Source organism: Coregonus clupeaformis, chromosome 3, assembly GCF_020615455.1.
Source record: "Coregonus clupeaformis isolate EN_2021a chromosome 3, ASM2061545v1, whole genome shotgun sequence".
NCBI classification, from domain to species: domain Eukaryota; kingdom Metazoa; phylum Chordata; class Actinopteri; order Salmoniformes; family Salmonidae; genus Coregonus; species Coregonus clupeaformis.
Genome location: NC_059194.1, coordinates 38281122 through 38425300, shown reverse-complemented (window position 1 = coordinate 38425300; position 144179 = coordinate 38281122). Strand labels below are relative to the sequence as shown.

Sequence of the window (144179 nt, the reverse complement as noted above, 5' to 3'; positions counted from 1 at the left end):
ATCCGGGCTTTTGGCAAGTCTGGGTTGCATACTATAGGCGAGTGAGAGCATATCTGGGAAGAAATTACAAGGTATTTCTTACAGTCCTTCCATGCTAGTAGGGTTCTGTAAATCACAAAGGTTTTGGCTATGTTTCCCACTTCACTAAAGTTATTATTTAATATAATTGAGTTTAGGGGCAGGATTGAGCCTCTATCTGAATCCACGTTGAGTTTTGTCTGTTTGTGATCCATGTTAACATGTTGCGGATTTGGACAGACAACTAGTACAATTGAAGGCAGGGCCACCCTTAGATTCAGGTTTCGATAGAGTGGATCCTTGGTTTTTTATTGTCCCATATACATTTGGTGATGCTTTGGTTGGCTGTTTTGAAAAAATGAAACTGGGAGATAGCATGGGAGCTTCTAAAAGAAATAGTTCAATCGAGGGAGGATGTTCATATGGATAACATTGTTTATTCCGGCTAAGCTAATTGGGAGGGAGATCCAAGTTCAGAGATCATTCTTGATTAGATCCAGGAGTGGGAGATAATTTTCCTTGAAAAGGCAATTCAGATCTGGTGTTTCAAAGATCCCAAGGAATTGAAACCGCTGTGTCTTCCATTGGAACGGACAGAGTGTCTTCATAGAGCTGGTGAGTATAAGATTGAGAGGGCAAACAATGGATTTGTTCAAATTGATCATATCCTGAAAACTTGCCGTAATGAGCAATTGTGTCTAAAATGGGAGGGAGGGATTTCTCAGGGTTGGATATGTAGAGCAAGACATCATCCGCGTAGAGCGAAATCTTGTGCTGAAGGCCACCTGCAGAAACACCCATAATACTTGAATTGCTCCTCATCAACTCCGCCAAAGGCTCCGCCCCCAAAAGTAGAGCAAGGGCGACAGCGAGCAGGAATGGAGTTCTGCAAAGCTGTCATCAAGGCAAAGGGTGGCTATTTGAAGAATCTCAAATATAAAATATATTTTGATTTGTTTAACACTTTTTTGGTTACTACATGATTCCATATGTGTTATTTCATAGTTTTGATGTCTTCACTATTATTCTACAATGTAGATAATAGTAAAAATAAAGAAATACCCTTGAATGAGTAGGTGTTCTAAAACTTTTGACCAGTAGTGTATAGTCCATAGATGAGCTATTAGTCTCTCTCCAGATATCTATCAGTCCCATCTCTTAAGTAAGAGAGTTCAACATCTTTGCCGATCTAGGGTTTGTGGTGGGGACTTGAGATAATTTGTCCAGAGTTGAGTTGAGGGTACAATTAAAATCTCCAGCCAGCACTCCAAAGGAAACACAATGCTCATTGAACAGGGTTATCATTTTCGACATGAAAGCAGGAGTATCTGTGTTAGGGGCATATATATTTAAGATAGTAATTGGTTGCCCATACAGTGACCCAGTTATCAGAATAAATTCCCCCTCTGGATCAGATATGTTTTTGTCAGTTATGAATGGAACATGCTAATGGATAAGTATGGCTGTGCCTCTACTGTTTGATTTGAAAGATGAGAAATACACCTGTCCCACCCAAGCTCTGCAGAGTTTAGCAGGTTCGGCATCACAGAGGTGTGTCTCTTGTAATAGCGCAATGTCAGCTTTTTCCTTTTTGAGAGCACATAGGATATTTTTCCGTTTTATTGCATGACCTAGCACATGGCAGTTCCATGTCAGTAGATTTGAGGTATTAGTCAACGTCATCGAACAGTAATCGAACTTTAGTGCAAGTCATCTCTGGGTATAGGTGGATAATAGTTACAGCTTCGATCACATAAAAGAAAAAGAAACAGTGTACATAAAATAACTATCTCTAAACACCCCAGCTGAGTTCCCAAACAACTCGATATACCCTGTTGGATCTGTTAACCCCATGCTCAGTTACAATTATGTGTTCCGAAAAATGGGAGCAGTTCACAACGCACAACGTCTCCCGAGAGAGAGAGAGAAAAAAAATGCCTCATCCTCTCCGCCCCGCATTATGTAAGTGACAGCGGGAAAAAGAATAACAAAAAAATAGACGGCTATAATGACATTTAGTGGGGCGGGTGGGTCAATGGATGGCGGCTATATGTTGTCTTACCTCCATTAGTAATAACAGTAATCGCTTTTAGTCATTGGTCCATTTCTCAGTGGCCAGGATTGTCCTTCAAAAAACGTTTTGCCTCTTCAGGACTTTTGAAGTGTCGCAGGGCTCCTTGGAGAAGAATCCTGAGTATTTTTTTTCATTTGGGTATTTGAATCCCCTGAAGATGCCTCGGTCAATTAAGTGTTTCTTCATCTCGTCAAAGTCTTGGCACTTTCGGCGTATTGCAGCTGGTGTAAGGTGAGTTTGCCGTTTCCCACTGTAATGGTGTTGATTTTCGCTGCATGTAGGACTCGTTCCTTGTCAGTGAATGTCAGGAAACATATGGTGATTGGGCGCTGTGGTTCTCTGACTGCTGGTGGGGGCCTCAGTGCTTGGTGAGTTCTATGGGCCTGACGGTGGACAGGTGGAGCCACTCGGGGAGTTTGTCTTGCAGGTAGCGGATCAGTGGCATGTTTCCCTCTTCTTTTTCGGATAGGTTTAATAGAACACAGTTATTCCTTCGCCCCCTATTTTCCAGGTCCTCTGTTTTCTCTTCCAGATGCTATATTTTCTGTTTAGCAGAAGCTATTGTTTCCATGGCGTCTGTCAGTGAGTTTTCCATGGATTGGATTTGCCCCTCTGCTTCATCTAGGTGCCCCGCATTGATGGTTATCTTGTTGTTGATGTCAGGCAAGGCATTTTCCAGGGTTGTCACCTTGCCCCCTATCGCACTGAGCTGAGAGTTCATGCCATCTAGTTTGATGTTGAGTTCTGTAAGTTGGGATCTCAGCTCAGAAAGTTTGTCTTCGACAGAGGACAAGGCAGTTGTTGGGTCTCGGGAAGGGACGGGTCCTCTTGCTCCTGGCTAATGGCGTTAGCTTTTCTGAAGCTAGCTGTTTCTTGGAGGCTTTTTCCGTGGCTATTGCTCGAGTCCGGGTAAAAATGTCACATGTAATGTCGGGTTTTGTAGCCGCCATGGCTTTTTTGACTAAAGCTAATGGGGTTTAACTTGAAGTGGAGGTAAGATTAAGAATTGGAAATTACTTGTGTGGAGTGCTCAGTTCATGCGGCCATTTCGTTCAAGGGTCACGTGATCCCCCAGGATAATCTTTTAAATGTTTCACTCTTTTTCTTTTTAAGAAATTAACTGAGGATGATGGTCCTCCTCTGAGGAGCCGCCACTGGTGTGCAGCATGAGGGAGGGACAGTAGGGAAACTACAGCCTGGTGTCTGAAACGTAAAAGAAGTGAAGAACTGAGGGACAGGAGGAAGGAAGCTCCCTCTGTGTTTAAAGCCTGGAGCAAAAGCATGTTTCTTTGTCATGCTGCATTTGCCCTATTTTTCACCACATGTACAAGTCAACCCTAACCCCAACAAAATACATGGTTGCATCTGAGATGGCCTTAACTGATCACGTGCACTACATAAAGGTGTCTCTGTGTAGTTGTTGCCCGTACTGGGTATACATACCTGCAGATGTCAGCTCCCTGCTATGAAAATTACTCTGTTACGTAGTCTAGTGGTGCTCCATCTTGGATGAGGGACACGACGCAGTGGGCCGGAGTCAACAGCAGCCAGCCTCCCCCTCTCTGGCTGTGTTCCAAAGGCTGCGTTTACACAGGCAGCCCAATTCTGATGTTTTGCCCAATTATTGACAAAAGAGATGATCTGATTGGTCAAAAGACCAATTAATGAAAGAAATATCAGAATTGGGCTGCCTGTGTAAACACATCCAAATGGCACCCTATTCCCTATGTAGTTTACTACTTTTGACCAGAGTCCTATGTGCACTACATTTGGGACTCAGGTAGCATCAGGCTTGAATTTTCAAAGCTCTAATCAAATCCAGACATAGGCCTATTTACAGTATATGCTTTATAATGCTTTTGAATGACACTTCTGGTTTTGGCGGGAATTATCGGGTTACCCGGGAGAACATTTATTTAATCTCTGGATGGAACGTATGTAAAATACCGGGAAAATATTCAACCCTAATATGCACACACAGATAGCATCTTGCCACTGAGCAGGTTTTGCTTGATACATTTACAGTGCCTTCAGAAAGTATTCATACCCTTTGACTTTTGTTACAGCCTTAATTCAAAATGGATAAAATATATATCTATCTACACACAATAGCCCATAATGACAAAATGAAAACGTGTTTAGAAATGTTAATCATTGATAGACAAGCATTTTCGGGTCTTGCCATAGATTTTCACGTAGATTTTAGTCAAAACTGTAACTCGGCCACTCAGAAACATTCACTGTCTTTTTCTAGATTTGGCCTTGTGTTTTAGGTTATTGTCCTGCTGAAAGATGAATTCATCTCCCAGTGTCTGGTGGAAAGCAGACTGAAATGGTTTTCCTCTAGGATTTTGCCTGTGCATAGCGCCATTCCATTTCTTTTTTTGTGAAAAACTTCCCAGTCCTTAACGATTACAAGCATACCCATAACATGATGCAGCCACCCACTATGCTTGTAAATATGGAGAGTGGTACTCAGTAATGTGTTGCATTGGATGTGCCCCAAACATAACACTTTGTGGTCAGGACAAAAAGTTAATTGCTTTGGCAAATCTTTTGCAGTATTACTTTATTGCCTTGTTGCGGAATATTTTTATTCTGTACAGGCCACCTTCTTTCCAGTCTGTTAATTAGGTTAGTATTGTGGAGTAACTACAATGTTGTTGATCCATCCTCAGATTTCTCCTATCAAAGCCATTAAACTCTGTAACTGTTTTAAAGTCACCATTGGCCTCATGGTGAAATCCCTGAGCGGTTTCCTTCCTCTCCGGCAACTGAGTTAGGAAAGACGGCTGTATCTTTGTAGTGACTTGGTGTATTGATACACCATCCAAAGTGTAATTAATAACTTCATTATGCTCAAAGGCATATTCAATGTCTTCTTTATTTTTTTTTTACCCATCTACCAATAGCTGCCCTTCTTTACGAGGCATTGGAAAATCTCCCTGGTCTTTGTGGTTGAATCTGTGTTTGAAATTCACTGCTCGACTGAGGGACCTTACAGATAATTGTATGTGTGGGGTACAGAGATGAGGTAGTCATAAAAAAATCATGATAAACACTATTATTGCACACAGAGTGAGTCCATGCAACTTATTTAGGCTTGCCAAGAAATGGGTTGAATACTTATTGACTCAAGACATTTCAGCTTTTCATTTCTAATTAATTCGTAAAAATTTCAAAAAACATAATTCCACTTTGACATTATGTGTGTAGATTGTGTGCAGGACAGTGACCAATTTTTAGAATCCTTTTTAAATTCAGGCTGTAACACAACAAAATGTGTAAAAAGTCAAGGGGTGTGGGCCCTTTTCATTTCTTTCATCGTACATTATGAGTATCAACTCAAATCACAAGCTCAACTCTCTCTGACATAGAATTATGAGATTGGTTTAAATAAGACATGCATATACAAATCCTCAATCTGCCATTGTCTGTCTCTCTGTCGCTTACAGTCAGACAAGCACATACTGTATAGTCAACTCCATATTTCCTTATTCACCTTCTCAGATTCACTCTTCAGTATTCCTGAAGGACACAGCGACAGTAAGTGTGTGTGGTGACAGTAGGTGTGTGTTTGTGCGTATGTGCATCCACGTGTGTGATTGTGTGTGTGTGGGGAACAGGCTGGCTGACCTTGTAGAGTCAATGTGCATTCTCTTCTCCCTCTGTCACTTTCCTCCTCTTAGTTATAGCCACTCCTGCAACAGCAACATTTCTCCCTCTACCTGCTATCTCTCTCCTGTTCCACCCATCTTACTCCCTTTCCTCCCCTCTTCACTCCTGGCTACTCCTTTCTCTCCTGTTTTGTCCTGCTCTGCAGCGCCTCATTCCTCACAGTCACACAACCACTAGAGCAATTAACGCCTTAATTCAAATCCAATATTGTAATGCGAACTGCATTTATACAGCATGCTGCTAGAAATTCCTGGGATATGTGGTTTATGTATTCATATTAAATTATTCAACCATATTGTCCTGATTAGTCCCCTAGTGTCCTGGGTGAATTGAGGGAATCATTGGCCCATTAAGTGGCTGCTGTTTTAGATGTGGCACCACCACCACCAGACTGTGGTAATGTAGGTATAGTTCATTTAAGGCTTGATTCTTATCTGCTTTACAGTCCTCTGCTACTCTCTTTGCCATAAATTGTATAATAGGACTACTGTGACCATTTAGCCTACATTTGTATACAAATGACAGGGTAGTTAATGATTTACCTGTAAAACATTATAACTATGGGAATGTAATACAACATGGTTGTATTGTAGCAGTAGCTACTAAACTACTAGCCTAGCTACTAGCCTACTATTTGAATGTTTGCTCTAACTGTCTTGAGCAGCAATCAAATCGAATTTTAAATCAAATCACATTTTATTTGTCACATGCGCCGACTACAACAGGTGTAGACCTTACAGTGAATTGCTTACTTACAAGCCCTTAACCAACCATGCAGTTTTAAGAAAGAATAACAAAAAAAATACAATATAAAATAATACGAAATAAAAGTAACAAATAATTAAAGAGCAACTGTAAAAATAACAATAGCTAGGTTATATACAGGGGGTATATACAGTCAATGTGCGGGGGCACCGATTAGTCGAGGTAATTGATGTAATATGTACATGTAGGTAGAGTTATTAAAGTGGCTATGCATAAATAATAAACAGAGAGTAGCAGCAGCGTAAAAGAGGAGGGGGCAATGCAAATAGTCTGGGTAGCCATTTTATTAGATGTTCAGGAGTCTTATGGCTTGGGGGTAGAAGCTGTTTAGAAGCCTCTTGGACCTAGACTTGGCGCTCCGGTACCGCTTGCCGTGCGGTAGCAGAGAGAACAGTCTACGACTAGGGTGGCTGGAGAATTTGTAGGGCCTTCCTCTGACAACACCTGGTATAGAGGTCCTGGATGGCAGGAAGCTTGGCCCCAGTGATGTACTGGGCCATACGCACTACACTCTGTAGTGCCATGCGGTCGGAGGCTGAGCAGTTGCCATACCAGGCGGTGATGCAACCAGTCAGGATGCTCTCAATGGTGCAGCTGTAGAACCTTTTGAGGATCTGAGGACCCATGCCAAATCTTTTCAGTCTCCTTAGGGGGAATAGGTTTTGTCGTGCCCTCTGCACGACTGTCTTGGTGTGCTTGGACCATGTTAGTTTGTTGGTGATGTGGACACCAAGGAACTTGAAGCTCTCAACCTGCTCCACTACAGCCCCGTCGATGAGAATTGGGGCGTGCTCAGTCCTCTTGTCACCCAGCATGATGTTTATAAAGGGTTGTTATGTTGAATTTAGGGGATTTTCAACAGTTCATAGGTGGTGATTACTATGCTATGGGATGGAACGGTTTGTTGGGTGATATTTGAAACTAAATTAATGCAATGAGCTGCAGTAATCAGAGGAAGGCACAATCTAAGGCGAAACAGCTATTGCCTAGATCATTGATTTAGCAATAAGATCAGGAAGATAGGGACTAGATGTCCAAAAATAGATGAAGAATGATGAGCTTTTTGGTAATGATAGACTGCTGTAAAGCTTGGGTACTCCATTATGTACTGCATACTGGTAAATTAAGTGATCTTATCTATGGGAAGGCAATGGCAGCCCATGGTAAAATCATTTGGAACTCCAGAAGGAAGAACAGTTTATGTTGTTGCTCTCTTCCCAAACAGTCTTAGCTTTTCCTACATATATCAGGGATGTTACCCAAATGGTAGAGAGTAAAGAGGGATATGACATGGGTCGTGATTTAAAGATGGTGATGTTTTTTTTTTGGTGGGCTATTAGATATAACTGGGTTAATCACGAACATAGAGGTTTTTATTCTTTGTTGCTAGGCAGAAGACTTAGGTGACCTAGGGTCGAAGTGCTTGCTTTTACTTCAATCCATGGCTGTCTTTTGTCTCTCTTCAAACATTGTGAAGGGAGCGGCACCAGGATTAAGCAGAGTTCAGGCTAAAACCTTTCTCTCCTTTGCTATCTTCTTGAATGATTACAGCATGAAGGGGGGTTGTGTTAGGTTTGAAAGATTTAAATATGGACTTGTCATGTCCAACAATCAGTCTTCAGGTCAAGCCCGGGAGAGCCGGGGTAGAACAGAGTTTGAACTAAACATAAGTGTTTTTACAAGATAAGAGATTGATTGATTGGATTACTAATTGATTCTAAACTGAATGAAAGTCGAATTTAGCCGCCATAAAAGACAAAGGAAGTGGGAGGAGCAATAAAGAAGCAAAAGACAGTCTCAAAAATAAAAGGCATGGCAATTGGTTGATAAATTACCTAAGTGATTGTTTAGGTAGGTGGTAATATTGACACATGAGCAGAACTATGTGTCAAGAGGGGGGAAGAGGCTAATGGTAGGATTAAATAATATACGAAGGAGAGGACAAAATACTTAAAAAAATAAATTAAAAAACAATTTTTTTAGATACAGTCTAGAAAGAGAATGCAGTCAGAAATTGTTAGATTAATCTGAACATGTGTGAAGATAGTTTATTAACCACACCCGTATGTCAGAGGTTTTGTGCCCCACAGGTGAACTAAAGGAGAAGGTGACCCACTCTATCTAAGCAGGTGACTGGTGAGCATCCAGTCCCTAAAGAAGAAAAACTGGAAGCAGGCCCGTTGGGAAGGCCCCTGTCAGGTTTTGTTGGTCACCACCTTTGCCATTAGAATAGCAGAAAGTGCAACCTGGGTCCATGTTACCCACTGTAAGAAGGTAAGACCACATACAAGCACCACTGAACACACGCAGAGTTGGAGAGAAGAACTGGACCAATAGGGTCCGGGGGTCACCTCTGTTAACGAAGATCTCCTACCCCGACCTATCATCACTGTAGTGTGTTCTTAGGGTGTGAGTATGGGGTGGTACCAAGCAGAAGGACTAAAGGCAGGAGAGGGTTGGCGGTTTTTGGGAATATGGGTGACCCTGAGCTGCATCATAGTCTTGGTATGTCAAGATCCACCACCACCTCGCACCAATTACGCTATGGCCTTACCATTATTAAGAAATAAAAGGGGAAGCGACCCGACATACTGACCGGTCAAGGACGAGTGGTCTACAAAATAGGAGTCAGAGAAGGGTGGGGAGTAAGATTCAAAATTAGGATTAGGGATCTTATCAGGACGGATAAGCAAGCAACGTGGGATTATAAAATCCCATTGTATTTATGTTCAGCTCCCTCTGCGGATTGTTCCTGGGATCAGGTATTTAGACATACTGGGGACGGAGATATGAGACGGGGGGACGGGGGGCTGGACGTCCAGATGGAGGATAAGAAGGTATAACGACATCCCCACGGAGATGGTAGTAACAATAGTAAAGGTCACTAAAGAGGACATGAAAAGAACATACTGGGCTTGTGCGGACGAATACGGACGGGATACTTGTCTAAGATTACATTGGACGGAGTCGAAAGATATGGAGGGCACAGGTATTTGTCATTAATCCATTAATAGCAATAGACTGAGTAGATCAGTCAAGGGATGACGGAGTCAATTCGACTAACCCGTCCACTATGAAAGATGTTCTCCTCCAAGAATGGAACCAAGGGGAAGTGGAGGGGGTCCCTGATGATAATCTCTGGTTAAAGTGGATGAAGTACACCGCTAGGGCCTTGGAGGAGACCAATTGTTATGTATGCTCCATTGGGCGACCGACAATGTTGACCGCCCCAATGCCAAAGGCAATGTTTCCCTGTGTATTAGACCTGGGGTCCAATCAAAAAGAGCCCAATTGCACAGGGATTGGGCTGGCAAAGTTGATTTACTCGGCCAGCCCACCTAGATTCACTTTAACTCCTGGCGAATACCAGTGTTACAGACATAGAAATGGCACCCGTAACTTGGGTGATTTTGATGGCTGTAAGGAGATAATTAATGTGACTGATTTAGGTAAGGAAGGGAGGGGGAAAAAATTATGAACCTTACCATCCCTCTGACTGATGTGTGGTGGCCACGTACTAACAAAGGGAGCATTCGACAGACATTTCCAGAAGGATGGGTGGGTACTTGTGCACCAGTATTGTTGGTCCAAACCTGTAAGAATTAGTCATCAAAGACCAGTGACAGGAAAATGTAAGAATAATCAGGAGGAGAAGAAATATAGGTCAGGAAGGAAATAGCCCAATTTGGATAGATGGTATAGCCATCCCCAGGGGTGTTCCAGATGAATACAAAGCTATGAATCAAATATGGGAGGGTTTTACCACAACATTTTTCTGGTGGGTGACAATAAACAAGAATGTGGATGGGATAAATTATATATATTACAACCAACAACGATTTATTAACCAGACTAGGGATGCAGTAAAGGGGATCTCCGAGCAATTATCCGCCATCCCGCTCATAACTTAGTAGAGGTTGGTTCTAGATCAGGCAGAAAGGGCCAGTGTATATAGAATGATAAGCCATTGTTGCACATTTATCCCTAACAACACCACACTGGATGGAACAGTCACCAGAGCTCTTACAGAATTAACTACACTAAGTGAAGAATGAACTGAGAACTCAGAAGTTAGTACATCGTGGATAGGGTGGTTTGATGAAATGTTTGGTAAATGGAAAACCATAGCAGCCACCATCTTAGGAGCGGTCAGTGTTTGTATGGGTATTCTTGTATTATGTGGTTGTTGTCTTGTTCCCTGTGTCCGAAGATTGGTGAGTCAGGCGTTGGTGAAATGCAGTATCTAAACAATGATGAGAGATGGACTGACTCCGGACTCTGGCCAGGGGAATGTGAAAAACGATCCTCCAGGCTTGGTGGATGACGAGGATTTGGACCCTGAAAGACCGCAATTGGATGAAATGTTTATTAGTTCTGACGTAATCTCTGAGATTAATCATGCTTGTAAAATACATGTATCCTGAATGTGAAAACATTTAGTTAAAGGGGTGGATTGTTAGATTAATTTGTATTTTAAGAATAATGACTAAAGGATTTCACCCCAAATACAGTATAAATGTGTGAACGGTGTTAAGAGTTATAATGTAGTGGCAACCCACTAACAGAGGGGGGCGAGACTAAACATTCCAGGGTGAAGGAGACTGCGGAAACTGTTTAAGAAAGCCTCCTAAAGGTGGGCGTAGCAAAGTGCCTTTGTGTGTCAAGGGGTATAAAACAGTATGTATGGGTTTTTGGTGCCAGAGCTCTCCATGAATAAAAATACAGATCATTCTTGCTGGTTGTGGACCTTGAATCATTTATGATTAAAACCAGAGCCTTACAACCCCTGGTAATGATTCAAGCTTAGGTTGAATTAGAGATATAAATCCTTGTGACAGGGACTGAGCACGCAACCCTGAGGGGCCCCCGTGTTGAGGATCAGCGTGGCGGATGTGTTGTTACCTACCGTTACCACCTGGGGGCGGCCCGTCAGGAAGTCCAGGATCCAGTTGCAGAGGGAGGGGTTTAGTCCCAGGGTCCTTAGCTAAGTGATGAGCTTAGGGATGTACAGTATGTGATTGGGTCTCACAGATACCTTTGTTTCTAATGTTAGAGTCACTATAGTGAGAGTGAGTGAATGATGCTCTCTGTAGTGAGCACGCTAGCACAAACAGACAGCCCACAGGCCTATGTTCTGAGTTGTCGTTAGTTTCTTATTCATGACGCCATGCATGGTTTCTCTATTTTTAACCCTCCCCATTGTCCCACAGTATGTCTGTAGACGAATACTGAGCTATGAAATAAGAGTATATTAGACAATGGCTGGGATTTTGTTAATGGTTTAAACATGTTGTCATCGGTCAAACATTTGCAAATGGATGAATATCCATCAGCCACTGAAAGGTCACAGAGTACCTTCTGTTCCTGCTGCAGGGAGGTTGGCTGCAGTATGGTCCTGAACAAATGCCATTGAGACTGGACCTGCTTAGGTGGAAACTGTGCAGCCATTCCGTGTCTACTGTGGAGAGCCAGCCACCTTCCTGTTGTGGGTTTTGATGATGTTGGTTGCAGAGTTGCTTCTGTACTTTTTCGATACTAGAACCTGAAAAACGGTTCGGTACTAGAATTTTTGTTACTTTCGGTACTTCTATCAAATTTGTCTCACGTCGTGCACTGATTGCAGTGGTGATCGGTTGCTACAACCTAGCCTATGAATGAAAGTTTACATCGTAGGTGCACACAGGTCGAGAGAAAAATTTGAGGTGACAGACAGTGACACATGGACAGACAGTGACACATTCAATACCACCTTGCACACTCTTGCCTGCATCTAGCTGATCTAGGGAGTAATCATTAGTCCAACAGTTGCAAACAAGAGTTTCTGTTGGACAAATTCGTTCAGTTAGCTTCCGTTTAAGAAACGTTTTTCTACAGAATCGTCGGAATGAATACACCCCTGATCACATGTATACACAGTTCACTTTCATAGCAGCCACATTGTATTCCTTCTCGCATCTATGTGCTCTCCTCCTCTCACCTTTTCCCTTCGCTTGTGGACTTCAATACACAGCACATCAACTGTCTGTGACCAGGCGAAAAAACCTCTCCAATCCAAACCATATCATAACCGCTAACCGCTACACACAGCCTACATAGTAGTCACCATATTAGCTAAAGTAATGTCATAGTCAACATAGCTAATAGAACTAATGCATTAGTTAACCTGCTACAATCATGCAGTACAGTGTACAGTCAGTAAGCAGTTTAGCAGCTACACCGGTGAGCCCCGGTGGCAATAAATTAGTCAAACCAAAAGCTTACCTTGACTTGGAAGAGGTCCAGTGTTTGATAGTCATAGCCAGCTAGCTAAAATAGCATCCCTCTGTTTGAGGCAGGTGTTTGAGTAGGCTAAACTAGCTAGCTGCATTTGCTAGCTAAGAAAGTGAAAAAAAAAGACGAAATATAACCTAATTACTTTGCTCTCTCCCTCCGGCTGTGGGCTTTCACTCTCATTGTGACCCATAGCTCCCCTCGTCTTCTCCTTCTCCACCTCTCTTTAGTCATTCCCTCTACCCACACCACTCTCTCTCGCTCTCTCTCTCTCTCTCTGTCTCTCTCTCTCTTTTGCTCTCTGTCTCTCTCTCTTGCTTCTCCTTCATTTTTGAATAAATTAATTCAAAACTGTGAACTATTGTCTTTCTCTCTCTTTGAGTCAAGTACACATTTCATGCACTGCAGTGTTAACTAGCTGTAGCTTATGCTTTCAGTACTAGATTCATTTTCTGATCCTTTGATTGGGTGGACAACATGTCAGTTCATGCTGCAAGAGCTCTGATAGGTTGGAGGACATCCTCTGGAAGTTGTCATAATTACTGTGTAAGTCTATGGAAGGGGGTGAGAACCATGAGCCTCCTAGGTTTTGTATTGAAGTCAATATGCCCAGAGGAGGACGGAAGCTAGCTGTCCTCCGGCTACACCATGGTGCTACCCTACAGAGTGCTATTGAGGCTACTGTGGACCTTCATTGCAAAACAGTGTGTTTTAATCAATTATTTGGTGAAGTGAATATATTTACTATATTTGATCTAAAAAGGATAACTTTTTAAATCTTTCACTATTTCTATGAAATTCACTGAGGATGATCCTTCCCTTCCTCCTCTGAGGAGCCTCCGCTGAATGATTGAGAGAGGTTCAAGTTTGTCCATCAGACATGGTTCAAACAAGTTTCCGGGTAGAGAACATCACTTCTAAAATGAGATCATATGAATTAGTACATACTGTGCTAACTGAATACAAAACCAAATGAAACATTTCCGATATTGTTATACTTATGATAATAAATAGGATTATTACACCTACAGTGCATTCGGAAAGTTTTCAGACCCCTTGACTTTTTCCACATTTTGTTACGTTACAGCCTTATTCTAAAATTGATTAACCCTTCTCTGCAGATCCTCTCAAGCTCTGTCAGGTTTGATGGGGAGCGTTGCGGCACAGCTATTTTCAGGTCTCTCCAGAGATGTTAGATCGGGTTCAAGTCCGGGCTGTGGCTGGGCCACTCAAGGACATTCAGAGACTTGTCCCGAAGCCACTCCTGCATTGTCTTGGCTGTGTTCTATGGGTCATTGTCCTGTTGGAAGGTGAACCTTCGCCCCAATCTGAGGTCCTGAGCGCTCTGGAGCGGGTTTTCATCAAGGATATCTCTGTACTTCCTCCGTTCATCTTTCCCTCGATCCTGTCTAGTATCCAGGCCCTGCAACGAAAGACATCCCCACAGCATGATGCTGCCACCACCATGCTTCACTGTAGGGTTGGTGCCAGGTTTCTTCCAGACGTGACGCTTGGCATTCATGCTAAAGAGTTCAATCTTGGTTTCATCAGACCAGAGAATCTTGTTTCTAATGGTCTGAGAGTCCTTTAGGTGCCTTTTGGCAAACTCCAAGCGGGCTGTCATGTGCCTTTTACTGAGGAGTGGTTTCCGTCTGGCCACTTTACCATAAAGGCCTGATTGGTGGAGTGCTGCAGAGATGGCTGTCCTTCTGGAAGTTTCTCCCATCTCCACAGAGGAAGTCTGGAGCTGTGTCAGAGTGACCATCGGGTTCTCGGTCACCTCCCTGACCAAGGCCCTTCTCCCCCGAATGCTCAGTTTGTCTGGGCGGCCAGCTCTAGGAAGAGTCTTGGTGGTTCCAAACTTCTTCCATTTAAGAATTATGGAGGCCACTGTGTTCTTGGGGACCTTCAATGATGCAGAAATGTTTTCGTACCCTTCCCCAGATCTGTGCCTCAACACAATTCTGTCTAGGAGCTTTACGGTCAATTCCTTCGACCTCATGGCTTGGTTTTTGCTATGACATGCACTTTCAACTGTGGGACCTTATATACAGCACCAGTCTAAAGTTTGGACACACCTACTCATTCAAGGGTTTTTCTTTATTTTTACTATTTTCTACAATGTAGAATAATAGTGAAGACATCAAAACTATGAAATAACACATATGGAATCATGTAGTAACCAAAAAAGTGTTAAACAAATCAAAATATATTTTATATTTGAGATTCTTCAAAGTAGCCACCCTTTGCCTTGATGATAGCTTTGCACATTCTTGGCATTCTCTCAACCGGCTTCACTTGGAATGCTTTTCCAACAGTCTTGAAGGAGTTCCCACATATGCTGAGCACTTGTTGGCTGCTTTTCCTTCACTCTGCGGTCCAACTCATCCCAAACCATCTCAATTGGGTTGCGGTTGGGTGATTGTGGAGGCCAGGTCATCTGACGCAGCACTCCATCACTCTCCTTGGTCAAATAGCCCTTACACAGCCTGGAAGTGTGTTTTGGGCCATTGTCCTGTTGAAAAACAAATGATAGTCCCACTTAACGCAAACCAGATGTGACGGCATATCGCTGCAGAATGCTGTGGTAGCCATGCTAGTTAAGTGTGCTTTGAATTCTAATTAAATCACAGACAGTGTCACCAGCAAAGCACCCCCACACCATCACACCTCCTCCATGCTTCACGGTTTGAACCACACATGCTGTCACAAGCTGATGTGGATGCGGTGTTGGAGTCAGGCGCAGGACACAGAAGCTCAGTCAAAACGACTTTACTAGTCAACAAGACAATACAAAAATAACGGGCCTCAAACACTGGAGTTGAGCGATTACGCAAACAGTGCGTAAATACACTATCAACACGAGTATAAATATAATACATCAACGGACAGGCGGACAATCACACACAACTGCAAACAAAACTAAAGGAAACTTATAGGTGACCTAATCAATACATAACACGAAACAGGTGCACTAACAAGACAAGGCCAAACAAACATCGAGACATCAAGCGGTAGTAGCTAGTACTCCGGGGACGACGAACGCCGAAGCCTGCCCGAGCAAGGAGGAGGAGCAGTCTCGGCGGAATTCGTGACACATGCGGAGATCATCCGTTCACCTACTCTGCGTCTCACAAAGACACGGCGGTTGAAACCAAAATTCTGAAATCAAAGGACACATTTCCACCGGTCTGTTGTCCATTGCTCGTGTTTCTTGGCCCAAGCAAGTCTCTTCTTCTTATTGGTGTCCTTTAGTAGTGGTTTCTTTGCAGCAATTCGACCATGAAGGCCTGATTCACGCAGTCTCCTCTGAACAGTTGATGTTGAGATGTGTCTGTTACTTGAACTCTGTGAAGCATTTATTTAGGCTGCAATCTGAAGTGCAGTTAACGCTAATGAAGTTATCCTCTGCAGCAGAGGTAACTCTGGGTCTTCCGTTCCTGTGGCGGTCCTCATGAGAGCCAGTTTCATCATAGCGCTTGATTGGTTTTGCGACTGCACTTGAAGAAACGTTCAAAGTTCTTGAAACTTTCCGTATTGACTGACCTTCATGTTTTAAAGTAATGATGGACTGTCGTTTCTCTTTGCTTATTTGAGCTCTTCTTGCAATAATATGGATTTGGTATTTTTTCAAATAGGGCTATCTTCTGTATACCACCCCTACCCTGCCACAACACAACTGATTGGCTCAAACGCATTAAGAAGGAAATAGATTCCACAAATTAACTTTTAACAAGGCACACCTGTTAATTTAAATGCATTCCAGGTGACTACCTCATGAAGCTTGTTGAGAGAATGCCAAGAGTGTGCAAAGCTGTCATCAAGTCAAAGGGTGGCTACTTTGAAGATTCTAAAATCGAAAATATATTTTGATTTGTTTAACACTTTTTTGGTTACTACATGATTCCATATGTGTTATTTCATAGTTTTGATGTCTTCACTATTATTCTACAATGTAGAAAATAGTAAAAATAAAGAAAAAACCTTGAATGAGTAGGTCAAATCAAATCAAATCAAATCAAATTTTATTGGTCACATGCGCCGAATACAACAGGTGCAGACATTGCAGTGAAATGCTTACTTACAGCCCTTAACCAACAGTGCATTTATTTTAAACAAAAAAAGTAAGAATAAAACAACAACAACAAAAAAGTGTTGAGAAAAAAAGAGCAGAAGTAAAATAAAGTGACAGTAGGGAGGCTATATATACAGTAAAATAAAGTGACAGTAGGGAGGCTATATATACAGGGGGGTACCGTTGCAGAGTCAATGTGCGGGGGCACCGGCTAGTTGAGGTATTTGAGGTAATATGTACATGTGGGTAGAGTTAAAGTGACTATGCATAAATACTTAACAGAGTAGCAGCAGCGTAAAAAGGATGGGGTGGGGGGCAGTGCAAATAGTCCGGGTAGCCATGATTAGCTGTTCAGGAGTCTTATGGCTTGGGGGTAGAAGCTGTTGAGAAGTCTTTTGGACCTAGACTTGGCACTCCGGTACCGCTTGCCGTGCGGTAGCAGAGAGAACAGTCTATGACTAGGGTGGCTGGAGTCTTTGACAATTTTGAGGGCCTTCCTCTGACACCGCCTGGTATAGAGGTCCTGGATGGCAGGGAGCTTTGCCCCAGTGATGTACTGGGCCGTACGCACTACCCTCTGCAGTGCCTTGCGGTCAGAGGCCAAGCAGTTGCCATACCAGGCGGTGATGCAACCAGTCAGGATGCTCTCGATGGTGCAGCTGTAGAATTTTTTTGAGGATCTGAGGACCCATGCCAAATCTTTTTAGTCTCCTGAGGGGGAATAGGCTTTGTCGTGCCCTCTTCACGACTGTCTTGGTGTGTTTGGACCATGATAGTTCGTTGGTGATGTGGACACCAAGGAACTTGAAGCTCTCAACCTGTTCCACTACAGCCCCGTCGATGAGAATGGGGGCGTGCTCAGTCCTCTTTTTTTTCCTGTAGTCCACAATCATCTCCTTTGTCTTGGTCACGTTGAGGGAGAGGTTGTTGTCCTGGCACCACACGGCCAGATCTCTGACCTCCTCCCTATAGGCTGTCTCATCGTTGTCGGTGATCAGGCCTACCACTGTTGTGTCGTCGGCAAACTTAATGATGGTGTTGGAGTCGTGCCTGGCCATGCAGTCATGGGTGAACAGAGAGTACAGGAGGGGACTGAGCACGCACCCCTGAGGGGCCCCCGTGTTGAGGATCAGTGTGGCAGATGTGTTGTTACCTACCCTTACCACCTGGGGGCGGCCCGTCAGGAAGTCCAGGATCCAGTTGCAGAGGGAGGTGTTTAGTCCCAGGATCCTTAGCTTAGTGATGAGCTTAGAGGGCACTATGGTGTTGAATGCTGAGCTGTAGTCAATGAATAGCATTCTCACGTAGGTGTTCGTCTTGTCCAGGTGGGAAAGGGCAGTGTGGAGTGCGATAGAGATTGCATCATCTGTGGATCTGTTGGGGCGGTATGCAAATTGGAGTGGGTCTAGGGTTTCTGGGATTATGCTGTTGATGTGAGCCATGACCAGTCTTTCAAAGCACTTCATGGCTACAGACGTCAGTGCTACGGGTCGGTAGTCATTTAGGCAGGTTATCTTAGAGTTCTTGGGCACGGGGACTATGGTGGTCTGCTTGAAACATGTTGGTATTACAGACTCAGTCAGGGACATGTTGAAAATGTCAGTGAAGACACTTGCCAGTTGGTCAGCACATGCTCGGAGTACACGTCCTGGTAATCCATTTACATTTTACATTTTAGTCATTTAGCAGACGCTCTTATCCAGAGCGACTTACAGGAGCAATTAGGGTTAAGTGCCTTGCTCAAGGGCACATTTACGTCATTTAGCAGACGCTCTAGTCCAGAGCGACTCACAAATTGATGCATTCACCCTATAGCCAGTGGGATAACCACTTTACAATTTTTTTTTTTTTTTTTTAGGGTTTTTTTTTTGGGGGGGTAGAAGGATTACTTTATCCTATCCCAGGTATTCCTTAAAGAGGTGGGGTTTCAAATGTCTCCGGAAGGTGGTGAGCGACTCCGCTGTGTGTGGGGGGGGGGGGGTAGAAGGATTACTTTATCCTATCCCAGGTATTCCTTAAAGAGGTGGGGTTTCAAATGTCTCCGGAAGGTGGTGAGTGACTCCGCTGTCCTGGCGTCGTGAGGGAGCTTGTTCCACCATTGGGGTGCCAGAGCAGCGAACAGTTTTGACTGGGCTGAGCGGGAGCTATGCTTCCGCAGAGGAAGGGAGCCAGCAGGCCAGAGGTGGATGAACGCAATGCCCTCGTTTGGGTGTAGGGACTGATCAGAGCCCGAAGGTACAGAGGTGCCGTTCCCCTCGCTGCTCCAAAGGCAAGCACCATGGTCTTGTAACGGATGCGAGCTTCAACTGGAAGCCAGTGGAGTGTGCGGAGGAGGGGGTGACGTGAGAGAACTTGGGAAGGTTGAACACCAGACGGGCTGCGGCATTCTGGATGAGTTGTAGGGGTTTAATGGCACATGCAGGGAGGCCAGCCAACAGCGAGTTGCAGTAATCCAGACGGGGAGATGACAAGTGCCTGGATTAGGACCTGTGCCGCTTCCTGTGTAAGGCAGGGTCGTACTCTCCGAATGTTGTAGAGCATGAACCTGCAGGAGCGGGTCACCGCCTTGATGTTAGCGGAGAACGACAGGGTGTTGTCCAGGGTCACGCCAAGGCTCTTCGCACTCTGGGAGGAGGACACAACGGAGTTGTCAACCGTGATGGCGAGATCATGGAACGGGCAGTCCTTCCCCGGGAGGAAGAGCAGCTCCGTCTTGCCAGGGTTCAGCTTGAGGTGGTGATCCGTCATCCATACTGATATGTCTGCCAGACATGCAGAGATGCGATTCGCCACCTGGTTATCAGAAGGGGGAAAGGAGAAGATTAGTTGTGTATCGTCAGCGTAGCAATGATAGGAGAGGCCGTGTGAGGATATGACAGAGCCAAGTGACTTGGTGTATAGGGAGAAAAGGAGAGGGCCTAAAACTGAGCCCTGGGGGACACCAGTGGTGAGAGCACGTGGTGCGGAGACAGCTTCTCGCCACGCCACTTGGTAGGAGCGACCGGTCAGGTAGGACGCAATCCAGGAGTGAGCCGCGCCGGAGATGCCCAGCTCGGAGAGGGTGGAGAGGAGGATCTGATGGTTCACAGTATCAAAGGCAGCAGACAGGTCTAGAAGGACAAGAGCAGAGGAGAGAGAGTTAGCTTTAGCAGTGCGGAGAGTCTCCGTGACACAGAGAAGAGCAGTCTCAGTTGAATGACCAGTCCTGAAACCTGATTGGTTTGGATCAAGAAGGTCATTCTGAGAGAGATAGCAAGAGAGTTGGCTAAAGACGGAACGCTCAATAGTTTTGGAAAGAAAAGAAAGAAGGGATACTGGTCTGTAGTTGTTGACATCAGTGGGGTCGAGTGTTGGTTTTTTGAGAAGGGGAGCAACTCTCGCTCTCTTGAAGACGGAAGGGACATGGCCAGCGGTCAAGGATGAGTTGATCAGCGAGGTGAGGTAGGGGGAGAAGGTCACCGGAGATGGTCTGGAGAAGGGAGGAGGGGATGGGGTCAAGCGGGCAGGTTGTTGGGCGGCCTGCAGTCACAAGTCGCAGGATTTTATCTGGAGAGAGAGGGGAGAAAGAAGTCAAAGCATAGGGTAGGGCAGTGTGAGCAGGACCAGCAGTGTCATTAGACTTAACAAACGAGGATCGGATGTCGTCAACCTTCTTTTCAAAGTGGTTGACGAAGTCATCCACAGAAAGAGAGGGGGGGATTCAGGAGGGAGGAAAATGTGGCAAAGAGCTTCCTAGGGTTAGAGGCAGATGCTTGGAATTTAGAGTGGTAGAAGGTGGCCTTAGCAGCAGAAACAGATGAAGAAAATGTAGAGAGGAGGGAGTGAAAAGATGCCAGGTCGGCAGGGAGTTTAGTTTTCTTCCATTTCCGCTCCGCTGCCCGGAGCTCTGTTCTGTGAGCTCGCAATGAGTCATCAAGCCACGGAGCTGGAGGGGAGGACCGAGCCGGCCGGGAGGATAGGGGACACAGAGAGTCAAAGGATGCAGAAAGGGAGGAGAAGAGGGTTGAGGAGGCAGAATCAGGAGATTGGAGGGAGAAGGATTGAGCAGAGGGAAGAGATGATAGGATGGAAGAGGAGAGAGTAGTGGGAGAGAGAGAGCGAAGGTTGCGGCGGCGCATTACCATCTGTGTAGGGGCAGAGTGAGTAGTGTGGGAGGAGAGCGAGAGAGAAAAGGAAACAAAGTAGTGGTCGGAGACATGGAGGGGAGTTGCAGTGAGATTAGTAGAGGAGCAGCATCTAGTGAAGATGAGGTCAAGCGTATTGCCTGCCTTGTGAGTAGGGGGGACGGTGAGAGGGTGAGGTCAAAAGAGGAGAGGAGTGGAAAGAAGGAGGCAGAGAGAAATGAGTCAAATGTGGACATAGGGAGGTTGAAATCCCCCAAAACTGTGAGGGGTGAGCCATCCTCAGGAAAGGAACTTATCAAGGCGTCAAGCTCATTGATGAACTCTCCAAGGGAACCTGGAGGGCGATAGATGACAAGGATATTAAGCTTAAATGGGCTAGTGACTGCGACAGCATGGCATTCAAATGAGGAGATAGATGGGTTAGGGGAAAAATTGAGAATGTCCACTTGGGAGAGATGAGGATTCCTGTACCACCACCCCTCTGACCAGATGCTCTCGGGGTATGCGAGAACACATGGTCAGATGAGGAGAGAGCAGTAGGAGTAGCAGTGTTTTCAGTGGTGATCCATGTTTCCGTCAGCGCCAGGAAGTCGAGGGACTGGAGGTTGGCATAGGCTGGGATGAAGTCAGCTTTGTTGGCAGCAGAACGGCAGTTCCAGAGGCTGCCTGCGACCTGGAACTCCAGGTGTGGGGTGTGTGCAGGGACCACCAGGTTAGAGAGGCAGCAGCCACGCGGTGTGGTGCGTTTGTGTAGCCTGTGCAGAGAGGAGAGAACAGGGATAGGCAGAGGCATAGTTGACAGGCTGTAGCAAATGGCTACAAAAATGCAGAGGAGATCGGAATGAAATGAGCTAAGCATCTGGGAGAGGAGAGAGCAGGGCCTCCCTCACCAAAAACTTCTACCTCAGAAACTAAAATTGTTTCACTGAACCACCCGAACAAAAACTCTCCCAACTTCCACCTTTAGAAATCAGAATTGTTGTGAACCACAGCGGTTCAATGTTTAAAGGAATAGACTCAACCCACTTTATTCAGCTAGCTAACTATGACACCATAGCTAACTAGCATGCTAGCATCCAATAACAATAACACACAGTTTAGCACCAACACTTGGTCACAACAAACCACCAATAGTGTGATAACACACTAAACAGATCATTCGTGTCTGTGTCAAGTTCCTTTCATGACGCAGCAATGATTAAACGTTGGCTAGCTAGGACAAGTATATTGTATTTAGCTACTACAGTACAGTTAGCTGGTCATGTTGGGTAGCTAGCAATGGCCACTGTGTTGACTTTGTTTGAAGAACGGCTAGCTAGCTAGCTTCGTGCTACACCCGGCACACAATGGCTACTGTGTTGACTCTGACTCTGTTCGAAAAATGGCTAGTTAGCTCGCTTCGTGCTACAGCCGGCACGGCCGAGGACACTGCCAACCTACAGTAACTACCCACAACAACCCACGATGCCTAGCTATGACGCCATAGCTAACTAGCATGCTAGCATCCATTAACACACAGTTTAGCACCAATACTTGGTTACAACAAACTGCCAAGAGTGTGTTAGCACACTAAACAGATAATTCATGTCCGTGTCTAGTTCCTTTCATAACGCATAACGCAGCAAAAATTAAACGTTGGCTAGCAGCACATTAACATTGGAAACAGCTCTCCACCGTTGCTAACGTTACCAGTAGCTACCCGCTAGCTAGCTAGCCTCGTGCTTCGATACTAACCTAGAATTACCTACGGAAACCTACAATAACAACAATACTAACCTACAATAACTACAATACCTAACTACAACTAACTACCTACCTACGATCTAATACATGGTTAAGCTTTACTCAACACCATATGAGAAGCTTACCTCCTGCTTACCTCCTGCTAGAGAAAAACACAACCTCTCCCGATGGAGAACAGCCCTGTCATAATCCGTCTGGCCCTGCGGCCTTGTGAATGTTGACCTGCTTAAAAGTCTTACTCACATCGGCTACGGAGAGCGTGATCACATAGTCGTCCGGAACAGCTGGTGCTCTCATGCATGCTTCAGTGTTGCTTGCCTCGAAGCGAGCATAGAAGTGGTTTAGCTCGTCTGGTAGGCTTGTGTCACTGGGCAGCTCGCGGCTGTGCTTCCCTTTGTAGTCTGTAATAGTTTTCAAGCCCTGCCACATCCGACGAGCGTCAGAGCCAGTGTAGTATGATTCAATCTTAGACCTGTATTGACTCTTTGCCTGTTTGATGGTTCGTCGGAGGTCATAGCGGGATTTCTTATAAGCGTCCGGGTTAGAGTCCCGTTCCTTGAAAGCGGCAGCTCTACCCTTTAGCTCAGTGCGGATGTTTCCTGTAATCCATGGCTTCTGGTTGGGGTATGTACGTACGGTCACTGTGGGGACGACATCATCGATGCACTTATTGATGAAGCCAGTGACTGATGTGGTGTACTCCTCAATGCTGTCTGAAGAATCCCGGAACATGTTCCAGTCTGTGCTAGCAAAACAGTCCTGTAGCTTAGCATTAAAGTCCCCGGCTACTAGGAGCGCTGCATCTGGATGAGCGTTTTCCTGTTGATTAATGGCCTTGTACAACTCATTCAGTGCAATCTTAATGCCAGCATTGGTTTGTGGTGGTAAATAGACAGCTATGAAAAATATAGATGAAAACTCTCTTGGTAAATAGTGTGGTCTACAGCTTATCATAAGATACTCTACCTCAGGCGAGCAAAACCTCGAGACTTCCTTGGTATTTGATTTTGTGCACCAGCTGTTGTTTACAAATATACAGAGACCGCCACCCCTTGTCTTACCAGAGTCTGCAGTTCTGTCCTGTCGATGTAGCGTATAGCCCGCTAGCTGAATGTTATCATTGTTGTCGTTCAGCCACGACTCCGTGAAACATAAGATATTACAGTTTTTAATGTCCCGTTGGTAGGATAACCGTAATCTTAAATCGTCAATTTTATTCTCAAAAGATTGAACGTTGGCTAATAGGATTGATGGGAGAGGCAGTTTACTCGCTCGCCGTCGGATCCTCACGAGGCACCCGGATCTGCGTCCGCGATATCTCCGTCTCTTCCTCACGCGAATGACGGGGATCTGGGCCTTGTCGGGTGTCTGTATGATATCCTTCGCGAACGCCTCGTTGAAGAAAAAATATTCGTCCAATGCGAGGTGAGTAATCGCTGTCCTGATATCCAGAAGCTCTCTTTGGTGTGTCCAAACTTTTGACTGGTACTGTAGACAGGTGTTTGCTTGTCCAAATCAGGTCCAATCAATTGAATTTACCACAGGTGGACTTCAATCAAGTTGTAGAAACTTCTCAAGGATGATAAATGGAAACAGGATGCACCCAAGCTCAATTTCAAGTCTCATAGCAAAGGATCTGAATAGTTATGGGGTATTGTGTGTAGATTGATGAGGATTATTATTTTTTCATTCATTTTAGAATAAGGTCTGAATACTTTCCACAGTAGTTATTATCAAACATATTTTTACATGATCATCAAAATATAGTGTGCTATAAGCAAGGCACTTATTCATTAATTAATAACATTATGAGTTCCTATTTTACCATTATGAGTTCTTAAATAACCTAAGTTAATTATTTATTCAGGCAGCCATAGGCTGCAGATGGAATAGGAAGCTTGTGATTGTGTAATTATGTATAAGTATGCAAGGTGCAGCCTGTGTCCAAAACATTGGAGTCTGGACCAGTCATTCAACGCGATGGCCTTTACCACATTTGCATCGTTGTCGTTATGCACACTTCCTGCTCCTCATTCAGGACCCAGGCGGCTAAAGCTTCTCGCAACCCCAAAGCGATGTTTTCTCCCGTGTGATCTCCGGTGAAGTAACCTATGATGTTTGCAAGCACCGACCTTTCAGTTGAAACTCCTCACCAACAAAGGATACTGTCAAACAAATGTAGGGCTCGGTTGTTCAACTACCAAAGATCAGTTGTAGTCGCGTAATAATCAACATGTATGTGTGAGCTCTGTTTCAACTTCTCCCTTAATTTTGTTATTCAGTGTTGGGACGGCAACGTGGGAGAAATATGTGCAAGATGGCATCTTGTATCTCCTGTCCAGCTTGTTTATCATCTTCTTGAAGCCGTCTTTTCTGGCTATGTAAATCATGTATTTGGCTATGTGATAGATAGGTGATAGCCTCTGTGATTTCTATGTGTCTGCGGGATGTTTTTCTGTTAGCACTAGCAGCACTCAGGTACGAAGAAACACTGTCAACGCGAGAGTAGTGAACAGTTGTTATGTTCGCTATGTAGCCCTTGTGAATGATTGTTGTGTGTTCCTTTTGACTGACCTTCAATGTCTTATGGGTGCCATCGTAACAGCCTCCTGTTATGTTGGCTCATGAATGTGAGGCGAGTTGTAGCTAATACACCCTAGCAGTTTATAAAGAATTTAGCTGGTCTACAGTACATAACAGTATTCTCTCTATTGCCTGTGCTCGAAATCAACAAAGGTAGGTATAAAGTTATGTATTATTTGCACTGGCAGTTAAACTTACCAACACTAATTGAAACTTTTAACTATACATCTCACAATTCCAGACATAACAATGCACAAACAGTCTATTGTCTGGCAATTTATCCGCTCACTTTACCAGCATTGCTTCACGTAGACGTGAGAAAAATAGACTTGCTTTCTAATTTGAAGCGCATGACGCCGTTGACGTCGTTGACGCTCACGGCCCGTGTGTTTTCTTCATTCACTACTGTGCATTATAATTACAGCATGTACATTCTAATTCCAGCATGTACACGGTTGTTCACATGCGTTAAAAAAACACGCTTTCGTTTGGTTTGGGCTTGAGGTAAAAACCCTTTCTCTCCTCACCAGCATTTAACTGCACGCTCTCAGCGGGGACGATTGTGATTGGCCAGCATGTGCATGCCATGCAGAGAGTGAGAGAGCCCATTTGTGATTGGTCAGCATGCTCTGTGCATGTAGAGACTGAATTAACGGAGTCTAGTGCATCTCATTGGAGGAGGCACCGTAGTCTAGTTTCTGTTGTATCAAAGAAAGGAGAAAATCGCAGCCTCTTGGGATATGGATATTGCACATGTCAATATCGCAATTTCGATCTGAATTCGATTAATCGTGCAGCCCTAGCACGAGAACACTGTGCCTGCTCTGTACCTGCTCCACTTACTCATTGCTAGCTCTGTCCTGAAGAACCACTGCACTCTGAAGTTAACACACTTGAATATTACAACACGGCATGTAGAAATGTTGAAACTGTGCATTACTGTTCGCAAAACAATGTCCAATATAGGCTAGAACACCATACAATGCAAGAAGATACCGGTAGCTTCCAGGTTTGTAGGCTAACTTTCCTTGCTAGCTTACAGCTGAAGCTAACATCAATTCACTACCCTAGTATCTTGTTTGTGATACCATAATGCAAAATATTGCTGATTTCAAAGCTGATTGTCACCAAAAATGTTATTTATTCACTTCATCTCCCCGTCACATCTCTCCAAGTCATGATCATCTTTGCTCAAGCCTCGAACTGTCTTCTTCTTCTTCTTTTTTTTATGGTGGACTACATCCCAAAAAGTTTGAGTGTGTGTGAATGGGTCTTAAAGAGACAGCATACACTTTTAATAAAATAAGAGATTGCTTCTTCTATGCAAATGTTGTTGATCAGTACAATAAAATAAGTCACAAATGGAAGGGAAACAGATTGTTTTTCACCCATGAAATCAGCCAAAACAAGGTCAATAACTCAATGCATGCACAGACTCCTATTGAATATGCATTCACCTGTATTGTAAATAGGCCTAGGCTACATCTTGATTTACCCAGTTTCTCAATAGACTACAGATTTACCATTCCAAAAAATTATTACCATTTGTTATATAGTTAGATTGGTAAAAAATAAAGTAAAATTGATTGTATGATTGTATAATTGTTTCATTAATGCATACATAAAAAAATCTAACATTTAAAATGTAATGATATTGAATTCTAAATATATGTCTGTATCAAGTGCCATTCTGAGACTTTGGCTAATATGCCTTCTTTTTTCCCTTGATATTATTTTGTTATCGTTTTGGTATTGAGTAATGTGATGGAATCCAGTATCGTCAGGGGCACAACTTTGGTTTTAGAAGTGGGGAGGGACATAATTATTATAATTTTTAGTTTGTTTTGTATGTCGGATAAACTCTCCAAACAGCCTATCTGACCGCTCAGAGGCGTTCGCATGGTCCTAAAGCACACCGTTGCCTCATTTTGTATCACATTAGAATTATAAAACTGGTGGGGACAAAAATGCAATTTCAGAATGTGGGGGGGACATGTCCCCCCCCGTCCCCAGTGAAAGTTGCGCACCTGAGTATCGTGATTCTAAACCTGGTATCGGTATCAAAGTCAAATTATGGTATCGTGACAACACTAGCGTTTCTACTAACTGGCTTCTGCATATTGCTGAGCAAGGCTGCGCTCTGAGGGAGGTAGGTGTGTAAACGTACTGCGTAAGCAGGGGCTCCTGACGGTAGATGACCTGGGGCTGAATGCAGGATAGGCAGGGCTGAAGGCTGCAGGAACAGCCTGTGCCCCCCTGAGGAATCTCTCCATCGATCTGTAGCTAGGATGAGAGGAAGAAGTGGAGGAGCAGGGAGAGAGGAAGAGACAGACGAGCAGAATGAGAGGAAGTTGGAGGAGGAGGGAGAGACGGTGAGACAGACCAGCATGCCTAAGCAAGCAATCCTACCCTCTCATCTCTCAGCCCTTTTTTTGTGAGTATGTGCCTTTGTTCTTGTATCTGAAGATGACTGTTATAATACAATTCCCACCTCTCCCCATTCTTTTTCTTTCTCTCTCTCTCTCTCTCTCTCTCTCTCTCTCTCTCTCTCTCTCTCTCTCTCTCTCTCTCTCTCTCTCTCTCTCTCTCTCTCTCTCTCTCTCTCTTTCCTTCCACCGCAGTGCTCTCCGTATGGCTTTCTGTCTGCACTCTCACACACAACAGAAACACTCTCATACACATACACACCCCCCACTGCTCCTTCCGTCTGTGTCTGTCGCTATGAGACACGTGGACCGATAATATCTGCCCCAATCTCTTCTTCTACTCATTTTCCTTTCTCCCCTTTTATTCCTGCCTCCTTCATGTTATGTATTCACCTGTCACTTCCCTCTCTCTTCTCATCTGTCTACAGTCTACAACCATGTTATATATTCTAGTTAGTAGTACCAATGTTTGCAAAGTGTCGCTCATAGACTTACTGTATACCAGGTGGTGTGGGTTACTGTGGGATTTCTATGTGGGTTTATTAGGATGCACCCCTTCTTTACTTACCTGTCCTTTACCTTCACCAAACATTTGCCCAGCTTTTGTCTTCATTATATTACGCCCCCTGCCCACACTTAACCCTACCACACCTCACTGGGAGCAGTACAGTCACAACCTCTCCTCTCATCATCCCCTCTCTCTTTCTCCCTCTCTCCCTCTGTGAGTCAGACACTGTAGTGAAGCCCTCTGTTTGGGCAGGACACAGGTGCACACACACTTGAGAGAGGAAGAGAGGGCTTTAGAGTCAGACACGCTTTATTCTCCTCGTTAAATCCTGGCATGAGGCATGGGGGGGGTTGGGGGGGATCAATATGCAACCTCTATCCTCATTGGCTAGACACATTCTCTGCCTGCCTGCAAGGCTCGAGCTGATTGGCTGTGGCCTCGATCTGTGCACAGCAGCTACAGCTGTGTCACTCCTCCTATTTTTCCCCTGTCCCCTCATATTCATAACTGTCTGTGACTCCAGCGTACAGACTGCTGGTGTGGGTAGCCAGTCTCAGCCCGCCAGCCTGTGGCGATGCAAGGACACTTCTTTTCAGCACACAATGCAGCATGATTCATGTCAAGTTGGTCAATTACTTTCGGTTCTGCGAAGCTCATGAGACTTAAAGTGACGTCTCTTTCTTGCTAGCTCTCTCTTTGTTCCCTCCCTCTTTCTCTCCCCCTGCCTCCATCCCACCTTCTCTCTCCTTGTATCTATTAATCAAGACATAGCTTGCCCTTTCCTGTGCATTGCAGCCTCCCTCCCTCCATCTGCTCTATCTGTTTGTTTCTCTCTTTCCATAATTTTTATCTCTATCTCTCCCTCTCTACGTATGACTTCATCACCCATGCGTTGCTAGTCTATCTTGGTTGCGCTCTCTGTTTTAAGTTGACAGTGTAGGTTGGATACTAATATAGGTATATTCTACTTTCAGGATGCCTGCTTTCCCTGGAACCCTTTTCTGCTTTTTTATTTTAAACTGGCTGCCAACTAATCTTTATCATCTGTCTCTTCTTGCAACCCAAATACAGGTTTTTACGGCAAGGATGGACACATGAAGAGGTCAACGAAAAGGATGACGACGACTGAAGGATAAACGACAAGAGACAGCCTGGGAAGGAAGGAACATGGAGAGGGAGGAATGAGAAAGAGACTAAAATAAGAGGAAGAAGTGGAACTCCAAAGTGCCTAAGAAGACTGTGAGTGGGTGCCTGACGCTCTGGTCTGGTCCATTGCTGTTAGTGTTGTGGCTGTGGGAGTGTTTGGCTGGCTGGCGGTCTGCTGCCGCTGTGTACTGCTGCTGTCTGCGTAGGACAGGCTCCTTGCCCTACTAGGTGAGAGTAGAGCACAGCACAGCACTCTGTGTGAGTGTGTAAGCTGTCATTGGAGTGCTTCTCGCTCTAGGACAGTGCCTGCCTGAACTACAAATCCTTGCATGCCAGGGTGAGGTGCCCCAATTTCCTCTTTTCCTATGAGACAGAGCTGGCCTCTGCTCACCGTCTAGCTCTGAGAACTCATCCCATCACCAGTGGATCTGGGACCCGCACTTACCCAAGAAAAAACAACTACTCAAGCCCACATACCCATAAACTCAGTAATTCCCAAAGGACCAGCTGTTCATTTGTATCCAGGATATTTTTCTCTCTCACACATTCTCATCTCCTCTTATCTTGCCAAGGAGTAAATGTTAATCTGCATCAGTGTTTTTTGTTGTTACCAATTTTGTCCACCCCTACATCCGTACCCACTTGCCCCCTCCTGTCCTGAGGGGCTGTGATGGCAGTCAGTATGGGAAGTATGGCCATGGGCCGGGACACTAAGTGGCTGACCCTAGAGGGGTGTCGAGAGTTTCAGAGGGGTACCTGCTCCCGCTCGGACGCTGAGTGTAAGTTCACCCACCCGGCCAGGAGCTGCCACGTGGAGAACGGCAGAGTCATCGCCTGCTTCGACTCACTCAAGGTAACAGTAGGCATCACAGACAACACGCACACACACACCCAACAGGCACTGTTTGATAATGACGTAAGGGAAAACTCTCTCTTATAACTCTGTCTTTCTCTCACAGACACACACCACACAACCTACCTGTTAATCGTTTTTGAAATTCATCAACTAGGCCTGCTAATGGATTAGTAATAGACAATAGTTTTGAAGTTTTGCTTAAGAATGGAGGATATACAGTACATCAGCTTAAAACACACTGTTTAGACCCGTGAAGGGGAAGTCGACTTGTAAGCTGATTTTAAAGATGCGTCAAGACCAGAGACACTCTTCAGCCACACCGACCCTCTGTGCCTTTCTCTTGTCGCTATCTATGAATCAGTTTGCCCTCTGAGGACATTTTACTGACTACACTCCTAAAAATAAAGGTTCCAGTTGGAATCAAATAAGGTTCTTCAGAGCGATGTCATAGGGGAACCATTTTAGTTTATCTGAAGAACCTTAAATGGGATGGTTCTTTGAAGAACCATACAAAAAACAAGAGCTCCAAAGAACCATTTATTGGTTCCATAAGGAACCATCATAAAAGGTTCTACAAAAAAACAATTATGGTTCTTTGGAACTGCATTGATAAAGGTTCTTTATAGAACTCTTTCATGCATGGTTATTTGTAGACATCTATTAGGTTCTGTAAAGAACTTAAATCATATGGTTCTTTAAAATGTGGTGGTTCTTTTAACACTATAGCCTTATTTGCATATTTCCCAGGGTGCCTTTCGAGTGAATTTATTTGTTACCAGTACCACCCATGACTGTGTTCGCTAGTAACAGAGACATGGTTGTTGCGTTCATTCATTTTCAGTCCTGTGGCCTTCACCAAGTGAGATCCTAAGTGAATATGTTATCATTAACATTTTATTCATTGTATTCTATTCTAAGACAATACAATACATATTTCATAAGGCCTTATTTTGAGGGTCTAGTTTTACCCTAATACATTGGACTGAAATTCATGGTTTACAGGCCACATCGGGCCTAAAAGTCACATTATGCTGGCTTGCAAAGTGATGTGTAATTCTTAGTGTTAATTGAACTCCTGAATCAACACTATAAATGGTACACGGAAAAATCAACACTAGTTAACACTGGCCAATTGTCACGAATACAGCCGAGGCTGCCCCTCCTCCTTGCTCGGGCAGGCTTCGGCGTTCGTCGTCACCGGAGTACTAGCTGCCACCAATCGATGTTTCTGTGTTACACTAGTCTTGTCTTTATTTATCACACCTGTTACCCATTATGCTTATTTGTGTCCCTATAATTACCTCTGTTTTCCCTCCTGAGTTTGTGCGTGATTCAATCAATCAATCAATTTTATTTTATATAGCCCTTCTTACATCAGCTAATATCTCGAAGTGCTGTACAGAAACCCAGCCTAAAACCCCAAACAGCTAGTAATGCAGGTGTAGAAGCACGGTGGCTAGGAAAAACTCCCTAGAAAGGCGAAAACCTAGGAAGAAACCTAGAGAGGAACCAGGCTATGAGGGGTGGCCAGTCCTCTTCTGGCTGTGCCGGGTGAAGATTATAACAGAACCATGCCAAGATGTTCAAAAATGTTCATAAGTGACAAGCATGGTCAAATAATAATCAGGAATAAATCTCAGTTGGCTTTTCATAGCCGATCATTAAGAGTTGAAAACAGCAGGTCTGGGACAGGTAGGGGTTCCATAACCGCAGGCAGAACAGTTGAAACTGGAATAGCAGCAAGGCCAGGCGGACTGGGGACAGCAAGGAGTCACCACGGCCGGTAGTCCCGACGTATGGTCCTAGGTGCTCAGGTCTCTCAGTTGGCTTTTCATAGCCGATCATTAAGAGTTGAAAACAGCAGGTCTGGGACAGGTAGGGGTTTCGTGAACCGCAGGCAGAACAGTTGAAACTGGAATAGCAGCAAGGCCAGGCGGACTGGGGACAGCAAGGTGTCATCATGCCCGGTAGTCCTGACGTATGGTCCTAGGGCTCAGGTTCTCAGAGAGAAAGAGAGAACGAGAGAATTAGAGAGAGCATACTTAAATTCACACAGGACACTGGATAAGACAGGAGAAGTACTCCAGGTATAACCAACTAACCCCAGCCCCCCGACACATAAACTACTGCAGCATAAATACTGGAGGCTGAGACAGGAGCGGTCCGGAGACACTGTGGCCCCATCCGAAGAAACCCCGGACAGGGCCAAACAGGAAGGATATAACCCCACCCACTCTGCCAAAGCACAGCCCCCCGCACCACTAGAGGGATATCCTCAACCACCAACTTACAATCCTGAGACAAGGCCGAGTATAGCCCACAGAGGTCTCCACCACAGCACAAACCAAGGGGGGCGCCAACCCAGACAGGAAGATCACGTCAGTAACTCAACCCACTCAAGTGACGCACCCCTCCCAGGGACGGCATGAAAGAGCACCAGCAAGCCAGTGACTCAGCCCCTGCAACAGGGTTAGAGGCAGAGAACCCCAGTGGAGAGGGGAACCGGCCCGGCAGAGACAGCAAGGGCTGTTCGTTGCTCCAGAGCCTTTCCGTTCACCTTCACACTCCTGGGCCAGACTACACTCAATCATATGACCTACTGAAGAGATAAGTCTTCAGTAAAGACTTAAAGGTTGAGACCGAGTCCGTTGTCTTACGTCGTTTGGTGAGCTGTTGTTCTGCTCTTCCCTGCGTGGAGGGTTTGTTAACCCACACCACCTGGTATACAGAAAGTTATTAGTAAATCCATCCATTTTCTCAGTTCTGTGTCCTGCACCTGATTCTGTTTCACCACTTCACCCAGACGCTGACAGAATCACGCACCACCTATGGAGTCAGCAGGCACGTCCGATCCAAGCGGCTCGGTGGAGGAACGCATCCAGCAACACTCGACCATGCTGCAGGCTTTAGGGTCGGCTATGGATCGAGTGGTGAACACCATGGATCGATGGGAGAGAAGTGTGTTTCCTACACTTCCTCCTCCTCCAATTTCTCCCCCATCAAGACCATCAAACCCTGGATCCAGTGGAATTCGGCTCTCGCTCCCGAGGGAATATGATGGGACTGCTGCCGGGTGTAAGGGTTTCCTGCTCCAGGTGGAGCTCTACCTGGCAACCATCCACCCAGCTCCCTCGGGATACGAGAGCGTGTCCGCCCTCATCTCCTGTCTGTCGGGCAGAGCGCTGGAATGGGCCAATGCGGAGTGGGGTGGAATAGACGCTGAGTCCGTACATTATGAGGATTTCACCCGCCGTTTCCGGGCAGTATTCGATCATCCGCCGGAGGACAGAGCGGCGGGGAGCGTCTGTTTTACCTCAGACAAGGGAGGAGGAGCACACAGGACTACGCCCTGGAGTTCAGGACACTGGCAGCCTGCGCGGGATGGAATGAGAGGGCACTGATTGACCACTACCGATGCAGTCTACGTTGAGGACGTTTGTAGGGAGCTGGCCTGCAGGGACACGAATCTACACCTGGACCAGCTGGTAGATTTATCGATCCGGCTGGATAACCTGTTGGCCACCCGCGGACGTCCGGATCAGGGTCCTCAGAATATGCCGATTTGGCTCTTGCCTTCTGTAAAAAGAAGGCGACTCAATTACCACCCCATCAACGAGGGGATTGTGCGATAGATCTCCGGGAGGGCGCTGCACTTCCCAGGAGTCACGTGTATCCTCTGTCACAGGAGGAGATGGTGGCTATGGAGACATACAGTGGGGAGAACAAGTATTTGATACACTGCCGATTTTGCAGGTTTTCCTACTTACAAAGCATGTAGAGGTCTGTCATTTTTATCATAGGTACACTTCAACTGTGAGAGACGGAATCTAAAACAAAAATCCAGAAAATCACATTGTATGATTTTTAAGTAATTAATTTGCATTTTATTGCATGACATAAGTATTTGATCACCTACCAACCAGTAAGAATTCCGGCTCTCACAGAGCTGTTAGTTTTTCTTTAAGAAGCCCTCCTGTTCTCCACTCATTACCTGTATTAACTGCACCTGTTTGAACTCGTTACCTGTATAAAAGACACCTGTCCACACACTCAATCAAACAGACTCCAACCTCTCCACAATGGCCAAGACCAGAGAGCTGTGTAAGGACATCAGGGATAAAATTGTAGACCTGCACAAGGCTGGGATGGGCTACAGGACAATAGGCAAGCAGCTTGGTGAGAAGGCAACAACTGTTGGTGCAATTATTAGAAAATGGAAGAAGTTCAAGATGACGGTCAATCACCCTCGGTCTGGGGCTCCATGCAAGATCTCACCTCGTGGGGCGTCAATGATCATGAGGAAGGTGAGGGATCAGCCCAGAACTACACGGCAGGACCTGGTCAATGACCTGAAGAGAGCTGGGACCACAGTTTCAAAGAAAACCATTAGTAACACACTACGCCGTCATGGATTAAAATCCTGCAGCGCACGCAAGGTCCCCCTGCTCAAGCCAGCGCATGTCCAGGCCCGTCTGAAGTTTGCCAATGACCATCTGGATGATCCAGAGGAGGAATGGGAGAAGGTCATGTGGTCTGATGAGACAAAAATAGAGCTTTTTGGTCTAAACTCCACTCGCCGTGTTTGGAGGAAGAAGAAGGATGAGTACAACCCCAAGAACACCATCCCAACCGTGATGCATGGAGGTGGAAACATCATTGTTTGGGGATGCTTTTCTGCAAAGGGGACAGGACGACTGCACCGTATTGAGGGGAGGATGGATGGGGCCATGTATCGCGAGATCTTGGCCAACAACCTCCTTCCCTCAGTAAGAGCATTGAAGATGGGTCGTGGGTGGGTCTTCCAGCATGACAACAACCCGAAACACACAGCCAGGGCAACTAAGGAGTGGCTCCGTAAGAAGCATCTCAAGGTCCTGGAGTGGCCTAGCCAGTCTCCAGACCTGAACCCAATAGAAAATATTTGGAGGGAGCTGAAAATCCGTATTGCCCAGCGACAGCCCCGAAACCTGAAGGATCTGGAGAAGGTCTGTATGGAGGAGTGGGCCAAAATCCCTGCTGCAGTGTGTGCAAACCTGGTCAAGACCTACAGGAAACATATGATCTCTGTAATTGCAAACAAAGGTTTCTGTACCAAGTATTAAGTTCTGCTTTTCTGATGTATCAAATACTTATGTCATGCAATAAAATGCAAATTAATTACTTAAAAATCATACAATGTGATTTTCTGGATTTTTGTTTTAGATTTCGTCTCTCACAGTTGAAGTGTACCTATGATAAAAATTACAGACCTCTACATGCTTTGTAAGTAGGAAAACCTGCAAAATCGACAGTGTATCAAATACTTGTTCTCCCCACTGTATGTCACCGTATCTCTGGGACAGGGATGCATTCGGCCCTCCACTTCCCCTGCCTCCTCGAGTTTCTTTTTTGTGAAGAAGAAGGATGGAGGTTTACGCCCGTGCATTGACTATCGAGGTCTAAATCAGATAATCATAAAATACAGCTATCCTCTACCTCTCATAGCTAGTATGATGGAGTCATTGCACGGGGCGCGCTTCTTCACAAAATTTGACCTCAGGAGCGCGATCTGGTTCGTATCCGGGAAGGGGACGAGTGGAAGACGGCATTTAGTACCACCTCTGGTCACTATTAGTACCTCGTCATGCCGTACGGGTTGATGAATGCTCCCTCAGTCTTTCAATCCTTTGTCGATGAGATTTTCAGGGATCTGCACGGACAGGGTGTAGTGGTGTATATAGATGATATTCTCATCTACTCCACTACATGCGACGAGCATGTGTCCCTGGTGCACAAGGTGCTTGGTAGACTGTTGGAGCATGACCTGTACGTTAAGGCTGAGAAATGTCTGTTCTTCAAACAGTCCATCTCTTTCTTAGGATACCGCCTGTCAGAGTCAGGGGTCGAGATGGATTGTGACTGCATTTCAGCCGTGCGTAATTGGCCGACTCCTACCACGGTAAAGGAGGTTCAGCGATTTTTGGGGTTTGCCAACTACTACCGGAGATTTATCCGGGGCATTGGTCAGGTAGCAGCTCCCATAACCTCTTTGCTGAAGGGCGGACCGGTGCGCCTGCAGTGGTCAGCTGAGGCGGACAGGGCTTTTGGTCAGCTGAAGGCGCTGTTCACATCGGCTCCCGTGCTGGCTCATCCGGATCCTTCCTTGCAATTCACAGTCGAGGTAGACGCGTCCGAGGCTGGGATAGGAGCTGTACTGTCTCAGCGCTCGGGTACGCCTCCCAAACTCTGCCCCTGTGCTTTCTTTTCGAAGAAGCTCAGCCCGGCGGAGCAAAACTATGATGTGGGGGTCCGGGAGCTGTTAGCTGTTGTGAAAGCTCTTAAGGTGTGGAGACATTGGCTTGAGGGGGCAAAACACCCTTTTCTCATTTTGACTGACCACCGCAATCTGGAGTACATACGGGCAGCGAGGAGACTGAAACCTCGTCAGGCAAGGTGGGCCATGTTTTTCATGCGTTTTGTGTTCACCCTATCGTACAGACCAGGTTCCCAGAATGCTGAGGCAGACGCTCTGTCCCGGCTGTATGACTCAGAGGAGCAGACCAGGGAGCCCACTCCCATACTTCCGGCTTCTTGTCTGGTGGCACCGGTGGTATGGGAGGTTGACACAGACATCGAGCGGGCGTTACGCAATGAGCCCACTCTCCCCCAGTGTGCAGTGGGTCGTGTGTACGTTCCGTCTGAGGTTCGCGATCGTTTGATCTATTGGGCTCACACGTCACCCTCTTCTGGCCATCCTGGCATCAGTCGGACAGTGAGCTGTCTTAGTGGGAAGTACTGGTGGCCTACCTTAGTTCAGGACGTGAGGGTTTATGTTTCTTCCTGTTCGGTGTGCGCCCAGTGCAAGGCACCTAGACACCTGCCCAGAGGGAAATTACAACCTCTCCCCGTTCCGCAACGGCCGTGGTCACACCTATCGGTGGACTTTGTTAAGGATCTTCCTCCGTCACAAGGTAACACCACAATCCTGGTCGTTGTGGATCGGTTTTCTAAGTCCTGTCGTCTAATTCCTTTGCCCGGTCTCCCTACTGCCCTACAGACCGCGGAGGCCCTGTTTACACATGTCTTCCGGCACTACGGGATACCTGAGGATATAGTGTCTGATCGGGGTCCCCAGTTTACATCAAGGGTCTGGAAGGCGTTCATGGACCATCTGAGGGTCTCGGTCAGCCTGACCTCAGGGTTTCACCCCAAGAGTAATGGGCAGGTGGAGAGAGTAAACCAGGATGTGGGTAGGTTTCTGAGGTCATATTGCCAGGACCGGCAGGGGGATTGGTCAGTTTACATCCCCTGGGCAGACATGGCACAAAATTCCCTCCGCCACTCCTCCACTGACCTGTCTCCCTTTCAGTGTGTACTAGGTTACCAGCCAGTCCTGGCACCATGGCATCAGTGCTAGATCGAGGCAGCTGCGGTGGATTAATGGTTTCGGCGCTCGGAGGAGACATGGAACGCTGCCCATGTACGCCTGCAAAGGGCTATTAGGAGACAGAAGGCGAGTGCCGACCGCCACCGCAGTGAGGCTCCGGTGTATGCACCGGGGGACTGGGTCTGGCTCTCGACCCGAAACCTGCCCCTTCGCCTGCCCTGCCGGAAGCTGGGTCGGCAGTTTGTGGGGCCCTTTAAAGTCCTGAGGAGGTTGAACAAGGTTTGTTATAGATTACAACTCCCCTCTGATTACCGTATTAACCCCTCGTTCCATGTGTCTCTCCATTGTCACGAATACAGCCAAGGCTGCCCCTCCTCCATGCTCGGGCAGGCTTCGGCGTTCGTCGTCACCGGAGTACTAGCTGCCACCGATCGATGTTTCTGTGTTACACTAGTCTTGTCTTTATTTATCGCACCTGTTACCCATTATGCTTATTTGTGTCCCTATAATTACCTCTGTTTTCCCTCCTGAGTTTGTGCGTGATTGTCCATTGTCTTACGTCGTTTGGTGAGCTGTTGTTCTGCTCTTCCCTGCGTGGAGGGTTTGTTATGGTTTACTTTTGTTTAGTAAATCCATTCATTTTCTCAGTTCTGTGTCCTGCGCCTGATTCCGTTTCACCACTTCACCCAGACGCTGACACCAATTTGCTGTGTGCTATGAAAGGGACATATCTGCAGGCTTTCATACATTTCAAGAACCTTTTAGAATTTAGAAGAACCACTGTAGCTGCTCCCTGTCTGAGGCCCCTCTCACCTCAGACCCGAGACTGCAACACTACCACAGAAAGACACACACCATTAAACACACTTAGAAGAGTAGTGATGCAGCTATATCTGGTGGATAGCCTTATCACTGTGGCTTTCTAAATATTGTGTGTGTGTGTGTGTCTGTGTGTACGTGCATGTGGGTTGGTGTCTGAGTGTGTGAGTGTATATATACAGTACCAGTCAAAGGTTTGGACACACCTACTCATTCAAGCGTTTTTTCTTTATTTTTACTATTTTCTACATTGTAGAATAATAGTGCAGACATCAAAACTATGAAATAACACATATGGAATCATGTAGTAACCAAAAACGTTTTAAGAAATCAAAATATATTTTATATTTTATATTATTCTTGCCTTGATGACAGCTTTGCACACTCTTGGCATTCTCTTGACCAGCTTCACTTGGAATGCTTTTCCAACAGTCTTGAAGGAGTTCCCACATATGCTGAGCACTTGTTGGCTGCTTTTCCTACACTCTACGGTCCAACTCATCCCAAACCATCTCAATTGGGTTGAGGTTGGGTGATTGTGTAGGCCAGGTCATCTAATGCAGCACTCCATCACTCTCCTTGGTGAAATAGCCCTTACACAGCATGGAGGTGTGTTTTGAGCCATTGTCCTGTTGAAAAATAAATGAAAGTCCCACTAAGTGCAAACCAGATGGGATGGCATATTGCTGCAGAATGCTGTAGTAGCCATGCTGGTTAAGCGTGCCTTGAATTCTAAATAAATCACTGACAGTGTCACCAGCAAAACATCACCACACCATCACACCTCCTCCTCCATGCTTCACGGTGGGAACCACACATGCGGAGATCATCCGTTCACCTACTCTGCGTCTCACAAAGACACGGCGGTTGGAACCAAAAATCTCAAATTTGGACTCATCAGACCAAAGGACAGATTTCCACCGGTCTAATGTCCATTAGAAGCAATGGCTTTTTTTCTGGCCATTCTTCCGTAAAGCCCAGCTCTGTGGAGTGTATGGCTTAAAGTGGTCCTATGGAAAGATACTCCAATCTCCGCTGTGGCGCTTTGCAGCTCCTTCAGGGTTTTCTTTGGTCTCTTTGTTGCTTCTCTGATTAATGCCTTCCTTGCCTGGTCCTTTAATTTTGGTGGGCGGCCCTCTCTTGGCAGGTTTGTTGTGGTGCCATATTCTTTCAATTTTTTAATAATGCATTTAATGGTGCTCCGTGGGATGTTCAAAGTTTCGGATATTTTTTTATAACCCAACCCTGATCTGTACTTCTCCACAACTTTGTCCCTGACCTGTTTGGAGAGCTCCTTGGTCTTCATGGTGCCGCTTGCTTGGTGGTGCCCCTTGCTTAGTGGTGTTGCAGACTCTGGAGCCTTTCAGAACAGGTGTATATATACTGAGATCATGTGACAGATCATGTGACACTTAGATTGCACACAGGTGGACTTTATTTAACTAATTATGTGACTTCTGAAGGTAATTGGTTGCACCAGATCTTATTTAGGTCCTTCATAGCAAAGGGGGTGAATACATACAGTGAGGGAAAAAAGTATTTGAACCCCTGCTGATTTTGTACGTTTGCCCACTGACAAAGAAATGATCAGTCTATAATTTTAATGGTAGGTTTATTTGAACAGTGAGAGACAGAATAACAACAAAAATATCCTGAAAAACGCATGTCAAAAATGTTATCAATTGATTTGCATTTTAATGAGGGAAATAAGTATTTGACCCCCTCTCAATCAGAAAGATTTCTGGCTCCCAGGTGTCTTTTATAAAGGTAACGAGCTGAGATTAGGAGCACACTCTTAAAGGCAGTGCTCCTAATCTCACCTTGTTACCTGTATATAATACACCTGTCCACAGAAGCAATCAATCAATCAGATTCCAAACTCTCCACCATGGCCAAGACCAAATAGCTCTCCAAGGATGTCAGGGACAAGATTGTAGCCCTACACAAGGCTAGAATGGGCTACAAGACCATCGCCAAGCAGCTTGGTGAGAAGGTGACAAAAGTTGGTGCGGTTATTCGCAAATGGAAGAAACACAAAATAACTGTCAATCTCCCTCAGCCTGGGGCTCCATGCAAGATCTCACCTCGTGGAGTTGCAATGATCATGAGAACGGTGAGGAATCAGCCCTGAACTACACAGGAGGATCTTGTCAATGATCTCAAGGCAGCTGGGACCATAGTCACCAAGAAAACAATTGGTAACTCACTACGCCGTGAAGGACTGAAATCCTGCAGCGCCCGCAAGGTCCCCCTGCTCAAGAAAGCATATATACAGGCCTGTCTGAAGTTTGCCAATGAACGTCTGAATGATTCAGAGGAGAACTGGGTGAAAGTGTTGTGGTCAGATGAGACCAAAATCGAGCTCTTTGGCATCAACTCAACTCGCCATGTTTGGAGGAGGAGGAATGCTGCCTATGACCCCAAGAACACCATCCCCACCGTCAAACATGGAGGTGGAAACATTATGCTTTGGGGGTGTTTTTCTGCTAAGGGGACAAGACAACTTCACTGCATCAAAGGGACGATGGACGGGGCCATGTACCGTCAAATCTTGGGTGAGAACCTCCTTCCCTCAGCCAGGGCATTGAAAATGGATCGTGGATGGGTATTCCAGCATGACAATGACCCAAAACACACGGCCAAGGCAACAAAGGAGTGGCTCAAGAAGAAGCACATTAAGGTCCTGGATTGGCCTAGCCAGTCTCCAGACCTTAATCCCATAGAAAATCTGTGGAGGGAGCTGAAGGTTCGAGTTGCCAAACGTCAGCCTCGAAACCTTAATGACTTGGAGAAGATCTGCAAAGAGGAGTGGGACAAAATCCCTCCTTAGATGTGTGCAAACCTGGTGGCCAACTACAAGAAACGTCTGACCTCTGTGATTGCCAACAAGGGTTTTGCCACCAAGTACTTAGTCATGTTTTGCAGAGGGGTCAAATACTTATTTCCCTCATTAAAATGCAAATCAATTTATAACATTTTTGACATGCGTTTTTCTGGATTATTTTGTTGTTATTCTGTCTCTCACTGTTCAAATAAACCTACCATTAAAATTATAGACTGATCATGTCTTTGTCAGTGGGCAAACGTACAAATTCAGCAGGAGTTCAAATACTTTTTTCCCTCACTGTATGCATGCACCACTTTTCCGTTATTTCTTTTTTTTTCTTTTTTTTCATTTCACTTCTCCAATTTGGACTATTTTGTGTATGTCCATCACATGAAATCCAAATTAGGTATTTCGGTTTTTTATTTTGATTACATTTGCAAACATTTCTAAAAACCTGTTTTCACTTTGTCATTGTGGAGTATTGTGTGTAGATTGGTGAGGAATTTTTTTTTATTAATCCATTTTAGAATAAGGCAGTAACGTAACAAAATGTGGAAAAAGTCAAGGGGTCTGAATACTTTCCGAAGGCACTGTATGTGTGTGTCTGTGTGTTGAGTAGTGCCTACCCATTGGACAGTTCAATTTGAAATGTGTGAGTGAGTTGCACTGCTGTTTTTAGCACAGAGCTAAAACAGCTTGCTTTCTGTATCGGTTGTATTGGCGGTTAAGAGAAGTGAGATGCTTATTAGTATCAAGGGAGATCAAGTGGTATGTGAAAGGCAGTGAGTGTTTGGCTGCCTCTGTCTGAGGCTTCAGGGTCACTGCAGTGTTGCTTTGAGAAAGTGTGTGTGTGAGTGACGACTGAAGATCAATATGGCTCTCTCTTTATCAGCAGTCACAGCACCCACACACACTTCTGTCCTTTTTAAATGTTGCTTTCCAGTCCTCACTAAGGCCATATCAATTTTATAACAGTGTAGCTTGACTGACTTTTGTTTTCACTTTTCCTTCTTCACTTTGAAGAAGAAGGAAACCAGTTATGTTCCCTTGTGCAATCCATCTATTCCATCCTTTCTCTTTCCTTCCTCTCCTCCTCCCTCTACAAATGCTGCTAATTTATGGGTTTATCTCCTAATGGCCTCCTCATTGTCCTCTCCATATCTAACATCTTCTCTGCAGTGCTCTCCTCTCATCTCCTCTCTTGCTGATCCCCATTAGCCCTGTCTATCTGGCCAGGCTGACTGTCAACGTGTTGGGGGAAGGGAGGCAGGAACCCCCCTCCATAGCCTATCATAGCCTATATTTGTTAGTCAGAGAAGTGTAGTCTTTGCTGTAAATGCTTGCATAGCATATGTTTTGTTTAATGCAGATCGTAAATGTATGACTAAAACTACTGTTTCCTTAAGGAGGGAAACGAGGTACAGCATACTATGGGGAGCCACACCCTCGCAACTTCGGTTGAAGGATCTAAAATCACACCTGACAAGGCCAATGAAATCCGCGCCTCGCTGGAAGCCCCACCTTCATTACTTCAATTTAATACCGTCTTCACCGAGCACAGGAACGGGCAGTGCGGGGCCAAACAGGTGATGTACCTGAACAAGCTCCACGAGGGAAATGTGTCAGAGGCCACTGGTGCTCCAGTGCGTCCGGTCCCAATGAAGCCCTCAAGTCCCTCATCGAAAGAAACAAAGCGCGCTTCCTCGCAATGCGTAAAGATCTTTGTCGGCCCTGCCAAATATTTCCCCTAACTAGGAGAACACCCAGGGGTGTGCCCACCACTCCTAAGAGAGAGGGCCTCACCTGGATAGAAGATCTGCGACCGAGTTGAGGCAACCGGGGACATACATCACCTGTAGCGAGAGCCTGTGCGCACTGCTCCACAGCAATGGGGAGGACAAAGGCTAGGAGGGAGAGAAACCATCTGTCTCTCATCGTCTGTTGATGTATGCCACCACCACCATAAATATTGCCAGTTCTGACCAAATACCGGCTGTACCAGCTGTCCAGGTTTCGACATAGAAACCACTCGGATTGCCCGCGTCTGGAGACGGGAGGATATTCCTTCCCTCAAAATGGGAACAGGCCTCGGGAACAGTCGATGTGATGACGCCGCAGAAGCGTGGGGGACACGCAACAAGTTGTAGCCTGTGCCCCGACATTACTGTTCGCATGATCCAGAGCAACACTGCGCATGAGCGCCATTGGTCCCCTGTAGCTTAGTTGGTAGAGCATGGCGCTTGCAACGGCAGGGTTGTGGGTTCGTTTCCCATGGGGGGCCAGTATGAAAAATGTATGCACTCACTAACTGTAAGTCGCTCTGGATAAGAGCGTCTGCTAAATGACAAAACAATTAAAAATGTGAACATTATCAACCACCATGTGTCTGAATGTGGACAAGGGACACTTTTCAATGAACCCACATGTAGGAGATGCAACACTTTTGACACCCGTGAACACTGTGGAACTTTGGGTTAACACAACTGTGTTTATGCGCCAAAGTATGCCTGAAGCCTGGTCCACTCTGGGTTCTGGGGCTCCGGCAATCAGTGACATACCCCGATTGGCAGTGCCCCTTGTTTGGTATGGATCCCCAGATCCTCAAAAAGTTCTACAGCTGCACCATCGAGAGAATCCTGACCGGTTGCATCACAGCCTGGTATGGCAACTGCTTGGCATCCGACCGTAAGGGTAGTGCGTACGGCCCAGTACATTACTGGGGCCAAGCTTCCTGCCATCCAGGACCTATATACTAGGCGGTGTCAGAGGAAGGCCCCAAAAATGGTCAAAGACTCTAGTCACCCAAGTCATGGACTGTTCTCTCTGATACCGCACGGCAAGTAGTACCAGAGCACCAAGTCTAGGTCCAAAAGGCTCCTTAACAGCTTCTACCCCCAAGCCATAAGACTGCAGAACAATTAATCAAATGGCCACCCGGACTATTAACATTGACACCCCCCCCCGCCCCCCCTTTGTTTTTACACTGCTGCTACTCACTGTTTATTATCTATGCATAGTCACTTTACCCCTACCTACATGTACAAATTACCTTGACTAACCTGTACCCCCGCACATTGACTCAGTACCGGTACCCCCCTGTATATAGCCTCGTTATTGTTATTTTATTGTGTTACTTTATATTTTATTTTTTACTTTAGTTTATTCAGTAAATATTTTCTTGAACTGCATTGTTGGTTAAGGACTCGTAAGAAGCATTTCACGGTAAGGTCTACACCTGTTGTATTTGGCGCATGTGACAAATAACATTTGATTTAATTTGTTTAGGCTGTAAGATGCGTTCCGGTAACAGGCTGGTATCCAGTGCTGGACCGCACGCATTCAAAAATATACAGCACATTCGGAATGTATTCAGACCTTATGCTAAAATTGATTAAAAAAAATTTTTCTCATCAATCTACACAAAATACCCCATAATGACAAAGCAAAAACAGGTTTGTAGAAATCTTTGCTAATTTATATATATATAAAAAATTAAATAATTATTATTTACATAAGTATTCAGACCCTTTACTATGAGACTCGAAATTGAGCTCAGGTGCATCCTGTTTCCATTGATCATCCTTGAGATGTTTCTACAACTTGATTGGAATCCACCTGTAGTAAATTAAATTAATTGTACATGATTTGGAAAGGCACACACCTGTCTACATAAGGTCCCACACTTGACAGTGCCTTCGGGAAAGTATTCAGACCCCTTGACTTCTTCCACATTTTGTTACGTTATAGCCTTATTCTAAAATAGATTTTTTTTTTTATTATGTCAGCAATATACACGCAATACCCCATAATGACAAAGTGAAAACAGGTTTGTAGAAATCTTTGCGCATAAGTATTCAGACCCTTTACTCAGTACTTTGTTTAATTTATTAATACATTTTAGAATAAGGCTGTAATCTATAAAAATGTGGAAAAAGTCAAGGAGTCTGAATGCGTTCCAAAGGCACTGTATATAATGGTGTGTATAGATAGTATGGACAGTATATGAATAGAAAAGGTGTGGACAGCAGCAGTTATATAGTACAAAAAAAGTATGAAAATGCGTCTGCTAAATGACTAAAACTTAAGTTAAATTCAATATAGGATGAGCCTTGTCTAGAATACAATATATACATATGAAGTGGGTAAAACAGTATATAAACATAATTAAAGTGACCAGTGTTCAATGACTATGTACAAAGGGCCTTCTAGATCATGGGTGGGCACCTCCAGTCCTTGGGTGCCTGATTGGTGTCACAGTTTTGCCCCAGCCCCAGCAAACACACCTGACTCCAATAATCACCTAATCATGATCTTAAGTTTAGAATGCAATTAGTTTAATCAGCTCTGTTTGCTAGGGATGGGGCAAAAGTGTGACACCAATCAGGACCCCGAGGACAGGAGTTGCCCACCCCTGTTCTAGATGGTAGTGGGGTGAACAGGGCGTGGCTCAGGTGGCTGAGGTCCTTGATGATCTTCTTGGCCTTCCTGTGACACCGGTTGCTGTAGATGTCCTGGAGGACAGGCAGTGTGCCCCCGGTGATGTGTTGTAGAGACACTGCGGTTGTGGGCGGTGCAATTGCCATACCAGGCTTTGATACAGCCCGACAGGATGCTCGCAATGGTGCATCTATAGAAGTTTTTGAGGGTCTTATGGTCCAAGCCGAATTTCTTCAGCCTCCTGAGGTTGAAGAGGCGCTATTGCGCCTTCTTCACCACACTGTCTGTGTGGATGGACCATTTCAGGTTGTCAGTGATGTGCACGCCAAGGAACTTAACACCATACAACAATATTACAATGTACGTGTGTGTAGAGTGCATGCGCTAGCGCTTGTGTGCATATGCGTGTCTGTACTTTTGTGTGGGTCTCTTCAAAGTCCCCGCTGTTCCATAAGGGTTATTTGTATCTGTTTTTAAAAATCTGATTCTACTGCTTGCATCAGTTACCTGATGTGGAATAGAGTTCCATGTAGTCATGGCTCTATGTAGTACTGTGCGCCTCAGTGGTGTAAAGTACTTAAGTAAAAATACTTTAAAGTACTACTTAAGTAGTTTTTTTGGGGTATCTGTACTATACTTTACTATTTATATTTTTGACTACTTTTACTTTTACTTCACTACATTCCTAAAGAAAATAGTGTACTTTTTACTCCATACATTTTCCCTGACACCCAAAAGTACTCGTTACATTTTGAATGCTTAGCAGGACTGGAAAATGGTCCAATGCATGCACTTATCAAGAGAACATCCCTGGTCATCCCTACTTCCTCTGATCTGGCGGACTCACTAAGCACAAATGCTTAGTTTGTAAATGATGTCTGAGTGTTGGAGTGTGCCCTTGGCTATCCATAAATTTAAAAAACAAGAAAATGGTGCCGTCTGGTTTGCTGAATATAAGGGATTTGAAATTATTTATACTTTTTACTTTTGATACTTAAGTATATTTTAGCAATTATATTTACTTTTGGTACTTAAATATATTTAAAACCAAATATTTTTTGAATTTTACTGAAGTAGTATTTTACTGGGTGACTTTCACTTTACTTGAGTCATGTTATATTAAGGTATCTTTACTTTTACTCAAGTATGAGAATTGGGTACTTTTTCCACAACTGGTGCGCCTCCCATAGTCTGTTCTGGACTTGGGGATTGTGAAGAGACCTCTGTTGACATGTCTTGTGGGATAGCTGTGTGCTAGTAGTTTAAACAGACAGCTCAGTAGTGATGAAGTCAATCTCTCCTCCACTTTGAGCCATGAGAGATTGACATGCATATCATTAATGTTAGCGCTCTGTGTACTTTTAAGGGCCAGCTGTGCTGCCCTGTTCTGAGACAATTGTAATTTTCCTAATTCCCTATTTGTGGCCCTGACCACACAACTGAACAGCGACAAAACCAGGGCCTGTAGGACCTGCCTTGTTGACAATGTTGTTAAGAAGGCAGAGCAGCGTTTTATTATGGACAGACTTCTCCCCATCTTATCTACTGTTGTGTCAATATGTTTTGACCATGACAGTTTATTATCCAGGGTTACTCCATGCAGTTTAGTCACCTCAACTTGCTCAATTTCCACATTATTCATGACAAGATTTAGTTGAGGTTTAGGGTTTAGTGAATGATTTGTCCCAAATACAATGCTTTTAGTTTTTGAAAAATGTAGGACTAACTTATTCCTTGCCACCCATTCTGAAACGAACTGCAGCTCTTTGTTAAGTGTTGCAGTCATTTCAGTTGGTGTAGTAGCTGACGTGTATAGTGTTGAGTCATCCGCATACATAGACACACTGGCTTTACTCAAAGCCAGTGGCATGTCGTTAGTAAAGATTGAAAAAGTAAGGGGCCTAGACAGCTGCTACTTGGGTTCTGTTAGACAGGTAACTCTTTATCCACAATATAGCAGGGGGTGTAAAGCCATAACACATACGTTTTTCCAGCAGCAGACTATGATCGATAATGTCAAAAGCCACACTGAAGTCTAACAAAACAGACCCCACAATCTTTTTATCATCAATTTCTCTCAGTCATTTGTTTAAATGCTGTGCTTATTGAATGTCCTTCCCTATAAGTGTGCTGAAAGTCTGTTGTCAATTTGTTTAGTGTAAAATAGCCTTGTATCTGGTCAAACAATTTTTTCCAAAAGTTTACTAAGGGTTGGTAACAGGCTGATTGGTTGGCTATTTGAGCCAGTAAAGGGGGCTTTTTGTATTCTTAGGTAGCGGAATTACTTTTTCTTCCCTTCAGGCCTGAGGGCACACACTTTCTAGTAGGCTTAAATTGAATATATGGCAAATAGGAGTGGCAATATCGTCCACTATTATCCTCAGTAATTTTCCATATGGTCAGATATACTTGGATATATCTCCCGAGTGGCGCAGTGGTCTAAGGCACTGCATCGCAGTGCTAACTGTGCCACTAGAGATCCTGGTTCGAATCCAGGCTCTGTCGTAGCCGGCCGCGACCGGGAGACCCATGGGGTGGTGCACAATTGGCCAAGCGTCGTCCAGGGTAGGGGAGGGAATCGCCGGCAGGGATGTAGCTCAGTTGGTAGAGCATGGCATTTGCAATGCCAGGGTTGTGGGTTCGATTCCCACGCGGGCCAGTATGAAACAAACACAAAAAAATGTATGCACTCACTAACTGTAAGTCGCTCTGGATAAGAGCGTCTGCTAAATGACTAAAATGTAAATTGATGTGTAGTCTCAGCATTTGTTGCAGGCATGTCATGCCTAAGTTTGCTAATCTTGCCAAAGAAAAAATCATTAAAGTACATGGTAATATCAATGGTTTTGTGATGAATGAGCCATCTGATTCAATTAATGATGGAGCTGAGTTTGCCTTTTTGCCCAACATTTAATTTAAGGTGCTCCAAAGCTTTTTACTATCATTCTTTATATCATTTATTTTTGTTTCATAGTATAGTTTCTTCTTCTTTTAATTTAGTTTAGTCACATGATTTCTCAATTTGCAGTACGTTTGCCAATCGGTTGTGCTGCCAGACTTATTTGCCATACCTTTTGCCTCATCCCTCTCAACCATACAATTTTTCTAATCCTCAAGGGGATTTAACAGTTTTTATAGTCATTTCTTAAGGGTGCATGCTTATTAGTAACTGGAATAAGCAATTTCATAAATGTGTCAAGTGCAGCGTCTGGTTGCTACTCATTACACACCACAGCCCAGCAAATATTCTTTACATCATCAACATAAGAGCCACTACAAAACGTATTGTATGACCTCTTATACACTATATTAGGCCCAGCCTTTGGAACTTTGGTTTTCCTAGATATGGCTACTATTTTGTGATCACTACATCCTATGGATTTAGATACTGCTTTAAAGCAGTTGATGATTTCATTCCTGTGCTGTTTGTAACTACCCTGGTAGATTGACTGATAACCTGAACCAGGTTGCAGACACTGGTTACAGTTTGAAGCTTTTTCTTGAGTGGGCAGCTTGATGAAAGTCAGTCAATATTGATATCACCCAAAAAATATACCTCTCTGCTGATATCACATACAGTAGGGATTCCTCTTGTCCAGATCGGATGGGGCAGTGTGCTGTGCGATGGCGATTGCGTCATCCATGGATCTGTTGGGGCGGTATGCAAATTGTAGTGGGTCTATGGTGTCGGGTAAGGTGGAGGTGATATGATCCTTAACTAGCCTTTGAAAGCTCTATGTATTTTACTGGTTTGTGACTCACTGACACCACCCCTGGTTAGAGTGGAATAAAGTAGCCCAAGAGTAAACACACAGAAACTTTATTTAAACACACTGAGGAAGATGAATATGGGGATGCACATGGGAACGAAAAGTGGGAAAGGTAGTGGAATGGTACTGGATTTTGGGCACGCACACCATCCCACAAGTCCAGAGATATGCAAGTATTGTGTGACCTGTATAGTCAAGAGGATGGGAAGATGTCCAGCTCCCTAGTAACATACCTAGCAACATATCAGGGCACAGGTCACACAGGTCAGGGAGAGTTTGAGAGGCAGGTTTATGGTACCCACTAGACTCTCAGGCTGGGGAGTGGAGTGGGGGATAGGAAGTAGAATGTGCAGCTCAGGGTTGTGAGGTGCTGATAACAGTCATCGGCAGAGAATTCATAACACATTTAGTTCAGTTACTTTCACTTTCTTGGGTACAGGAACAATGGTGGACATCTTGAAGCAGTGAGGAGAACAGACTGGGATAGGGACAGATTGAATATGTTTGTTAACACTCTAGCCAGCTGGTTAACACATGCTCTGAGGACGCGGCTTGGGATGCCGTCTGGGCCGGCAGCCTTGCGAGTGTTAACACACTTAAATGTCTTACTCACATCGACCACGGAGAACAAGAGCTCACAGTCCTTGTGAGTGGCGGTGGCCCGCGACGGCGGCTCTGTGTTTTCCTCAAAGTGGGTGAAGAAGGTGTTTAGCTTGTCCGGGCATGGCTTGCTTTCCCTTTATAATCCGTGATTGTCTAGAGTTCCTGCCACATATGTCTCATATCTGAGCCATTGAACTGCGACTCCACTTTGTCCCTGTACTGTCGTTTTGCCTCTTTCGGAGGGCATAGCTGGTCTGTTTGTAAATGTCCATGTTCCCAGTCACCTTGCTGTGGATAAATTAATTGGTTTGCACTTTCAGTTTTGCGCGAATGCTGCAATCTATCCACGGTTTTTTGTTTGAATTAGATGTAATCGTCACATTGGGAACAATATCCTTTATGCACTTCCTGATGAACTCAGTCACCGAGTCAGTGTATACATCAATACTATTCTCAGAAGCAGCCCAGAACATTTCCCAGTCCGCGTGATCAAAACAATCTTGATGCATAAATTCCAATTGGTCAGACCAACGTTGAACAGTCCTTACCACAGGTACTTCCTGTTTAAGTTTCTGGCTATAGGAGGGGAGGAACAAAATGGAGGCGTGATCTAATTTGCCGAAGAGATGGCGAGCAGGGCCTTGTAGCCATGCCGGAAGGGGGAGTAGCAATGGTCAAGAGTGCTTGATGAGCGAGTAGCACAGGGATGTGTTGATAAAACTTCGGTAGCGTTTTCCTCAGATTTCCTTTATTAAAGTCCTCAGCTATAATAAATGCGGCCTCAGGATATGCGGTTTCCAGTTTGCACAAGGTCCAGTGTAGTTCCTTGAGAGCCGTCACAGTGTTGGCTTGGGGGGGTATACACGGGAGGTAATGCGGTCGGCCTTTGATGGTGAGGTATTCCATATCGGGAGAACAAAAGGACTTGAGTTCCTGTACGTTACCACAATCACACCATGAGTTAATCATGAAACATAGACCTCCACCTTTCTATGCATGCTAGCTGACGTTAGCCATGATGAGGCTTCTAGTCTAAGCTAGATTAGCTAGCCACTTTGACCTCAGCACGGTCCGTTCCGAATAACCAAGCGACTTAACGCTAGTTAAGTATACTAAACAAGAGAGCTACCCAAGCAATTCAACCGTTAGGAAGCCTGAATAGCTAGAAGTAGCTAGCTCGCCTCCACGAGTTAGCTAACCTGGCTAGCACACTATGCTACATAGGGAAGGATCTACGTAGGACCGGATCCCCAAGGTGGTACCCGGACCCATATGGGAAGAGGTGGGACCTGGACCATAACCAAGGCAGACATAGGCAGGGGGGGGAATACCCACAGAACCTGGTCGCCCTCTCTCTTCAAGTAGCCTCCCGTAACTGGCGACACAGTGCACAGAAGCCGGGAGACAATCGACCAGACCAACGACCCAATTGATCTCCATGTCCCGCAACTCAGACTCAGCTGAGGTTTGGGCACCCAATTGTGGTAGTGACTATCGGAATCACGAAGCCCCCTAAAGAATGCTACACGATTGTCAAGAGAACCTGTGCCTCTGACTATTAGGGGAACAGTGCCTGCTGTCCCCTAGTCTCGCACACAAACTGATTCGAGCGAGAGTAGCCTGAGCATGCGCCGAGACATACAAGACAAACGTGAGTATCTTTTATTTCAGTGGGGCATGGTCGTGAACCCGAACCCGCCTTGCTAGCCTTCATTGTTTCGGTCACGTTAGCCATCTTAATTATTGCTACAGCCAAGCCGCAATCTGAAGAATGAAGAAAGAAATGAATTGTTTGTGATTAGGAAATGTATCAGAACAATGCAAACTTCAGCACAAAATGTCCAGGGGGTGAGCACACTCTACCACTAAGGGACAGTTTTGTTGGTGCAACGTTAGACAGTCTCGTGTTCTAATTATTTGTCTCCCAAGTTCTCTAATGTCACCCCTCTTCTCCGCACACTCCCCTGGCTTCCAGTCGAAGCTCGTATCCACTACAAGACCATGGTGCTTACCTACGGAATAGCAAGAGGAACTGCCCCTCCATACCTTCAGGCTATGCTCAAACTCTACACCCCAACCCAAGCACTCCATTCTGCCACCTCAGGTCTCTTGGCCTTGTCCAAGCTCTTCTCTGTCCTGGCACCCCAATGGTGGAACCAGTTTCCCCCTGAAGCTAGGGCTCTTCCAACAGTATCTTAAATTATCCCCCTCCTCACCTTGAGCTCCCCTCCCCCAGAAAATATATATATTTTTAAATTAAAAACCTGAACCACCCACTGGGGAGCAGGGCCCAGCCAATCTGAATGATTTTTTCCCCCACAAAAGGGCTTTATTACAGACAGAAATACTCCTAAGTTTTATCAGCTGTCCAGTTGGCTGGTATCAGACGATCTCGCAGGTGAAGAAGCCGGATGTGGAGGTCCTGGGCTGATGTGGTCACACCTGGTCTGCGGTTGTGAGGCCGGTTGGTCGTACTGCCAAATTCTCTAAAACAACGTTGGAGGTGGCATATGGTAGAGAAATTAACATTCAGCTCATTAAACAGGGGACCAACACAGTTGAAGTCGGGAGTTTACATACACTTAGGTTGGAGTCATTAAAACTCGTTTTTCAACCACTCCACAATTTATTGTTAACAAACTATAGTTTTGGCAAGTCGGTTAGGACATCTACTTTGTGCATGACAGTAATTTTTCCAACAATTGTTTACAGACAGATTGTTTAACTTATAATTCACTGTATCACAATTCCAGTGGGTCAGAAGTTTACATACACTAAGTTGACTGTGCCATTAAACAGCTTGGAAAATTCCAGAAAAGGATGTCATGGCTTTAGAAGCTTCTGAGATGCTAATTTAAATAATTTGAGTCAATTGGAGGTGTACCTGTGGATGAATTTCAAGGCCTACCTTCAAACTCAGTGCCTCTTTGCTTGACATCATGAGAAAATCAAAAGAAATCAGCCAAGAGCTCAGAACATTTTTTGTAGACCTCCACAAGTCTGGTTCATCCTTGGGAGAAATGTCCAAACACCTGAAGGTAACACGTTCATCTGTACAAACAATAGTACACAAGTATGAACACCATGGGACCACGCAGCCATCATACCGCTCAGAAAGGAGATGCATTCTGTCTCCTAGAGATGAACGTACTTTGGTGCGAAAAGTGGAAATCAATCCCAGAACAACAGCAAAGGACCTTGTGAAGATGCTAGAGGAAACAGGTACAAAAGTATCCATATCCACAGTAAAACAAGTCCTATATCGACATAACCTGAAAGGCCGCTCAGCAAGGAAGAAGCCACTGCTCCAAAACCGCCATAAAAAAGCCAGACTACGGTTTGCAACTGCACATGGGCACAAAGATCATACTTTTTGGAGAAATGTCCTCTGGTCTGATTAAACAAAAATAGAACTGTTTGGCCATAATGACCATCATTATGTTTGGAGGAAAAAGGGGAACGCTTGCAAGCCGAAGAAACACTATCCCAACCGTGAAGCACGGGGGTGGCAGCATCATGCTGTGGTGGTGCTTTGCTGCAGGAGGGACTGGTGCACTTCACAAAATAGATGGCATCATGAGGAAGGAAAATTATGTGGATATATTTAAGCAACATCTCAAGACATCAGTCAGGAAGTTTAAAGCTTGGTCGCAAATGGGTCATCCAAATGGACAATGACCCAAAGCATACTTCCAAAGTTGTGGCAAAATGGCTTAAGGACAACAAAGTCAAGGTATTGGAGTGGCAATCACAAAGCCCTGACCTCAATCCTATAGAAAAATTGTGGGCAGAACTGAAAAAGCGTGTGCGAGCAAGGAGGCCTACAAACCTGACTCAGTTACACCAGCTCTGTCAGGAGGAATGGGCCAAAATTCACCCAACTTATTGTGGGAAGCTTGTGGAAGGCTACCTGAAACAATTGACCAAAGTTAAACAATTTAAAGGCAATGCTACCAAATACTAATTGAGTGTATGTAAACTTCTGATCCACTGGGAATGTGATGAAAGAAATAAAAGCTGAAATAAATCATTCTCTCTACTATTATTCTGACATTTCACATTCTTAAAATAAAGTGGTGATCCTAACTGACCTCAGACAGGGAATTTTTACTAGGATTAAATGTCAGGAATTGTGAAAAACTGAGTTTAAATGTATTTGGCTAAGGTGTATGTAAACTTCCGACTTCAACTATAGATCCTTTAACTGAAGTTGTGAGAGTGCGACTCCACATAGTATTTGACAAGGTTTTTATAGTTTTTTAAAATTTAATATACATTTTAATTTCTATTAGCTTTTTATTTTATTTTTGCAATTCAGTTTAGTTTCAGTTAGTTTTCAGACTTTATTTAATAGTTTTTATTTGGTAAAAACATGTATATTTCGTTTTCATATTATTTAGTTTCAGTTTTAGTTTTAGTGTTAGGAACAGAAAGTAGCCTATGCGTGGGAGGCTAGGAGCCATTTATGATTTGTAGGCCAATAGTTTGTTAGGGATGTCACTTCTTGCCACTGGGGGACAGTAATACATAAGGTGATGGGCCTGGACCATAGACTTGGATAGACATAACATCTCTGTATCTGTGTCTTGATGGTGTCTGTGAGAGCATGGGCATGTTGAAACAGTCAATTTTCTTCTTCACGAGTCAAATTCATTGGCTGATCCCTCCTGATGACCCGGCTGTCATGACTCCAGTCGGGTTATTAGGTCATGCCAACCGGGTCATCAGGAGGAATCAGCCAATGAAGTTGGAAGTCCCGCCCAGCAAGGTTATTATAGTAAACGAAAACTGAATGTCACACCCTGGCTCTGGGACTCATTATGTTGAGCCAGGGTGTGTTCATTCTATGTGTTCTGTTTCTTTGTTGGGTGTTCTAGGTTGTTTATTTCTATGTTTAACTGAGTGACTCCCAATCAGAGGCAACGAGTGTCAGCTGTGTGCTGGTTGTCTCTGATTGGGAGCCATATTTAACTGTCTGTGTTTCACTTTGTGTTTGTGGGTTTTTGTTCCGTGTCGGTATTTGTTTACCGTGGACTTCACGAGTCGTGTTTTGTTTTGTATACTTTAACTAATTAAAGTCATGTTTGTTTCACACGCTGCGCCTTGGTCTACTCACTCCTACGACGATCGTGACAGAAAAACCCACCATACCAGGACCAAGCAGCGTGTCCAGGAACACACGCAGGAGGTGACTCTTGTGGATGTCCTCCTCGGTTGGGGGCAGATTACTGAGGAGGAGGCCGTCCGGTACCGGAGGGCGATAAAGGGGGAGACCCAGGCAGGAGAGGAGCAGCGGCGCCAAACGGGTCAACGTCGGACAGGCGAGAGGCAACCCCAAGAAATGTTTAGGGGGGGGCACACGGCATGGGCGACTGGGCAGCAGGAGGCTGCCACAGGGCGAAATGGGAGACGAGGAGAGAAGGCCACCGGGTTACGGGAGCCATTGGCGAGAGGAGGGAAGGAAGTTGTAGAGGCACGGCGAGAGGTACTGAGGTGTATTGCCAGTCCGGTCCGGCCCGTTCCTGATCCCCGTTGAAGGCCAGTGGTGTGTGTTCCCAGTACGGTTCGGCCTGTTCCTGCTCCACGCACCAAGCCTACGGTGTGCGTCGCCAGCCCGACCCGGCCTGTTCCTGCCACTCGCACCAAACCTACGGTGTGCGTCGCCAGCCCAGCCCGGCCTGTTCCTGCTCCACGCACCAAGCCTACGGTGTGCGTCGACAGCCCAGCCCGGCCTGTTCCTGCTCCATGCACCAAGCCTACGGTGTGCGTCGCCAGCCCAGCCCGGCCTGTCCCTGCTCCACGCACCAAGCCTACGGGGTGCGTCGCCAGCCCAGCCCGGCCTGTCCCTGCTCCACGCACCAAGCCAGGGGTGCGAGTCGTCAGCCTGGTTCAGCCCGTTCCTGCCACTCGCACCAAGCCAGGGGTGCGAGTCGTCAGCCTGGTCCAGCCCGTTCCTGCCACTCGCACCAAGTCAGGGGTGCGAGTCGTCAGCCTGGTTCAGCCCGTTCCTGCCACTTGCACCAAGTCAGGGGTGCGAGTCGTCAGCCTGGTTCAGCCCGTTCCTGCTACTCGCACCAAGCCCGGGGTGCGAGTCGTCAGCCAGGTCCGGCCCGTCGCTGCTCCACGCACCAAGCCAAGGGTGCGAGTCGTCAGTCCGGGTGAGGCCGTTCGGCTCCACGCACCAAGCCAGGGGTGCGTATCGCCAGCCCGGTCCGGTCCGTTGCTGCTCCACGCACCAAGCCAGGGGGCGCATCGTCAGCCAGGTCCGGTCCGTTCCTGCCTCACGCGCCAAGCCAGGGGTGCGCGTCGTCAGTCCGGTGCCTGATCAGGTACCGGTCAGCTGCTCCACAACGGAGCGTAAGCAATCCGCTCCGTCGATGTCCAGTCCAGATCCAGCCAGCGGGGTCAGACCGGACCAGGGGCGCTACGGGGGAATTATGGAAGGGTGGTGGTCAAGCCCGGAGCCGGAGCCGCCTCCGAGGAGGAATGCCCACCCAGCCCTCCCATGTTTGGGTTTTGTTGAGGCGCGGTCGCAGTCCGCGCCTTTAGGGGGGAGTACTGTCACACCCTGGCTCTGGGACTCATTATGTTGAGCCAGGGTGTGTTCATTCTATGTGTTCTGTTTCTTTGTTGGGTGTTCTAGGTTGTTTATTTCTATGTTTAACTGAGTGACTCCCAATCAGAGGCAACGAGTGTCAGCTGTGTGCTGGTTGTCTCTGATTGGGAGCCATATTTAACTGTCTGTGTTTCACTTTGTGTTTGTGGGTTTTTGTTCCGTGTCGGTATTTGTTTACCGTGGACTTCACGAGTCGTGTTTTGTTTTGTATACTTTAACTAATTAAAGTCATGTTTGTTTCACACGCTGCGCCTTGGTCTACTCACTCCTACGACGATCGTGACACTGAAAGTAAAATAAAAACAGATTTCATTTTTTTTTTTTTTGTAAACTGAATAAAAAAAACTAAAACTATACTTAACTATTATTGTTGGCTTCAAAACTAACTAAAATAAATAAACATATCTTCTAAACTTTGGACAACATTTCATGGGGTTTTCAAGCTTTCCTGATTCATTGTGCTGGCATCTTCCTGGGGTCCTGCTGCACCATAGCTGTACTCTCTGATTTGCTGAAGTACAAAAGACTCTGCTTCCCTCATCAGTGTCTCTATGTCTGTTGAGCGAAGTCCCAGATTTGCAGTTACTATAATAACCTTGGTATGTTGTACCGAAGTTGACTGACTGAAAGGGACACAGCATGTTGTGATCCTCCCTCCCTCTCTCTCTCTCTCTCTCTCTCTCTCTCTCTCTCTCTCTCTCTCTCTCTCTCTCTCTCCCCCCTCTCCCCCTCTCTCTCGTCCTCCTCCCTCCCTCCCCCCCTCTCCCTCCCTCCCCCCTCTCTCCCCCCCTCTCTCTCTCACAGATGGTATTGTACAAGGAGGGAATTCCTCCCTGTTGCTTAGTGTGTTGTCATTATGGTTAATGACATTCCGATCTCCTTTGCATTATAGTAGCCATTTTTCTGTAGCCTGAGTAGGTGTTTCCAAACTTTTGACTGGTACTCTAGGTAGGTAAAGTGACTATGCATAGATAATAAACAGCGAGTAGCAACAGTGTAGATAGTCCGGGTGGCCATTTGATTAATTGTTCAGCAGTCTCATGGCTTGGGGGTTAAGGAGCCTTTTGGACCTAGACTTGGCGCTCCGGTACAGCTTGCCTTGTGGTAGCAGAGAGAACAGTCTATGACTTGGGTGACTGTAGTCTTTGACAGTTTTTTGGGCCTTCCTCTGACACCGCTTAGTATATAGGTCCTTGATAGCAGGAAGCTTGGCCCCAGTGATGTACTGGGTTATACGCACTACCCTCTGTAGCGTCTTACGGTCGGATGCCAATGGCACCGGAGGGTGGAGTGGGTGGGCGGGGGAGCAGAGACGGCCGCCTACCTAGCGGGCGAGGTCCGGCAGGCTGGTTCGACACGGTCGTGGACTGACCCAACATTCTGCGTTTGGAATCAAGGATGGCCTGAATGTTCTGACCCCAAGAACGTGTGACACCATTGCATCAGTTGGGGTCTAACAGCTGCTGCTATGTAACTCTTCCCAGCTGGTGTCTCAGGAGGAGCCGGGTCTGAGGTTAGGGCTTCTTGTATGGCAGAGTGAACCTCCCACTGTACCGGTCCCATAATGCAAGAGGAAGGAAGAATGGGTGTAGGGTCTGAGTTACTGGTCGGAAGGTCAAACTGACGGGAGAGAGCATAAGCTTTTACGTTTTTCTTTCCAGGGATGTAAGTAACATGGAAATGGAAGCGTGTGACGAAGAGAGCTCAGCGGGCTTGTCTGGAGTTTAACCTCTTGGCCCCTCTGATATATTCCAGATTATGATGATCTGTTAGGACGAGAAAGGGAGGTTGTGCGCCCACCAACCAGTGGTGCCACTCCTCGAGGGCCAGCTTGATGGCGAGGAGTTCTCTGTTCCCCACATCGTAATTCCTCTCAGCGGGGGATAACTTCCTGGAGAAGAAGGCACAAGGATGTGATTTTGGAGGTGTTCCCACCCGCTGACAGAGTATGACTCCTACTCCTACTTCGGATGCATCCACCTCCAGTGTGAAAGGGAGGGTTGGATCAGTTTGGCGAAGGACAGGAGCTGAGGTGAAGAGGCGTTTCAAGGTGTTGAAAGCAGTCAATGCGGTATCAGTCCATTGAAGGGTCCGGGTCTTTTGGCTGGTAAGGGCAGTGAGAGGAGCGGCAGTAGAACTGAAGTTCCGAATGAACCGGCGATAGAAGTTGGAGAACCCAATGAAACGTTGGAGTTTCTTAACGGTGGTGGGTTTGGGCCAGTTACTGACGGCGGTGACTTTGTTCTCATCCATGCTGACCCCTCCAGGTGTCAGTACGAAACCGAGGAAGTTTGCTGAGGTTACATGGATGGTGCTCTTTTCAGTCTTCACATAAAGGTTATGGTCAAGGAGCCATTGAAGAACCCTTTGTACATGCTGTATGTGTTCCTTCAGGGAGTGGGAGTAAATCAGGATTTCATCAATGTAGACGATGAGAAAGCGGTTGATCATATCCTGGAAAACCTCGTTCATAAAGGATTGGAAGACGGCGGGGGCGTTAGTAAGGCCGTAGGGCATGACCAGGTATTCGTAGTGCCCTCATGCGGTGATGAAGGCCGTCTTCCATTCGTCGCCTTCACGTATACGGACAAGGTTATAAGCACTCCGCAGGTCGAGTTTTGTATAGATGCTGGCGTGGCCCACTTGTTCAAGGGTCGCTGGGATCAGAGGAAGAGGGAAACGGTTCTTGACCGTAACGTCATTCAGGGAACGGTAATCAATACATGGATTAAGACCACCATCCTTTTATCCAACGAAGATGAAGCTGGACGCAGCCGGGGAAGAAGAAGGACGAATTAAACCTTTTTCGAGCGCTTCATCAATGTAGTTCTCCATTGCCTCATTTTCCGGGATAGATAGGGGGTAAACACGGCCCTTCGGTGGGGACACTCCAGGGAGTAAGTCAATAGCACAGTCCCCTGGGCGATGTGGTGACAGAGTGGAGGCCTTGATTTTGCTGAAGACGTTGCTGTACTGGGCGTATTCAGATGGTATGGTGGGTGGCACTGCAGAGGCAGAGTCCTCAATGGTGGTGGCTCTGCAGGGTAGGCTGACACAACTGGTGAAGCAGGTAGAAGACCAGGACATTAGTTCACCTTGTCGCCACGAGATGGCATTTTCGTGACGACAAAGCCAGGGGTGTCCGAGGATGAGTGGCTGTTTGGGGGATGAGAGTTCCATGATTTGAATGGTTTCAGTGTGGAAGACTCCAATCTGGAGGGTAACGCTTTGTGTCAGGTGCGTAATGAAGCCCGTGCCCAATGGCTGCCCGTCTAGGGTGTTAATCCTTAAGGAGGGGTGACAGGTGTTAGATTGATGTCAAGCTCTTGTACTAGCTGGTGATCGATAAAACGACCTGCTGCTCCCGAATCTATCAAGCCCTCTATGTACTTCGTAACCCCCTTCACGGTTATCAATACTGGAATGGAGAATTGCTTCTGGGAGGTATTTAGAAATATGGACCCACCTACCTGCATGGCAGCGGAGGGACCCTTCATATCTCTCCGTGGGGGGCGAACAGGGCATTGGCTGAGTAAATTATCTTTCCCTCCACAGTATAGGCAGAGCCCTTCTTGGATCCGCCTTTGACGTTCGATACATGGGAGAGTAGCATGACCCAACTGCATGGGCTCTGGAAGACTCGGACGGGATGATGGAATCATGGAAAGAGAAGGTTTCGGGTTCTTGGGTGGCAGAGTTCATTGGCGGTTGGCGATGAGGTGGTCGATGGAGATAGGAATGTTTTGATTTAAATCCTTAAGGTCACCTCTACAGGCCAGCTCCGCCTGAAGTTCCCTGTTGAGCCCTCTTCGGTAGACGGTAAGTAAAGCAGCCTCACTCCATCCACTCCCTGCAGCCATGGTGCGGAACTCGAGGGCATACTCGGCAACTGAATTGTGTCCTTGTTGAAGGTCTATGAGGAGGTCCCCTATAGGACGACCGGAAGGAGAGTGATCAAATACCTCTTTGAAGAGGGTGTGGAAATGGGTCTCGGATCCGAGTTCTGTGCTGTTGGCAGTCCATATGGTGGTGGCCCAATCCAGGGCTTTGCCTTTGAGTAGAGACACAACAAAATCCACCCTGCTCTTGTCGGTGGCAAAATTAGTGGGGTTGTGCTCAATGTATTTGCTGCATTGCATCAGAAATCCCTTACATTTCCCAGGTGAACCGTCATTTTTTCCAGGCATGGATATGAATGAAGGAGGGCTATGGGTTACGATACCTGGCATCGGAGGAGTACAACAGCTCTGCTCCGCTAAGCATGAAAGCCCTGACGTCTGCAGTGGCTGCATCGCAGTAAATGCTGTACTGCCACTTGATGGTGGATTGACCATGCAGAGCCTTTAAGGGCTTTTATCAGAGACAGAAGAGGAAGCGAAACATCCCACTCCCTAATTTTTGGGGGTTCCTATATGGTCAATGAACGAAGCAGACCAGACCCAGCTGCTAATGCATTGGTGTCTATGGAAGAGCCACCCCATTAAGCAGATGGGAACTGACCATTTATTTTTCAATGGTAACGGTCTGAGTGTGATATTATAATTTATCCACCATCTTTGGTTTTATACAATTTTTTAACTGTGCCCCACTAATTAGGCTCCCATGGAAACACTGACCAGAACATTGTTTCCTTGCTAGCTAATAGTCCATGTATAAACATTTACATTTTAGTCATTTAGCAGACGCTCTTATCCAGAGCGACTTACAGTTAGTGAGTGCATACATTTTTCATACTGGCCCCCCGTGGGAAACAAACCCACAACCCTGGCGTTGCAAGCGCCATGCTCTACCAACTGAGCTACAGGAGACTACTAACCTTGAACAAAGACAAGTTAGCCTATACCACTTCTGTTTTTAAACAATTAGCTATAGGCAGTGTATGAAATAGCTACAGAAGACTTCTTTCGTTGCTATTGACTTAATTTAACTGTCATCAGACACTTTTGATGATGACTCCTTGGCGCATTTGAGCAGTGTTCTAAATAGTGTACTGTCCCTTTAAAAAGTCCTTCCCGGTCTCTGTTCATTTGGTCGGCACGGTTTCTAAACCATACTGTAGTGTCTTTAGTATCTGCAATCTTCTTCCCCATTTCGCTGCTACTGTTTTCATTGTCACTCTGTCTGATCATGGCTGCACATTCTATCGAAGAACTGTTCCCCTTCCAAGGGTTGCTCCCCAAAGAGGAGACCGGCGCTGCGTCTTATCTCACTAGGTTCCCCGATTACGATGGACGGGGTGTTCTCATCGCTATCCTCGACACTGGCGTGGACCCAGGGGCCCCGGGCATGCTGACCACGACGGAGGGGAAGCCAAAGATCGTTGACATCATCGATACGACGGGCAGCGGAGATGTCAACATGGCAACGGTGGTGGAACCTAAAGACGTGGCGGTGACTGGGCTCTCCGGGAGGACGCTCAAGATCCCTCATACCTGGGTTAATCCATTAGGAAAGTACCACATTGGGATCAAAAATGGATATGAGTTGTTCCCTAAAGCTCTCAGAGAGAGAATCCAGAAAGAGCGAAAGGAGAAAATGTGGGATCCAGCACACAGAGCAGCTCTGGCTGAAGCTAGTCACCGGGCAGAGCAGTTTGACATTGCTCACCCCTCCCCCTCACAGGCTGAGGGTCACAGTCAGGAGGTATTGTTCACAGATGTCCACTTCAGACCAGGGCAGATAAGACGACACTTCATCACTGTTCCACAGGGAGCCTCCTGGGCAGAGATAACATTGACGTCTCAGAGTGGTGATGTGTCCTCTAAGTTTGTCCTCCATGTGGTCCACCTGGTGAAGCAGAGAGCTTACAGAGCCAACGAGTTCTACAAGTTCTCCTCTCTGCTGGAGAAGAGCTCCCTGACTGAGGCCTTCCCTGTCCTGCCAGGGTGGACGGTAGAGTTGTGTATCGCCAGGTGGTGGGCAAGCCTTGGTGACGTCACCGTTGACTACAGTATCTCCTTCCACGGCCTGACCACCTCCCCGTCACCTCTACACATACATGCATCAGAAGGTGTGACTAGTTTTGAGGTGTCCTCTCCTCTGAGGTACGAAGATGTTTCTCCTAGCGTCACCCTGAAGAGCTGGGTCCAGCCACTCAGACCTCTGAGTTCTAAGACCAAGGCTCTGGGTCACAGAGATGTTCTCCCCAACAACAGACAGCTCTATGAGATCATCCTCACCTACAGCTTCCACCAGCCTAAGTCAGGAGAGGTGACCCCCAGCTGTCTAGTACTGTATGAGCTGCTGTATGAATCAGAATTTGACTCTCAGCTCTGGATGCTGTTTGACCAGAACAAGAGACTACTGGGCTCTGGAGACGCCTACCCACACCAGTACTCTCTCAAACTAGAGAAAGGCGACAACACGGTGCGTCTGCAGGTGCGTCATGAGCAGGCCAGTGAGCTGGAGCGTCTGAAGGACCTTCCGTTTGTGGTGTCCCACCGTCTGTCCACTGCTCTGACCCTGGATGTGTATGAGTCTCACCGCGCTGCTCTCGTGGCTAAGAAGAAGACCAACCTCCTGACCCTCACCCCTGGAGCTATTCAGCCTTTTTATGTTACAGCCCTGCCTGACGACAAGGTTCCTAAAGGAACGTGTCCATGATGCTATCTGACTGGCTCCCTGGTCGTGCCTAAGGGAGAGTACGGCAAGAAAGCAGACATTGTGCCAGTGGTCTACCACCTGATCCCTGCACCAAACAAGGAGAAGGAGAATGAGGGAGAGAAGGAGAAGGAGGGAGCGAAGGAGAAGGATGTGAAGCAGGAGTTTGCAGAGGCTCTCAGAGACCTGAAGATCCAGTGGATGACCAAGTTAGACACCAGCTCCCTGTATGATGAACTGAAGGACAACTTCTCTTCTTATCTGCCACTACATGTTCAGAGGCTGCACCAGCTAGACTCTGAGAAGGAGCGTTTGATGCGCCTGGGTGACATCGTGACGGCCTCTGATATGGTTCTGTCTCGGATCGACCAGACTGCCCTGGCGGTCTACCTCACCATAAAGACCGACCCTCGCCCCGACGCTGCCACCATCAAGAGTGACATGGAGAAGCAGAAATCTTCCCTGCTGGATGCTCTGTGCCCTGGCTGACCTGGTGCTGCTGCCTGCTACAACCCAGGACGGGGCTGGGGAAGCTGGGGAGGGGGAGGCTAGGGAGGGGGGTGGAGACCGGGGAGAGACTGGGGCTGGAGAGACTGGGGCTGGAGAGGGGGAGGTGACCAGCTCTGACGACGCCCAACAGGGCAGGGCCAAAGACTTGACTGACACCTTCTGGGAGCTGCAGAAGTGGGTGGAGCTAACTGACTCTAAGGTGTTGACGTTCTCCTACAAACATGCACTAGTGAATAAGATGTACGGCAGAGCCCTGAAGTATGCCTCCAAGATCGTAGAAGACAAACCCAGTAAAGAGAACTTGAAGAACTGCATCCAGCTAATGCGGTCCTTGGGCTGGATGCACTGTGCCACTTTCACAGAGAACTGGCTGCCCATCATGTACCCTGCCGACTACACTCCCTTCTAGACTCACGGTTACACACACACACACACACACACACACACACACACACACACACACACACACACACACACACACACACACACACACACACACACACACACACACACACACACACACACACACAGTCATGGATTGACCTCACAAACATAAACACACATCTGAAAACAGTCAGCGTTTTTACCAAGTCGGACTGAATGCCTCAACAATCTGCCCTCTCTCTCAATGTGGTTACATAGAGATGATTTCAACCCAGCCACATTTCAGATCTTCTTGTGAAACCCTCCACTGTTGCTCAGTTGTAGATAGAAATGTGATGCACAGAACAGATTGGATTGTTTGTTTCTGGAATGTCTGATCTTTACGTGACATTTCTATTATTTTTCAACGTTGTGAATGTTTCACCCTCCTGAATGAACCGGTCTGTAGAAATGTATATTCATGCATCATAATACACATTATAAAGAGGCAATATAACTTTACATGTTATTATTCTCCCTGATGTATTTTAAATGTATGGATGTCTTTTAGAGTAAACCTGTTTTTGTTTGGAAGCTGATCATTTGACTTTAGTTGGGGCGGCAGGTAGCTTAGTGGTTAAGAGCGTTGTGCCAGTAACCGAAAGGTCGCTGGTTCTAATCCCCGAGCCGACTAGGTGAAAGTAGAGTCAAAACGAACAATACCTCACAAGGAACAAACAGAAAGAACTGAACTAAATAAGGAGCTGATGAGACCAGGTGAGCAACTAACACAGGTGAAATCAACGAACAAAAATGAAAGACAGGGCTACGTTCAAGAACACAAAGAAACAGGGCTACGTTCAAGAACACAAGGTGAACTAAGAAAATAAATACAGAACCTTACAGTTCTGGCACTACCTGTGCTATCTCTCTCTCTCTAGGTCTAATAAGGTCACATAGTAGCTTCGCTGGTCTCTGCTCTACTTCTCTGCTACAGAACATGTCGTGTGTGTGTGTCGCTCCCTCAATTAGTCACATGGTCTCAGCATGGTACCACAGACTAGACTGTGCAAGTCTGCAAATAGTGAAACCTGGCAGAAAAACGTGTCTGGGCAGCAGTCTTTACATTTCTCATTCTAAACTTTTTCAATAACACTTAATTGTACAGTTTATTTTTAATTGAATAACTGGGTAAATAATTTGTACTAAAATTGTAATTTGGTTTAGATAGTTGTATAATGTAAATTAAGCGCTAGAATTAAACGCTAATTTAATTTCCTGCACTTTTTTCTCTCAGATGTCCTGGATATTACCTGTATGCCATATATTATATAAAAAACATGAGAAATTAAGTTATATTTTCATGTTAAGTTATATTTTCATGTCTCTTATGACCTAATTATCTAATTTGACTACCAATTACTACCTAGTATCACCATCTAATGTACCAAGTTATTTCATTAAACCACTGAATGGGATATTTAATTTCAAAATGGGCTTTACTGACTGAATTTGCATGTTTGAGCATTTAACCCTCAAGTGATGCACTTTAAGGTTGGGTATCTCAAATGGCACCCTATTATTTTTTTTTAAATTATTTGTTAATAATTTTTTATTGAATATTAAAACATTCAATCTACCTGCAGTGAAGCCGCTCAACATTTACATTACATTCAGTCATCTAGCAGACTCCCATCCAGAGCGACCCACAGGAGCAACCAGGGTCAAGGGCACGACAGATTTCCCACCAAGTCAAATCGGAGACCCGAAACAGCGACTTATCGGCCACAGGTCCAAGCTCCCAACCGCCAGGCCACCAACCATGTTTGTTTATTTTGACCGTCATTCTATCCCCCGCCCAGCAACTCCACTCCCACTTGTCCCCAGTTCCACATCCCAACCCTCAGCTTCCCTCAGCCCTCCCTATTACTTATACTGTATAGTGCAATCCCTATTTGCCATGTTCAAAAGTAGTGCAGTGTACAAAACATTTCATGACATAGACTGACCAGGTGAAAGCTATGATCCCTTATTGATGTTAAATCCACTTCAATCACTGTAGAACTGCAACGCTGCTGCGTTGTTCACGCTCAACAGTTTCACATGTGTATCAAGAATGGTCCACCACCCAAAGGACATCCAGCCAACTTGACACAACTGTGGGAAGCATTAGAGTCAACATGGGCCAGCATCCCTGTCGAACGCTTTCGACACCTTGTAGAGTCCATGCCCCAGAGGCTGTTCTGGGGGCAAAATGAGGTGCAACTCAATATTAGGAAGTTGTTCCTAATGTTTTGTACACTCAGTGTATATGGAATAGGGTGCCATTTGGGACGCATACCAAGTAATAGCTCTTGATCAGCTTTTCCTTCTAGATGACATGGAGGTCTCGATCTTGTTGTCTTAGGGGCCTCCTGTCTGGTGAAATCCGGAGTGATTGATCCCCCCAATCACATTTCTCTCATCTCCTTGTCACACCGGTTCATCTCTCCTAAATCTAATAGCAAAGAGACGTCGGAATCCATCACCCACGATGCACCACAACTCAGCCCCTCTCTCTCTCTCTCTCTCTTCTCTCTGCCTCTCCCAGGGACGCTGCACACGTGACAACTGTAAGTACCTGCACCCCCCTCCCCACCTGAAGACCCAGCTTGAGATCAACGGGAGGAACAACCTGATCCAGCAGAAGACAGCAGCGGCCATGTTGGCCCAACAAATGCAGTTCATGCTGCCGGGAGCCCAGTTGCAGCCCATAGTGAGTAGACCACACTACACAGTGAGTAGTTCATGTATAGTGCATGGCAGGGGCACCACTTTGGTTTTAGAAGTGGGGTGGGGATAACCTGGCGGGGGTCTGGGATTTATTTGGGCATCTAAAGCTAATTTCCTGCATTTTTACACAATCTAATCTCCATTTAGTACAAAAAGTAAGTAACAATTCACACAGTCATCAAGCTAGGTAAGAGATCATTATTAAATATGTTTAAGTGATTAATAAGACTGAACTAGATCAAAGGTAATTCAATAATATATATTGTGTTGTACCTTTAACCAATAGCCTAATAAATGAACAACTCTTGAAAAAATACAAAGACTTTTGATTGTCTTTATTAAGACATGCTCTATATCAAATTTCAGCCAGACAAGCCAGCCAACCCGAGCCGCCTGCACGCCCGACCCCCACCAGTCTAGTCAATAACTCAACTCTCTCCCAACACAATTTCCTTTCCAGTTCACACCTTTATTTTTTTAATTCCCAAGGGAAAGGTTTGGAAACAAAAAACAATAACAAAAAAAACACATACACCTCAAATATACATTAACACACAGAAACAGCAAATCCTCCATATAATTCATCTCATAGGACTAATAGTACTGTAGAGCTCTTTTTACTTGCACACAATATAGCTGGGTCGCCCCGTCCTGTCCCTAGGGGTCCACCACCCTGCAAGCGCCCCAACCCAATGCACCCCACTCACCTACAGGATCTTAGTGAAACTTTCATCATTGGTTTCGGGTGTGTTAGGCCAAGGCCAGAGTGACAACCCACAGGACAGCAGACCCCCAGGGCCAGGACTGAGCAGCCCAGCAGCTAGGGATTGCCTAAATAGGTACAGTATCTTCCCTGGCATGGGCATGTTTTCAATACAGACTCCTTTAGTCATACTGTATTCCATATAAGGCATCTAGACCTTATGAAAGTTGCCCAGTATGCCCTTAATCTTGTAATAAACCAAATCTAGTGATACATAACTTGACATTGTGGGAGGATAACCAACCTTCCAATTAATGGCAATGCATTTCTTTACCGCTATAAATGCTTGGTTATACAGTTTCTTCAGATAACAGTCTCCAGTATCAACATTTCCAAGCAAACAAAAACAGGGAGAAGGGATAATCTGTAGACATCTGTTGACATCTGTAGAGTACATCATGATAAGCTGCAGACCACACTATCTACCAAAAGAGTTCTCATTTATATTATTCGTAGCTGTCAATTTACCACCACAAACCATCACTAGCGCTAAGACCGCACTCAAAATGCTCATCCAGAAGCGGTGCTCCTAGTAGCCGGGGATTTTAATGCAGGCAAACTTAAATCAGTTTTACCTAAATTCTACCAGCATGTCACATGTGCAACCAGAGGAAAAATAACTCTGGATATCTTTACTGCACACACAGAGACACATACAAAGCTCTCCCTCGCATTCCATTTGGCAAATCTGACCATAATTCTGTCCTCCTGATTCCTGCTTACAAGCAAAAACTAAAGTAGGAAGTACCAGTGACTCGCTCAATATGGAAGTGGTCAGATGACGCAGATGCTACGCTACAGGACTGTTTTGCTAGCACAGACTGGAATATATTCCGGAATTCATCCAATGGCATTGAGGAGTATACAACCTCAGTCATTGGCTTCATCAATAAGTGTATCGACGACGTCGTCCCCACAGTGACCGTACGTACATATCCCAACCAGAAGCCATGGAGCTAAAGGCTAGAGCTGGCGTTTTCAAGGAGCGGGACACTAATCCGGACGCTTTGTCACGATCGTCAGGGAGAGAAGTAGACCAATGCGCAGCGTGATGAACGAACATGATTACTTTATTTAATAAAGTGCACACACGAAACAACAAAACAATAAACGACTCGTGAAGTCCACGGTGACAATGACCGAACACGGACCAAAAACCCACAAACACAAAGGGAAAAACTGACAGTTTAAATATGGCTCCCAATCAGAGACAACCAGCCAACAGCTGACACTCGTTGCCTCTGATTGGGAGTCACTCAGGCAAAACATAGAAATAGACGAACTAGAACCCCCAACATAGAAATACACCACATAGAACAAACACACCCTGGCTCAACAACTAGAGTCCCATAGCCAGGGTCCGGAAAGGACCGGACCTGGCTGACGATGCGCACCCCTGGCTTGGTGCGTGGAGCAGCAACGGGCCGGACCGGGCTGACGATACGCACCCCTGGCTTGGTGCGTGGAGCCGGAACGGGCCTCACCGGACTGACGACTCGCACCCCTGGCTTGGTGCGTGGAGCAGCAACGGGCCGGACCGGGCTGACGATGCGCACCCCTGGCTTGGTGCGTGGAGCCGAACGGGCCTCACCGACTGACGACTCGCACCCCTGGCTTGGTGCGTGGAGCAGCGACGGGCCGGACCGGGCTGACGATGCGCACCCCTGGCTTGGTGCGTGGAGCCGGAACGGGCCTCACCGGACTGACGACTCGCACCCCTGGCTTGGTGCGAGTGGCAGGAACGGGCTGGACCAGGCTGACGACTCGCACCCCTGGCTTGGTGCGAGTGGCAGGAACGGGCTGGACCAGGCTGACAACTCGCACCCCTGGCTTGGTGCGAGTGGCAGGAACAGGCCGGGCCGGGCTGGCGACGCGCACCGTAGGCTTGGTGCGTGGAGCAGGGACAGGCCGGGCTGGGCTGGCGACGCACACCGTAGGCTTGGTGCGTGGAGCAGGGACAGGCCGGGCCGGGCTGGCGACGCGCACCGTACACTTAGTGCGGGAAGCAGGAACAGGCCGGGCCGGGCTGGTGACGCGCACCGTAGGCTTGGTGCGTGGAGCAGGGACAGGCCGGGCTGGGCTGGCGACGCACACCGTAGGCTTGGTGCGTGGAGCAGGGACAGGCCGGGCTGGGCTGGCGACGCACACCGTAGGCTTGGTGCGTGGAGCAGGGACAGGCCGGACTGGGCTGGCGACGCACACCGTAGGCTTGGTGCGTGGAGCAGGGACAGGCCGGGCCGGGCTGGCGACGCGCACCGTACACTTAGTGCGGGAAGCAGGAACGGGCCGGGCCGGCGACGCACACCGTAGGTTTGGTGCGAGGGGCAGGAACAGGCCGGGCCGGGCTGGCGACGCACACCGTAGGCTTGGTGCGAGGGGCAGGAACAGGCCGGGCTGGGCTGGCGACGTGCACCGTACACTTAGTGCGGAAGCAGGAACGGGCCGGAACGGACTGGTGATGCACACCACTTGCTTGGTGTGAGGAGCGGGACTGGGTTTCATCATAACCCTCCGCTCCCTCAGCTGCCTACCGAGTTCCTCTCGCCGTGCCTCATTTCTCACCCTTTCCCTTATCGCCTCCAATAGCTCCATCCTCTGCAACACTAACTCCTGCTCCCTCTGCGCCAGTATCCCCCTTAACCTGGTGGCCTCCTCACCTAATCGCCCTGTGGCAGCCTCCTGCTGCCCAGTCGCCCCTGCCGTGTGCCCCCCCCTAAAATTTTTTTGGGGTTGCCTCTCGACCGTCCGACGCTGACACTGCTTACGCCGTTGCTCCTCTCTCCGTCGCCTCTCAACTGTCTCACTCCATGGCCGGCGATCCATCCTGGCCAGGATCTCCTCCCAGGTCCAGGACCCTTTCCCGTCCAATATCTCCTCCCATGTCCAGGCTGCCTGCTCCTGGACACGCTGCTTGGTCCTGGTATGGTGGGTTTTTCTGTCACGATCGTCAGGGAGAGAAGTAGACCAATGCGCAGCGTGATGAACGAACATGATTACTTTATTTAATAAAGTGCACACACGAAACAACAAAACAATAAACGACTCGTGAAGTCCACGGTGACAATGACCGAACACGGACCAAAAACCCACAAACACAAAGGGAAAAACTGACAGTTTAAATATGGCTCCCAATCAGAGACAACCAGCCAACAGCTGACACTCGTTGCCTCTGATTGGGAGTCACTCAGGCAAAACATAGAAATAGACGAACTAGAACCCCCAACATAGAAATACACCACATAGAACAAACACACCCTGGCTCAACAACTAGAGTCCCATAGCCAGGGTGTGACACGCTTATAAGATTGAATCCTACTACAACGGCTCTGATGCTCGTCGGATGTGTCAGGGCTTGAAAACTATTACGGACTACAAAGGGAAACCCAGCCGCGAGCAGCCCAGTGACGCAAGCCTACCAGATGAGCTAAATGCCTTTTATGCTCGCTTCGAGGCAAGCAACACTGAAGCATGCATGAGAGCACCAGCTGTTCCGGACGACTGTGTGATAACGCTCTCGGTAGCCGATGTGAGCAAGACCTTTAAACAGGTCAACATTCACAAAGCCGTGGGGCCAGACGGATGCGTGGACCAACTGGCAAGTGTCTTCATTGACATTTTCAACCTCTCCCTGACCGAGTATGCAATACCTACATGTTTCAAGCAGACCACCATAGTCCCCGTGCCCAAGGAAGCAAAGGTAACCTGCCTTAATGATTACCGCCCCGTAGCGCTCACATCGGTAACCATGAAGTGCTTTGAAAGGCTGGTCATGGCTCACATCAACAGCATCATCCCGGATACCCTAGACCCACTCCAATTCGCAAACCGCCCCAACAGATCCACAGACGACGCAATCTCAATCACACTCCACACTTCCCTTTACCACCTGGACAAAAGGAACACCTATGTGAGAATGCTGTTCATTGACTACACCTCAGCGTTCAACACCATAGTGCCCACAAAGCTCATCACTAAGCTAAGGACCCTGGGACTAAACCCCTCCCTCTGCAACTGGATCCTGGACCTCCTGACGGGCCGCCCCAGGTGGTAAGGCTAGGTAACAAACACGTCTGCCACACTGATCCTCAACACTGGGGCCCCTCAGGGGTGCATGGCCTGATCACCGACAATGATAAGACAGCCTATAGGGAGGAGGTCAGAGACCTGACAGTGTGGTGCCAGGACAACAACCTCTCCCTCAATGTGAGCAAGACAAAGAAGCTGATCATGGACTACAGGAAAAAGCGGGCCGAACAGGCCCCCATTAACATCGACAGGGCTGTAGTTGAGCCAACAAACTATCATGGTCCAAACACACCAAGACAGTCGTGAAGAGGGCACGACAACACCTTTTCCCCCTCAGGAGATTGAAAAGATTTAGCATGTTCCCCAGATCCTCAAAAAGTTCTACAGCTGCACCATCGAGAGCATCCTGACCGGTTTCATCACCGCCTGGTATGGCAACTGCTCGGTATCTGACCGTAAGGCGCTACAGAGGGTAGTGCGTATGGCCCAGTACATCACTGGGGCCAAGCTTCCTGCCATCCAGGACCTATATAGTAGGCGGTGTCAGAGGAACGGCCAAAAAATTGTCAAAGACTCCAGTCACCCAAGTCATAGACTATTCTCTCTGCTACCTCACGGCAAGCAGTACCGGAGCGCCAAGTCTAGGACCAAAAGGCTCCTTAAAAGCTTCTACCCCCAAGCCATAAGACTGCTGAACAATTAATGAAATGGCCACCCGGACTATTTACATTGACTCGGTACCGGTACCCCCTGCATATAGCCTTGTTATTGTTATTTTATTGTGTTACTTTTTATTATTTTTTACTTTAGTTTATTTGGTAAATATTTTCTTATCTCTTTCTTGAACTCCATTTCACGGTAAGGTTTACACCTGTTGTATTCGGCGCATATGACAAATAAAGTTTGATTTGATTTGATTGAGGCAAAAGAATAGCTAACATTAGCCAACTTTTGGCCAGCTCTCTTTCTAACGGTACATCAACTGGCGAAAGCTAGCCAAGTTGATTTACTTCTGAAACGGGACAAAACAAAGGCTACAAAACACTTCCGTTCAAACAACAGCTGTTAGATAGTAATAATAGCCACCTCATATCGCTATCTGACAGATAATTAGAGGCTGGAGCTGACCTGGCTGTGGTAGCTACTAGCTAGTGTAGCTAATTCATTCACCTGCGTCGAGAGGGGATGAAACATTAGCTAACATTACATGTCAGTTAAATCAAATCAAAACAAATCAAATTTTATTTGCCACATGCGCCGAATACAACAGGTATTATAGGTACATTATAGTGAAATGCTTACTTACAAGCCCTTAACCAACAATGCATTTTTTTAAAGAATAAAAGCAAATAACTAAAGAGCAGCAGTGAAATAACAGTAGGGAGGCTATAGACAGGGTGGTACCGGTGCAGAGTCAATGTGCGGGGGCACCAGCTAGTCGAGGTAATTGAGGTAATATGTACATGTGGGTAGAGTTAAAGTGACTATGCATAAATAATAAACAGAGTAGCAGCAGCGTAAAAGAGGTGGATGGGGTGGGGGTGGGGGGGGCAGTGCAAATAGTCCGGGTAGCCATAATTAGCTGTTCAGGAGTCTTATTGCTTGGGGGTAGAAGCTGTTGAGAAGCCTTTTGGACCTAGACTTGGCGCTCTGGTACCGCTTGCCGTGCGGTAGCAGAGAGAACAATCTATGAGTAGGGTGGCTGGAGTCTTTGACAATTTTGAGGGCCTTCCTCTGACACCGCCTGGTATAGGGGTCCTGGATGGCAGGAAGCTTGGCCCCAGTGATGTACTGGGCCGTACGCACTACCCTCTGTAGTGCTTTGCGATCGGAGGCCGAGCAGTTGCCATACCAGGCGGTGATGCAACCAGTCAGGATGCTCTCGATGGTGCAGCTGTAGAACTTTTTGAGGATCTGAGGACCCATGCCAAATCTTTTCAGTCTCCTGAGGGGGAATAGGCTTTGTCGTGTCCTCTTCACGACTGTCTTAGTGTGTTTGGACCATGATAGTTTGTTGGTGATATGGACACCAAGGAACTTGAAGCTCTCAACCTGTTCCACTACAGCCCCGTCGATGAGAATGGGGGTGTGCTCAGTCCTCTTTTTTTTTCTGTAGTCCACAATCATCTCCTTTGTCTTGATCACGTTGAGGGAGAGGTTGTTATCCTGGCACCACACGGCCAGGTCTCTGACCTCCTCCCTATAGGCTGTGTCATCGTTGTCGGTGATCAGGCCTACCACTGTTGTGTCATCAGTAAACCTGATGATGGTGTTGGAGTCGTGCCTGGCCATGCAGTCATGGGTGAACAGGGAGTACAGGAGGGGACTGAGCATGCACCCCTGAGGGGCCCCCGTGTTGAGGATCAGCGTGGCAGATGTGTTGTTACCTACCCTTACCACCTGGGGGCGGCCCGTCAGGAAGTCCAGGATCCAATTGCAGAGGGAGGTGTTTAGTCACGGGATCCTTAGCTTATTAATGAGCTTTGAGGGCACTATGGTGTTGAACGCTGAGCTGTAGTCAATGAACAGCATTCTCATGTAGGTGTTCCTCTTGTCCAGGTGGAAAGTGCAGTGTGGAGTACAATAGAGATTGCATCATCTGTGGATCTGTTGGGGCGGTATGCAAATTAGAGTGGGTCTAGGGTTTCCGGGATATTGGTGTTACAATACTAGCTCAGCACTGCAAAACATTTTCTGTTAAGTTAAACAGCAGTTACCTTGCCATCAGTCAACTAAAGAGTAGCCAGTTTCTGCTCTACTTGCTTTTACAACTCGGTGAAAGAGCACAACACATACACACTGTACTATGCTCAACTCTCCTGTGCTGGTCCAACCAGCCTTCCAGAAGCTTTGTCTTCACACAGCCTGTCAGCCTGCTCTGTGGTGTCCGTTCAGTCTTAAATCCAGCCAGTTGAACACTCCAAACAGCCTACCCGACCGCTCGGAGGCATCCGCATGGTTCTAAAGTACGCTTTTGCCGCTTTTTGTATCACATTGCAATGATAAAACTGGGGGTGACAAAAATGCAATTTCAGAATGTGGGGACATTACCCCCCAGTCCCCACTAAAAGTTGTGCCCCTGGTGCATAGTATGTAGCCCACACCAAGCCATCCTAATTCTTTTGTCAACACATTATACAGTTTGAACCGTGGCTGTTCACTGAGTGTTTCCCTCTCTATCTCCCCTCTCTCTCCCCCCTCTCTGTCTCTCTGACCCCCCTCCCCCTGTCTCTCTCCTCTCTCTCCCCCTCTCCCTGTCTCTCAGACTACGATCCCCATGTCTACCAGTATGTCATCTCTGGCCACCAGTCCCAGTATGCCGTTCAGCCCGTATCTGAGCCACATGGGTCCAGGGATGGGCCTGATGCCTGAGCTGCTTCCCCAGGCCACCCTGCTGGTCCCAGGGAGCCCCACCAGCTTCCAGGTCATGGGCAACAGCAGCTCTCAGCAGAATCACATGCGCACAGACAAGCTGGAGGTATGTGTGGTGTGTCGTGTGTCTGTCTTACTCTGCCGTAGCCCAGTCTGAACCAGAGAAATAGAATGACAGAATATAATAGAATCATTCTAGTTCCATGGTCCGTAGCCCAGTCTGAACCAGAGAAATAGAATGACAGAATATAATAGAATCATTCTAGTTCCATGGTCCGAACTCCTTCTCTGACTGTGCCACCCCACCCAGGTATGTCGTGAGTTCCAGAGGGGTAACTGCACGCGGGGCGAGGGCGACTGCCGCTACGCCCACCCCATGGAGGCGGCCATGTTGGAAGGCACTGAAAACTCGGTCATCGTCTGCATGGACTACATCAAGGGCCGCTGCTCTAGGGACAAGTGCAAGTACTTCCACCCCCCCGCCCACCTGCAGGCAAGGATCAAGGCCAGCCAGCACCAGGCCAGCCAAAACACAGCCGTCAACGCCATGGTGAGTCATGGTAAACACTCTGGACACTGGACCCAGAGCGCAGAGCCACAGAGGGTGAAACTGTATCATTCAGCTAGTAGTCTCGGAGTGGCACCCTATTCACTACATAGTGCACTACTTTTTACCAGGGCCTTCCCTATATGGTGCACTACTTTTGACCAGAGCCCGTTTTGCACTATATAGGGAATAGGGTGCCATTTCAGATGCATTTTTGGTCTGCATTGGGTTCTCTGTAATCCACAGAGACATATAGTTTTTATTTTACGTTTGTTTTCCATTTTCTGCAGTTGGGTATTTGTTTAAAGTTGCTATTCAGGCTAATGGCACAGCCCCACCAGAGATGAAAGGATGTATTCTTGCAGTTAAGTGTGTGAAAGTGTTTTCTGATGGAGGCTGGCTTGTGTTTGAGGCTGGGGTTGCATCCCAAATGGCACCCTATTCCCTATATAGTGCACTGATTTTGACCAGAGCCCTATGGGCCCGGACACAAGTAGTGCACTAAATAGGCCATTTGGGAACCACCCTGGATCTTTGTATCCTCTGTGATATATGGAGGAAACAGTAGGAGAATCTGGCAGTATGAACAACAGCAAACAGACTGTCTGCATTGCAAGTGTGTAAAAAAAAGGGAGGGGGGAGTGGGAGGGAGGGAGTGGGACAGAGAAAGATGTGGAGAGGGATGGAAAAGGGAGATTTGTTGAAGCTAACTAATTTTTTTTACTTCTTAAAGATTCCGACCCGAGTTAAGTGCTAATGGAACGTTATTCCCTTTTTATGCGTATTCTGACCTTGAACTTAAGCATGAGAATATCGTGCTATTCACCCACTATTCGTTTGAGGTGGAGCTTGAATAAATGAAAGTATGGCAGTGGTGTGTCTGCAGATGCAGCGTTTTCTGACCTTGACTTAATTCCCTAATAATTCCACCACCTTTACGTGTGAGGAAACCATGAATAAGGTTTAGCAAACCTACCGGTTCCAAGTGGACAAAGCATCTACTTAATTTTTTTAATAGAAATAACACCATTCTCCATGCACTGTAATTTATAACTTAATAAGATATATTGATAAGAACTAGGTAAATGAGTAATCTGTTTGGAGAAGGGGATTGTAAATACCCATAGCAATTGTTTCAGATTATCCCTGGAGACTAATATGAAACCAGCCATATGGAAGCAAACTGAAAATCAAATCAACATTGCGGCCCCTTTTCCACAGTGAAATAGGATCTAAATAGGACATTCAGAGACTTGTCCCGAAGCCACTACTGCGTGGTCTTGGCTGTGTGCTTAGGGTCATTGTCCTGTTGGAATGTGAACCTTCGCCCCAGTGTGAGGTCCTGAGCGCTCTGGAGCAGGGTTTCATCAAGGATCTTTCTGTACTTTGCTCCGTTCAAATAGCTAACAGTACGCTATAACTTGAAATTAAAATGAATTTCTGACAAAATTAGAAACATTTATTATCTGAAAATATAGCTAGCTAGACTATCTTACCCGTATACATGAATGGACGCTGCTCCCTCTCTGCCTTAGTTTGAAGATGTAATCCGGAGACAGGTGTTTTATACAACAGCCTTCTGTGTGTTCTCTTTTCGACTCTGTCTGCATATTTGCAATGAAAACGCCAGAATTGTCTCCATCTTCTTAGCTATCATACTCTAATTCCACCGTGCATTCCACTGATTTCAAAACTCGGTCCTCCAGAAAGTGGAGAGCAACAGCTTTGCAGTTCTACTACGTCATATCTTTCAAAAAAGCTGCATTAGAAAAGATTACCTACACATACTGACCAGCTCATGTTATAGACAGAAGCGCGCTACATGGCAGACCAATCCGAACTCATCTCTCTGCATGTCCAGCCCACCCATTATCTCAGCCAATCATTGCTAGCGGGAAGGTTCCTGTCTTTTTCTGTGGCTAAACCAACTAGACTCGTAATTTAACAATTGTATTCGTATTTACAGATGACATACAGTGGGGAGAACAAGTATTTGATACTCTGCCGATTTTGCAGGTTTTCCTACTTACAAAGCATGTAGAGGTCTGTCATTTTTATCATAGGTACACTTCAACTGTGAGAGACGGAATCTAAAACAAAAATCCAGAAAATCACATTGTATGATTTTTAAGTAATTAATTTGCATTTTATTGCATGACATAAGTATTTGATACATCAGAAAAGCAGAACTTAATATTTGGTACAGAAACCTTTGTTTGCAATTACAGAGATCATACGTTTCCTGTAGGTCTTGACCAGGTTTGCACACACTGCAGCAGGGATTTTGGCCCACTCCTCCATACAGACCTTCTCCAGATCCTTCAGGTTTCGGGGCTGTCGCTGGGCAATACGGACTTTCAGCTCCCTCCAAAGATTTTATTTTGGGTTCAGGTCTGGAGACTGGCTAGGCCACTCCAGGACCTTGAGATGCTTCTTACGGAGCCACTCCTTAGTTGCCCTGGCTGTGTGTTTCGGGTCATTGTCATGCTGGAAGACCCAGCCACGACCCATCTTCAATGGTCTTACTGAGGGAAGGAGGTTGTTGGCCAAGATCTCGCGATACATGGCCCCATCCATCCTCCCCTCAATACGGTGCAGTCGTCCTGTCCCCTTTGCAGAAAAGCATCCCCAAAGAATGATGTTTCCACCTCCATGCTTCACGGTTGGGATGGTGTTCTTGGGGTTGTACTCATCCTTCTTCTTCCTTCAAACACGGCGAGTGGAGTTTAGACCAAAAAGCTCTATTTTTGTACGAACAATAGTACGCAAGTATAAACACCATGGGACCACACAGCCCTCATACAGCTCAGGAAAGAGACGCGTTCTGTCTCCTAGAGATTAACGTACTTTGGTGCGAAAAGTGCAAATCAATCCCAGAACAACAGCAAAGGACCTTGTGAAGATGCTGGAGGAAACAGGTACAAAATTATCTATACAGTAAAACAAGTCCTATATCGACATAACCTGAAAGGCTGCTCAGCAAGGAAGAAGCCACTGCTCCAAAACTGTCATAAAAAAGCTAGACTATGGTTTGCAACTGCACATGGGGACAAAGATCGTACTTTTTGGAGAAATGTCCTCTGGTCATTAACATGGGTAAAAAAAACGTATTTCACTTACCAGTCTAAAGTGGTGTCCTCTCCTTCCAAAAACATATCTTCAGCTGTTGAGTCTAAACTATTTTCACTATGTCCTCATCTACTGGTTATTTGACACTTTCCCGGTCGATTTCTGCTATAATCTCATCCAAATCTGTATACCTGGACTTTGATTTACCTTTTCTAGTATTAGTAGGCATATTGTACTTTTCAAAATGTGCAGATAACTTTGTTTACTAAATCGAGCTGTGCGTAACGCGATGCGCCACTTCCTTGTTTAGATTTCCAATGGACACTAAACCGCGTTGCGCGCGTGCTGAATTCACAGGCTTTCCTCAGACAAAGGACCATCGCATACTCATGTAAATCCCAGCGCATTGCCTATCTAGCCAGCTATGTTTCAAAACGATAGGTGGTCATTGGACCAAGATACAGTCAATCAAGTGAACACTGCCAGTCTCATCTGCGCGTAATGATGTCGTGTCTTTGTGGCTAAAAATGTTTTTGTATCGGATATACCTAATGGTAGAATGATGAATGAAAGGCTTGTTACCTTCTGGAGTGTCTGAGGAATAAATAGGAACCTAACTTGACTTGCAGAGACAAGGTTTAGCTTTCGATTTTCACAGATTTATTTATTTGCAAGTTGAACGAGTGGGAATACAACATGGATCGTGCATACAACATGGATCGTGTTATGACATAAAAATGGATTTTATCAAACAAAACTATGCTATATTTTATCTATGGGACCCTCAGGATGATCAGAGCAAGTACTATATTTACCTTCAGATGTGAATGTATCAAACCTGTCACTGTGATAAAAGTGTTTTGTTGTTGTGCACTATCTTCAAACAATAGCATGATCTCTTTTCGCTGTAATAGCTACTGTAAATTGGACAATGCAGTTAGATTAACAATAATTTAAGCTTTCTTCTATGTCCCGGAAAATTGGCTGTTGTTTGCAACGTAGTTGTAGTCACATTATGCATATTGAGCAACAACTCTCCCGTTCACGGGACACCCATCCAGTAGAGGCTAGCTAAGATTTTGAAAGTATGATGTTGACATGATCTGTCCAATCAAAGATACTGTAGATATAACGTGATTTTACATCATTTTATCTGTGGCCAATGACCTTGAGCATTCTTGGATGGGCACTTCTAATGTAACTCTATGGCAGCACCCAATGGGCTTGAATTTTCTAGCTCTCCCCATAGATTTTGTGGTGACGTTTTGTCCCCATGAGTGACAGAACGCTGAGCCAATCACAGCGCAACTAGAGAACATTCCTACCCCCTATGCTCCGTATTTTCCGCTGGCTGCCCCACCACCACAGAAAGCACTGAACTAGGCTGAAACAGCTGCATTTTGGAGCTGCCTTACTCAAGAAAGCAAAAAGAGACCATGTTTTATTTTTTATTTTTTTTACATTGTTTGTAAACTGATAATACCAAAATAACATGCAAAACAGTCACAAAAAAAATATTATTATTATTTTAGCTAAACAGGTGGGGCTATGCACCACCTGCCCTGAATGACGGGTCGACACTGATCCTAATACATGTTGTAGTATTCAAATAACTTTTTATAAACACACCGCTCCATAATCCTGAGGACATTGTCCCGGACAGAGGTTCCCCAATTGAGGACAGGTTGGCAGTCTTCAAAAAATGTAAGGATGTATAAAGAGGCAATAAAGAGACAAAATATGATATTGTTCAAAACTTGTCTGTCATATCATTCCTGCAACAAACAGTGTTAGAAGTGGGTGTAATTGGCAGATCTCTTCCTTTTCTCTGCAACTGCAAACGTGTGTGAGTTTGAGTGAGTGACAGGGAGAATGAGCAAGAGAGAAATGGGAGAAACTTTACATGACTCACCAAGGGAGGTGTCTGTTGAATCAGGACACAAGGGTTTTCTTAAAATAGGATTTGGCGAGTTAAAATAGGATTTTATTTGCTTTACAATCTTATATTATTAGAAGCGGTGCCATTTCAATTGGATCTACTTACACTACAGTCTTAGAAAAAAGGGTTCCAAAAGGGTTCTTCGGCTGTCCCCATAGGATAACCATTTTGGTTCCAGGTGGAACCCTTTTGGGTTCCATGTAGAACTGTTTCGGATTCCATGTAGAACCCTCTGTGGAAAGGCTTCTGCATGGAACCCAAAATAGTTCTACCTGGAACCCAAAAGGGTTCTTCAAAGGGTTATCCTACCGGGACAGCTGATGAACCCTTTTAGGTTCTAGATACCACCTTTTTTTCTAAGAGTGTAAGATCAGACAATCATGAGCAGCTGAATAGCATGCCTCTTGGGGAATCCAGTCTTAGTGAGAAACACGAGCAATAGACATTAGACCGGTGGAAATGTGTCCGGAGTCTTTGTGAGACGCGGTGTGGGTGAACGGATGATCTCCGCATGTGTATTTCCCACCGTAAAGCATGGAGGAGGAGGTGTTATGGTGTGGGGGTGCTTACCTGCAACTGATATACCTACCTCCTTATTTAGCTACTGAAATGAAAATGTAATTACTGCAAGCATTATGTTAATTGCTTAAAAGCTTTAAGGACAAATTTAATAGTCATATTTTCAGGGTCAAATTCAGGTGCAATCATTTTGGACCAATTATTTATGGTAATAAATGTGATAAATAGGGTTTTGTAAATCCTTGTGGATTGTAGTAGGATATTGAAATAAAAGAAATAGGCTTATGTGTTATTTGTTAAATTCTGAAAACAAATTTAGTTTAAAATCTGCATTAAGTGGAACAGAAGAAAATGCGCTGCACAATAAACAGTGCAATTAGCAAACACAGACAAAAGATTACAGTTAGAAGCCAAAACACAGCAAGCAATACAGATATAATTAATTCAACAACCATTATTTCATTGTACTGCAGTTTTACTGCATTTTAATGGCAGTGACATTTTGTCAGAGTATCCTGTATTATTGTGCATATTTATCTTAATGCTGGTAGACTAGAACAAATGTTAAGGAAGCAATTTTTAATTGGGTGGACTGCAACTACAAAAAACACTGCCATTACCTGAAGTAAAAGCAAAAGCATTTATAGCGTCAGAGAATCTCTAAATTAGGGACCATCTCTCATAGCTATAGGACCGCAGAGACTGTCACAAACTTTGAATGACCTAGTAAATTCGATGACTTGGAGGTCAAATATATCACATTTCTTAGTTTTTTTAAAAACTGGTATTTCATCACCTGACGAATAAACACCTCAAATGGCCCTACTCCTAAAAAAGTGAATCAGGCCGGATAAGCTGAAATGGACTCGGCCCGAGTACCATTAGCAGGAGCCCAGAGTAAAATGATTCTGGAAGAGTTCGGCCTGCATGAAGCCCCCCGCGAGTCCGAGTCCATGCCGAGTCTCAAACGGAATAGGTCCGAGCCCAGTGTGTTGACTGGGTACGGTATGCCACGAGACCCTAACCTTTGCCAAGTGTGCTAAGCTAAATCATGCAAACCCTGCTGAAAAAGAACATTACTCCAATTGTAATTATTGTAATGGTTCTAGTGTCTTATATGCAATGGGTGCATGGCCCACAAACAATATGCACATGTTTATATAGATTGGTTTCTATTATTTGAGTAGCATTTAGATAACTGGTCAGTAGTTTAAGCAGATTTCAACCCAAAACCAGATATCAACCAAAATAAGATGTATTTTTTTATGACGTCAAAAAGATGTCATGAAGAAGACGTCTTAATCTGTTTGTGATCTGGTTATATGACGTCCCGACCACATTTCAACCAGTAAAATACATCTTTTGTCACGGTTTACTTAGCCAGAACCCAGAAGCAGACCAGGACAAGGTACGTTGAGACAAAGGTGAGTGTTTATTAATAGATTCCGAGTGAGGCTGAATAATCCAGGGAACAGAGCGGGTGGCGTGGATGGGTTGTTGAGGGTGCAGTGGTTGGTCCGGTACTGGCTCGGCAGCCGCCGACCATCAGGCAGAGGTTGGGTGAAGGTTCCGGGTAAGAGACTGTCACGGTTTACTACGCCAGAACCCAGAAGCAGACCAGGACAAGGTACTTTGAGACAAAGGTGAGTGTTTATTTAAGTGACTCCCGAGTGAGGCTGAATAATCCAGGGACAGAGCGGGTGGCGTGGATGGGTTGTTGAGGGTGCAGTGGTAGGTCCAGAAATGGCTCGGCAGCCGCCGACCATCAGGCAGAGGTTGGGTGAAGGTTCCGGGTGAGAGACTGCAGACAGAACAAAACGGAGGTGAGTACACAGCAAATCAACAAGGTGCAAAACAACAAAACTAACGCTAGAACTCAAAGGCTGATACGCTGACAAACATACTGTTCATGGCTAACGCATCCGGCAGGAACTGGATGTTCGGCCAGAGCCTAAGAAGGGTGATGATCAGGACCAGGTGTGCAGATTGCTGATGGGATGCAGGTGCGGAAAACAAGAGAGCTCCCCGGAGCGTTCCCAAACCCTCGGGAAACTGGAGATCACGAACAGGAAAAACTAGTCACCAGACAGGACCCGACTCAGACTGCCGGGATCGTTACAGTACCCCCCCTCCGACGAACGCCACCGGGCGGACTCCCCGGAGCGCCAGGATGGAGGCGGTAGAAGTCACTGATGAGGTCAGCATCTAGAACCTGTCGCCGCGGAATCCAACTCCTCTCTTCAGGGCCATACCCCTCCCAGTCCACGAGATACTGGAAACCCCGGCCCCGCCGTCTGGAATCCATGATGCGACGCACCGTGTAGGCAGGACCACCTCCGATCATCCGAGGAGGAGGAGGAGGAGGCGGAGGAGGCAACAGAGGACTGAGGAAGACAGGCTTGAGGCAGGAGACATGAAAGGTGGGATGGACTCTGAGCGTCCTCGGTAGTTTGAGTCGAACTGCCACTGGATTGATCACCTTCTCCACCACAAACGGACCAATGAACTTCGGTAACAACTTCCTAGACTCAGTCCGTAACGGAAGATCCCGTGTGGCCAACCAAACCCTATCTCCGATGGTATAGGTGGGAGCGGGGATCCGGCGACGATTCGCCTGGAGCTGATACCGGTCCGAAACTCTAAGGAGTGCCTTTCTGGCCCGATGCCAGGTCCGGTGGCAACGACGAATATGGGCCTGAACCGAAGAAACTGAGAGCTCCTTCTCCTGAGAAGGGAACAGGGGAGGTTGGTAGCCATACAGGCACTGGAAGGGAGACATCCCAGTGGCAGATGTAGGGAGAGTATTGTGGGCATACTCAACCCACGGCAACTGAGAAACCCAGGAGGTGGGGTTGGAAGAGACCAGACAGCGTAGCGTGGATTCCATCTTCTGGTTGGCTCTCTCCGCCTGACCATTGGATTGGGGGTGAAACCCAGATGTGAGACTGACTGTAGCTCCAATGGCCAAACAGAAGGACTTCCAGACAGCAGAGGTAAACTGAGGGCCACGGTCGGAAACGATATCACTGGGCAAACCGTGGACCCTGAAAACCTCCCTAACCAGGATCTCGGACGTCTCCGAGGCAGAGGGAAGCTTGGCAATTGGCACAAAGTGGGCGAACTTGCTGAATCTGTCCACGATAGTCAGAACGACCGTGTTCCCCTCAGAAGCGGGCAACCCAGTGACGAAGTCCAGGGCCAGATGCGACCATGGTCGCCGGGGAATAGGAAGGGGGTGAAGTAGTCCAGAGCTGGGCCGATTGGTACTCTTATTCTGCGCACACACTGGACAGGCAGCAACAAAACCCCGAGTATCCTCGGCCATGGCAGGCCACCAAAAACGTCTGCGAAGAAACGCCATTGTCCGAGCCACGCCAGGGTGACAAGCCATCTTGCTGGCGTGGGACCATTGGAGGACAGCAGGACGAACCGACTCAGGCACAAACAACCGACCGGGTGGACCGTTACCGGGACCGGGCTGAGTCCGAAGGGGCCGCCAGCACCTCCTCCTCAATCTTCCACATAACTGCTCCCACGACGCAGTTCCGGGGGAGAATTGTCTCGGTCTTGGACCCACTCTCCTCCGTCTTGGAGAACATCCGGGACAAGGCGTCCGCCTTGCCGTTCTTAGATCCAGGTCGGAACGTCAGGGAAAACTTGAATCGTCCGAAAACAACGCCCACCTGGCCTGACGGGAGTTGAGACGTTTAGCCGATTGCACGTAAGCAAGATTCTTGTGGTCAGTCCAGACAATAAACGGTTGCTCCGCCCCTCCAACCAGTGGCGCCACTCCTCCAAGGCAAGTTTCACCGCGAGAAGCTCCCGGTTACCCACATCGTAATTCCTCTCCGCAGGCGAAAGGCGACGAGAGTAGTAGGCGCAGGGATGGAGTTTACTGTCCGTGGAGCATCGCTGCGACAGGATGGCGCCAACTCCCACATCAGACGCGTCCACTTCAACGACGAACTGACGGGCCGTGTCCGGTTGAGAGAGAATCGGTGCGTTGGTGAATCGCCTCTTCAAATCCAGAAACGCTCGATCCGCCTCCGGATTCCACTTGAAGGTCCTGATAATGGAAGTCAAGGCAGTTAACGGAGCGGCCACACGGCTGTAATCCCGGATGAATCTGCGGTAGAAATTCGCAAACCCCAAAAATCTCTGGAGCTGCAATCTCGTACCGGGCTGGGCCCATTCCAGAACCGCTCTAACCTTCTCCTGGTCCATCCTAATCTCTCCCCTGGAGATGATGTACCCGAGAAAGGATGTCGTGTGGGCGTGAAACTCGCACTTCTCGGCCTTCACGAACAGGCGATTCTCCAACAATCGCTGCAGAACCTGCCGGACATGCTGGACGTGGTCGGAAGGTTCCTTCGAGAAGATCAGAATGTCATCCAGGTAAACAAACACAAAGAGACCGATCATATCTCTCAGGACGTCGTTCACCATACTCTGGAATACCGCTGGAGCATTGGTCAGTCCAAACGGCATCACCTGATACTCAAGTGACCCATCGGTGTATTGAACCCCGTCAACCACTCGTCCCCCTCTCTGATCCGGACCAGGTGATACGCATTGCGTAGGTCTAGCTTGGTGAACACCGTAGCACCCTGTAAGGAGTCGAAGGCAGAACTCATCAAGGGCAGGGGATACTTGTTCTTGACCGTGATGTCATTCAACCCCCGATAATCAATACATGGTCGAAGAGAGCCATCCTTCTTACCCACAAAGAAGAATCCTGCCCCCAGGGGTGATGACGAGGGACGAACGAGACCAGCAGCTAGGGACTCCTTGATGTAGGTCTCCAACGCCTCACGTTCAGGTCGGGAGATACTGTATAACCTTCCCTTGGGGTAGACAGCTCCAGGGACCAGGTTGATGGCACAATCATATGGTCGGTGGGGAGGGAGTGACAGAGCCTTCTGCTTACTGAAAACTTCCCCCAAATCGTGATATGTCTCGGGAACCAGGGACAAATCTGGGGGTTTAGCCTCAATCACCTGACTGGGAACCGAATGGGGGCAGGCAGTCTTGAGACAGTTAGCATGACAATCAAGGCTCCAACTCGTTACCTTGCCCGTCACCCAATCGAACGTGGGATTGTGTTCCTTCAGCCAGGGGTATCCAAGGACCAGAGGAACATGGGAAGACGGCAGAATGAAGAATGAAATCATCTCAGAGTGATTCCCCGACAACCGCATCTTAACCGGTTCAGTCCTCATCGTGATACGTGCCAGACTACTGCCGTTCAGAGTGGTCGCTTCAATGGCTTCCGGCAATTGCTCCTTGGAAAGCCCCAGCTGTTCCACCAACTCGGCATCAAGAAAGCTTCCATCGGCACCTGAATCGATAAAAGCGTTAAGCGCTAAGCTCTGATTCCTGTTCACAAGGGTAGCCGGAAACGGGGTCTGACAGAGGTACTGAGAGGTTGAAACTGGCTCGCTAAAAGTCCTCCCAACTTTAGCGAGCCGGGCAGTTTGACGACCGCCGGGAACAAGTGGAGATGTAATGTCCCGAGCTACCACAGTAGAGGCAGCAGTTGGTCTGACGTCTATGTTGACGCTCCTCCTTGGTTAACCCGTGCCGCCCCACTTGCATGGGTTCAGAATCGGGAGAGAGGACCTCTCCACTAATCCATTGTGGTGGAGAATGATCGACGTGTTCTGGTCCACCACCCGACCCGACTGGGAACTGAGAAGCTGATCGATTGGACGGACCCCATTGCTTCTCCCTCCTTCGCCTCTCGGACTCGATTATCCACCCGAATAGACAAGGCTACCAAGCTGTCCAGGTCACTAGGCTCCGGATAGGAGATCAACTCATCCTTGAGCTGCTCCGACAGACCCTGGTAAAAGGCCGCTTGCAGAGACTCCTCGTTCCACCCACTCTCCACAGCCAACGTCTTGAACTCGATCACGAAGTCGGCCACGCTAAGCAGTTCCTTGGTGAAGCGAAAACAGGCGCCTAGCTGCGTCCCTCCCTCGGACGGAATGGTCGAAGAGCTTCCTCATCTCGGCCGTGAACCCCTGGTATGAAGCCATGCAGGGGTCTTGTCGTTCCCAAACGGCTGAAGCCCACTCCAGCGCTCGACCACGCAGCAACGCAATCACAAAGGCTATCCTAGCCTTGTCTGTGGCATAAGAGTAGGGCTGTAGATCGAACACTAATCCACACTGCATAAGGAAGGAACGGCATCTTCCCAGCTCCCCCTCATATCTATCCGGCGTCGGAACCTCGGGCTCACGGAAGGACACAGCTCCAGAAGCGGCAGGCGAGATGGGTGAAACCGGTAGTGGATCCTCCACCGGAACTTTGCGTTGGTTCTGGACCTCCGTCAGACCGGTAGAAAGGTTCCGAACTGACAACGCGATCTCCTGTAGTACCGTGCTATGATGGCCCAACATCTTCTCCTGATGGGTAATGGCATGGCGAACAGAGTCCAGGTCCGCTGGGTTCATTACTGGCCGGATCGTTCTGTCACGGTTTACTACGCCAGAACCCAGAAGCAGACCAGGACAAGGTACTTTGAGACAAAGGTGAGTGTTTATTTAAGTGACTCCCGAGTGAGGCTGAATAATCCAGGGACAGAGCGGGTGGCGTGGATGGGTTGTTGAGGGTGCAGTGGTAGGTCCAGAAATGGCTCGGCAGCCGCCGACCATCAGGCAGAGGTTGGGTGAAGGTTCCGGGTGAGAGACTGCAGACAGAACAAAACGGAGGTGAGTACACAGCAAATCAACAAGGTGCAAAACAACAAAACTAACGCTAGAACTCAAAGGCTGATACGCTGACAAACATACTGTTCATGGCTAACGCATCCGGCAGGAACTGGATGTTCGGCCAGAGCCTAAGAAGGGTGATGATCAGGACCAGGTGTGCAGATTGCTGATGGGATGCAGGTGCGGAAAACAAGAGAGCTCCCCGGAGCGTTCCCAAACCCTCGGGAAACTGGAGATCACGAACAGGAAAAACTAGTCACCAGACAGGACCCGACTCAGACTGCCGGGATCGTTACAGAGACTGCAGACAGAACAAAACGGAGGTCAGTACACAGCAAGTCAAAAAGGTGCAAAACAACAAAACTAACACTAATGGCTCAGAGACTGATACGCTGACAAACATACTGTTCATGGCTAACGATCCGGCAGGAACTGGATGTTGGGCCAGAGCCTAAGAAGGGTGATGATCAGGACCAGGTGTGCAGATTGCTGATGGGATGCAGGTGCGGAAAACAAGAGCGCTCCCCGGAGCGTTCCCGAACCCTCGGGAAACTGGAGATTACGAACAGGAACACTAGTCACCAGACAGGACCCGACTCAGACAGCCGGGATCGTTACATCTTTATCATGTCGTATGCCCACTAGGTAACGTTCGCTAGCTAGCTAACAGTGCGCTTTAACTTTAATTGAAAATGAATTTCTGCCAAATTAGAAACGTATAATATCTGAATATATAGCTAGACTCTTACCCGTATACATGGATGAACGCTTCATGGCAGACTAGAAACCCTTTAACTCTGTTTTGTTTGTACAGCTTGTTTGGCCCGCGATGTGTGAATTCACTCCGGTTCACACTGACCGTGTGCAGAAAGTAGTCCATCACAACTTTTTCCCACTGATCTTGTCGATAGCGCCTGCTAAATTCAGGGCAGCAATGTTGTTGAGAGCAGTAGCAAGACTTTTGCAGTTCTCCATGGCTAAAGTTGTATATATTGAATGAAATATAAACGCAACATGTAAAGTGTTGGTCCCACGTTTCATGAGCTGAAAAGAAAGATCCCAGAAATGTTCCATACCCACAAAAAGCTTATTTCTCTAACATCTTGTGCACAAATTTGTTTACATCCCTGTTAGTGAGAATTTCTCCTTTGCCTAGATAATCCATCCACCTCACAGGTGTGGCATATCAATAAGCTGATTAAACAGCGTGATCATTACATAGGTTCACCTTGCTCTGTGGACAATAAAACACCACCCTAAAATCTTTTGTCACACAACACAATGCCACAGATCTCTCAAGTTTTGAGGGAGCGTGCAATTGGCATGCTGACTGCGGGAATGTCCACCAGAGCTGTTGCCAGAAAGTAGAATGTTCATTTCTCGACCATAAGCAGCCTCATTAGCTGATGCCAAAGTAGCAGCTTCTCTTCCTGGCATCCAGCAACATTAAGGCAGTTTTATACAATAAAATAGATTGCATGACATTACATTTCATAACACTTTTCACAACACATTAAGTGTGTTCCCTCAGGCCACTACTCTACTATCACATCTACAATACAAAATCCATGTGTACGTGTGTGTAGAGTCTGTGTCTTATCATGTGTATGTGTGTCTGTGCCTGTGTGTGTGTCTCTTCACAGTCCCCACTGTTCCAAAAGGTATATTTGTATCTGTTTATTAAATCTGATTCTACTGCTTGCATCAGTTACCTGATGTGGAATAGAGTTCCATGTAGCCATGGCTCTATGTAATACTGTGCGCCTCCCATGGTCTGTTCTTGACTTGGGGATTGTGAAGAGACCTTTGGTGGCATGTCTTGTGGGGTATGCATGGGTGTCCGAGCTGTGTGCTAGTAGTTTAAACAGACACATGGGTGCATTCAGCATGTCAACACATCTTACAAAAACAAGTAGTGATGAAGTCAATCTCTCCTCCACTTTGAGCCATGAGAGATTTACATGCATATTATTAATGTTAGCTTTCCGTGTACATTTAAGGGCCAGCCATGCTGCCCTGTTCTGAGCCTATTGTAATTTTCCGAGTCTTCGTGGCACCTGACCTGACCTGACCTGCCTTGTTGATAGTGTTGTTAAAAAGGCAGTGTAGCACTTTATTATGGACAGACTTGTCCCCATCTGTCATGACTTCCTCCAAAGCTGCCTCCTCTCCTTGTTCGGGCAGGCTTCGGCGTTCGTCGTCACCAGCCTTCTAGCCACTGCCGCTCCTCATCTCATCATTCCATTTGTTTTGTCTTGTTTTTCCACACACCTGGTTCATATCCCCTCATCAGTACCTGTATAAGTATTCCCTCTGCCCCCCATGTCTTTGTGTGTGATTGTTTATTGTGGAGGTGACGACAGCTCAGTGGAGCTTTATATATTTGTATCACCGGGATATTCACCCGTGTGCTTTGTTTTCTCCAGTGAGCCATTATACCGCACTGTAGTATTTTACGCATTGCTGCGTACCGCTGTATTTGCAGAATAAACTGTTTTTTTTGTGATTTACCATCCTGCGCCTGACTCTGTTCAAATCACCCGCTACAGAATCACACACCCAACAGCATGGAGTCAGCAGGAGCGGACAATATGCCTGGAGTCGTGGAGCGGGTCTGGGAGCATTCCAATATGTTAGCCAGCTTGGGCAAAGCGATGGATCGGGTTCTCCAGGTCGTCCAGCGCCTGGAGAGGAGAGGACCCGACCCTTAGGAACCAGCTGAGCGACCAGATCCAGCCACCCACACCCCTGCGCCCAGAGATATTCACATATCTCGACCGAGGGAATGCGACGGGACAGCGGCCCGCTGCCAGGGTTTCCTCCTGCAGCTGGACCTCTATTTTTCCACCATCAGCCCGGCTCCATCGGAGCGGGAGAGGGAGTCCGCCCTCGTCTCCTGCCTCTTGGGGAAAGCCCTGGAGTGGGCCAACGCGGTCTGGAGTGAAGGAGGAGACGCGTTGGACAACAACAGGGCGTTCGCTCGCCTCTTCCGGTGGTTCCAATGGATCTGGGTGGTGCAGCAATCCGGGAGAACGGAGGATGACAGATCCAGTGTCCCTCTTGTGGGAAGAGAGGACATTTTGCTGCACGCTGTCGTCAGAGTTCTTCTGGGTCTGGAGGCGGCAGGCAGGGCACTCTCGCGTCACCCCAGGTAGTGCAAACCCACACTCATTCAGAGCCCTCTGCTGCGCACTTCACTATACACGTCAACTTCCCTGATTACACGGTAGTTCCCCAGTTTAAGGTGCTGGTCGATTCAGCCGCAGCTGGGAACGTTATGGACAGGTCTTTAGCTAATAGCCTATGTATTACATTGGTTCCCCTATCCATTACATTGCCCATCAAAGCACTTGACAGTCAACCATTAGGGTCAGGTTATGTTAGGGAGGTTACAGCACCAGTCACGATGATTACGCAAGAGACCCATAGGGATACAAAGCTCTCCCTCGCCCTCCATTTGGCAAATCTGACCATAACTCTATCCTCCTGATTCCTGCTTATAAGCAAAAACTGAAGCAGGAAGCACCAGTGATTCGGTTAATAAAAAAGTGGTCAGATGACGCAGATGCCAAGCTACAGGACTGTTTTGCTAGCACAGACTGGAACATGTTCCGGGATTCTTCAGACAGCATTGAGGAGTACACCACATCAGTCACTGGCTTCATCAATAAGTGCATCGATGATGTCGTCCCCCACAGTGACCGTACGTACATACCCCAACCAGAAGCCATGGATTACAGGCAACATCCGCACTGAGCTAAAGGGTAGAGCTGCCGCTTTCAAGGAACGGGACTCTAACCCGGAAGCTTATAAGAAATCCCGCTATGACCTCCGACGAACCATCAAACAGGCAAAGAGTCAATACAGGTCTAAGATTGAATCATACTACACTGGCTCTGACGCTCGTCGGATGTGGCAGGGCTTGAAAACTATTACAGACTACAAAGGGAAGCACAGCCGCGAGCTGCCCAGTGACACAAGCCTACCAGACGAGCTAAACCACTTCTATGCTCGCTTCGAGGCAAGCAACACTGAAGCATGCATGAGAGCACCAGCTGTTCCGGACGACTATGTGATCACGCTCTCCGTAGCCGATGTGAGTAAGACTTTTAAGCAAGTCAACATTCACAAGGCCGCTGGGCCAGACGGATTACCAGGGCGTGTACTCCGAGCATGTGCTGACCAACTGGCAAGTGTCTTCACTGACATTTTCAACATGTCCCTGACCGAGTCTGTAATACCAACATGTTTCAAGCAGACCACCATAGTCCCCGTGCCCAAGAACTCTAAGATAACCTGCCTAAATGACTACCGACCCGTGGCACTGACGTCTGTAGCCATGAAGTGCTTTGAAAGACTGGTCATGGCTCACATCAACAGCATAATCCCAGAAACCCTAGACCCACTCCAATTTGCATACCGCCCCAACAGATCCACAGATGATGCAATCTCTATCGCACTCCACACTGCCCTTTCCCACCTGGACAAGAGGAACACCTACGTGAGAATGCTATTCATTGACTACAGCTCAGCATTCAACACCATAGTGCCCTCTAAGCTCATCACTAAGCTAAGGATCCTGGGACTAAACACCTCCCTCTGCAACTGGATCCTGGACTTCCTGACGGGCCGCCCCCAGGTGGTAAGGGTAGGTAACAACACATCTGCCACACTGATCCTCAACACGGGGGGCCCCTCAGGGGTGCGTGCTCAGTCCCCTCCTGTACTCTCTGTTCACCCATGACTGCATGGCCAGGCACGACTCCAACACCATCATTAAGTTTGCCGACGACACAACAGTGGTAGGCCTGATCACCGACAACGATGAGACAGCCTATAGGGAGGAGGTCAGAGATCTGGCCGTGTGGTGCCAGGACAACAACCTCTCCCTCAACGTGACCAAGACAAAGGAGATGATTGTGGACTACAGGAAAAAAAAGAGGACTGAGCACGCCCCCATTCTCATCGACGGGGCTGTAGTGGAACAGGTTGAGAGCTTCAAGTTCCTTGGTGTCCACATCACCAACGAACTATCATGGTCCAAGCACACCAAGACAGTCGTGAAGAGGGCACGACAAAGCCTATTCCCCCTCAGGAGACTAAAAAGATTTGGCATGGGTCCTCAGATCCTCAAAAAATTCTACAGCTGCACCATCGAGAGCATCCTGACTGGTTGCATCACCGCCTGGTATGGCAACTGCTTGGCCTCTGACCGCAAGGCACTACAGAGGGTAGTGCGTACGGCCCAGTACATCACTGGGGCAAAGCTCCCTGCCATCCAAGACCTCTATACCAGGCGGTGTCAGAGGAAGGCCCTCAAAATTGTCAAAGACTCCAGCCACCCTAGTCATAGACTGTTCTCTCTGCTACCGCACGGCAAGCGGTACCGGAGTGCCAAGTCTAGGTCCAAAAGACTTCTCAACAGCTTCTACCCACAAGCCATAAGACTCCTGAACAGCTAATCATGGCTACCCGGACTATTTGCACTGCCCCCCCACCCCATCCTTTTTACGCTGCTGCTACTCTGTTAAGTATTTATGCATAGTCACTTTAACTCTACCCACATGTACATATTACCTCAACTACCTCAACTAGCCGGTGCCCCCGCACATTGACTCTGCACCGTTACCCCCCTGTATATATAGCCTCCCTACTGTCACTTTATTTTACTTCTGCTCTTTGTTTTTCTCAACACTTTTTTTTGTTGTTGTTTTATTCTTACTTTTTTTGTTTAAAATAAACGCACTGTTGGTTAAGGGCTGTAAGTAAGCATTTCACTGTAATGTCTGCACTTGTTGTATTCGGCGCATGTGACCAATAAAATTTGATTTGATTTGATTTGAGCAAATCACCTTTTATATTATTGAGTCCCCTGATTTCCCTGTTGTGTTGGGTCTTCCCTGGCTAGCACTACACGACCCCACCTTTTCATGGCCGCAGAGGGTTCTCACGGGGTGGTCGCGAGAGTGTCAGCATAGGTGTCTAGTTGTTTCCGTTGATGCAACCACGGTGGAAAGTCCAGACACTACCTCCACCGTGCACATTCCCCCCGAATACCTCGACTTGGCTCACGTGTTTTCCAAAACGCAGGCGACCAAATTACCACCCCATCGGGCGTGGGATTGCTCGATAAACCTCCGGTTAGACGCTGTGCCTCCCAGGAGTCATGTATATCCCGTTGCAGGCTGAAACGGAGGCTATGGACACATATGTCTCAGAGTCCCTGCGCCAGTGGTTAATACGTCCCTCCACTTCGCCCTCCTCCTCAAGTTTATTTTTCGTGAAGAAGAAAGAGGTCTGCGCCCTTGCATTGATTACCATGCACTTAATCAAACTACCATTCACTATAGTTACCCTCTACCCCTCATCTCCTCTGTTATCGAATCAATGCATGGGAAGCACTTCTTCACGAAATTAGATCTCAGGAGTGCATACAACCTGGTGCGTTTCCGGGAAGGGGATGAGTGGAAGACAGCATTTAGCACAACCAATAGGCATTATGAATACCTGGTGATGCCGTACGGGTTGATGAATGCTCCATCAGTCTTCCAGTCCTTTGTGAACGAGGGGTTTCAGGACGTGCTTGGTTACGGTGTGGTGGTCTACATCGATGACATTCTGGTGTATTCCGCTACACGCGCCGAGCATGTGTCCCTGGTTCGCAGAGTGCTGGGCCGACTGTTGGAGCATGACCTATATGCCAAGGCAGAGAAGTGTCTGATTTTCCAGCAGTCCGTCTCCTTCCTCGGATACCGTATTACCACCTCAGGTGTGGAGATGGAGGTAGACCGCATTTCAGCCGTACGTAATTGGCAGACTCCAACCACGGTAAAGGAGGTGCACCTCTTTATTGGCTTTGCTAATTACTATCGGAGGTTTATCCGGGGCTTTGTCAGGGTCGCAGCTCCCATCACCTCTCTGTTGAAGGGTTGGCCGTCCCGGCTTGGTTCACCTGAGGGCTCTGTTCCCCTCAGCCCCGGTACTGGCCCATCCCGATCCATCATTGCCGTTCGTAGTGGAGGTAGGCGCTGTCCTATCCCAACGCTCGGGCACGCCACCCAAGCTCCGCCCCTGTGCCTCCTTCTCTAAGAAGCTCAGCCCGGCGGAGCAGAACTATGATGTTGCTGATCGGGAGCTGTTGGCTGTTGTCAGAGCCCTGACCGTGTGGAAGCAGTGGCTCGAGGGGGCAAAACACCCTTTCCTCGTCTGGACTGACCACCGTAACCTGGAGTACATCCAGGCAGCAAGGAGGCTGAACTCTTGCCAGGCCAGGTGGGCCTTGTTCTTCACCCGGTTTGATTTCACACTGTCCTACATACCAGGCACAAAGAACGTGAAGGCAGACGCACTGTCACGGCTGTACGACACAGAGGAGAAGCCCATAGACAACACCCCCATACTCCCGGCCTCCTGCATTGTGGCGCCGGTAGTGTGGGCGGTGGACACGGACATAGAGCGGGCGTTACGCACAGAGCCATCTCCACCTCAGTGCCCAGCTGGGCTGCGGTATATGCCGTCTATTGTCCATGATCGTCTTATTTATTGGGCACACACGTCCCCCTCCTCTGGTCACCCAGGCATCAGCCGTACAGGGCGTTGCCTGACCGGGATGTACTGGTGGCCTACCTTGGCTAAGGATGTGAGGGTGTATGTCTCCTCCTGCTCGGTGTATGCCCAGAGTAAGTCACCTAGGCACCTTCCAGCAGGTAAATTACATCACGTACCAGTACCACAACGGCCATGGTCCCACTTATCAATTGACTTCCTAACTGATCTTCCCCTCTCTCAGGGTAACACAACCATCCTGGTCGTTGTGGACCGCTTTTCTAAAGCCTGCCACCTCCTTCCTCTGCCCGGTCTCCCCATGGCCCTGCAAACTGCGGAAGCCCTGTTTACTCTCGTCTTCCGGCACTACGGTGTGCCAGAGGACATAGTGTCTGATCAGGGTCTCCAGTTTACGTCCAGGGTCTGGAAGGCATTCATGGAACGTCTGGGGGTCTCGGTCAGCCTGACCTCTGGGTTTCACCCCGAGTCTAATGGGCAGGTGGAACGGGTGAATCAGGATGTGGGTAGGTTCATGGGGTCCTACTGCCAGGACCGGCAGTGGGAGTGGTCGGTGTTCTTACCATGGGCCGAATATGCCCAGAACTCTCTCCGCCACTCTCCATTTCAATGTGTTTTAGGGTATCAGCCGGTCCTGGCAGCGTGGCATCAGAGCCAGACTGATGCTCCTGCGCTGGACGACTGGTTTCGGCACGCGGAGGAGACGTGGAATGCTGCCCACATCCACCTGCAGCGCACCGTGTGTTGCCAGAAGGCCAACGCTGACCACCACCGCAGTGAGGCCCCGGTCTTTGTACCGGGTGATCGGGTCTGGCTCTCGAACCGGAACCTGTCCTCGATCTCTTCCTGTTGCGGTTTTCCACCGTCACCATCCCGCTCACCCTGCTCTTCGTCCTCCTGGCTGTTCCCGAGGCCGGTGTCGGCGCGCTGCTGGAGCTGCGCGTCAGGGGTACTGTCACAACTTCCTCTGAAGCTGCCTCCTCTCCTTGTTCGGGCAGGCTTCGGTGTTCGTCGTCACCGGGCTTCTAGACACTGCCACTCCTCATCTCATCATTCCATTTGTTTTGTCTTGTTTGTCCACACACCTGGTTCATATCCCCTCATCAGTACCTGTATAAGTATTCCCTCTGCCCCCCATGTCTTTGTGTGTGATTGTTTATTGTGGAGGTGACGATAGCTCGGTTGAGCTTTATATATTTGTATCGCCGGGATATTCTTTGTTAAGTGTTGCAGTGATTTCCCTCGCTGTAGTAGCTGACGTATATAGTGTTGAGTCATCCACATACACAGACACACTGGCTTTACGCAAAGCCAGTAGCATGTAATTAGTAAAGATCGAAATAGGAAGGGGCCTAGACGGCTGCCTTGGGTAATTTCTGATTCTACCTGGATTATGTTGGAGGCTTCCATTAAAGAACACCCTCTGTGTTCTGTTTGACAGGTAACTCTTTATCCACAACATAGTAGGGGGTGTAAAGCCATAACATTTACGTTTTTCCATCAGCAGACTATGATCGATAATGTCAAAAGTCACACTGAAGTCTAACAAAACAGCTCCCACAATCTTTTATCATAAATTTCTCTCAGCCAATCATCATTCATTTGTGTAAGTGCTGTGCTTGTTGAATGTCCTTCCCTTTAAGCGTGCTTAAAGTCTGTTGTCAATTTGTTTACTGTAAAATATCATTGTTTCTGGTCAAACACAATTTTTTCCTAATGTTTACTAAGGTTTGGTAACAGTGTGATTGGTCGGCTATTTGAGCCAGTAAAGGGGGCTTTACTATTCTTGGGTAGCGGAATGACTTTTGCCTCCCTCCAGGCCTGAGGGCATACACTTTCTATTAGGCTTAGATTGAAGATGTGGCAATATCGTTCAGTATTATCCTCAGTAATTTCCCATCCAATTTGTCAGACCCCTGTGGCTTATCATTGTTGATAGACGACAATAATGTTTTCACCTCTTCCACACTCACTTTACGGAATTCAAAATTACAATGCTAGTCTTTCATAATTTTATCAGTTATAGTTGGATGTGCAGTGTCAGCGTTTGTTGCTGGCATGTCATGCCTACATTTGCTAATCTTACCAATTAAGAAATCTTTAATGTAATTGGCAATATCAGTGGGTTTTGTGATGAACGAGCCATGTGATTCAATGGAGGCATTGTGATCATATGGGGGCATAGTCATGGTAGCCAAAATAATTCTGACCTGCCCAGCATCTACAGTCTATACACATGACCCTAAGCATGATGGGATGTTAATTGCTTAATTAACTCAGGAACCACACCTGTGTGGAAGCACTTGTTTTCAATATACTTTGTATCCCTAATTTGCTCAAGTGTTTATATTATTACCTGTAGAGATTATACAAGTGGTTAGGAATTTTCAACACATAAATGTTTCTTAAAAAGACTAGACGAGATGTAGTCAATCTCTCCTCAACGTTCAACCAGGAAAGACTATCAAGCATGTTTTAGATGTTAGTTCTGTGTGTGCAGTTAAGGACTTGTGCTGCTCTGTTTAGAGTCAGCTGCAGCTTTGCTAGGTCTTTCTTTGCTGCACCTGACCATATTACCAGACAGTAATCAGAGCCTGAACAACTAGTACAGTTGAGCTTTGTGTCAAAAACACAGAACTTATTTTTTATAATAGACATACCGCTCCCCATCTTCACAACAACTTTGTCAATATGACTTGACCATGAAAAACTGAACATCCACTGTGAGCTCTCGTTCTCTGTGGCCGACGTAAGTAAGACATTTTAAGTGTGTTAACCCTCGCAAGGCTTCCCGCCCAGACGGCATCCCAAGCCGTGTCCTCGGAGCATGTGCAGGCCAGCTGGCTACAGTGTTTACAGACAATGATGGATATATTCATTCTCTCCTTAGCCCAGTCTGTTGTCGACCACTTTCTTTAAGATGTCCGTCATTGTTCCTGTACCCAAGAAAGCAAAGGTGACTGAACTAAATGACTGTCGGCCCATAGCACTCATTTCTGTCATCGTGAAGTGCTTTGAGAGGCTATTTAAGGGTCATGTCACCTCCACCTTACCCGACACCCTAGACCCACTACAATTTGCATACCACCCCAACAGATCCATCGCCATCACACTGCACACTGACTTATCCCATCTGGACAAGAGGAATACCCACAGTGCATTCAGAAAGTATTCACACTCCTTGACCTTTTCCACGTTTTGTTATCACTGGCCTACACACAATACCCCATAAGTGGAATTATGTTTTTTCAAATGTTTACAAATTAATTACAAATGAAAAGCTGAAATGTCTTGAGTCAGTTAGTATTCAACCCATTTCTTATGGCAAGCCTAAATAAGTTCAGGAGTAAAACAAGTCACATAATAAGTCACATAATACGTTGCATGGACTCACTGTGTGCAATAATAGTGTTTTACATGATTTTTGAATGACTACCTCATCTTCGTACCCCACACTTACAATTATCTGTAAGGTCCCTCAGTCGAGCAGTGAATTTCAAACACAGATTCAACCTCAAAGACCAGGGAGGTTTTCCAATGTCTCGCAAAGAAGGGCACCTATTGGTAGATGGGTAAAATAAAAATAAAAAAAGCACACAGACATTGAATATCCTTTTGAGCGTGGTGAAGTTATTAATTATACTTTGGATGGTCTGTCGATACACCCAGTCACTACAGATATAGGCGTCCTTCCTAACTCAGTTGCCGGAGAGGAAGGAAACCGCTCAGGGATTTCACCATGAGGCCAATGATTACTTTAAAACAGTTATAGAGTTGAATGGCTGTGATAGGAGAAAACTAAGGATGGATCAACAACATTTTAGTTATTCCACAATACTTACCTAATTCACAGAATGAAAAGAAGGAAGCATGTACAGAATACATTTTTTCCAAAACATGCATCCTGTTTGCAACAAGGCACTAAAGTAATACTGCAAAAAACGTCACCTGTACTGACCTCGCCTTCTGGATGATAGCGGGGTGGACAGGCAGTGGCTCGTGTGGTAGTTGTCCTTGATTCTCTTTTTGGCCTTCCTGTAACATCAGGTGCTGTAGGTGTCCTGGACGGCAGGTAGTTTGCCCCTGGTGATGTGTTGTGCAGACCGCACCACCCTCTGGAGAGCCTTGAGGTTGTGGGCGGTGCAGTTGCCCTACCAGGTGGTGATGCAGCCTGACAGGATGCTCTCAATTTTAGAAGGCAATGTACTTTTCTTTATATTTTCTTCTTCACTTTAAATAAATGTATTGTCTCATTTAATGTTTAAAGTATGTTTCAATACATCTAAAGCTTAAAAGCATTGTTATTATGTGAATCATTCCCTTTGCTTAGAGAGGCTAAGATCGTATGGTCCTCCTAAACAACAGAAGTCAAATGACTAAACCCAGAAACGTAAATATCCTTGATGTCAGACAAAGTATAGAGAAGTGCACAGGAGGAGGTTTCTATGACACACAAGGCTATATCCCATCCCAAAGATCAACAAGTGTCTAGAATTTATAAATTAAATTAAGAAAATATTTTCAGAGCAACACGGTAGGCTGTTAGACCCCACCCTGCCAAAAAATATTTGTCGTTAGGACGTCCCCGGAACGTCACAAAATGGTCGCCTAAAGTTGTCAAGATGTTTTGTCATGGTCCCCTGGAGGTTTTGTCTAGTTCCCGGTTTGTTCCTGATGGTCGCAAAGAAACATCCCCCCCCCCCCATCCTAGTTTCATTACACATCACCCCTTGTTACTGTTGCTAAGCCCATCAAGGCCCTGATTGGTGAACCACAGATCCATTCACAACTAGGGTTGCAAAGCTATGGATAATTGACTAAAGTTACCAGAATCTTCAATAATTTTGGTAATTAACAGAAAATGTATGGCAATCTATTGTAACTTTGGTAATTTATACTTGAATAACTTTTTTAAAAATGTATTAATATATAGTATTCATTTTTATATCTGTGTCCATATAGACCATATGGTTCAAGAGAAAATATGCTAACTAATTTAAAAAAGCATCTAATCAACAATGGCATTATGTTCAATTACCTCTGCAACTCGATCAACTATTGACTTATTTTATAACTGCCACCAGTTTGACGCCAAAACATTGACAACAAATACATATTGACGTTTTTATTTGAACATTTGAAAATCATCATATTTAATTATTTCATGTGATAAGGCCACACAGAGGGACAGAGATCATTACAAACACCTGTGATAATCTGAAGTACCCAAAAGGGCCACTAGATATCTTGTGATAGATTACATAAAATCCTTGAAAGATACCAAAATTCTGGTAGTTTATTGGAAAACTCGAACGTTTCCAGTAATATACCCTCCCTTTGCAACCATAGGTACAAGTATTTATTTATGGAATGGATTTTACCCAAAACAACTATTGGTTTTTCAGTGAGTAAATTGGGTGAGTTTGAAATAGTTATGTCTGTAAAAAATGTATTTGATCATAGTCACTGGTTTTGACCTTACTTTCAATTGTCAGCAGACTGTAAATGCTATAACTATAGTGGCCCAGTGGGACAGTACAGACCTATGTAGAGGAAAGAGAAGGAGATAGTGAGAGACTGAAAGAGAAACAGACCAGTTTGACATCTGGAGGCAAATAGGCCTCCTTTCACTAGTCAACTATATTGTCTAAAAATGATATCAAGAAAGGTTCAATCTAGGCTTCCTGAGTGGCTCAGCGGACTAAGGCACTGGATCGCAGTGCTTGACGCGTCACTACAGACCTGGGTTCAATCCCAGCCTGTGTCACAGCTGGCCGTGACCGGGAGACCCATGTGGCGGTGCACAATTGGCCCAGCGTCATCTGGATTAGGGGAGGGTTTAGCCGGCAGGGATTTCCTTGTCCCGTCACGCTCAAGCGACTCCTTGTGGTGGGCCGGGTGCCTTCAAGCTGACTACGGTCGCCAGCTGGATGGTGTATTCTCTGACACATTGGTGTGGCTGGTTAAGCGAGCAGTGTGGCTTGGGAGGGTCGTGTTTCATAGGACGCATGGCTCTCGACCTTTGCCTCTCCTGAGTCCGTAGGGGAGTTGCAGTGATGGGACAAGACTGTAACTACCGATTGGGGAGAAAAAGGGGTAAACAAATTAAATAATACAATTTAATCTGAGAATGAGTAGAAAATGTAGCAGAATTGCTATGAAAATGGAGAGAGACAGTACAGTAGTTGACATATTTAGATGAGTTTTAATGTGCCTTTTAATGTGAGTTTTAAGTCTCCTGAAACCAAGCACTGTCCACACACACTGGAGACTGGGGTTCACTGTAATAAGAGACAAGTATTTTCAAAAACAGATGATATGTTGATTAGTACTGTCTGTCTGGCATCATAGATCTGTTGTGTCTCTTTAGTTTCTTCTTTGAAACAGCTGTGCTGTCTCATCTTTGATGATGTAAAACTGTAGTCAGACTAAGTGGGTGGTGTGTATAAGTGTTTTAATGAATGACTTGACACTGAATCACTTAGTTGGACATGTTGAAATGTTGAGACATTGTCCTCATCTTGGGGGAAATGGACATTGACAGGAAGCAATTCATGTTTAAGTCATGTCATGTACGTGGTGAATTTGTCCAATGACGCAAAAACTCAGAACATGTCCATCTAAAGGAGTGGCATGTTGAAATGCAGTGATTCACTACTGTATATAGGCTATTTCTATTAAGAGGTCAAATGCAAACCATGTTAAGACGACATACAGTGTTAAGAAATGTTTAACTCTGTGTTGTTATATAGATTTATATTTAAATGTTTGTGAGAGTACTTTCGGAAATATCTTTGGGCAAGTGTGGTCCATGCATTTTTTCCCTTTCTTTTAAGTGGGCGGCAGGTAGCTTAGTGGGTAAGAGCGTTGTGCCAGTAACCGAAAGGTTGCTGGTTCTAATTCCCGAGCCGACTAGGTGAAAAATCTGTCGATGTGCCCTTAAGCAAGGCACTTAACCCTAATTGCTCCTGTAAGTCGCTCTGGATAAGAACGTCTGCTAAATGACTCAAATGTAAGTGTTCAGATGCATATTTGAGGTAGAAATGGTCCTCTCTGAATCAATTAAATGTATTTTGTCTAAATCGTATAGCTTTGAAGGACTTGCATTGCCCAGCCAAGATAAATAAAAAGAATATGCCATTTAGCACACGCTTTTATACAAAGCGACTTACAGTCATGTGTGCATACATTTTTATGTATGGGTGGTCCCGGGGATCGAACCCACTACCTTGGCGTTACAAGCGCCATGCGCTACCAATTGAGCTACAGAGGACAGAAGATGAACATCTATATTTATTTATTTTGAATAAATATAGAAAAATAATTTTCTGTATTGTTAAGGAATACAGGTAAACAATTAGCATTTTAATACAGTGTAAAAAATAGATGTTTTTGAGGGATTTGTCTTTTGTTCTGTTTGCTATGTGCCCTAATCTTATCAAAGCATATTGTTGCCACGCTTTTAAGAGAAAACAGAATGTGTCAAAAAGAGCTGTAGTTTGCCATACTCTATAGAAGTGCATTTAGAAGTCCAACTATATCTGGTCCTGAACCATATCTAAACTGAACCAGTTTAGTAGAACTATATGCATATGCCCTCTAGTCAACAAATGAATTGTCTTTACATTGACCCGGCACTTCTGTTTGATGACACAGTGACACAATAAATCAGAATGGTAGCTTATATAAAACTGTAGATTGATTTCAAGATCAAACTGTGTTGGGCTTACCTACACTATCAGTCCCATCTTTCTGCATGCAAGCTGTTGTGCAGAAAAACCTGTCTGGTGGTCCACCTCCTGTCTGTCTTGGGAATGACATCAGGATCATAATGGATGTTATTAGTGCTCAAAAACAGGAACTCAATTTGAATACAATTTGTGAAAAGGGATTTTTCTTTAGTCATTGTCATTATCCCAAAAACAATACATCTGAATTCTCCACAGGATTTTAGGCAGAATTTGATACAATAACTGGTTTTACTACAATCACACACACACTTGCGAAACATACATCCCTGACAAAAGCCTCTGCGTTCGTGTGAACCTGTACATTAGATTCGCTTCAATTGCTTTGGAAGCCAATCATTTTGTTGCCATGGCACTTGTCCTGGAGGTGGTGGAGGGACTGGGTCCCAGTGGATTGGTCCAAGGCCTTTCCACTGTAAACAGAGGAGAGGACAGCCTTCCTGGAGACTGGGGTTCAAAGCTCCCTAACTTTTAACAACCTGAATCAATGATCAGTCTCATAAAGTACATCTGTGCTTGTTGATGTGAAAGTAAAAACATAGCATTCTAATGTGTCTACATACTATATGTAAGGTCGTTTTTGCATCACATACATGGCAAGTGACCACAGAATTTGTCTCTTTCTTGGATAGAAGTTGACTGTTTCTGCTTGCTTGGCAAGGCAAAACCAAGGAGGGAACAAACTTGCACCCAGGCTAAAATATCGGGTCTGTTAAGAAGCAGTTACACTGGAGAGAAGGATGTCTATTATAGCTCTATCCCCCACTCTAGGACAAAAGTGAAATTGACCGCTTTGATTCTTGGTATGAAAATGCGGTAACACTTTATTTTAAGGTACATATATTATAAAGAGCCAGTTCCACAAGAAACAGAATCTTAGTAAGCTGTTTCAATGTGGGCCTAATAAGGGCGCAGTACCTCAACGTGTTTTCTATGAAGTGTGACCATATTTTTACTTGCAGAATAGTTTTCTTCAGAAATGACCTCATTGGACAGAAGGGGGCATACCTCTCCTCATATATGCCATTCAGACAACATTCAAGTCCAACATTTGATGTAAACAACTAATGTTCCATATATATGATTGTCGGCTGTATAAGATTATATTATGAATCGCAAAGGGGCACACCTCCCCACACTTTGAGCAAAAGCATATCATGTTTGCCTGAAACTGAGGATTTGTGTAGTTTGATGACATAATACATGGATTCCTACAGTATATATGTCAAATAGCCAACATTCAAGTCTGATGTTAACAACTGATCTAAACAATTTGTTTCAGGCAAACATTTTAAGGTTTTGCTCATTGGTGTGGGGAGGTCTGCGATTCACATTATATTATTATATGACATAAAGCCAACATTTATATATGGAAGTATATATGGAAGTTTAGTTGCTAATTGTTTACATAAAGTTTTGACTTGTTTGTTTGTTGGCTGCATGACATACAGTACCAGTCAAAAGTCTGGACACCTACTCATTCAAGGGTTTTTCTTTATTTTTACTATTTTCTACATTGTAGAATAATAGTGAAGACATCAAAACTATGAAATAACACATATGGAATCATGTAGTAACCAAAAAAGTGTTAAACCAATCAAAATATATTTTATATTTGAGATTCTTCAAATAGCCACCCTTTGCCTTGATAACAGCTTTGCACACTCTTGGCATTTTCTCAACCAGCTTCACCTGTAATGCTTTTCCAACAGTCTTGAAGGAGTTCCCACATATGCTGAGCACTTGTTGGCTGCTTTTCCTTCACTCTGCCATCCGACTCATCCCAAACCATCTCAGTTGGGTTGAGGTCGGGGGATTGTGGAGGCCAGGTCATCTGATGCAGCACTCCATCACTCTCCTTCTTGGTAAAATAGCCCTTACACAGCCTGGAGGTGTGTTGGATCATTGTCCTCTTGAAAAACAAATGATAGTCCCACTAAGCCCAAACCAGATGGGATGGCGTATCGCTGCAGAATGCTGTGGTAGCCATGCTGGTTAAGTGTGCCTTGAATTCTAATTAAATCACAGACAGTGTCACCAGCAAAGCACCCCCACACCATAACACCTTCTCCTCCATGCTTTACGGTGGGAACTACACATACAGAGATTATCCGTTCACCCACACTGCGTCTCACAAAGACATGGCGGTTGGAACCAAACATTTCAAATTTGGACTCCAGACCAAAGGAGACATTTCCACCGGTCTAATGTCCATTGCTCGTGTTTCTTATAGTGGTTTCTTTGCAGCAATTCAACCATGAAGCCTTGATTTACACAGTCCCCTCTGAACAGTTGATGTTGAGATGTGTCTGTGACTTGAACTCTGTGAAGCATTTATTTGGACAGCAATTTCTGAGGCTGGTAACTCTAATGCACTTATTCTCTGCAGCAGAGGTAAGTCTGGGTCTTCCATTCCTGTGGCGGTCCTCATGAGAGCCTGTTTCATCATAGCGCTTGATGGTTTTTGCAACTGCACTGGAAGAAACTTTAAAAGTTCTTAAAATGTTCCGTATTCACTGACCTTCATGTCTTAAAGTAATGATAGACTGTCATTTTTCTTTGCTTATTTGAGCTGTTCTTTTAGCAAATAGGCCAATTTTCTGTATACCACCCCTACCTTGTCACAACACAACTGATTGGCTCAAACGCATTAAGAAGGAAATAAATTCCACAAATTAACTTTTAAGAAGGCACACCTGTTAATTGAAATGCATTCCAGGTGACTACCTCATGAAGCTGGTTGAGAGAATGCCAAGAGTGTGCAAAGTTGTCATCATGGCAAAGGGTGGCTATTTGAAGAATCTCAAATATAAAATATATTTTGATTTGTTTAACACTTTTGATTCCAAATGTGTTATTTCATAGTTGTGATGTCTTCATTATTATTCTACAATGTAGAAAATAGTAAGTGTCCAATCTTTTGACTGGTAGTGTAAATGAGGGGAGGTCTGCCCCTTTCTGTCTAGTGAGGTCATTTCTGGACAATCTTTCTTCAAGTAAAAATATGGTCACACTTCAGAATAGGGAATATATAGAGATACTATGCTCTTATTAGTCCCACATTGAGACAGCTTGCTAAGAGTCTGTTTCTTTGTAACTTGCTCTTTAACTATAAACATACCTTTATTATAGCTAAAAATTAGGTTATTAAGGAATGGCCAATACTGCATGACTTATGTTTGAATAACAAATCACTTAATTAAGGCCTAATATATGGCTAATAAGACATAATAAAGACCTTATGAACTACTTATATACATACTTATAAACTACAAATTAGTGGCTAATATGTATATATTAAAATAAAGTTACACCGAAAATGTCATGAGCACTCTCTCTCCCTGGTAGCAACATTAATTGCATTCAATTATCTTCCACTCTGCTCACCTCCCTCTCTCTACTCAGCCTAACTAGCTCCACCTGCCCTGCTCTGCTCTTGTTACCTGGCCAGCTGCACTGCATTTCCCACTCACCATCCTCACCTTGCCTCACTCTGTTCTATTACTCTGCCAGCTGAACTGCATTTCCCCACTACCTCTCCCAGTATATCAAGCCCTGTTTTTCAGCCAAGCCCTGTCAGATCGTCTTCAAACCCGGACCAGTAACCTGCCTGTCTGCGCTCTGACTCCTGTTTGTGATACCGATCCTTTCTTGACTGCCTCCTTGTTCTACTGCCCCGTCTATCCCAACCTGCCTTCGGGACCTCGACTACTCTCCGATCTTCAGCCCCTCCGGTCTCCGACCACCAGATGAGCGTGCCCAGACGTTTCACCACCCTCAGCCCGATACGCCGCTCCATCACTGGGGAACACACACACTAAGCACTTGGACTGGACACCCCCGGACATTTGGTGACCCCCGGAGCACAGGTACCCACAGGAGGACCCTGAAAGACCCCTGACACCCCTGGGACTCCTCTTCCCGCCTGTAACCTTGAATAAAGAACTCTGAATTTGAACTTGCGCTCTTGGGTCCTCTTCTGTTCTTGACAGAACGATCTGACCATTCTTGGACCCAGCGCACTCCCTGACCACGATGGAGGAAGAGCCAGAGAGGACTGCCCTACAGCGACTGGAACGCTCTGAGGGAGACATAAATCGGATGGCTGGCGACATCGCTTCCCTTCTCCAGCTATTCAACCAGCAGCAACAACAGTTCCAACTGCAGCAACAACAGCTAGCCCAAGCCCTGCAACTACTCTCAAGCCCGGCTACTCCACCTGCACCCCCTGGTCCTTTTGTTCCTGTACCACCGATACTCCTTCATCCCTCCGCTGGAGGTCCCAATGCTGCAGGCCCGGCAGTGCTGCCACCAGATCCCCACGCTCCTGAACCAAGGATTGGGAACCCGGAACGTTTTGATGGCAACCAGAAGCAAGTAAGACCATTCTTGAGCAGCTGCCGAATCCAGTTTGCACTACAGCCCAGGACTTTCTCAACAGAGGGAGCCAAGGTGGGGTATGTCATCACACATCTCACCGGTCGAGCTCGGTTGTGGGGAACGGCGGAATTCGACCGGCAAACCCCAGCCTGTGCCTCCTTCAGTGCCTTTGAGGAGGAGATGTTAAAGGTCTTTGACCTAGGCTCGCCAACAGCCGAAGCGTCACAAGCTCTGCTCACCATCCGTCAGGGCAATCGGACAGTGGCAGACTTCTCCATTGACTTTCGTACCCTGGCCAGTCAAAGCTCGTTTAACCCAGAGGCACTGGTGCAAGCCTTCCTCCATAGCCTGGCGGACTATATCAAGGACGAGCTTGTTTCCCATGACCCGCCCTCAACGCTTGATGCCGCCATTGACCTTGCCGTTCGCATTGACCGCCGTATACAGACCCGGAGGAGGGAGAAGGGCCGTCTCAGTCAACCTGCCATCCGTACTCGGGTCGATACCGCTTCTGTCCAGCCCCTGCCTGTCAAGTCCCATAGCCAACTCAATCAGCCTGAGCCCATGGAGATTGGCCGTGCCTCTCTGACTCCCGAGGAGCGTCGGCGCCGTCTAAGCTCCAACCTTTGCCTCTACTGTGGTGGCGAGAATCACCGTGTCGCTACTTGTCCGGCAAAAGCCGCAGCTCACCAGGTGTAGGGGGAGATCCGGGTGAGCTCAACAAGCCTTCAGTCTCCCTCCATCCGAAAGACCCTGCTTCATCTCCGCCTTCAGCTTTCTGACAAGACTCATACATTGGCCGCCCTTGTGGATTCCGGAGCCGAAGCAAACATCATGGACCCTGAGCTTGCACAGCAACTGGGCGTGAACCATCATCAACTGACACAACCCATTCCTGCACGAGCCCTGGATGGGCATCATCTTGGCACTGTCACTCATATCTCCGCCCCCTGTGACAATCCTGCTGTCAGGAAACCACCAGGAGTCCATCCAGTTTCACCTCCTACACTCACCTGGCCAACCACTCATTCTTGGATACCCGTGGCTCCGTCAGCACAACCCCCACATCGACTGGGAGACAGGAACAGTCCGTGAGTGGGGAAGGAGTTGTCACCAGACCTGTTTAAGGGGGGCCACCCTGCCCGTTCACCGGGAAGGATCTAGCGCTACCTCCGACATATCCAATGTTCCGGCCTGTTACCACAGCCTGAAAGAGGTGTTCAACAAATCCAAGGCGACATCTCTACCCCCCACACAGACCCTATGACTGCGCGATTGATCTCCTGCCTGGCACAGCACCTCCCAAGGGTCGTCTGTATTCACTGTCAGCCCCGGAAAGAAAGGCCATGGAGGACTACATTAATGACTCTCTTGCCTCCGGGATAATTAGACCGTCGTCTTCCCCTCGCAGGAGCGGGATTCTTCTTTGTCGGCAAGAAGGACGGTTCTCTTCGTCCATGCATAGATTACCGGGGTCTGAACGACATCACGGTTAAGAATCGCTACCCACTGCCCTTACTTTCGTCTGCCTTCGAACTGCTGCAGGGAGCCACTGTATTCACTAAGCTGGACCTTCGCAATGCCTACCATCTGGTGCGGATGAGGGAGGGAGACGAATGGAAGACAGCGTTCAACACACCAACCGGCCACTATGAATATCTCGTCATGCCCTTCGGCCTCACCAATGCCCCAGCAGTTTTTCAAGCCCTAGTGAATGATATCCTCAGGGACATGCTAAATACGTTCGTATTTGTGTACCTTGACGATATTTTAATATTCTCAAAGACTCTGTCAGAACACACGCACCACGTCCGGTTGGTCCTGCGCCGCCTGCTGGAGAACTCTCTTTTCGTGAAGGCAGAGAAGTGCGAGTTCCATGCCAAGACCGTTTCATTCCTGGGGTATGTGGTGACCGAGGGCAGCATTCAGATGGATCTCACGAAGGTGTCGGCTGTCACTTCCTGGCCAGTTCCTGAGTCTCGGAAGAAGTTGCAACAGTTCCTGGGCTTTGCCAACTTTTATAGGAGATTCATCAGAAACTATAGCACAGTGGCTGCACCCCTCACGGCGCTAACCAGCACTAAACAACCGTACCAATGGACATCAGCTGCTGATAAGGCCTTCAATATCCTCAAGACATGTTTCACTTCTGCTCCCATCCTCCAGATGCCAGATGCAGCAAGGCAGTTTGTGGTGGAGGTAGATGCTTCGGACGTGGGAGTGGGTGCAGTGCTTTCTCAAAGAGCAGCTGAGGATGGCAAGATGCACCCCTGTGCCTTCTACTCCCGTCGGCTAACCCCTGCCGAATGCAACTACGACATTGGGAACCGCGAGCTGTTGGCTGTCAAGCTCGCCCTTGAAGAATGGCGGCACTGGTTAGAGGGGTCAAAGGAACCATTCGTAGTGTGGACAGACCACAAGAACCTGGAGTATATCCAAACAGCCAGGAGGCTGAACTCCCGTCAACAGCGGTGGTCTCTGTTCTTTACGCGCTTCAATTTCACGCTCTCCTACCGCCCGGGATCTCGCAACATCAAACCTGATGCTCTTTCCCGGATGTTTCAGAAGGACGAGACCACCGCCATGACAGCTCCCATTCTTCCCAGCCACTTGGTCGTAGCGGCCCTCACCTGGGAGATCGAGAAGCAGGTCATGGAGGCTCTTCGGGACCAGCCAGGTCCAAGCACCAGCGCCCCCCAACCGTCTGTTTGTTCCAGCAAATCTCAGGTCACCTGTGATTCAGTGGGGGCACGAATCCCGTCTGGCCTGTCATCCCGGCATCACTCGCACCCTTCATCTGGTCCGCCAGCGGTTCTGGTGGCGGGGGATGAGACGGGATGTCCGAGAATTCATCCGAGCTTGTCCCACTTGTAACCGAAACAAGACTCCCAACCAGCCTCCTGCTGGGTTGCTGCAACCCCTACTCATACCCAAGAGGCCCTGGTCCCACGTTTCACTGGACTTTGTTACGGGCCTTCCGCCCTCTGACGGACACACAGTCATCCTTACCATTGTTGACCGCTTTAGTAAGATGACCCACTTCGTGCCCCCTTCCCAAACTACCCTCTGCTAAAGAGACCTCCCAGGTGGTCCTGGAACATGTGTTTCGTATCCATGGCCTACCCCAGGATATAGTGTCAGACCGGGGCCCGCAATTCTCAGCAACCTTTTGGAAGGAGTTCTGTCATCTCCTTGGGGCCACCGCCAGCCTATCGTCTGGATTCCACCCGCAGTCAAACGGCCAGACTGAACGCATGAACCAGGAGCTGGAGAAGGCACTGAGGTGTGTGGCTTCCCAAAATCCCCGGGCCTGGGCTCAACACCTGCTCTGGGTGGAATATGCCCATAATTCACTCACCAGTTCCTCCACCGGGCTCTCCCCCTTTCAGTGTGTCTACGGGTATCAACCTCCACTGTTTGCCAGCCAGGAGGCGGATGCCACCTGTCCGTCTGCTCTTGCGTATGCCCGCCGCTGCCGCCGCACTTGGGCCCAGGCTCGCACTGTGCTCCTGAAGTCTGGAACCAGCTACGCCGTCGGTGCCAACCGACGGAGGACCCCAGCACCTACTTACCGGGTTGGTCAGAAGGTCTGGCTGTCTGCCCGGGATCTGCCGCTGCGGGTTGTATCACGAAAGCTGGCCCTCGCTTCATTGGTCCTTTTCCTGTGCAGAAAGTCATCAGTCCAACGGCGGTCCGACTTCAGTTGCCCGCTTCCATGCGGGTCCACCCCACCTTCCACGTCTCCAAGGTCAAGCCGGTCCATGAAAGTCCCCTGGTCCCTGCAGCTCCGGCGCCACCTCCTCCGCGCCTCGTAGATGGCGGTCCTGTCTTCACCGTCCGGCGGCTGCTCCGCTCTAGGCGAAGGGGTAGGGGTCTCCAGTACCTCGTTGATTGGGAGGGATATGGTCCAGAGGAGAGGACCTGGATCCCGGCCAGGAGGATAGTGGACCGGACCCTTATCACTGACTTCCACCGACTACATCCTGATCAGCCTGCAATCCGTAGGGGCCGTCCAAGAGGGGTTCCTAGCCGTCCGGCCCGCCCTGCTCCTGTCTCAGTGCCTGTCCTGTCTCCCGACCGTGACCCTCCAGCTCCTTCTGAGGATGAGGAGATTCACTCGGACCGCTCGGAGGAGTTCTGACCCGCCGCCTGCTCCCCTCCACCCTCCCGGCATGATGTTGTTCTTGGGACTTCTGGGGCCGTCCCTTGGAGGGGGGGGTCCTGTCATGAGCACTCTCTCTCCCTGGTAGCAACATTAATTGCATTCAATTATCTTCCACTCTGCTCACCTCCCTCTCTCTACTCAGCCTAACTAGCTCCACCTGCCCTGCTCTGCTCTTGTTACCTGGCCAGCTGCACTGCATTTCCCACTCACCATCCTCACCTTGCCTCACTCTGTTCTATTACTCTGCCAGCTGAACTGCATTTCCCCACTACCTCTCCCAGTATATCAAGCCCTGTTTTTCAGCCAAGCCCTGTCAGATCGTCTTCAAACCCGGACCAGTAACCTGCCTGTCTGCGCTCTGACTCCTGTTTGTGATACCGATCCTTTCTTGACTGCCTCCTTGTTCTACTGCCCCGTCTATCCCAACCTGCCTTCGGGACCTCGACTACTCTCCGATCTTCAGCCCCTCCGGTCTCCGACCACCAGATGAGCGTGCCCAGACGTTTCACCACCCTCAGCCCGATACGCCGCTCCATCACTGGGGAACACACACACTAAGCACTTGGACTGGACACCCCCGGACATTTGGTGACCCCCGGAGCACAGGTACCCACAGGAGGACCCTGAAAGACCCCTGACACCCCTGGGACTCCTCTTCCCGCCTGTAACCTTGAATAAAGAACTCTGAATTTGAACTTGCGCTCTTGGGTCCTCTTCTGTTCTTGACAGAAAATGCTCTTTCACTTTCTATTTAGCTTGTTGTGCTTGTATGTGCTAGAGAACTGTGCTACATGCCAAATATTTCCGTTATATATAAATATATAGATATACATACATGTATAACTTCAGTTATTTTTGTTTTACTTTTTAATAAGCACTTAAATTGTGATTTTTCTTTGTGGTTTGTGTGTCATTTTTCTTCTTCATTAAGTTAGATCAAGACCTAATTGTCTTAAAATGGTAGAAACTGAGATATCACTGGATATTATGGGGAAATTATAAGAGCAAAGTTAAGGATCCAACAGTTCACCTGACACAAGACCGAATTCAAACATTACACTGTTGATTTTATGTGCATTTCACTTATTTTGTATTTCACTTCTATTTTAGCAGGGAGTGAAATTGAGGTCCCTTTGCCAGGGAGACCTGCATCTCAACAATTACACAATAATTACACAATCAAGGCAGCATAAGAGTTTAGGAAATACAACAAGAAAAACACAAAAAACTATAAACAATCATGAAAAACAAGCACATTCCTCATTAAAAAACGACCTCAGCCAACAATCTGAGTTGCCCGGAGGTCACCAATGCATCCAACTGTAGGATATTCTGAAGATTGTGAGGTGCGAAGAAATTAAAAGCTGTCTTATCTAAATCTGTAGTAACAAACTGAATATCAAGAATTAGCCATCCCTGTGACCGGGTATGGTATCTCGTACTTCTATAGGTTAATAACTACATTAGGTAATGCAGGAGTTTTTGCAAAAGGGCTTTATCAATTAACATAATGCAATGTTTAGACCTATGTGACATTGAAGAGGGCCATCCTACTTTCTGATAGAGAAAGCAGTGATGAGTGAAAAAAAATATGTTAACTGTGATAAAACAAAGTGTGCCATGATAAACTGCATCGGCTGAAGCGGCAGCTGCATTCAGAGTCTCCCCATTTTAGGGGACCAATAGTATTGGGACAATTTACTTTCACAATTCGGAAAGTATTCAGACCCCTTGACTTTTTCCACATTTTGTTACCTTACAGCCTTATTCGAGAATGTATTAAATACTTTTTTCCCCCTCATCAATCTACACACAATAACCCATAATGACAAAGCAAAAACAGGTATTTTAATTTTTTGTAAATGTATTAAAAATAAAAAACTGAAATATCATATTTACATAAATATTCAGACCCTTTACTCAGTACTTTGTTGAAGCACCTTTGGCAGTGATTACAGCCTCGAGTCTTCTTGGGTATGACGCTACAAGCTTCGCCACCTGTATTTGGGGAGTTTCTCCCATTCTTCTCTGCAAATCCTCTCAAGCTCTGTAAGGTTGGATGGGGAGTGTTGCTGCACAGCTATTTTCAGGTCTCTCCAGAGATGTTCGATCGGGTTCAAGTCCTGGTTCTGGCTGGGCCACTCAATGAAATTCAGTCTTGTCCTGAAGACACTCCTGCGTTGTCTTGGCTTTGTGCTTAGGGTCGTTGTCCTGTTGGAAGGTGAACCTGGACCTGAGCACTCTGGAGCAGGTTTTCTTCAAGGATCTCTCTGTACTTTGCAACGTTAATCTTTCTCCCGATCCTGACTAGTCTCCCAGTCCCTGTTGCTGAAAAACATACCCACAGCATGATGCTGCCACCACCATGCTTCACTGTAGGGATGGTGCCAGGTTTCCTCCAGATGTGACACTTGGCATTCAGGCCAAAGAGTTCAAATCTTGGTTTCATCAGACCAGTGAATCTTGTTTCTCATGGTCTGAGAGTCCTTTAGGTGCCTTTTGGCAAACTCCAAGTGGGCTGTCATGTGCCTTTTACTGAGGACTGGCTTCCGTCTGGCCACTCTACCATAAAGGCCTGATTGGTGGAGTGCTACAGAGATGGTTGTCCTTCTGGAAGTTTCTCCCATCTCCAAAGAGGAACTCTGGAGCTCTGTCAGAGTGACCATTGGGTTCTTGGTCACCTCCCTGACAAAGGCCCTTCTCCCCCAATTGCTCAGTTTGGCCGGGCGGCCAGCTCTAGGAAGAGTCTTGGTAGTTCCAAACTTCTTCCATTTAAGAATGATGGAGGCCACTGTGTTCTTGGGGACCTTCAATGCTGCAGACATTTTTTGTGGACTATTTTGACCAATATGGACTATTTTGTGTATGTCCATTACATGAAATCCAAATAAAAATCAATTTAAATTACAGGTTGTAATGCAACAAAATAGGAAAAACGCCAAGGGGGATGAATATTTTTGCAAGTCACTGTACATATGGGGAGAGAACAGAATTGTTGCCAGCATGGAAGAGTAATAAGAATGTGCCTTGTACATAAGTAAATAGCTTGTGGTGGAGATAAACAGCACAGTCCTGTTGCAGCACTCACGTGGCAAATGGATTCAATATTCAAGTTAAGGCTATTGGAAACACATCATAGCATGCATGACTAACTTTATATTCCCAGAGTGAACTTAATTTGTAGTGTCAGATACATCAAGCACACTTTAATGTAAAACAGACATAACAGTGCATTATTACATAAAAAAAACAGGGCATGTGTACATTAGCAAATAAAATACAGTGCATGAGGGTGTAGCTTATTAATACATGTATCAATAAATCCCTAAATAGGCAGCCAGGGTGCCTAGGAGGACAGAGAGGATAGAGTACAGCACTCACTCAGTAGCCTTATGGAGGCAGGTATAAAGCTAGAAGCCACTTCCCCTATCCTGTGCCCTGATGGTGGGAAGGCATACTGGTTAGAAATGTTGTCCTTGCTCTTTTTCTGTGCCTATTGTTGTCTTTGAGGCTGCATAGCCGGCTACCTACTATCTTGAAACTCACTGACAACTTGTTTCACTTACCTTTCCAGCCTGTTATGGTTTGTGACTCTGTGTTACCCAGCACAGTGGGGGCAAGAAGCAGGAGTGGACTGGGCAAGGCAGGACTGGTTCTGAGCCAGGCAGCTGAATGGTCCTGGCAGCAGGAAAGAAAAGTACAAGGGAGGAGGTTTGGGTGCGAAAGAGAATGTGTAGCAAGACACCTGCTCCTGATAAAGTTCTCAGAGGCTATTTCTGGGCATTCACCCAAGAAGCTCAAGGTTCTCTCTTGGGTATTGTCTGCTAACAAACACACACACACACTGAAACTTCCTCCTCCTGTGAGCACAAAGGGTGCTAGTTATAAAACATGTCATACAGTGGGGGAAAAAAAGTATTTAGTCAGCCACCAATTGTGTAAGTTCTCCCACTTAAAAAGATGAGAAAGGCCTGTAATTTTCATCATAGGTACACGTCAACTATGACAGACAAATTGAGGAGAAAAAATCCAGAAAATCACATTGTAGGATTTTTTATGAATTTATTTGCAAATTATGGTGGAAAATAAGTATTTGGTCACCTACAAACAAGCAAGATTTTCTGGCTCTCACAGACCTGTAACTTCTTCTTTAAGAGGCTCCTCTGTCCTCCACTCGTTACCTGTATTAATGGCACCTGTTTGAACTTGTTATCAGTATAAAATACACCTGTCCACAACCTCAAACAGTCACACTCCAAACTCCACTATGGCCAAGACCAAAGCGCTGTCAAAGGACACCAGAAACAAAATTGTAGACCTGCACCAGGCTGGGAAGACTGAATCTGCAATAGGTAAGCAGCTTGGTTTGAAGAAATCAACTGTGGGAGCAATTATTAGGAAATGGAAGACATACAAGACCACTGATAATCTCCCTTGATCTGGGGCTCCACGCAAGATCTCACCCCGTGGGGTCAAAATGATCACAAGAACGGTGAGCAAAAATCCCAGAACCACACGGGGGGACCTAGTGAATGACCTGCAGAGAGCTGGGACCAAAGTAACAAAGCCTACCATCAGAAACACACTACGCCGCCAGGGACACAAATCCTGCAGTGCCAGACGTGTCCCCCTGCTTAAGCCAGTACATGTCCAGGCCCGTCTGAAGTTTGCTAGAGGGAATTTGGATGATCCAGAAGAGGATTGGGAGAATGTCATATGGTCAGATGAAACCAAAATATAACTTTTTGGTAAAAACTCAACTCGTCGTGTTTGGAGGACAAAGAATGCTGAGTTGCATCCAAAGAACACCATACCTACTGTGAAGCATGGGGGTGGAAACATCATGCTTTGGGGCTGTTTTTCTGCAAAGGGACCAGGAAGACTGATCTGTGTAAAGGAAAGAATGAATGGGGCCATGTATCGTGGAGATTTTGAGTGAAAACCTCCTTCCATCAGCAAGGGCATTGAAGATGAAACGTGGCTGGGTCTTTCAGCATGACAATGATCCCAAACACACCGCCCGGGCAACGAAGGAGTGGCTTCATAAGAAGCATTTCAAGGTCCTGGAGTGGCCTAGCCAGTCTCCAGATCTCAACCCCATAGAAAATCTTTGGAGGGAGTTGAAAGTCCGTGTTGCCCAGCGACAGCCCCAAAACATCACTGCTTAGAGGAGATCTGCATGGAGGAATGGGCCAAAATACCAGCAACAGTGTGTGAAAACCTTGTGAAGACTTACAGAAAACGTTTGACCTGTGTCATTGCCAACAAAGGGTATGTAACAAAGTATTGAGAAACTTTTGTTATTGACCAAATACTTATTTTCCACCATAATTTGCAAATAAATTCATTAAAAATCCTACAATGTGATTTTCTGGAGAAAAAAAATCTCATTTTGTCTGTCATAGTTGACGTGTACCTATGATGAAAATTACAGGCCTCTCTCATCTTTTTAAGTGGGAGAACTTGCACAATTGGTGGCTGACTAAATACTTTTTCCCCCCACTGTATAGCAAATATGTATTTCAATATAGCAACCAATACACACAATCATATAGCCAGGTTTAAACAATTCATAAGTTTATGTCATAATTTTCCCACCACATTCGAAATATATATATATATATTTTTTTTTCTTGGTCATTTTTTGGGGGAAGACTGGCTTCTCTTGGCACCCATGAATACACACCACTATGCTAGACATGACAATATTTCAGAGTTAGCATTTACCATTAGGTCAATTACCTTTTACCGTTCATGATACTGGTGCATGCTGTTTTATATGGAAGGACATGCACCCAATATTGGAATAAAAGTAATTTTGTTGATATTCTGGAAAGGATCAGATGAACACATCATAGCCAGATAGATACATTATAGTAACTAGCTACCTTACTAAGTCGTTGTCTTCACTTTAGAACCATATCTAATTTGTTAGCTAGCTTGCTTAGTTTACATGTAGCGTGGCATTTAGCTTGCTATCTCTCAGTCAATCGTACTAGCTGGTTGGACGCGGCACTGCGGCAGGCAGACTGCTTCTCCTCGAATGCGGCGGTGAAAGCGTTGCTGAGAGCCCATTGGCTATCGAATGGCTAATAGCGTGAGGCGTGGGTCTTGATGGCTTGGGAGCTTCCCCAAAGGAATATTTCGGTTCGATGCCACTGCACAGCTTTCAGAAAACAGTTGCTTTCAAACTAGGGATTTCATGAAGGGCGGACAGCAAAAAAAAGGAGGAAAGAGTGTAATTATGGAGTGGGGGATTGCACAAGTCTTCTGGAAGTTCTGATGAAGGATAAGATGGTGGACAAGAAAAAAAGAAGTGGAATATGTTTTGAGTGAATATGGAATGGAGGATAACACAGAACTTTTGGAAGAGCTACAGAAGGAAATTGAATGCGATGAGAGTGAGGTTGAATTAACTGCAGTGGCAGGTACAGTGATGACCGCCAAGAAGGAGCTGAGGTCGTGTCTACACTTGACACTTACATGCAACTTCTGCTATCAGAATACGAAGATCACATTGAAAAGATGGGTCTAGACGCACAAAAGTCGCTTTATGGTCTGATTGTGTTCAGATCTGGCTGACCACTTCAGGAGATGGTCATGGATGCATTGTGTGCGGATTTCCCCTCCATCTGGATGCAATCAGGCTACTGAAAGCTTATACAGTGGGCGACATCCTCAGCACTCAGGCTACTGAAAGCACATACAGTTGGCGACATCATCAGCACTCCTCCCACAAGTCTCCAGAAAACGTGTGTTTTGGGACCGAGAGGCACCTTTTCATTATAACATTGGAGGAAATACTTTCCTAGTATGTGAGGAACGTTTGCTGGCTTCATAAATGCTAGCCAGCAAGCTAATATTTAGAAAAACGTTTTTTTTTTTTTGGCTAGAGTTATGCAAACCCTTTTGCAATCCCTTTAGCGTTGCTTGCTAGCTTGATGGCTAGCTACAGAGGTTAGCTGGCTAATTAGGTACGGTAGTTAGCTACTACCATCAGTTGTTGTTCTGTTATCATATTTGGCCTATTCCGCTGTTTGTAGAATGCATAATGACAGGTAAAGGGAATCCGGACACACTGTGGAAATGGTAGACACATTTAAATGTAGGTGTAGACGCATGACCCATTCAGAATTCCATGATCAGAACTCTATGATCAGAATACTAAAGCTGCATGAACTGTCAAGTCTAGATACGGCCTGAGTGTAGAGGGATTTGGTGAGGAAGGTTGGCATCAAGTGAAAAAAGAAGGATACATCCTCCAGTAGCTCAGAGATGGAACCTGAGGAGAGTGAAGGATGAACTACCTGCAGTGAGGACCGCCGAGTTTGGACATAAAGAAGAATCTGGTCCAGTAGTGGAATGAGATTTCGTAGCTAATTGAGGTAAAACAGTAATTCTGTTTATAGATTATGGTGTGTTCATAAACTCTTGACATCTACTCCGAATTCAGAGCACTCTCGTCTGTGTGCCAGAGCGCAGAATAAGTGATGAATTTACAAACATGCAACACCTATTGAATATGGCCGGTGTCAGTAAACGTCAGCAATTTTTTACAATTAAATTGTTGTCAGTAGTGCAGTTAGTCACTAACGCTCTAGATAACATGAAAACAGCCTAACCAGCTTGCCAGGGCAAGTAAAATGGTCAGAGTGAAGTGTTCTCTCATTTGTGTCTGCAAGTAGCTAGACAACTTTAGCCAGTTAACTAGGGTGCTTGACTGCCATTGAGGTCAGAACACTTGGATCGGAGTCTTCGGTAACACTTCATTACACTGTAACAAGTATTGTAGTTAATTGTAATAACTCAGTCTGTAAAAGTTTCCACTAAATTCACCAATTTACTGTTTCGTTTTAGATTCAATGGCGCCGGAGAGAATGGCTGCTGTTTTAAGGGCTCCTAACCAACTGTGCTATTTTGTGTGTTTTTTCACATTGTTTGTAACTTATTTTGTACATAATGTTGCTGCTACCGTCTCTTATGACCAAAAAGAGCTTCCTCGTTATTGTTATTTTATTGTTACTTTTTATTTTATTTTATACTTTAGTTTATTTATTAAATATTTTTCTTAACTCTATTTCTTGAACTGCATTGTTGGTTAAGGGCTTGTAAGTAAGCATTTCACGGTAAGGTCTACACCTGTTGTATTCGGCGCATGTGACAAATAAAATTTGATTTGATTTAGTTTCTTCTCAGCTGCATCCGATTCAGTAATAACTGTCACCAAGTTGTAATCTCTTGTGGACAGATGTGCCAGGTGTCTGAGATTACAAGGATTGGAGGCTCAATAGGCTCTAATTATCTACCCATGTACAGTGCCTTGCAAAAGTATTCATCCCCCTTGGCGTTTTTCCTATTTTGTTGCATTACAACCTGTAATTTAAATGGATTTTTATTTGGACTTAATTTACATTTTAGTCATTTAGCAGACGCTCTTATCCAGAGCGACTTACAGTTAGTGAGTGCATACATTTTTCATACTGGCCCCCATGGGAATCGAACCCACAACCTTGGCGTTGCAAGGGCCATGCTCTACCAACTGAGCTACATACACAAAATAGTCCAAATTGTTGAAGTGAAATTAAAAAAAGAACTTGTTTCAAAAAATTCTAAAAAATAAATAAAGGAAAAGTGGTGTGTGCATATGTTTTCACCCCCTTTGCTATGAATCCCCTAAAAAAAATGTTGAACATCCCACGGAGCACCATTAAATACATGATTAAAAAATCGAAAGAATATGGCACCATAACAAACCTGCCAAGAGAGGGCTGCCCACCAAAACTCACGGACCAGGCAAGGAGGGCATTAATCAGAGGCAACAAAGAGACCAAAGATAACCCTGAAGGAGCTGCAAAGCTCCACAGCGGAGATTGGAGTATCTGTCCATAGGACCTCTTTAAGCCGTACACTCCACAGAGCTGGTCTTTACGGAAGAGTGGCCAGAAAAAAGCCATTGCTTAAAGAAAGAAATAACCAAACACGTTTGGTGATCGCCAAAAGGCATGTGGGAGACTCCCCAAACATATGGAAGAAGGTACTCTGGTCAGATGAGACTAAAATTGACCATCAAGGAAAATGCTATGTCTGGCGCAAACCCAACACCTTTCATCACCCCGAGAACACCATCCCCACAGTGAAGCATGGTGGTGGCAGCATCATGCTGTGGGGATGTTTTTCATCAGGGACTGGGAAACTGGTCAGAATTGAAGGAATGATGGATGGCGCTAAATACAGGAAATTATTTTGGGAAACCTGTTTCAGTCTTCCAGAGACTTGAGACTGGGACGGAGGTTCACCTTCCAGCAGGATAATGACCCTAAGCATACTGCTAAAGCAACACTTGAGTGGTTTAAGGAGAAACACTTAAATGTCTTGGAATGGCCTAGTCAAAGCCCAGATCTCAATCCAATTGAGAATCTGTGGTATGACTTAAAGATTGCTGTACACCAGCGGAACCCATCCAACTTGAAGGGCCTGTAGCAGTTTTGTCTTGAAGAATGGGCAAAAATCCCAGTGGCTAGATGTGCCAAGCTTATAGAGACATACCCCAAGAGACTTGCAGCTGTCATTGCTGCAAAAGGTGGCTCTACAAAGTATTTACTTTGGGGGGTGAATAGTTATGCACGCTCAAGTTTTCTGTTTTTTTGTGTGTGTTATTTCTTGTTTGTTTTGGGGGGGGGTGGCTACATTAATTTGGCAGACCTAACTTGATTGACCCTCTTTTTAGAAGGCCTAATCATATTTGTATTAATATGTTGTTAATGCCTATAGGCTATAGAGATGCATTCAGGTAATAAACTCATTATTATACATCAACATTGTAATTTGATTACAATCATTTATTGTCAATCATTGTTTAATTATATACAGTTGAAGTCGGAAGTTTACATACACTTAGGTTGGAGTCATTAAACCTCGTTTTTCAACCCTCCACAAATTTCTTGTTAACAAACTATAGTTTTGGCAAGTCGGTTAGGACATCTACTTTGTGCAATTGCAACAAATTGTTTACAGACAGATGATTTCACTTATAATTCACTGTATCACAATTCCAGTGGGTCAGAAGTTTACATACACTAAGTTGACTGTTCATTTAAACAACTTGGTAAATTCCAGTAAATTATGTCATGGCTTTAGAAGCTTCTGATAGGCTAATTTACATCATTTGAATCAATTGGAGGTGTACCTGTGGATGTATTTCAAGGCCTACCTTCAAACTCAGTGCCTCTTTGCTTGAAATCATGGGAAACTCAAAAGAAATCAGCCAAGACCTCAGAAAAAGAATTGTAGACCTCCACAAGTCTGGTTCATCCTTGGGAGGAATTTCTAAATGCCTGAAGGTACCACGTTCATCTGTACAAACAATAGTACGCAAGTATATACACCATGGGACCACGCAGCCGTCATACCGCTCAGGAAGGAGACACGTTCTGTCTCCTAGAGATTAACGTACTTTGGTGCGAAAAGTGCAAATCAATCCCAGAATAACAGCAAAGGACCTTGTGAAAATGCTGGAGGAAACAGAAACAAAAGTATCTATATCCACAGTAAAACGAGTCCTAATTTGACATAACCTGAAAGGCCGCTCAGCAAGGAAGAAGCCACTGCTCCAAAACCGCCATAAAAAAGCCAGACTACGGTTTGTAACTGCACATGGGGACAAAGATTGTACTTTTTGGAGAAATGTCCTCTGGTCTGATTAAACAAAAATAGAACTGTTTGGCCATAATTACCATCGTTATGTTTGGAGGGAAAAGGGGGCAGCTTGCAAGCAGAAGAACACCATCCCAACCGTGAAGCACGGGGGTGGCAGCATCATGCTGTGGGGGTGCTTTGCTGCAGGAGGGACTGGTACACTTCACAAAATAGATAGAAACATGAGGAAGGAAAAGTATGTTGATATATTGAAGCAACATCTCAAGACATCAGTCAGGAAGTTAAAGCTTTGTTGCAAATGGGTCATCCAAATGGACAATGACCCAAAGCATACTTCCAAAGTTGTGGCAAAATGGCTTAAGGACAACAAAGTCAAGGTATTGGAGTGGCCATCACAAAGCCCTGACCTCAATCCTATAGAACATTTGTGGGCAGAACTGAAAAAGTGTGTGCGAGCAAGTAGGCCTACAAACCTGACTCATTTACACCAGCTCTGTCAGGAGGAATGGGCCAAAATTCACCCAACTTATTGTGGGAAGCTTGTGGAAGGCTACCCGAAACGTTTGACCCAAATTAAACAATTAAAGGCAATGCTACCAAATACTAATTGAGTGTATGTAAACTTCTGACCCACTGGGAATGTGATGAAAGAAATAAAAGCTGAAATAAATCACTCTCTACTATTATTCTGACATTTCACCTTCTTAAAATAAAGTGGTGATCCTAACTGACCTAAGAGAGGGAATTTTTACTAGGATTAAATGTCAGAAATTGTGAAAAACTGAGTTTAAATGTATTTGGCTAAGGTGTTGTAAATATCCGACTTCAACTGTATATATTTTAAATAGTCTACTCTATTACCCTATACATCACATTAAATGACAAGTGTTTTCCACTGTTACATTCATTTGACCTAATTCGAATGATTGCCCTTTATTAGCAATAGCATATTTTTCCTTGAAAGGGTAGTCTATGATAGGCCTTTATATTTGTATTGTCTTCATTTGTTAAAACCTTGTTAGGCTATACAATTAAGTAGATTAATTAACTGATAATACATTCATACATTACTTTTTTTCCAATAATTTTTGAATATGATAGAATATTGCATTCGATTATATATCTTATGTGAATAATATTCATTAATGTTAATTTGTGTATTAATAATAATAATCTGATAATCAGGCTGAAATGTAATATTTCTCCTATTTTTCATGTCCATATAGAATGGACATTCGTTACCTGATTATCAAAAGCACTCTGGTATATGGACCCCCATCTAGAGAAGTTGAAAGAGAGAGGCTTAGCCATACCAGACAGATTCCTGCAATTACCACAAGGCCTTGGATCCTACAATAGATACCAGGAAACACGACACAAGGCACCAAAACTAAGTCAAGATCAGCTTCGGGATCATTGCAGTCAGCTCTCTATCTCAGTATCCCAGCCCTGGGCACACCGGAATCACTTCACAGGTATTTTAATGAATTTATTGTGTAATTTTTCTATATCAATTAAGTTTGTGGCACACTACTACTACTTGTAGATTCATGTCAAACATATTGTGTCTGATATTGTAAAATGTCACCATTTATTCAGGAAATGTAAAATGTTCATTTTCAAAAGTAAGTGTAAGCTTTATGTTTTAAAACTCTCAACTAATACTGCCTGTACTCCTTGTTCATATTAGATCTCAGAGAAGATGTGGTGCATCTAACAGAGTCCATAGCAGCTTATGCATCCCACTTGGAGAAGGTGAATCAAGCAATGACCAGACGTCACCAACAGCCCACTCCCCTACGTACACCAGAGATGTTTTATGGTACAATGTGGACTGGTCAGCCCCCAGTACAGCACTCTTTTACAAGCTTTGGAGAAAGTGCCCCAATACCACCCCCTCTTTCTACTGGACTTTGCTCCTGAAGATAGATTCCAGAGAAGGAAATGGATTGACAACTTGAAACTTCCATTGACTTTCACTTTGTACAAGTATGCCTGTAGTCCCGTGTAGCTCAGTTGGTAGAGCATGGCGCTTGCAACGCCAGGGTTGTGGGTTCGTTTCCCACGGGGGGCCAGTATGAAAAAAACAAAATGTATGCACTCACTAACTGTAAGTCGCTCTGGATAAGAGCGTCTACTAAAATGTAAATGTAACTACCTAGGCACTCTGACATTCATATGGAAGGTATCCTCACATAGCAATGGCGTTCATGAGACCAGGAAAGCTTCTGTCATCTCCACACTGAGAAAAGAAATACCAACATACCACACTAGAGCAATGCAAAAAGCATTCCTGAACAAATACACACATGCTGCCAAAGTGAACAGATACTTCCTGAGAGAAATGTATTGGTTTCTGACAGATGACAAGAGTTCAGCAAACAATGATGAACAGGGCCTACTTGATGAGAGAGTATTCTTGTTCCTCCTTGGTGATGACCCAGACCTGATCATGGATTTAAGGAAGCTGAATGGCAAACCACAATCTTCATTCCAGCCCTTTTGGGATGAAGTACAGTAGTATTTGTATGAATACACAGCTCAGGTCAACGATCGTAGACATGGGGAGTACTTGTACTTACCTTTTGCTATATCAGTTGATGACTTGCGTGACATAGCGGAAAAGCGTCTTCCACCAGAAACTAAAATACCATCAATACAGTGGCAGACATCCAAGCATTGCTCCTGTGAGTGGGCCAGTTATAGCAGCTGCTGACCATGATTACCACATCAGTGGACTTGCACCATCTGTCATGTTGATCCCAGACATCCCAGCATCTCCATCTAGTTCATTCTATGATGGGAAAGTTCATGTCACTGTCAAGGACAAGGTTTTCCAGCCATCCGGCCCCCTTCGACACAGAGTTGAAAATCTCAGCATCCTCAGAGGAGAGAACTACAGTGAAGATGATATATCTCTCAACAAGTCAATCTTGATCATTCAATCTGATGGTGGGCCAGACCACAGAACCACATATGCCTCTGTTCAAGCATGCCACACACTCCTGTTTGTTCAACTGGATCTTGACATGCTTATCGCCTGTAGAACAGCACCAGGTGACAGCTGGGCCAACCCTGCCGAGAGAGTTAATTCCCTTCTAAACTTGGGGCTTCAGGGAACAGCCCTGGCTAGGGAGAAGATGGAAGAATCAAATGAGAAGCGTGTGAAGAAGTGTAGCACAATGACAAGCCTACGTGAAACAGCCAACAAACAACCAGACGTAAAAGAGGCTTTTGAAATGAGTATGCATCCTGTTGCAGCTCTTGTGAGTGGCCGGTGTCGTGGAAATTCTAATCAAAAGGAAGAGAGACTGCAGATTCTTCAAACAATCATGCTTTAATATCGATTAATTATTGCAATAATGGAGCTGGTCAACGAACCACCCGTAGGTGATTAATTGAGAGCCCAACAATACAAAAAATGCAGAGGTCTTATATAGTAGACCTAAAATGCTTAGTCATGGCTGGTTCCACCCCTCCCCTTGGCTTAGTTCTCTGAAGCAAAGAAGACTGTTTCCCAATCTATCTCTATCCTGACACCAAATATAGAACATGTAAAGAGGAGTGCTGCCATGGTCAGTGCAAAGGTGAGAGCGACCATCAGCTGTGTTGAATGTGAGAAACAAAGGTGCATGTATGCCAAAAGCACGCTGTCTATAGAAGAACTGAAAGCAGTCCAACGCATTCGGGATGAGAACATTTTTATATGTGGTTCAGAGCTTTTCCAAGAAGACAATCCATATAACGAGCAGATAGTTGCTTTCAAGGGGCTAACCTGTGGAATGCAAGTGGAGACGCAGTATTACTCACAGTGTCATTCCCAGATGTGTGTGTCCATTGTGGATGTTCAGATGTTCTTGGGTGGGAATAGGTGGTGAGGCTCAAACAACAATTCCAACATGTCAGGCCAAAGTGGGAAAGAAGGAAAGCAGTTCATTATGAGTGCTCCAATAAATCTTAAAAAGAAATGCACACCATAGAGACCAGAATAAACAACAAACAAAGGACAAAACAGACCGTGCTATTGTACAGTAAAAAGCAGCAGTTGATTGTGCTATTGCCTCTGACCACAGAACATTGGCCGTCATTTTCATTTCCAGTTGATTCTACATGTTGAATCGCCATTGTTTGTTGACACCCAGTAGGTGATCTACTGCACACGGCCAACTTTAGTTATGGTGTCTTGTGACGCTGTTGTCTGGCCTTTATTTAAAAAAGATGTATATATACTAGGGCTGTCAAAAATAGCGCGTTAACGACGTTAATTAGTTGTTTGCTGTTAATTACGTCAATTTTTTTAACGCATTTCACGCATGCGCAGTGTGACAAATTATTCAGGTCAGGAAAGTGGTTGGGAGCTAGAGGCGAGATGGAGCAAGGTGAGCAAAGTGGGCCTATTGACGGATTCAAATATAAAAAGAATGATGATGGTACAGTTAACAAGTACAAGGTTATTTGCAAGATTTGTAAGAAGGAGTTTCAATTTCACCGGAGCTGTTCAAGCTTGAAGTACCATGTCAACGCCAAACATGCGTTTGCTGGGCCGTCAGATTCTGTCATCGCAGCCCTGGACAATCAGGAGCACAAACTCGTTTTGCCGACCGCAGCAGAGTGGGATAAACTGCAGAGGCTGGAGACACTTCTAGAGCCATGCAGGTAAATCAGTCTGTAACTTATCAAATAACATCGCTTTGATTATTTTCTGGAATGAATTAAACCAAGTCAAATATCAATAACATGTATCTATGTAAAAAATAATGATGATGATAATAATAATAATAATAATAATAATAATATGTTGATAACCACTGTTCTAATAATACACTGTCTCTGTGTGCATGTGTGTGTTTGTGTGCGTAGGTATGTAACTGAGCTCCTGGGTGGAGAGGCCTATGTCTCCTGTTCTGTGGTACTACCTTCTCTCTGCCACTTGCGTCTCAAGATGGAAGCCTGTGATGAGGACCCTGCATATGTGGTGAGATTCAAGACCAAGTTCAAGGAGGACCTAGCATCCCGTCAAGAACAGCTCAACAATGCATGGCTCCAGATTGCTACAGTTTTGGATCCTCGTTTCAAAGACTTGAAATGCCTGCCCAAGACAGACAGGGAAGAGGTGTGGACCACACTTGAAGGGATGCTGCAACAAGAATCACCCAGAAGGTCTTCACAGACACATGATGATGGGCCACCCAGGAAGAAAATCAGCCTTCTGCAAATGGGCTCAGATTCAGAATCAGAAGATGAAGAGGTCCAACCTGCCATACAGAGGTACAGAGCAGAGCCCACCATTAAATTGGAGGACTGCCCCTTGAGGTGGTGGGCATCTCATTCAGGAGCCCATGAGAAGCTGGCCTCACTAGCTCACAAATATCTAGCCACTCCTGCAACCACTGTTCCCTGTGAACGACTTTTCTCAGTTGCAGGTCACATTGTGAACAAGAAAAGGTCAGCTTTACTTTCAGAAAATGTGAACAAGTTAGTTTGCCTCAGCAACTGGCTGAAAGATGATGAAGCTCAGTAGATTTGAAAGGTGATGTTCAAACAAAAAGACCAGTTTCAGTGCAACATGTTATAGTAGTTAGCAACTGGATTTTTGAGCAACTGGATTAAAGAATGGAGGAAAAGGTAAAAGATTGTTCTTTGGTTTGATTTAAAAGTTTTATTGAAAATGTTTTTTTCCACAGATGACTCAAATTGTGCAAAAATGTGGTAGGTCACTGTTATGATTTGACTACATTTATTGCTTTCTGTTCAATTGAATACTGTAAATTGTACATCCTGGTTAAGAGGAATGCCAAAGAGGAAGTGATGGAACATTACAAAGACAAATATTATGGTGTGTAGTATGTTTCAGCTTGATTTAAAACACCATTATTTGGCTGTGTTAATAAACAGACATAATATGAAAAGTATGTATCTGTGTCCTGTTATTTATCTTTTGGTATGCATTTCAGAAAAAAAATGGTTAGGATTCAGGTGTAATTGCAAATAGTGATTAATCATGATTAATCCACTGAAAATTCTGATTAATTTGATTAAAAATTTTAATCATTTGACAGCCCTAATATATACACTACCAGTCAAAAGTTTGGAAACACCTACTCATTCAAGGGTTTTTCTTTATTTGTACTATTTTTTAAATTGTAGAATAATAGTGAAGACATCAAAACTATTAAATAACACATATGGAATATTGTAGTAACCAAAAAAGTGTTAAACAATTGAAAATATATTTTATATTTGAGATTCTTCAAATAGCCACCTGTCACGGATTCTGCCGAGGCTGCCCCTCCTCCTTGCTCGGGCAGGTTTCGTCGTTCGTCGTCACCGGAGTACTAGCTGCTGCCGATCTATGTTCTATGTTCTATGTCTACCTGTTGTTGTCAGATTGTTTCACACCTGTTGCCCATCTTGTAATTACTCCGCCCCTATTTAACCCTGTGGCTCCCATTGTGTTCTGTGCGTGTTTGTTGTTTGTTTTCGGATGTCGTTAGTGAGCGGGTTATTTCCTCCCTGCGTGGAGGTTTATTGTTTCTTTACGTGTTTCAGTAAAGATATGTTTTCTTTGAGTTCTGTGTCCTGCGCCTGACTTCGTCTACCGCATTACACTGACACCGTGACAGAAACACGCACCAATATGGAGTCAGCAGGAACAACTGGATCTACTGAGACGATGGAGGAACGAGTCCAACGTCAAGAGACGGTACTTCAGAATCTCGGTGCCACAATGGAACGAGTGTTCCAGATGATGCAACGAATTGAGAGAGGTGGTATTCCTTCCCCATTGCCAACCACACAACCACCTACAACACTGGCTGCCACTTTGCCACCTGGGTCCAGTGGAATTCGGCTCTCGCTCCCGAGGGCATATGACGGTACACCTGCCGGGTGCCAGGGATTTCTCCTCCAGGTAGAGCTCTACCTGGCCACCATTCACCCGGCGCCCTCGGGATACGAGAGCGTGTCCGCCCTCATCTCCTGTCTATCGGGCAGGGCGCTTGAGTGGGCCAACGCCGAGTGGGGAGGTATAGACTCGAGAACTGTCCGCTACGAGGATTTTCCGGGCGGTATTCGATCATCCACCTGAAGGGAGAGCGGCGGGAGAACGTCTGGTCCACCTACGACAGGAGATGAGGAGCGCGCAGGATTTTGCGCTGGAGTTTAAGATTTTAGCAGCCAGCGCGGGATGGAATGAGCGGGCCCTTATCGACCACTATCGTTGCAGCTTAAGGGAGGACGTCCGTCGGGAACTGGCCTGCAGGGACACCAATCTCAACCTGGACCAACTGGTGGACATGTCCATCAGGTTGGATAACCTGTTGGCAGCCCACGGACATTCTGATGGGGGGCTGTCCATTCCATCCCCCAGCACCTCCGAGCCTACCCCCATGGAGCTCGGAGGTGCTGCAGTTAGGGAGACTGGGAGAGGGACCGTCCCCTGCAGCAAGTGTGGCCGCAGAGGACACACTGCTGGTCGGTGCTGGGAGGGTTCTCAGGAGGTCGAGGCAGCAGGCAGAGCACTGGTCGACCGTCTCAGGTGAGTAGGCCCCCGACTAACCCAGAGCTCCCTGTTGCTAATATGTGTATATGTGACATTATGTTTCCAGAATTTTCTCCCCATTCCCAGCATAAGGCGCTAGTAGATTCAGGCGCGGCTGGGAATTTTATTGATCGCCAGTATGCACGTAGTCTAGGGATTCCCACAGTGTCTGTTGATAAACCTTTCCCTGTTCACGCATTAGATAGTCGCCCGTTAGGGTCAGGCATAATCAGGGAGGTCACCGCTCCACTGCTGATGATGACGCAGGGGGGTCATGAGGAGAGGATTAGCCTCTATCTGATTGATGCTCCTGTGTATCCTGTGGTGTTGGGACTTCCCTGGTTAACCATTCATGACCCCACGATTTCATGGCAACAGAGGGCTCTCAAGGGATGGTCCGGTCAGTGTTCAGGGAGGTGTTTAGGAGTTTCCTTGGGGGCAACTTCGGTGGAAAGTCCAAACCAGGTTTCCACCATGCACATTCCATCCAAGTATGCCGATTTGGCTATCGCCTTCAGTAAAAAGAGGGCGACTAAATTACCACCCCATCGTCCGGGGGATTGTGCGATATATCTCCAGGTAGGAGCTGCACTTCCCCGGAGTCACGTGTATCCTTTGTCTCAGGAGGAGAAGGCGGCTATGGAGACATATGTCACCGAATCTCTGAGGCAGGGATACATTCGGCCATCCACTTCACCAGTTTCCTCAAGTTTATTTTTTGTGAAGAAGAAAGATGGTGGGTTACGCCCGTGCATTGATTACCGTGGCCTAAATCAGATTACCATCAAGGACAGCTATCCATTACCTCTGATAGCTAGTATGACGGAATCATTGCACGGGGCACGCTTCTTCACAAAATTGGATCTCAGGAGCGCGTACAACCTAGTGCGTATCCGTGAGGGAGATGAGTGGAAGACGGCATTTAGTACCACCTCTGGACATTTTGAGTATCTGGTCATGCCATACGGGTTAATGAATGCTCCATCAGTTTTCCAATCATTTGTGGATGAGATTTTCAGGGACCTGCACGGACAAGGGGTAGTGGTGTATATTGATGACATCCTTATATACTCCGCTACACGGGCCGAGCATGTGTCCCTGGTGCGTAAGGTGCTTGGAAGACTGTTGGAGCATGACCTGTATGCTAAGGCAGAGAAATGCCTGTTCTTCCAGGAGTCCATCTCTTTCTTGGGGTACCATATGTCCGCGTCAGGGGTGAGGATGGGCGACTCCTACCACGGTAAAGGAGGTGCAGCGATTTTTGGGTTTTGCCAATTACTACCGGAGATTTATCCGGGGCTTTGGTCAGGTAGCAGCTCCCAATACCTCGTTACTGAAGGGGGGGGGCGGTGCGTCTGCGGTGGTCAGCTGAGGCGGACAGGGCTTTTAGTCGTCTGAAGGACCTGTTTACCTCGGCTCCAGTGCTGGCTCATCCGGACCCCTCCTTAGCCTTCACGGTTGAGGTGGATGCGTCCGAGGCTGGAATAGGCGCTGTACTGTCTCAGCGCTCGGGTACGCCACCTAAACTCCGCCCCTGTGCCTTCTTTTCGAAGAAGCTCAGCCCGGCGGAGCGCAACTATGATGTGGGGGACCGGGAGCTGTTGGCTGTGGTCGAAGCTCTGAAAGCGTGGAGACATTGGCTTGAGGGGGCTAAACACCCTTTACTCATTTTGACTGACCACCGCAATCTGGAGTACATCCGGGCAGCGAGGAGATTAAACCCTCGCCAGGCAAGGTGGTCCATGTTTCTCACCCGTTTTGTTTTCACCCTTTCTTACAGGCCAGGTTCCCAGAACGCTAAGGCAGATGCTCTGTCCTGACTGTATGACACGGAGGGGAGTTACGTGGAGCCCACTCCCATACTTCCGGCGTCATGTCTGGTGGCACCGGTGGTGTGGGAGGTTGACGCGGAGATCAAGCCGAGGCTGCCCCTCCTCCTTGCTCGGGCAGGTTTCGGCGTTCGTCGTCACCGGAGTACTAGCTGCTGCCGATCTATGTTCTATGTCTACCTGTTGTTGTCAGATTGTTTCACACCTGTTGCCCATCTTGTAATTACTCCGCCCCTATTTAACCCTGTGGCTCCCATTGTGTTCTGTGCATGTTTGTTGTTTGTTTTCGGATGTCGTTAGTGAGCGGGTTATTACCTCCCTGCGTGGAGGTTTATTGTTTCTTTACGTGTTTCAGTAAAGATACGTTTTCTTTGAGGTCTGTGTCCTGCACCTGCCTACATCTACCGCATTACACTGACACCGTGACACCATGCCTTGATGACAGCTTTGCACATGCTTGGCATTCTCTCAACCAACTTAATGAGGTAGTCACCTGGAATGCATTTCAATGCATTTCAATTAACAGGTGTGGCTTCTTAAAAGTTAATTTGTGGAATTTCTACCCTTCTTAATGCGTTTGAGCCAATCAGTTGTGTTGTGACAAGGTAGGGAGGGTATACAGAAGATAGCCCTATTTGGTAAAAGACCAAGTCCATATTATGGCAAGAACAGCTCAAATAAGCAAAGAGAAATGACAGTCCATCATTACTTCAAGACATGAAGGTCAGTCAATACGGAAAATTTAAAGAACTTTTAACGTTTCTTCAAGTGCAGTCGCAAAAACCATCAAGCGCTATGATGAAACTGGCTCTCATGAGGACCGCCACAGGAAAGGAAGACACAGAGTTACCTCTAATGCAGAGGATAAGTTCATTAGAGTTACCAGCCTCAGAAATTGCAGCCCAAATAAATGCTTCACCGAGTTCAAGTAACAGACACATCTCAACATCAACTGTTCAGAGGAGACTGTGTGAATCACGCCTTCATGGTCGAATTGCTGCAAAGAAACCATTACTAAAGGACACCAATAAGAAGAAGAGACCTGCTTGGGCCAAGAAACACGAGCAATGGCCATTAGACTGGTGGAAATGTGTCCTTTGGTCTGGAGTACATATTGGAGATTTTTGGTTCCAACCGCGTGTCTAGTTTCCACCGTAAAGCATGGAGGAGGAGGTGTTATGGTGTGGGGGTGCTTTGCTGGTGACACTGTCTGTGATTTAATTCGAATTCAAGGCACACTTAACCAGCATGGCTACCACAGCATTCTGCAGCGGTACGCCATCCCATCTGGTTTGGGCTTAGCGGGACTATCATTTGTTTTTCAACAGGACAATGACCCAACACACCTCCGGGATGTGTAAGGGCTATTTTACCAAGAAGGAGAGTGATGGAGTGCTGCGTCAGATGACCTGGCCTCCACAATCCCCCGACCTTTACTCGGAAGACAGAGTAAAGGAAAAGCAGCCAACAAGTGCTCAGCATATGTGGGAACTCCTTCAAGACTGTTGGAAATGCATTCCAGGTGAAGCTGGTTGAGGGAATGCCAAGAGTGTGCAAAGCTGTTATCAAGGCAAAGGGTGGCTATTTGAAGAATCTCAAATATAAAATATATTTTGTTTTGTTTAACACTTTTTTGTTTACTGCATGATTCCATATATATTAAAAAATCCTCCATATCTTATATGCGTAATAATGTTGGCAGTTCATGTGAAGGATTGTTACCTACAACCAGGATTGGCATTTTTGGCAAGCAATTTTTGGCAAGCAATTATTATTTTTGTGATTCATCCTGTATTGTCCCATCATCATTACCCCATAGCAACAGATGTGGGATACATACACACACACTCCCCACAAACAACCACAAGCTCAAATGTTCAACAGTTGATACATCCCCGAGCCCAACTCAAGAGAAGACTTGATGTGCGAATGCATATACAGTTGTAGCTGTTTGAGAAGGCATGCAAAATTGAGCAAGAATGTGGAGATTTGATTAACCAAGTCCTAGCTGATGGTGCTCAGATACACCCCCCTACCCTGAAACACACACACACACTGGTCCCCCGTTGTGACCATTTTCTCAAGTATCTCTGTGCCACCAGGTCCACAATAATTTGCCACCTCTCTGATTGTCCAAGTGTGACACCCTCCCCATGGGTTACTGCAGCTAGTGTTGCCAGCACTGCCACTACCTGGGTCGGGGCACCCCACCGGAATCCCCACCGGCTAGGTACAAGGTCATCAAGGTTCTCATTAGCAGCTTTGAGAAATTCCTTGTATATTATGCTCACCCATCTGGGGGCTTTGGCTTTATTGGACCAACCCTGCCAGGCAGGCTCAGACTCTTGAGGGGGCATTGCTGCTTTAGTGGGTCTCTGACCGCATTTATCTTTCTGTTTTGGCTGCATACTACTTGAAGTAGGCCTATAAAAGAAAATGATTTCTCCGTAGTGTGTGGGTTGCTCAGGTCTGTGTCTAGGGTACAGGGTTGGGAACTGCTGAGAGGGCCCTCATCGACCACTATCGGTGCAGCCTGCGAGAGGACGTTCAACGAGAGTTGGCCTGCAGGGACACCAATCTAACCTTCGACCAGTTGGTGGACATGTCAATCCGTCTGGATACCCTGCTGGCTACCCGCGGACGTCCGGAGTTGGGGCCGTCCATTCCATCCCCCAGCACCTCCGAGCCGAGCCCTATGGAGCTCTGGGGTGCTGGCGCTAGAGAGAGGAGGAGAGAGATCCGGAGGGAGGCCGTCCCCTGCACCAACTGTGGCCGTAGAGGACACACTGCGGTTCGGTGCTGGGGAGGGCCTCCAGGGGATCGAGGCAACAGGTCACGCACTGGGGAGTCATTCCAGGTGAGTAGGCACCCAACTCACCCAGAGCTCTCTGTTGTTCACCTGTGTATACCTGTAGTATTCCCCCAGGTTGCATCTCATTCCCAGCATAAGGCGCTAGTCGATTCAGGCGCAGCTGGGAATTTTATTGATCGTAATTTTTGTGTTAAGTTAGGGATTCCCCTCCTACCAGTAGATGTGGCTTTCCCTATTCATGCCCTAGATAGCCGTCTGTTGGGATCTGGTTTGATTAGGGAGGTCACAGCACCACTAAAGATGAAAGCGCAGGGTGGTCATGAAGAGATCATTCAGTTATATCTGATCGACTCTCCTGCGTATCCCGTGGTGCTGGGGCTTCCTTGGTTAATCGCCCATGACCCCACCATTTCGTGGCAACAGAGGGCTCTCAAGGAGTGGTCTGACCAGTGTGTTGGGCGATGTCTAGGTGTTTCCGTAGGGGCAACCACGGTGGAAAGTCCGAACCAATTGCCCGCATTGCACATTCCTCCTGAGTATGAGGATTTGGCACTCGTGTTCAGCAAGACTAGGGCGACGCGATTGCCACCTCATAGACAGGGGGATTGTGCGATAGACCTCCAGGCAGGTGCTGCACTTCCACGTAGTCATGTGTATCCTCTGTCTCAAGAGGAGAAGGTGGCTATGGAGACATACATAGCCGAGTCTCTGAGACAGGGATACATAAGGCCCTCCACTTCTCCTGCATCCTCGAGTTTCTTTTTTGTGAAGAAGAAGGATGGAGGGTTGCGCCCGTGTATTGATTACCGTAGTCTCAATCAGATCACTGTGAAATACAGTTATCTACTTCCTCTGATTGCGAGTATGACGGAATCATTACACGGAGCGCGTTTCTTCACAAAACTGGATCTCAGGAGCCCCTACAACTTGGTGCGCATTAGGGAGGGAGATGAATGGAAGACAGCATTTAGTACCACCTCAGGTCACTATGAGTATCTCGTCATGCCATACGGGTTAATGAATGCTCCTTCAGTCTTCCAATCCTTTGTGGACGAGATCTTCCGGGATTTGCATGGGCAGGGTGTAGTAGTGTATATTGACGACATACTAGTTTACTCTTCTACACGAGCCGAGCATGCAGCCCTGGTGCGTCGAGTGTTGGGTAGGCTGTTGGAGCATGACTTGTATGTCAAGGCAGAGAAATGTCTGTTTTTCCAGGAGTCCATCTCCTTCCTGGGCCATCGATTGTCCGCGTCAGGGGTGGAGATGGAGATTGACCGCGTTTCAGCCGTGCGTAATTGGCAGACTCCAACCACGGTTAAGGAAGTGCAGCGGTTTTTGGGTTTTGCCAATTACTACCGGAGGTTTATCCGGGGTTTTGGACAGGTAGCAGCTCCCATCACCTCCCTGCTGAAGGGGGGCCCAGTGCGTTTGCAGTGGTCAGCTGAGGCGGACAGGGCGTTTGGTAAACTGAAGGACCTGTTCACCTCTGCTCCGGTGCTGGCGCATCCGGATCCCGCTTTAGCGTTCCAGGTGTAGGTGGACGCGTCAGAGGCCGGTATTGGGGCTGTACTGTCTCAATGCTCAGGCACGCCCCCTAAACTCCGGCCCTGCGCTTTTTACTCTAAGAAGCTCAGCCCGGCGGAACGTAATTATGACGTGGGGGACAGGGAGCTGCTAGCCGTGGTTCAAGCCCTAAAGGTGTGGAGGCATTGGCTTGAGGGGGCTCAACATCCTTTTCTCATTCTGACTGACCATCGTAACCTGGAGTACATCCGGGCAGCTAGGAGACTGAACCCTCGTCAGGCTAGGTGGACCATGTTTCTGGCCCGGTTTGTGTTTAAGCTCACTTACATCCCAGGGTGTCAGAACGGTAAGGCAGACGCCCTGTCCCGGCGATATGACACAGAGGAGAGGTCCATTGAGCCCACTCCCATATTGCCGGAGTCTTGTCTGGTGGCACCGGTGGTGTGGGAGGTCGATGCGGAAATCGAGCGGGCGTTACGCACCGACCCTACTCCTTCAGAGTGTCCAGTGGGGCGGACGTACGTTCCGCTCGAGATTCGGGATCGTCTCATATATTGGGCTCATACGTCACCCTCCTCTGGACATCCTGGTATTGGCCGGACAGTGCACTGCCTTAGCGAAAAGTACTGGTGGCCAACATTGGCTAAGGACGTGAGGGTTTATGTCTCCTCCTGCTCGGTGTGCGCTCAGTGTAAGGCGCCTAGACACCTGCCCAGGGGAAGTTACAACCCCTTCCCGTTCCACAACGGCCGTGGTCTCACCTCTCGGTAGACTTTGTCACGGACCTTCCCCCCTCCCAGGGGAATACCACCATTCTGGTCGTTGTGGATCGGTTCTCTAAAGCCTGTCGTCTCATCCCAATGCCGGGTCTCCCTACTGCCCTACAGACTGCTGAGGCTTTGTTTACCCACGTCTTCCGGCACTACGGGGTACCCGAGGATATAGTGTCTGATCGGGGTCCCCAATTCACCTCTAGAGTCTGGAGGGCATTCATGGAACGCTTGGGGGTCTCGGTTAGCCTTACCTCGGGTTCCACCCTGAGAGTAATGGGCAGGTGGAGAGAGTGAACCAGGATGTGGGTAGGTTTCTGAGATCATATTGCCAGGACCGGCAGGAGGAGTGGTCGGGGTATATCCCCTGGGCGGAGATTGCCCAGAATTCTCTTCGCCATTCCTCTACTAATCGGACCCCTTTCCAGTGTGTGTTGGGGTATCAGCCGGTTCTGGCACCATGGCATCAGAGCCAGATCGAGGCTCCTGCGGTGGATGAGTGGTTTCGGCGCTCGGAGGAGACATGGAACGCTGCGCATGTACATCTGCAGCGGGCTATCCGTAGGCAGAAGGCGAGCGCCGATTTCCACCGCAGTGAGGGTCCAGTGTACGCACCTGGAGATCGAGGCTCTCGACTCGAAACCTGCCCCTTCGCCTGCCCTGCCGGAAGCTGGGTCGGCGGTTTGTGGGGCCATTTAAAGTCCTGAGGAGATTGAACGAGGTATGTTACAGGTTACAACTGCCTAATGATTATCACATTAACCCCTCGTTCCATGTGTCTCTCCTCAGGCCGGTGGTAGCTGGTCCATTCCAGGACAATGAGATACGGGAGACTCCTCCGCCCCCACTGGACATCGAGGGGGCTCCGGCGTACTCAGTCCGGTCCATCATGGATTCGAGACGTCGGATGGGGGGTCTGCAGTATCTCGTGGAGTGGGAGGGGTACGGTCCGGAGGAATGGTGCTGGGTGCCTAGGAGGGACATTTTAGATCCCTCCCTCCTGACGGAGTTCCACCGGAGTCATCCCACGCGCCCTGCTCCGCGTCCTCCTGGCCGTCTCCGAGGCCGGGGTCGGCGCACGGCTGGAGCCGCGCGTCAAGGGGGGGGTACTGTCACGGATGCCGCCGAGGCTGCTCCTCCTCCTTGCTCGGGCAGGCTTCGGCGTTCGTCGTCCCCGGAGTACTAGCTACTACCGTTTGATGTTTTCGATGTTTGTTTTGTCATGTCTAGTTGGTGCACCTGTTTCGTATTCTGTATTGATTATGTCACCTATAAGTTCCCCTATGTTATGTTTGTATTTTGTGTGTTACTGTCCGCTTGTCATGAATGCATAGGTTCGGTCCCTTGGCATTACGTGTTGTTTTACGCACTCCGCTTATTTGTTTCGCCTCTAGTGTTTTGAGGCCGTTTATTTTTGTGTACCTATAGAGGTTATTAGTAAAGTCGTCTTGACTTATTCCTCTGTGTCCTGCGCTTGACTTCACCACCGCATCCACATCAGCACTCGTGACAATTTGTGTTTGTGCCAACACCTGCTACCAATTAGCCAGCTAGCTAGCTGGATAGCTAGGTTGCAAAGGAGCCTACATCACCTGGAATAGCTAACAAATGTTTCCAGCGCTGTAGAAGCTGTGTTTATTACGCTCTTGTCCGGGACAATTTTGACAATCTGGAGTTCCAATGGGGCAATTGTTTGCTTGCGGAGGCTTACAGGAATGAGGTGGCTATCCTTAGCAGGCAAATTTCAATTTTGCACAAACTTATGGGGAAAAGGCACATTGGAACTTTCTCGTTCTCAACTCCTGTGGCAGGACGCCGCTTGGGCCTGATGGATGTATCCCCGCCTTGTCATCTGTCCCTATGCGAATGGCCTGTGCTACCTGGAACTTGCATGCCAAGGAATTCATCTCCATCTGCTTCTCCTCCTCCATCTTGTAGTGCAGTAGACAGAGAATAACAAGAGGATTGTCCCAATCAGCTCTGGTCTGATGTCACAAATCGGGGAAACCGAAGACAGCGGCATGCTGCTAAGCGGACTGGAATGTTTGTGAGAGGTTCGGAGCAGATTGACATAAGGAATAGCTTCGCCGCACTGGTGCCTGATCTACCTGCATCTTCATCGCTGGGACTGCCTGTGTCTCCATCTACACGGACTCCAGCAGCAGCTTCGTCGTTGGGTTCGGCTCCTTTCTCTCTCTCTGGATCTGACGGGGCTCTGCCTGCTGTGGGAGGTCTGGACCTATCGCCAGGAGCAGTGGGAGTATGTTGTCCTGCTTCTCGTGGGCCAGTGAAAGGTTCAATGAATTTTGTGAGGGGTGGGAATGGGCGGATTTCTCCATCCCCTTTTCCGGCCGTTGTATTGGGCAGTTCAATAGTGAGAAATGTCTCAGTCCCTGGAGCAGAAGCACTGTGCTATCCAGGAGCATGAGTACAGGACATCAATAAGCTGCTCCCAAACATTTTAAACCTGCATCAGGAAATTGAGTCTATCACAGTTCATGTGGGATTCAATGACATTATGAAGGGCAGCTCAGAACATCTGAAGATGGATTTTAAAGAACGTATTGGGTCTCTGCTTGACACCAACAAACACCCCATAATATCTGGCCCTTGCCCTCCCTAAATTGTGGCATTGAACGTTTCAGCAGACTTTTAGCCCTCCATAACTGGCTACAAGACTATTGCAGCTCTGTGGGTGTAACATTTATTGACAATTTTGATACCTTCTGGAAGCAAGGCTAGTTTTATAAGGAGGATGGGATCCACCCATATCATTTGGTTTCCTGGATCCTTTCACAGCATTATAAGACTGCATTGAGACAATGACTTAGCAATGACCCAAGCCCAGCTCATTTAATCCCTACCATTGTGTCTCTGAGTTGTCATAATGCTTCAGCAAATGTACATTATCCCAGGGGCGTTGGAAGACACAATGTAAGTAACCTAATTTATGTCCCTCTAACTGCCCTGAATGCCTCTGTGGATCCTACAGCTATTGTATGCAGTAATCATGTAACTATGAACCAGAGTTTTACTGTTAGCACTGAGGCGTTGTGCACTAGTAGGAAGTCCACTGTGGGCAGCTCACCCTGCACTAACATAAATAACATGAGTATGTCTACTTCTGCTAAGCTTCCCAGGAAAGCAATGAAAACAACATCCCAGAAAATTGCTACAAATAGTCCACGTTAACCTATGTAGCTTAAGAAACAAGGTTCATGAAATCAATAATTTGCGTGTAACGGATGACATTCATATTCTGACAATCTCTGAAACTCACTTAGATAATACCTTTGATGATACAATACATGGTTATAACATCTACAGAAAAGACAGAAATGCCAAAGGTGGAGGTGTTGCCATTTACATTCAGAACCACATTCCTGCAAAGCTTAGAAAGGATCTCATGTTAAATGCTGTTGAAGTAATATGGCTACAACAGGTTCATATGCCTCACCTAAAGCCCATTCTGGTGGGAAGCTGCTATAGACCACCAAGCGCTAACAGTCAGTATCTGGATAACGTGTGTGTAACGATCCCGGCAGTCTGAGTCGGGTCCTGTCTGGTGACTAGTTTTTTCCTGTTCGTGATCTCCAGTTTCCCGAGGGTTCGGGAACGCTCCGGGGAGCTCTCTTGTTTTCCGCACCTGCATCCCATCAGCAATCTGCACACCTGGTCCTGATCATCACCCTTCTTAGGCTCTGGCCAAACATCCAGTTCCTGCCGGATCGTTAGCCATGAACAGTAGGTTTATCAGAAGTATCAGTCCTAGAGTTTCTAGCGTTAGTTTTGTTGTTTTGTACCTTGTTGGTTTATTGTTTACTTACCTCCGTTTTTGTTCCATCTGCAGTCACTCGTCCGGACCCTTCACCCTACCTCTGCCTGATGGTCGGCGGCTGCCGAGCCATCACTGGACCAACAACTGCACCCTCAACAACTCATCCACGCCGCCCGCTCTGTTCCCTGGATTATTCTGCACCTTTTTGAATCTGTAATAAACCCTCACCTTCGTTCAACTCTCCTTGTCCTGGTCTGCTTCTGGGTTCTGTCTGAGGGAACCGTGACAGAACGATCCGGCCAGTTATGAACCCAGCGGACCTGGACTCTGTTCGCCATGCCATTACCCATCAGGAGAAGATGTTGGGCCATCATAGCACGGTACTACAGGAGATCGCGTTGTCAGTTCGGAACCTTTCTACCGGTCTGACGGAGGTCCAGAACCACCGCAAGTTTCCGGTGGAGGATCCACTACCGGTTTCACCCATCTCGCCTGCCGCTTCTGGAGCTGGGTCCTTCCGTGAGCCCGAGGTTCCGACGCCGGATAGATATGAGGGGGAGCTGGGAAGATGCCGTTCCTTCCTTATGCAGTGTGGATTAGTGTTCGATCTACAGCCCTACTCTTATGCCACAGACAAGGCTAGGATAGCCTTTGTGATTGCGTTGCTGCGTGGTCGAGCGCTGAGTGGGCTTCAGCCGTTTGGGAACGACAAGACCCCTGCATGGCTTCATACCAGGGGTTCACGGCCGAGATGAGGAAGCTCTTCGACCATTCCGTCCGAGGGAGGGACGCAGCTAGGCGCCTGTTTTCGCTTCACCAAGGAACTTCGCAGCGTGGCCGACTTCGTGATCGAGTTCAAGACGTTGGCGGTGGAGAGTGGGTGGAACGAGGAGTCTCTGCAAGCGGCCTTTTACCAGGGTCTGTCGGAGCAGCTCAAGGATGAGTTGATCTCCTATCCGGAGCCTAGTGATCTGGACAGCTTGGTAGCCTTGTCTATTCGGGTGGATAATCGAGTCCGAGAGCGAAGGAGGGAGAAGCAATGGGGTCCGTCCAATCGATCAACTTCTCAGTTCCCAGTCGGGTCGGGTGGTGGACCAGAACACGTCGATCATTCTCCACCACAATGGATTAGTGGAGAGGTCCTCTCTCCCGATTCTGAACCCATGCAAGTGGGGCGGCACGGATTAACCAAGGAGGAGCGTCAACATAGACGTAAGACCAACTGCTGCCTCTACTGTGGTAGCTCGGGACATTACATCTCCACTTGTTCCCGGCGGTCGTCAAACTGCCCGGCTCGCTAAAGTTGGGAGGACTTTTAGCGAGCCAGTTTCAACCTCTCAGTACCTCTGTCAGACCCCGTTTCCCGGCTACCCTTGTGAACAGGAATCAGAGCTTAGCGCTTAACGCTTTTATCGATTCAGGTGCCGGTGGAAGCTTTCTTGATGCCGAGTTGGTGGAACAGCTGGGGCTTTCCAAGGAGCAATTGCCGGAAGCCATTGAAGCGACCACTCTGAACGGCAGTAGTCTGGCACGTATCACGATGAGGACTGAACCGGTTAAGATGCGGTTGTCGGGGAATCATTCTGAGATGATTTCATTCTTCATTCTGCCGTCTTCCCATGTTCCTCTGGTCCTTGGATACCCCTGGCTGAAGGAACACAATCCCACGTTCGATTGGGTGACGGGCAAGGTAACGAAGTTGGAGCCTTGATTGTCATGCTAACTGTCTCAAGACTGCCTGCCCCCATTCGGTTCCCAGTCAGGTGATTGAGGCTAAACCCCCAGATTTGTCCCTGGTTCCCGAGACATATCACGATTTGGGGGAAGTTTTCAGTAAGCAGAAGGCTCTGTCACTCCCTCCCCAACCGACCATATGATTGTGCCATCAACCTGGTCCCTGGAGCTGTCTACCCCAAGGGAAGGTTATACAGTATCTCCCGACCTGAACGTGAGGCGTTGGAGACCTACATCAAGGAGTCCCTAGCTGCTGGTCTCGTTCGTCCCTCGTCATCACCCCCTGGGGGCAGGATTCTTCTTTGTGGGTAAGAGGATGGCTCTCTTCGACCGTGTATTGATTATCGGGGGTTGAATGACATCACGGTCAAGAACAAGTATCCCCTGCCCTTGATGAGTTCTGCCTTCGACTCCTTACAGGGTGCTACGGTGTTCACTAAGCTAGACCTACGCAATGCGTATCACCTGGTCCGGATCAGAGAGGGGGACGAGTGGTTGACGGGTTTCAATACACCGATGGGTCACTTCGAGTATCAGGTGATGCCGTTTGGACTGACCAATGCTCCAGCGGTATTCCAGAGTATGGTGAACGACGTCCTGAGAGATATGATCGGTCTCTTTGTGTTTGTTTACCTGGATGACATTCTGATCTTCTCGAAGGAACCTTCCGACCACGTCCAGCATGTCCGGCAGGTTCTGCAGCGATTGTTGGAGAATCGCCTGTTCGTGAAGGCCGAGAAGTGCGAGTTTCACGCCCACACGACATCCTTTCTCGGGTACATCATCTCCAGGGGAGAGATTAGGATGGACCAGGAGAAGGTTAGAGCGGTTCTGGAATGGGCCCAGCCCGGTACGAGATTGCAGCTCCAGAGATTTTTGGGGTTTGCGAATTTCTACCGCAGATTCATCCGGGATTACAGCCGTGTGGCCGCTCCATTAACTGCCTTGACTTCCAGTATCAGGACCTTCAAGTGGAATCCGGAGGCGGATCGAGCGTTTCTGGATTTGAAGAGGCGATTCACCAACGCACCGATTCTCTCTCAACCGGACACGGCCCGTCAGTTCGTCGTTGAAGTGGACGCGTCTGATGTGGGAGTTGGCGCCATCCTGTCGCAGCGATGCTCCACGGACAGTAAACTCCATCCCTGCGCCTACTACTCGTCGCCTTTCGCCTGCGGAGAGGAATTACGATGTGGGTAACCGGGAGCTTCTCGCGGTGAAACTTGCCTTGGAGGAGTGGCGCCACTGGTTGGAGGGGGCGGAGCAACCGTTTATTGTCTGGACTGACCACAAGAATCTTGCTTACGTGCAATCGGCTAAACGACTCAACTCCCGCCAGGCCAGGTGGGCGTTGTTTTTCGGACGATTCAAGTTTTTCCTGACGTTCCGACCTGGGTCTAAGAACGGCAAGGCGGACGCCTTGTCCCGGATGTTCTCCAAGACGGAGGAGAGTGGGTCCAAGACCGAGACAATTCTCCCCCGGAACTGCGTCGTGGGAGCAGTTATGTGGAAGATTGAGGAGGAGGTGCTGGCGGCCCTTCGGACTCAGCCCGGTCCCGGTAACGGTCCACCCGGTCGGTTGTTTGTGCCTGAGTCGGGTTCGTCCTGCTGTCCTCAAATGGTCCCACGCCAGCAAGATGGCTTGTCACCCTGGCGTGGCTCGGACAATGGCGTTTCTTCGCAGACGCTTTTTGGTGGCCCGCCATGGCCGAGGATACTCGGGGGTTTGTTGCTGCCTGTCCAGTGTGTGCGCAGAATAAGAGTACCAATCGGCCCAGCT

General features: G+C 46.7%; 3 protein-coding genes across 3 annotated transcripts; all 3 read left to right on the top strand.

Annotated features, from left to right (window-relative positions):
- Nucleotides 1-27464: 27464 nt before the first annotated feature.
- On the top strand, nucleotides 27465-124472 carry LOC121545074 (muscleblind-like protein 3). The gene is made up of 7 exons (XM_041855445.1): nucleotides 27465-27764; nucleotides 29336-30263; nucleotides 66768-66932; nucleotides 75004-75216; nucleotides 75421-75660; nucleotides 123636-123884; nucleotides 124100-124472. The coding sequence occupies exons 2-6, from the start codon at nucleotides 30081-30083 to the stop codon at nucleotides 123690-123692; spliced, it is 858 nt and encodes a 285-aa protein (XP_041711379.1). The 5' UTR covers nucleotides 27465-27764; nucleotides 29336-30080; the 3' UTR covers nucleotides 123693-123884; nucleotides 124100-124472.
- On the top strand, nucleotides 62334-63798 carry LOC123482113 (tripeptidyl-peptidase 2-like). The gene has a single exon (XM_045208436.1). It carries the CDS (start codon nucleotides 63506-63508, stop codon nucleotides 63791-63793), a length of 288 nt encoding a protein of 95 aa, XP_045064371.1. The 5' UTR covers nucleotides 62334-63505; the 3' UTR covers nucleotides 63794-63798.
- A 2416-nt stretch (nucleotides 124473-126888) lies between the features above and the next one.
- On the top strand, nucleotides 126889-127939 carry LOC121547178 (zinc finger BED domain-containing protein 4-like). The gene is made up of 2 exons (XM_041858318.1): nucleotides 126889-127065; nucleotides 127270-127939. Exon 2 carries the CDS (start codon nucleotides 127352-127354, stop codon nucleotides 127928-127930), a length of 579 nt encoding a protein of 192 aa, XP_041714252.1. The 5' UTR covers nucleotides 126889-127065; nucleotides 127270-127351; the 3' UTR covers nucleotides 127931-127939.
- The last annotated feature ends 16240 nt before the right edge of the window (nucleotides 127940-144179 follow it).

What these genes read in the sequence shown, in the direction of transcription:
- LOC123482113 (XM_045208436.1), top strand. Translation starts at nt 63,506, where the DNA reads ATGACCAAGTTAGACACCAGCTCCCTGTATGATGAACTGAAGGACAAC.
- LOC121545074 (XM_041855445.1), top strand. Translation starts at nt 30,081, where the DNA reads ATGGCAGTCAGTATGGGAAGTATGGCCATGGGCCGGGACACTAAGTGG. An exon ending in CCTGCTTCGACTCACTCAAG is followed by an intron (nt 30,264 to 66,767) that starts GTAACAGTAGGC and finishes TGCCTCTCCCAG; the next exon opens with GGACGCTGCACACGTGACAA. An exon ending in ACACAGCCGTCAACGCCATG is followed by an intron (nt 75,661 to 123,635) that starts GTGAGTCATGGT and finishes ATGTCCATATAG; the next exon opens with AATGGACATTCGTTACCTGA.
- LOC121547178 (XM_041858318.1), top strand. Translation starts at nt 127,352, where the DNA reads ATGGAAGCCTGTGATGAGGACCCTGCATATGTGGTGAGATTCAAGACC.